The following is a 120611-nucleotide window of genomic DNA, read 5'->3' as shown; positions in this document are numbered from 1 at the left end:
TATCGGTGATTTCTACTGCGCGCGAAACTGAAGAAGCAAACGACGTAGAGCAAGCTCGTTAACCATGCAGTTGACCGCGAAGATTTGTTAGCATGTCTTTGTAGTAGGCTAACGTACCCTGTGCATCCATATCTAAACGCGACTAGCACGTGATGGTTTGGCCATGAAGACGTACGGAGAATAGAGTTTCATATAAGAACAGTAGTGGGAACTCCGGCGCTAGTGGGTGGCGCAAGTTGAGGGCCTTGAAAAACACCCATTTTTATTGTTTGTCCTCGGTAAAGCACCTCTCTCCAGTCAATATCGAGAGAGGGGTGGGGGCTCGGGCACTCTCTTGACTTCGCGCCTGGTATGAACTCCTACCGGGTGCCAAATATCAGATAAAAAGCTCATATGAGATTTGTAAAAAAAAAAAAACAGTGTGGGGCACGTCTGTATGCAGCAGAAAAGGCTGGTCAAGTTGTTAGGCGTTTGTCTTGGTCAAACTGCGACGTGGGACAAGAACTGCCGAAAGCAATGAGAAAAGAAAAAAAGCGCAGACTAGCAACTGAATTTACTGAAGACATCTAATAAGCCTTTATTCATTGAATGGACTCCGGCCAACATGACAAGCACCTGAATAGGTTAACCACAACAAGCTGATTCATACGATTTTCTCATGCGTATACACATTTTTGATTACTTTTTTACTTGTAACATTGCTAACCCCTGTGGCGACTTCTGCGTTTTTTTATTAAACTGAGACAGTTCCTGTTGCGGGAAAAGTTGGTCCTTGACTGAAGAATGGCTCGCATTTATTACACCAATCAGGTGACCTAGGGAAAATACTGTAACTCAGGAAAACAATATCTATCGGCAAGCCAATAATACTTCCCTGTACCGAGAATTGATTGATGAGCAAGTGTCGTTGCCTAGATCATGTAACAAAGGGGCAGAATAGGATGAGTCAAGGGAAGCTATTAGTTTGGATTTGATAAGAGACAATATTATGATTCACTGCTGCGTTCGCGAAAGTGTGTTTGATTAAACAGCTTATACTGCTCAAAAAAGACATTGCGTTTGTATACATGCATCGATTGCTCAACTTAGTAAGTATCCTCTTTGATTTCTTGTGTTCGAAATACGCACATACGTAATTTCGCCTAAGAAAAAGGTCGATATTTTTCAGTAAACACTTTTCATGGTTTCTTTCGCACGTGTCTTTTACTCTCTCAAAGCATTCATTGATCGGTTAGGCCTCACGCCTCTATGTTAGGAACCAACAAGCGTTAAATTTTTTTAGATAGCTATTCTCACTCTTCTTCTTCTTCTTCTTCTTCTTCTTCTTCTTCTTCTTCTTCTTCTTCTTCTTCTTCTTCTTCTTCTTCTTCTTCTTCTTCTTCTTCTTCCTTTTCTTCTTCTTCTTCTTCTTCCTTTTCTTCTTCTTCTTCTTCTTCTTCTTCTTCTTCTTCTTCTTCTTCTTCTTCTTCTTCTTCTTCTTCTTCTTCTTCTTCTTCTTCTTCTTCTTCCTTTTCTTCTTCTTCTTCTTCTTCTTCTTCTTCCTTTTCTTCTTCTTCTTCTTCTTCTTCTTCTTCTTCTTCTTCTTCTTCTTCTTCTTCTTCTTCTCCTTCTTCTTCTTCTTCTTCTTCTTCTTCTTCTTCTTCTTCTTCTTCTTCTTCCTTTTCTTCTTCTTCTTCTTCTTCTTCTTCTTCTTCTTCTTCTTCTTCTTCTTCTTCTTCTTCTTCTTCTTCTTCTTCTTCTTCTTCTTCTTCTTCTTCTTCTTCTTCTTCTTCTTGTTGTTGTTGTTGTGGTGGTAGTGGTGGTGGTGGTGGTAGTGATGGTTGTCGTCTTTTTTCTGTTTTGGCAAAACAGGAATCACATTTCAGAGGGTTGGGCAAAATATATTGTCGAATAAAAACGATGCTCTGACCATAACACCGCGTACAATTACACCACTATTCTAATACAAATACAATTCAGGACAAATAAATCAGACAGACTGCCAGACAAATTCCAAGCGCCGAATGTGTGGCTAACTCTAGAGTAAGATCTGCATAACTTATTAATCAACTGGTCAAATAAAAGCCCCTCGCTCCCTTGCGTGTTTGTGAAGACATTTGCTCTACAGAATCACATAATTACTTAGCATCACATCAGTGAAGCATGCTATTACAGGTAGAGCTACCGCATCAGTCTTGGTCATCGCGTTTCGTTGTCAACCGTTACAAAAAAAGAAAAAAAAAAACGTGTCACACTACTGTTTCCGGGCCGCAGCAGATGCGACCTACTGAGCCGATGCCATGTTCGGTCCTGCGCGAGCAACTAAACCCCGCACCATGCTCGGCTTCACTAACACACACTCACAGCGATGTACGTACGAGTTCTGGCTAACTTGCCGCAATGCTCCTCTAAACAGTTCCGAAAAAAAAAAAGAACGGGGGAAAGATGGCCCGGGTAAACTAGCAGCCGGGCCGCATTCACGTTTGGCGGAAGAACGCGACAAGATTCATCACGAGTTTGCCAGTCGCCAGACCGTGACTAGGCGGCGAGGCATGGGCGCGCGCTCGTAGGGACACTTCCCTCGTCCACTTCTTCCTCTTTGAGGGAGAGCGCCCACCACATTCCCTAAGAGCACCGAATCCACCACGATCGCGAGAAAACGAGAGAAGGTGGCCACGCTTTGGTCACCGCGCATTATAAGCGATAAACAGAGCGAGGTTCGAAAGAAACGCATAGCGCTACTGCCATAATGTAGCAGCCGCATGGAAAGGAAAAACCGAGAGGAAATTGGGGTCAGAGGTCGGTGAACCCGCGTCGCCTACTACACCTGGGAGACTACCGCGTTTCCTCCTCTGGCCCCCCTCGGTACATCTCAGCCCTCTCCTCCTCCGCTTACTCGGGCACTGGGTTTGGTTTTACACCCCCCCCCCCCTTTTTTTTTTGTTAGCTGCCTCGCTATACTCCCTATCCCTCCCCACGTATACGAAAGCGCGCTTTGGTTGAGCCCATTAGTGTGATCACACCGACGAGCAGGAGAGAGAGGGAAGTGCCGAGAGGGTAAGCGGCAATGAATTCAGTCGAAGCAAAATGCGAGAAAAAGCTGGGCGTTCTGAGCGGGGTGGACGTTACGAGCGCGGTGCTGTCAGCGGAAGCGCCTTTATTTTTCTGGGTATACGTTACAATGGAGCGTGGCTATGCATTTTAGTTTTTTAAAGATGTTCAGCATTTAAATTAATCGAGCAATTTCGCCGATTCATTCTAGGGACGCAGATTGAACCACGGTGTAGATTGAAGGCCAGCGCATTTTCAGAAGGGCGTTCAAACATTAGCGTCGTGGTTGCTGTGCACGGTATATTGAAAATGCATGCGACGCGCTGCAGTACAGGCACACAGTTTCTATAGGTCTGGAGAAATTGATTAGTTTTGGAAAATTTGGGAGCGACCACGCTAAAAATAGGAGAACTGCGACGAAAATAAAGCGGCACTCACAGCCCCAGTTTTTGAAACGGCGCGACCACAGTACAATATTTTTTTCTGCCCCGTCAGTAGTCTTCGTGTGATGTTTATAGGGCTCGTATGCCCTTAAAAAAGTGCGACCACTAAGCTTAACGGTTAGTCGTCATTAGGCGCTTGTGCCGCCATCATTTCCTAATGCGTGTGAATTCAAGATGACCACACAGGAACATCATCGTGTTAGGATGATGACTATACCTGACACTTCTGTGAAGTCTAAGTATAGTGACGAGAGGTCTAGACCGAAATTCGGACCATCACCAAGAGCTCAGCGCATGCGCATTTCTCAGCACTTTTGCTGTACGCACGCGATACGATTTGCTCATTTTGATTATCTGATTTCCGACGATCTCTTGCTTTGACGGGCCTCTCATTCTGCCTTGCAGATGTTGGAAGTTATATTGAACTATTGAAGCGACCATACCTTTAGCGATTGAACAAAAAATAAGCTCTGTATCGCGTGGCAAAAAAAAAAAAAAACGATAAGGCGCTCTCCAGAGGAGGCGCTATGGTATAGCTTTAACTAACGATCACTTATACGATCACTTGTTTAACGATCACTTATGCGCACACGAGCGTTACTGCGTCTTGCGTGCATCTAAATGCAGAGACCAGGAAACCTATGACGTATCAGACACTTCTAATGTCTGATACGTCATTTCTTTATTTGAAATTTGTTTACGCTGAAAGAACGCCTACTTGCATGCGCACCTGTTTAGCCTGAGGTAGCGTGCCATATTCTGAAGCTACCCCAAGCTTCCCAACTTTGCTACCTGTTCAGCCATAAAATCCCATCCCGGTATAATTCTGTCATTGCAACGACCCACACAGAGCTACATCGTACGTGCGCGCTTTCCAAAGTTACTCGGGAGACGTAACCGTCAGTTCGACCCAATACCGATGGAGCACGTTTTGGCGTATGCAAGTAGACCAACGATAGCCATGTTGATCTTAGAGAGCTGCACGCGTAACAAAATGCACATACAGGAAAAAAGAACACAGACAGGAAGGTCGAGACACCGACCCAGTTCTAGTTTGAGCGAAGCCCGTTCCCACAGGCCTCTCCGTCTCCTCTTAGAATGCGTAACGACAAAGCTCACGCACATGGAAGTATACGTGAGGTTTGCTCGGAGTCGGTGCTCTCAGCATTCGATGAACGATTAGCGTAACAAAAAGAGAAAAACAGGCAAGCCCTGTTCGACCATTCGGCCTTGGAGAAGCATTGCATGCTCAGGGGCATTTGGGCTTCCCCATTTTTTTATCCATACGCAAAAGAGCCCGGGTCAGCGCTTGCGAACCGCCAGACTTTGAGAGGAGCGCTGCGTGGGCGCTACTACAAGAGTAGAAGTACGGTGGTTCGAACAATAGCGGCACCTTATTGAAGCTTTGCGCACCTGTGCGGACGTCTTTGAAAATTTTAGACTATAGAGGGTCGTATACGTACGGTTTTTTATGACTATATTGACAGGTTACAAGAACTATACGAGTTGCGGATTGCGAGATTCGACGGATGTTTAGCAACGCCACTGAACTCAGAACAGGTGTGGCGCGTGATGGCTTTCTTATGTGCGTTCATGTCGCCCTCTCTCTCTCTTTTTCGCTAGTAACATAGCAGTTAAACTAAATCCTTAGCTAGCAGCTTCATTAACTATGTACCGTTGCGATCAACATAATTTGCAACACACTGTCTCGGCTCAAAATGGCACCAGCACTGCAAACTGGTACCTACATAGAAAAAACTCGGTGAATCAACCTCTCTCAGTTAGCGATACTTTCTGGACCAATTTAACGTTTGTCGGTGGCATTGTTTAGGCTTGGGGTCACTTTAACCATAACCAGCGTGTTGATGATTGATTGATATGTGGGGTTTAACGTCTCAAAACCACCATATGATTACGAGAGACGCCGTAGTGGAGGGCTCCGGAAATTTTGACCACCTGGGGTTCTTTAACATGCACCCAAATCTGAGCACATGGGCCTACAACATTTCCGCCTCCATCGGAAATGCAGCCGCCACAGCCGGGATTCGAGCCCGCGACCTGCGGGTCAGCAGCCGAGTACCTTAGCCACTAGACCACCGCGGCGGGGAAACCAGCGTGTTGAAACTCGCACCGAGCGTGACTGCTCATTGCGAAAACAAAAACAAAAACAAACTGAAAGGTGCATTGATCGAAACATCAGGGCACTTTCTTTGCGAATCAACGAGTTACCAGTGTTGGACGTTAAAAGAAGATACTCACGATACTGTTCTCTTTTTTGCTGCTTTTTCATTCATTCACTAAGCGATAACTAAGCCATAAGGAAGCAGAACCCTGTGCCATCACAAAGCGTGTCACTCTTTCAGATGTCATTTTACTGATAATAACGTCGATGTTGACATAGCAAACACGAGCGGAGCATGCCAAGATTTCTTTTTCCAATCGCGTTTTCAAGAAATTGAGAAAATTTAGTTCCTGCGTAAACATCAATCAATCTATCAATCAATCAATCAGTCAATCAATCTTTTATTTATTTATTTATTTATTTATTTATTTGTCAGTACACCGGCTACCTGATGGGAAATTGCAGGAGTCTCGGCGTTGCAGTGGATGTGATAATCAGGTGATCATAGTAATGCTGACGACGATGTCTTAACGCTATTACTAACATGACATGATAAGATGCCGAAGGGGCGAGGAAATGAGAAACGGGTATTGCGAATGAACCGCATATAGAATATATATACCTCTGAAGTGTTTAGATTTAGAGGTTGTATACAAACGAGTTGTCCGTAAAAGAAGCACAGCCTTCCTGCAGGTACAACGGACCAGACACGCTGCGTGGCGCGCGCAGCCATAAGTGGATCAATAAGAACAGGGATCTCAATTCCTATGTATTTAAATCGTCCACTCTTAAATGTCATGCACTTGTGTGACGCGAGTCAAATTCCGACACGGAAATGTCGGGTGAATCGCATTTTTGTTGGGGATAGATAAATGTTATTTTTGTTTTTATTGTTTTTATTTGTTATAACGTATACATACGCTCCCGTACTACGCTGATGTACCTCACAGAAACAGCAATGTTTACGTTTATGATGTCTGATCAAACCAGAAGACGAATTCAGAAAGCATTTAGTTTGCAAGTGTTCTTTTCCAATGACGAGTTGCAGCGTGACTGACTTCGCTAATAATGTAGCCAGTATAAATGCGAAATAAAAACAAAAGAAAATAAACTTTACGAATAATTCAAACGTTAAGCGATTGTTGTGAACACTGGCCCGAACGTGTTCTAAGCTTTAAGTGTTAGCGTTGTGCTTGCTATGTATCTTCTACGGTATTAGACCATGCAGTGCTGCGTTTTTTGCGCTGTTTATTAAAAGATAAGTATTCTGTCCAAACCCACTGGGCCACCCCACTTTCCTTTATCATTGCATTTTTCCTCGGAGAATCAGCTGACCAGGTAAGAGCCGCAGGAGTGGCGTTGATTGATCCAGCGGGCACACGGAATGGCGCGAGTCAATGGGATCCTAAATCAAGGGCTCCACTTTAGGAGGAATATGTTCGCAGTTTCTTAAATATTATCTCTTTCTCCGAAAAGAAAAAAACCTTCGTGCTACGCAGATGGCATGGTATGCGAAAGCCAATGACGCAAACGAAAAATGCCGCAACTCGGCTAGCTGCCATACATATGTTCCGTGCGTGCAATTAGTCATGAGAAAATGGAACTACGGCGACTCCGACGATGTCGTGCATATACATTTCGCACTGGCAGGTTCACCTAAGCAGGGTTGCCTCTTGGCCCGGGGAAAACGGACCGCGATCGAGACTGACGCGAATAGCGTTCTCCGAGCAAAACGAGCAAACAACCGAAAAAGAATGCCGATGATGTTGACACAAGGGTATGTAATGAAAGCTTCCAAAAAGCACCGGACATGGTTGACCATTCGCTGTCACAAGCCGAGGTCGCGCAAAGGGTAGTTGTTTACTGTTTACCGTAATCGCAGCACTAAGTGCGCTTTTAACGACTGCTAGAACGTTAAAGTCAAGTCAAATCTGAACAATTGTGATTCAGACCAAAACGTATTGAGATCTTTCTTGTCAAGTTCCTTAGCACTGCTGCATTTTATCACATAACGGACTTTTATATTTTTGCAGTTTACTGGCTCAATGTGTCGCATAGCGGGCAACGACGCACGTATACGTTAGTTCGTCCGTTCGATATCTAAATGAGTATCGGGTAATGTGTCTGTATTAACGTAAGTATGAAACACTGAAATTATCAATGTTGAGTGCAATATGACATACAAAGAAGGCGCTATGTAAGAACAAAGCAAAAGAGGTTTGTACATTGTCCAGATATATGTGAAAAAAAAAATACCCACGACTCCCGTTTTCAACTTTCGGTTCACAGCTCGCATAACGATGTATTCTGAAACAAATTTGTGGGTGTCTTGGACAACAGTATCGATCTTCTTTCCCATTTGTTTTTGCGGAAAGGAGGATTCAGCGGCGTCACACTGGGCTCCTCTAGGACGCCAAACTAAAGCACACTCTTGCTCGTAAACAACCTTTGGCAATTTCGACGCTGAGCTTTCTGTGGGGCTAAGCGAAATTCATTAGACCACGAAAACACTTGCGCATTCCTCCCCCCTTTTTTGAAAAAAAGTACAAAGAAAAGCAGGCAAAAAAACGAAGCCTTTCGCAGCAATAACCCAGCGTCGCACGCTTCCGTGTACACGGACGAGATTGCGGGAACTTGTCTCCATTAGCGAATAATTTTTTCACGGTTCGCGGACGCCCAGAGCCAGCGCTTTAATTTCACTTCACAGTAAGACATGTAGACCCATACCACACCACGGGACCACCGAGACAGGCTTTCGCGACGAATAAAAGCCGAATCAAGCAGCGACCAAGAAATAAATAAAGAAAGAAATCGAGAGGATCAAACGAGGAGCGAGAAAATTAAATGGCTCAACGCACACAGCGGAAGCACACGCTAAATGCCAGCAAACCCGAACTAATCAGACTATCGCCCACCATTGGCGTTTTGAGAGACGGTCACATCCACGCCGTAGACTTTGTCTTTCCTCTATTTTGATCACTCGATCGTTGGCAGTACAAGTGCGACGTTTTCTCTAGTCGTGCAAAATCTGACCGGAAGTAGGAAGCGACCGAGTATGCCACCGTCGAGGTGGTGGTACTGCGCGGTGGGGAAAGGGGAGACGAGGATCGCCCGACCGAACGCTGGTCACGTCCTGCGGACACCGGCTAGCGCTCACGAGTGGTCGATGACGCCGTGGCGGCTACCGGCCGGCGGCGCTCAGGGTGCGCCACCCGGGGTTCACGTCGCTGGGTGGGGCCAGGTGGACTTCCCAGACGGCGCACTGACCGAGAGCCCCGACCACCGCGTCGCCTAAAAATGCAAACGGAGGCGAGCGCCTATAGCCTTTCACGTCATTGAATCCTTCACCGTCAGCTATATACGCCGAGTGCCTTTCCGAAGCACTGAACGGCAGTTCTCGTTCATTCGACTCTGTGGGCATCGCGAGAGTTGTTTGCACGTGCACTACGTTCAAGAATCAAGTGCATAGGCGGGCGCAGGGTATCCTTCGGGGTGATGGGGGAGGAGGTTTGTCGCACCGCCAATTCCTATTATGCGAATCTGTGGGCCCGACTTTCCACACCCCGAGATGCAGCACCCCCTCGATATTATGTCAATATATGAAGCTCGCTTTGCGCCCCTCCTCCTGCCACCCCCTCCTAGTGCGCGCCTATGCTCAAGATGTATTGCTTTTTTTTAACAGTTCGTATTTTGTCTCAATACATAAGAGTGGCTATTACGACCTTTGATAGACTTTCCAGAATGTGCCGAGTTATCGGCGTTAATAAATATCAAGCTGATAAATTCCTCACAGTTTACTGTCACAAAATAGATTGTGTTTATAAGAGGGAAAAGAAAGAAAAAGTGAGCTCCGTAACGGTCCGCATCAGCGTGCGACACCTCAACAGTAGCTCATAACGGATGGGGTGAGGAGGGATTAAAATAGGATTAAAGGTATATATATATATATATATATAGAGAGAGAGAGATGCGCTGGGGCAGTGAGCGAGGACATATGAGGGGATAGGAGCGATAGGAAAGATGGAAACATGGTCACAGGAGTCCGAAGACGGGGCACCACTTGCGAGAGCTCTTGTCGGCGTCAGGAGATGGCGTAGGGCGAGTCCAGTAGGTCAGAGCTACGCTGTCGTCGGAGATCGGCGTCAGGAAATGACGTAGGGCCAGCCCAGTCAGCCAGAGCTACGCTGACGTCGGAGATCGCTAGGGCACAACTGGTCGGCACGGAATCCAGCGAGCGAGTCCGAAATAGAAAAGTGCTAGTGTACATTGATGCAGGTGTACGTGAAGGAACCACACATGGTGCCTCTTTAGCGAATCAGTGTCAAATGTGGGCATTGCGCAAGTTCGTAATAACGCTCAAAGCACAGCACTATAGAGTCGGAACTCGTGTGTGATTGCCCGCTCGCTTAAGAATATATTATCTTGAGATGTGCACAAAAATTGCAAATGTTTATTTTGGAAGGTACATTATTAAACGTGGCGTCACACAATATGGTATGTGGTACTAGGAAATGTACTGCCCTACACTTGATCCATTTTCTCTAGGAATTCTCGCATAAATTGGCAATATACACGACTAAGTTGTCTCTGTGTAGGGGCAACAATAGTATTTCGAATTACGCTGACAATCTCGGCAAATAACGGCAACGTTATTGAATACACAATCAAATAATAAACTATACATCATATACGCGTGTTCCTCCAAAAAATTATTTACCGCCAGATCACGTGACCCGAGCTACGAAGCAATTAACAGCCACTCGCTCGCGGTAGCAGCGGATGAAATAGATGAATAAGAAAATATTGGTCCTATGAATAACATTGGAACCACGGTTCCTATAAAAGTCTTTTCCAGCAGAGTATCTGAAAAGCATCTGCATTCCCGACGCACGGATCTCGAGTGCACGGCAGGCGGAAAAGCGGCGGCCATCATCGACTGTGCCTAAAGGCGGCCGAGACCTGGTTGGTGTACGCGTTGTAGGCCACCGTGGCCGGCAGCGGGCTGCTGTGGGCGTAGGACACCGTGGACCAGTTGCAGCACCGCAGGGAGCGGTTCTGCTGCTCCCGGTAGGTCTCCAGGCTGGCGGTGGGCACGTCCATGGCCCACTCCTGTGGTTCGGCCGAGCCGAACAGCAGGAACAGCAGGCCACCGATGGCGTAGACGGCGGCCGTGATGTAGAACACCGTCTTCCAGTTATCCACGTTGTTCTGCGGAAGAGCGAGTGGTTGTGATAGTGACTGGTGAGTTGTGATCGAGTAATAATGATCAATGTTGATAATTCATGCTAAGGAGAAGAACCAAGGAAAAGCACTATGGACACCTCGTTATGCCTTTTTGCGATAAAGAATAACTCCATACTGTCATTCTTGCTTTTTCGGGGGCATATCAGCACATCATCAACTTTAATCTTACAGAAGAGACACATACAATTGCTGACTCCTTACTGAAGATTTATTGAAATATACAAATTATGTGAACACATAAGATAAACATACACAACATGCACAGAGAGGCCAGCGAGAGACCGTGTCGGCGTCATTAACAATTCTATATCAGAAAAGAAGGGCAGTCCTGCGTTAGTACAACATGGATATCTTTCCATTGAAAAGAAGAAATCCTAATCAGTAGCATGTTCGTTTGAATCGATTTTTGTCGCGCCTGTGCAGTGACCCACAGTGTTAAAATTTGTTAATGACGTCGACATGGTCCCTCGCTGGCCTCCCTGCGCATGTTCCGCATGTTTATCTGATGTGTTCACATACTTTGCATCCTTCAATAAATCTTCAGTTGAGAGTCGGTGCTTGTTTATGTCTCTTCTCTCCGTCCCGTGAGTTTGTGCGCTTTTACCGCCCATAATGTATCACCAACCAGTCTAACTATTAGCCTTGCTTAATCTTAAGCACAATTATTTTGCTTTTGATGTTACTTTTCAACGGAAATAATTTTTTGGCTGAAAACTGCCGTAATAGCATTGTTATTTCTCTGTTTAAGCGGGATGTTTTGTCCAATGTGCCTTCCTTTTTGTCATTTTTCTTAGCCTGCATGCACTACCATCAATTATAATGCTATACCATTCAAGCCTTCGTTTATGAAAGTTCTACGATCATGACGTGGTGGAGGACTCCAAAAGAATAGACCCCCCCCCCAGGTTCTTCAGCTTGCATCTAAATATCAGGTCTGTTTTTCGCCTCCATTGAAATTCAGTCGCCCCTGACGGGATTAAATACCCTGACCTTCTGCACACGCACCATGACAAGTAGGCACCACGGAGAGTGAGCCATGGTCTTGAAAACTCCAAACGTGGGAAACGCAACAACAGCTGTTATGCGCTTCGGAGTCTTCGAGCTCTTCTCGAGAACTCCCAAGTGAATTTTCGATGTTCTGGCGCTTTTATTTTGAGCTAGGAGTGGCTAAGCGAATCTGTTCACTAAAGCGCGTGCACTCTGGCTTCGCGCACACACTAAACCAAATCTGACCCTTAAGGGTGTAAATGAGCTTGTCGCCAGACGAACACCCTTTGCTCCCTATTGGGTGTTCAAAAAAGGGTGCAGAGCTCAGCACCCTTAAGAAAAGGGTGCAGAGCAAAAATTTTGAAGGGTGTAATGAGTGCACCCTTTAAACAAAGGTGCTGTGATGTCATAACACCCTTTCAAATGGGTGCTGGAAGGGTGCTCCACATCGACGTACCAGTGGGCCAAATCTAGGATTGATGCTGGAGATGGCTAAAGATGCAGATTGCTGTATACTCTGTAGACCATGCTGAGTGACAGCCCACATACGGTTTGCTAGTACTTGAACACATGTACTAAGTCGTCCATTCCACCCTGATTACGTGCACCATGCACGCAGCCGGCCCTCCACAGAGTGCCTTCCGCAGGCGCTTATGAAACTAGCACTGAAACACAGTGACAGCTCTAGGTGGGGCTTTTGCATCATCGTCTTTTAAAACACAGTGTCTCTGCAGTGAAGCTACTGGTAAGTTGGCTCCAGTGTTTTGCTTACTCTATGTGTAGGCAAATAGAGAATCCGCCACTCCGGCACTGCTATCGAGAAGTGCTGCAATTGTGCCTTACCCTGTCCAGGTGCTGTTCCTCGGGTTTTCATATTTGGCTGCTCTGGATAGAACAACCTGCACTTCTGAAGAACAGTGTCGAATTTTAGATAAGCTTGTACTGTTGCAAGAGCAAAGTTAGCTTCACCACAAAGGAAGTGTGATTTGGCGAAGCTGCCGTTCTCCAGCAGTCAACAAAGTGGCGGCCCTCTTACAGCTGTCTGTACGTTTGTGTACTAGTTACCAAAGTGCCCTCGAGAAGCGCTCGGCAGAGTGCCGGATGCATGGTGCAATGTTCAAGGTGGAAGTAGACAATATGTAAATATATACCTTAAAGCAAGCTATATTGAATAAATATGTGTGTTTCAATAATCATGAAATTGATCCCAGAGTGCGTATATGGCCTGTGCTACCATTTTTGGTCCAGAATGAATGTAATCTATTCAAGGCCCTTTGCTGCACACATGCATGCACAATTTATGGATGCTTGGTCACCATACAGACATGCATGCCTGCAAATTCACAAGTTTGGAATACTGGTGATTATTTCAAATGCCATATACTCACTTTGAAAGACACACAGGTAATATGCACTAAACACAGAACCTTACCACATTGCGCTCTTTTAAATTATGTGTAGCAGACATGAGCTTTTATGCATGTGAGAATGCAAGATATTAGGCCCCAACAAAAATTTATGACAAATAAATTAACATGATGCAAATAGTCACTATTTTATTGTACATAGCATACAACCGAAAAAGATTGACAATAGTAAACATGAGCTATGACCTTCTGCATCGATTGTAATGGTGAGATCTTTGTGAGTGAGGATCAATCTTCTGTTTTTCACATCTTTTTTCTTACGAGTAGACATCTTTTTTGTGACGAGACTTCTTTTTTAACTTTTAACATTCTGACTTCCCTCCTTGCATAGTAGGTAACAAATAAATTATTTAGAACAACAAAATATAAGTTAGAGGCACCAGCAGTCCAAAGGCGCTTATTGAGGGTGTGGCCAGTGCTCTCAAAATTGAAAAAGAAAATAGATAGGAAAGTAGAAGTGTGGTAAAACATGTGGGCTTATATAACATGCTTTGGTCATCATGCTAAAAGCCTTGACTACAAACTTGCTCAAGGCTTATTTACAGCTCTCCCTTTATATGTGTGTGTGTGTTTCTAAACTTGTGTGTTACAAAATCACAAATATGGGCAAAGTAATGCAAGTGGTGTTGGATTAATATAATGTGATCATTCAAACACTTGCACAATCCATCTTCAGCTGCCCAGGCGACTTTGGTTCCTTTTACAAAAGTGTGGTCAGGGCGCTCCTTCTCTAGAGCACATCCGCACCTGGAAGCCTAAAATAGAGACAGAAGTAATCACTATGAGTTTCACAAGACAGACTGTCCAAGATACAATATGCTTTGTCATGCTGGAGTGTTCTTAGTTCTATGTGAGTAGAAGTCAGCATCAAAATTCGCTTTGTTTTCAACGGAAAACATGCTTGTTGCAGGTCCCCCAGGCAAAAAGCTGTGTAAACAACTTGACAGTACCTGGGGGCCTACAGAGGGTAGCACGTACAACAGATTTCACATACAAAAACGAACAGCATAGTAGAAAGGAAATATATACACAAGAAACATCTGAGCAATGATTCAGAATGATGTACACATGAAACATGAGTTAGGTTTGAGGAAAAAGCTATTCATCAAGTAATTGTGCACATCCGATTTGAACAAACCGAATAAGGCACTGAAGTTAATTAGGGTTTTAAAGAATTGTAAAGTGCCAATAAGCAATATTCTAGTCTAGCTCTACAATAGTGTGTCATGTCTGTAGTACTAGTATTTGCCTGTTAGGTATGCTGTAGTCATGAACATATTCAGTTTTCCTAATACCTAAAACTTAGTATGTTGCAGTCCAGCTGTTCATGTTCAATAAATAATTGTTTATGGTAGCATTTAGCTTACAAAATTGATGCTAAAAATTTGGCAGACCCCACATACTTTGGGAATCGATGTTATGCGAAACATGCATAACATGTATTTTAATCTTTTTATTGAGCGATGTTATGAAGTGGAGCTCAATATAAGTACAAATTCTCGCACACACATACGTTAAACAGTTGCATATGTTTCATTTGTTATGGGGAGATGTCACACCTTTGACAACATTACCAGTTATTTGCCGTTTCGTAACGATGCCAACATAAACATGGATATTAGCCACACTAGAAGTGGTAGGCTGGTACGAAGCACTGGTGTTTGCGCTGGCACTCAACACTGCCCTCAACACTGCTACACAATTACTTCACAGGATGGTGCCCGACTACAATTGACTTTGATTCGACCTCACGGCTGCATCATAGGAGTGCACATGTAATAGTTATAAAATTTGATAGCCAGTACTGCAACGACAGTTGATGTTACACAAACATTTGAGACTATTTAGAAAGTATAACCGAGGCCCGGCATGGGTCTGTGGTAGAATACTTAATTACCAAGCAGAATACTAGGTTTCGATTCCTGCTAGGACACTTGACTTTATTCTTTGCATTCATTTGGTCAATGCTGCCTATGTCAGCTTTTTAACATGATAGCGTTGAAGAGCTCGTGTCGCAGAAAACCCGCCGCCGGCGTCTGCCCCGTTGGTTGTGAGCGAAAAATCGTCTGTGCATCTGTGACCAAAAAATCAAGTTACCTAGTTTTCAGAAACTCAAAATTCCTACTTATGACCTAATGGAGACGTGCTAATTGCTGCAAAACAAAACCCCCAAGTCGTACTGCTAGACACTCATCACAGGGCTTAACACACGGAAGCCTATTGACATCGGCCAAAAATTAACGTTAGATGTACAGCGCTATTCCTTGTCCCCATTTCATGAACTACACAATGCCATGATAATTGTACCCTGGTATTTTTGGTGGGCTATATCGCACAAAAAATGCAAGGATTATGTCAAAAGAATGGCATCAAATTTTACCGACATATCATCGAAATAGAGACACAGGCTACTAGTCTTATTTATAATGCTAAGAGCATTTAGGGTAAAGGCATTGAAGATAGCTGGTGGCCTTTTTCACTATCTAGGTATCAATTTTTCACTATCTAGGTATCCAAATTCTGATGTCAGTCATAGTTTACTGACATTGCAAGCTCAAGAAAAGTGTGGCTCTGAAGGCATCAACACAGCGTTTCGCCAGATCTTCTAAGAAGGCAGTCTTTATAATTGCTAATGTTTCCAATTTTTTTGCTATAAATTTCGTGCCTTGCATCCAAATGAACCTCCATCCTACTTTTTTTTTGCATTCGTGCTCTCACTAACTGCTTACCTTGTCTTGTCAAGTGTTCGTTGACATAAATAGGACTACTTGATCTAAAAGGAAAGGCTACTGTAGACAGACGTAAGTTTTTTGTCTTATCCAGAACATTTCATTTGTAACATCGTTCATAATGCACTATTTTTTTTTCAAACTAGGCTTGTTCGTTCCTACTCTGTCTGCAGTGTCAATATCATCACGAGTAATGGTTTTTCCATCAACGCCCGAAAATTTCAGACCGCCTCAAAAGAAAACCCTCATCTGAGACGCCTTTGATGTCGGATAGTTCAACGTTGAATACAGTGTAAATTCTTCGATTTTCATCTGAAGTTGCTTATTTTCACCTGGAAGTTTTTTGTGCCTGTTTCAAGGTGGGACAGGCTCTTCATGCAAAGCCTTTATTTCTAAAGAGAGCGCGTTGACACTGTCACCACCTTCGTTCCACACTTCTTGAAGGACTAAAGTTCAGTATGAATTTTGTGCTTGAAATCCTCTGTTTACCATGACAAACAATTCACAGGAAACATTAGTACTCTTGCTTGGCAGGAGTGCATGCAGTAATACTAACACAATTAAAGCAAGAAATAAGTGTCTCACCTGTGCAAAAATGATTTTGGCAAGCACTGTGAAGACCACAGACACTGCTGCCAAACTGAGGAGAATATGGAGAGCACTTCATATAAGTAGGCAGCGTCCAGTAGCTTGGTGAGGCACAGCGCATAAGCAGGGTGAACAGAGCTGATGCTTGAAACAATGGTTCAGAGTTCGCTGGTGCTTGGGCTCCTTGACCTTGTTAGGAAATTTCCTTGAGCAGCCTCACTCAAATGAAATGACAGACCGTGCCAAAGAATTTCTGCACCAGTGCAAAAAAATTATTTTAGGGAGGTTTGTCTAGACTGCATGCGCTGCTTGCCAAATTGCAGTGAATGGCTAGAAACGCATGGCCAACATATATTTAGTGGCACGCAACTGAGAAATACAAAAAGGGCATGCTGCAGTATAAATACAACGAAAAACATGCTGCTGCAGAGCTTTTCATGTCGATGTCATACATGTGAATTTTCATTCACCTTTATAGCTCACTCATGCACATAGATGAAGTTAGAACTCTTAGATAAAGACACCCCCTTTTAGCTTTATTGACTGCGCGTAATTAAGAGATAAGCATGCGTGAGTAATGCTGTTGCCTGCAATCAATAAATTCTGTTTTTGAAGCTGACCAAATATATGCACGAGTGCATCCGTAGAGGCATATTTGCATTTCTGTAGTTATGATACCCATGTGATGTGTTTCTTAAGTAAATGCCATGCAATATGCAGCATATGAATATTTTATTTCGTAAAATTGGAATACCACTACATATACATGTCAGTATGCGCATATGCATCCACTGCAGATAAAGCATAAAATTAAAGCAATACTGACACATGAATTTTTTACCAAGGTAGTGGAGGGCTCCAGAAATTTCGACCACCTGGGGTTCTTTAACGTGCACATAAATCTAAGAACACAGGCCTACAGCATTTTCGCCTTTATCGAAAAAGCAGCCAGCAAGGCCGAAATATCATCCTGCGACCTTCGGGTTAGAAACAGAGTACCTTAGCGACTAGACCACTGCGACAGGACTTCAATCTCCCTGTTCCCTTGTGTAGGGTGATAAACCGTCTTTGCTGGTCTGGCTAACCTCCCTGCCTTTCCTTCTCTACCATTTATTCTCATGAGTTCAACGAATGAAGCTTCCTTCAAATGGCTAACATTCGGACGTTTATAATTTGCCTGAAATTGAGTTCACTAAATGAATATTGTGTGCTGCTTCATAGTGATCATTGATCTAAATTGTTCTGGTTGGCTAAAAAGACACTACTCCTCACTTCTAATCAAACAGCACAAGCTGTGTAATGACCATAGGAGAGGAAAAGTGGAAACGCTAAGACAAAACATCAATCTTGAACCCCATGCCATCACAATGAAGCAGGCAAGCTTCTGCATTATTGACCGGCAACCAGGATCTCAGACACTGCAGATAGCTACATAACGTAATGGTTTCCCAACATGACATAAAGGCAGCAGAATCACATATTGCCTAACCTGCTTCATTATGATAACGATGAGGCCATAACGTTATTGGCCTCTGTATGCTAATAACAATTTACCTTGCATATCATGTGACATTAACATTCAATATGACGTCATGAATCTAGCATCCTACCATGTGGTCTAAGTACCAACAATGCGGTTTTAGTGACGTCGGTGCAAAGCAATAAACAACAATCACTTGGTGAACATTATTTTTGATATTATTCAATTGGTCTGATGCGTACATCTTCAAAAAACGGGAGTTTAGATTTGTTCATTCATAGATAATTACAATGTCTAAGTTTGCATGTCAGCAGCAACATATGCACGCCTTTGACACGCATACTGTGATGTATAACCTTATTGTGTTTTGAGCAATAAATTAGGCATTCATACACTGCACATATCACAGGTCACTTGCAAATCTGCAGCGAGGTCATAAAGAATTTATGATATCAGATAAAGCGTTACACTTGTATTCGAAAGTGTCATTGGAAGTTTTGGTAGAACTTAGTTTTAGAATGTTTGTAGACGTATAGGTATTCGGCAAAGTTTTAACACCAAAGCGGGCTGCAGCGCCCACAAGTCTTTTACAAACCAGAAGAATGCAATGATATGTGAACAGGGGGGAACAAGCAGTACCACCAAAATTGCACTCGAACGAGTGAACTACTGCTCAACCTAGCGCTTGCACAGCTAAGGTACGGCTATTCGGCCACTCATAGAGAAAATGTATTGACCCAGGCGTAATTGCACGCTTTGAGAACCGCACCTACAGCACGCTGTGTCAAGTTTACGCACACTTAATTAAGCTGAATATCATGGTAATTCAATATTATACGTGCCCGGTGGATGCAAACACATTTGGTCACACAGGAAAACACATCTACCTCATAGTAGTCACACACATTTAATGATCATGTAGCTGTTGAAAAGAGGACGCGTAACATATAAAACTTTCTTCATATACTTCTCTGGCACAGAAAACGAACAAGGCCGCGTAAATACCAACGCGGACACCACGTTATTCTTCTCCATTCTTCTAAATTAAATACGCAAAAATCTAATTCAACGCGAATCACCGGAATACTCCAACGCACGCGACACGCAGACGACGCTTACGGCTTCCATGCGCAGTCCCCGAACGGCGTCCGACGGCATTGCAAAAATATAGTGATTCATAACGTGAAGAGCATCGCCCGCCGACTCACAGCATCACAGCGCACATTGCTTTAACCTCCTTCCCCACAAAAAAAATTCATCCGCGCGTAACGTCCCTGAACTTAGACTTGAGCCTAATGAAATCAGACACGCCAGCAGGCTCGCTACGTTAATAAAAACTCACTTATCGTCTACACGATAGGAACACCTTAGTTCACAATGTTATTATACTATAGCGCTTTCGGTGTTAACCGCGGGAGGAGCCGAGGACGCGAGCGGAAAGACATCAGCCTGGATCGGGCACGCCGCGGCCTGGCCGGAGAAGCAAAAAACAAAGCGTCGACAGCAGAAACATCCACCTACCTTTTTAGTTTGGCGAGCGCTCGACGGTACAAAGCAGCCGGTCCTCTTTTGAGTATAGTGCATCTTCGTAACAAGCAGCACCGACAGAACACGAAAGACAGCGCAAGCACACTTTGAACAACATAAAAAATCGACTTTAAACGCTCGGCACACGACCGTTGCGGCCTTCAGGAAGATACCGCCATTTCTGTCCTGCTGATGCCACCGATCCGCATTTGCGCACATAATCTTTTATATAATAAGTAAATAGATTATTTCTGTTTAAATTTTAAGTAAAAGATAGTGAAAATAGAAGATACGCTAGTGTGTATTGCTTAGAATATTTTTCACTTTCGAAAATGACAAAATCACATAACGCGTATTTGCGCGAAATTTGAAATGTGAAAGAGCGCGCGAAATTTGAAACGTTTGCTTGCTTGTGTATTTCTTATACCGATACCTTGTTAACATCTGTACATTGGTTCAGTGGTTAAGCTGGCTGTTAAAGACAGTGTTAAAGCGGTTGTATATTAGTACAAAGTACAGGCAGCAAGCAAAATTTGTCACAACAAAATAAGCGTATTAGTTGGCAAACAATATTTTAGCTGTCTTTAGTGAATTTTCTTTAGGAAAATGTTTTAGTCAAGGCTCATTTTAACTTGCTTTCAAGAATATTTCTATGAACAAAATCAAGAAAACGTTTCTTTAATGTTAAAATATTAGAACGTCAAAGTCCATAGCCCGCCATAAAAATTGGTAACACGTCTCAACTGATACATTGTAAGGTTAATTATATTTGTACAACACAAAAAGTATTTTATCTACCATGGTGTTGTTGGTTTGTATTTCTTTGCTTTAACAAATGTATGATATATATATACTGTCATGAACGAAGCTTTGTTTTCAACGTTAGGCGCAAACGAGGCCGAGAGCTCTATATGTGTAAGTCACAATCCTGTTGTAGCTTTACAAGCTGCGTACTCCGCCATTGGCTAGTGAGCTTGTAGCGCATGACTTGGTCAGCGCCGGCCGTGAAGCGACGAGAAAAAGGCAGCAAGAATGCAAGAACCAGTGCCGAACATACGTTCAGCCGGGCACTATCGCTATTCAGATATCCGTTACTGCGGTGGGGCTATTAATGACACCATGGTGTCTAACCAGTAGACATCTAAAAGCTGTTGGTTATGCTCTATGACCACGTTACTCACAAAGCTTTGTCGGTGACTGTGCACCCTAATGGGTGCTCATCAGCACCCATTAGTTGTTGCACCCTTTTTGCACCCTAGTTTCCACCCTTTTGATGTGTTCACCCTTTAGGTTCCGCTTGTAGGGTGCTGAGACGCGAATAGGGTGCTCAAAGGGTGTGCTTAGGGTGTCGGCACCCTTTTCGACACCCTTAAGGGTCAGAATCGGTTTACTGTGCAGAGAATACACGCGGACAATTAACACCACGGCGAAAGACTGTCAAGTCTTCGCAAGACGCTTAAGACATAAATGACGCTTGGCCAAACATTCATGAAGCTTTTAGCGCTGTGTACGAGTACAAAAAGAGGATGTGAGGTGCTGTAGGCGTTTGTCTTTCATGCCTCTCTTTTGCTTCCATTATTGTGGGCTAAAAGCATTTTCTGAAAGGAGATGAATCGAGGAGCCATGGAAGCCATTAGAGAATGTCTTTGTCACAGTACTTTCATCAACCCTGACAACTCTCCAGCGACAGGGTGTAATATATCAAGTGTGTTCCGTTTATTTTTCTCGTGATTTTGCATTGCATGGGTGCTTCGGCGGCGTTATCACAAGTAAGAATGGTCGATGGTTAGCGGTGGTTCGAATTAAATGATTATAATCCAGATATAACAGTTCTCTCGCATTACGCTGATACATGGGCGTATTTTCTTGTTTTGTTTTAATTTTGGTCTAGCGTACATTGCCGAGCATGTCGCTATGTGAATCATGGTGTGACTATCATTTCCAAAAATAGCCACTCATTACTTTACTTTTCCAATGTGACTATGCTGTACTATACGGGTGGCTAAATATAGTCACCCGTATAGAACATCGTAGTCACATTTTACGAACCCAATTTGTTTTTGACAGAGGGAGATGCTTCAAGTAACTGATATCACACCCTTTAAACAGTATACTTCATCAATTAGAGTTAATCTTTGTCACACTTGAAAATATTTGATGAAAGCTTTAGTAAACACTATGTTGGTAAAAAGAAGTGTCCCTGCCATGATCACATTATGCTTTTCGTACTGCTAATTTCTTCTTAATCATTCTCGGTGGTGATCAGCTAACGCGGTATAGGCAAGAAAAGGAATAATGTATAAAACAATGAGAACTTGCGCATACTTACATGGGTTTCGGTCAGGTAACCGACGACTTGAGGGGCTATTATTCCTGTCGTGTTTCCTATGCAGTTCGTGATCCCGAATAGAGTACCTATAGACGAAACAAGAAGGAAATGGGTTTCATTTACCGCCTTATAGGTTTTAGAAGTATTTCAGCCCAGTAAAGATAACGCAACCAAATATATCTTCGCATAAATTCCTGCTGAAGTTGTTTTATTCACCGGGCAAAAACCTACAACAGGTGGGGGACATTTTTCTTATTCGCAGATGGATGTTATCATTATGCCGAATGCATTGTTGCCGAATGCATCTTCGGTTTCTGACCGCAATCAGTATTGTCCTCGATGCTATTCATCTCGGCTAATAGACGCCTATTCGGTAAGCTGAACTGTGTAACTCTATTAAATAAAATTGCGAGGTGGGCTTGTTGGTACACGATATTTGGATAACAATGCTAGCGCAGAAAAAGAGCACAAAAAAGAGAGAAAAAAAAAACCCCCCGTGGCGCTGCGCCTCTTTGTTGCCTTCCTGTGTCCCGTTTCCTTGTGCTACTATTATCCAAATCTGTGTAACTAATATATATTAGCTAGTCAATACAAATAGTGAGGCAAACCGAGCTCCCCGTCATCTATTATTGATCCCTTCACATCATTCGTTAAACATTTCTACCGAGACACAGCCGTGAAACTTAGCCTCAGCAACAAATTACTGGATAGCTCTAACTTGGCCTTGAAAATTTCATCCTGACTAGCGCCCACGCCAATTGGAAAACGTGTGCAGATTTCGGTTTGAAACCGTGGACATCAGGCACTGGTTTCAAACGCAATACGTAAATGGCACTGCGTAGACGCCTTTACCTGCAAAAGCAGGGGCCATGTCGACATGGGTGCAGTTGAAGCCGGAGTTTGCGAACGAGATTAGGGATATGGCCATCCAGAACCAGAGGACGGCCAGCATCCGCTCGCAGGGCGCCATGGTCACCGCTATCAGGCACAGAGCCGGTCCGAACGCCGCTGCAAGCATGCCGATGCCATCAGATGGTTGTGGGAAGTTTTTTAAAGTTTCTAAATGGCACAGCAAGCTATGGGTACCACCGCAGCGCTGAACTCCGCTCTTATTTCAACTAACCCTATTTCCTTTAACATAAACATGTTTCTTCGTTTTCATCGAATGTGGCAGCCATGGCTTATCATCGAGGCCCCCGCTTGGTTCGCCATAACAACTCAGCTAGCTACGTTGCAGGTATTAGGTTATCCAAGCATGTGTGCGAAGAAAAATGTTGGCTGTAAAGATTCTGAAGATGCTACTGTTCATGGCCAGCAAATAGCAGCATTAGTTTAAACGTTAGCAAAGGTCAATGTGTGTTCCATACGCTGACGTCGTGAACCCATTTTTATGATGATAAGTTCGCCACTCATTATAATACTGATCATTATTTATGCACAGCGTTTGTCGATAAAAGCCAAACTTAATTGAAACTGTACCTATTATGTTTTGTCAATGTTACGAAGAACGGTTGAGCAGTTCTGAAGATAACTTTGTAAAAATTGCGACAAGAATCAGTGCTTATGAAAAAAAAAAACATGAATACCATCGCTTTTGAAGCTGCTTCATAATCGCTTGCTGTTTGTTCATCTGCTAATAGTGGTTGTCACAATGCTTCGATGTACCTCTACGTTTCTGCTTAGACCGTAAGCCATATTAAAAAAAAAAAAAACCCGGAGAGCAACAAGAGTCCGTTTCAGAGCTGGTTTGGTATGTTTACTTCCCTTACACGAAACTTACAACTTGCCTGGGACACGTCTTGGCAAGTTGCGGTTCATTCCGGACGGGGCGAAATCGTTATATTCAGCGCTACCGCCTCATACAAACCGCGCGTATATTAGGCGCAAGCTGACATCCTGATGGGGCGAGAGTTATTTTTGCAGCAAGCGTTAATGAGGTGACAAGACATTCCCGATATGGCGAAACGCGTATAGTTTTTTCTGCAAAACACACATGCGCGTTCTATATGCACTATTGTCGTAAATAACTGAAAGTTGAAACAATACCGACGTAGCTATGAAGCTACAGTCATGAATGAGTTTTTTGAGAACGTTTGTTTCGCCATACAAGTTTTGAACTTGCGGTCATGTTTTATATTCCTGAAATTTCTTTTGAAGGCAATTTTACTTTTAAGAAGAAGTACTAACGTTCTAGAATTTTCCTGATATGTTTTCAAGGCTTTCAATCTTTCAATATAGTTTAAGACAGTTTTTTTTCAGCTTCAATATATCATCTTTTGACAAGCTTGTAATCATATCACTTCCACTATTTTTTATACATAGTTATATCCTTGTCACATTTTGGCGCTGTTCAGAAAGAGGATTGTGTTTTCATTTCAATGATGATAATAACGAGTTCACAAAATCAACGATTTAAGCACAGAAGCACACAGCTCCAGAGCCATATAACAAACTTATATATAGTTTTTTTTTTAGTTTAGTACGTCAAAACATGGTTGAAGTAATATCCCCGTCTTCCGAATTTTGTAACACAGCTTGTTCACGACAAATTATGACGTCGCTCTCGCCAAACAGCCACCGAGTACAAGTTACCGGCAACTGCGCAGCGTCATGTGCAAAACCCCGATGGCAGCTCGCTGCAAGAGTACTTCGTAATGATAATATAAAGCGTTCAACGTCCCAAAACGACGATATCATAGACGCTGTAGAGGAGGGCTTCGTAAATTTCGACTATCTGGTGTTACTTAACGTGCATGTGACGCTACACAGTATACCATTCCGCCTCCATCAAAATGCGGCTGCCTCTGCTGGAATCGAACCCGGGACCTTCGATTCAGCAGCCGAGAACCAGAACCTCTGCACCACGGTAGCCTACTAGACTACTTCGCCAACGAAATTATTAATGCTCTAAAACTCGGACAAATAGTCCGGGACAAATATAGGTGACGAGTTCGGTTGGGCTCGGTCACAATTTACATTAGAAAAAGGGGGCACATGCTGTAGCTTATAGCATAATATATTATTCTGGTTGGAATATGCGGTGGCCGTGCTTCGCACTGAGTTTAATATCAGCACGAACGGTGACGAGAGGAATTTTGAGACCTCGATAGTTTTTCATGGATCTGAGCTCCGAAAGTTTCTGCGCGATCGCTTCGTATCGAGAATCACGAGGTCACAGTAGTTCTCAACTAGCCATTAGAAAGAGGTACTGAAAGGTTACTCACAAACGGAGTCGCATATTTTTCGCACGGTAGTGACCGTCACGATATTTCGCTGCCGGACGAGGTCCGAGGTCCATCCGATGATGAGCGAGAGCACGGACAACGCCAGGTACGGAGCCCCGTTCAGAATTCCGTTCTGCAAAAGAACATTGTTTACACGCAGTGGCTCAGAGAACAGCCACCAACCATTGTTCTTGGTGTGGGTATAAAATCATTGATGATTAATTGATGTGTGGGGTTTAACGTCCCAAAACCACCATATGATTATGAGAGACGCTGTAGTGGAGGACTACGGAAATTTTGACCTTCTGGGGTTCTTAAACGTGCACCCAAATCTGAGCACACGGGCCTACAACATTTCCGCCTCTATCGGAAATGCAGCCGCCACAGCCGGGTGGGTATAAATTCAAGCAAGCTGGTTTCGTAATCAATGTGAAAGGTGGTACACGTGTGCACGAACCTTTAAACTTTGCAACACAAACCGACAAGTTACTGGTGTTGATTTTTATATAATTGAAGGACTCACTTTGTGAAGCACAATAATTCTTTATTTTGAACATATAAGAAACGAAAGCTCCTTTTCCAGTCGACAAATGGGGTACGCCGCCCGGTATATAGCGCTCGAATGAGGGGTTTTAGTATAGTCACTTCATTTTACTGAGTGACATGCCCATATACGTAAAATAGTGTTCCTAACAAGAGAACGATGGAGTGAGAAGACTACTTCGAATGATTATCCTTCAATTACTTTGAATGATTATCCTTCAAGACTTCTTCAAATCATGATCCTTATACGTATTCTTCTAAACAAGTTTCCACCAGTTTTTTGGGCAGGCTTTGCATAAGGTTTTGTTCGCACGAATTATTCACTCGGTCTTACAATGTGTGCATTTCTTTCTAACGATGTGCTGTACTGTAATGTTATAGTGGCTATAAGTGGTATCACACCTTTTTCCTCCAGAGACGTATACAGCACACGAAGCAGCTGCTTCAAATGTACTCATCGTGTGCTGTTTTTGCTATCACTGTCGTTGTAGCTAGCTGAGCTATCTTTAAATTTTTGAAATTTCTCTTTTGGCCGGACGTCTAATTCTCTGCGGCAAACAAGCATTCCTCAATTTCAGCGTAAAAATAGACCTTATTTTATGTATTATCTTTTTACAATACACAACTTCGGTCATAATGCTTATTTGGTACTTCAAAAATGTAAATAAATTCTATATGGAATATTTGGAGGTCTTTTTGCCTAAATATTTGTATTCATGTGTGTTTTATTCTGAAAATTTGTAACAACCACAGAGAAAGAAAATTGGTGTTATCCTAACGTGGGTCGACGAAGCTATAGAATGTACCATAATAGACGTGTGCTAGTCAAGCCTAATAAGGGTGCAGCCCAGATAACTGCCAGTATCTAGGTACTTGAACAGTTACCAAACTAATCTCGGGTGATGTGAAATTCACAACCTCACCAAGTGAAACAATCTGGACATATAAACATTAAAGATATCAGGGGTATGTCTCTTGAGCAGTTCCTCTTTTGTGTTGCAGTTTAAATAAGTGTTCGTAATAAGCAGAACAACTACAAATGGTAAAAAAACGGCTCCTTGACAAACCCTCTCCACGCGTTACGTGTAAAGTTCGATTACTCAAGGCCCGTGTTTCCGTTACACGCAAGGTATAACAATCACAACGAGGGTAATACCATAGATATCATAGTGACAATGTTGCGTGGGAATATTATAAATGCTGCCTTGAAATAAAACGAGTTCAAATGGTAATTGGCACACCTCGTTGACATCCCTAAAAGAATGCCTCGAAAGTTTGTGATTATCCAGTTTATCTTTCTCAAACTGCTATCCACGCTTGCTGAGTGTCTTAACATGATATAACGAGAGTCAACTTGATAAGCTTAGACACTGTGAGGCACCCTCGTATCAAGTACCTGCGTAAGTCCAAAGCCGAGGATGTTCTTGAGGTAGTTGGGAAGCTCGGTCATGAGCGTGTAGGCGCCGTAGGTGTGCGCCCACTGAGTGGCCGCCAGTGACCAGACAGCTGGAGACGTCAGAATAGCCTTCCAGGGAATCGGGATGAGCTGCACGCACCATCAGTAGCGACGCTGAATTCAGCACGCATCTATATTTTTCAGGAGCATCTTGAGTGTGCCGGGAAATACTTAAAAATAGCCGGATGGGAGGAAGAAAACTGAAAGGTATAGGAGGCAGGGAGGTTAACTATAAAAGTGTCCGGTCGGCTACCCTTCACTGTATGATTCGGGATGGGTAATAGAAAGATTGAATAAAGAAGAGGCAAGGGAACAAAGCTGGGAAAACAAAACCAATACGAGACCTGGTGGCTTGAGTACGCATGCGCAGAGAGCGGTATTGGACTGCGTTGTAAGTTCTCTGCTCTAGTACGCGAATAACCTGCGCTGATGTACAGCTAACGAAGCCACTTAGTGAAATGTTGCCAATGGGTGGCAACATTAATCGATAAAATCAGCCAGCGTTGACAGTCAGCTGTTCTCTTCTAATAGCAAGGGCATTTTTTTTTCGAAACAATGCAACGAATGTACAAGCTAGTAGGCGCAGTTTGTGTCGTAACTTCATTTGGAAATCATACAAACTATCCGGACAAGGCTGTGGGATGTATGCTTACGCCTGCTGATCCCTGCATGATGACGCTACCACCGGTGATGAACATCAATTCGCCATGGCTGATCTTCGGATGTTCCACAGGCCTGTTGTGGATCATCATGAACCACAGGATGCACCAGGCGCAGCCAGTAAAGCCTGCGCACGTAACCACACACAAATTCACACTATACGTTATAATTATTAGTTCAGACAAGGTTTTAGCAAACCTAATGCCAGACATTGTTTCTGAAGGCATTCCTCCAACGGCGATGATCTCTCACAAAAAAAAAATCTTTTTGATTTCCCTCCTCAAAGCTCTTAAATCAAGTTAGAGCTCGTGCGAGCGTCTTCCGTTTGCAATAGTTGATTGCCTGCCTCGCATGAACTTAGTTGACTTGCTGATCGGACCTTTCGTTGGTTAACTGTTACATCATTTACAAATCTCTGAGTGGTTGATCACAGAAAGCACCAGGCGAACAACCTGGGCATGTAACTGTTGTTGGTGTCTCAGGATTCGGAAAGAGCAGGTTAGAGATATATGAGACCTCTTTCGTTGCAATAGCATTGTGCCCTATCAATGCGAATGTATTTGCGGCCCGAAGAACAGCAGCGCTTATCAATTTCTACATAGAAGCAAGTTGTCATGACGCCAATGAACTTAGAACATCATCTCTCAAACGCTCGGCATTATAGTGACGACGCTTGTAGTGGCCATGCATGCGGTCTGCTCACCAAAGAGGTAAAACGCGGATGGCCAGCCTCCTAAGAGTTCCGAGTCACTCATGACTCCCGTCGAAGTCATGGCCACCACGGTGCCAGTGAATGAGCCGGTGAACACGATGTTGGATATGATGGTGCGCTCCGCCTTGGGCACCCACTGTGCCAGCATCGCCTGCATGGCTGGGAAGCAGCAGCTCTGCACAGGAGTTAGCACCGCACTGAGTCAAGTTACGGTATCACGTTGCAATCAAGTTAGCCACAAACGTGATGCATCTCTTGCTGTTTATGTCTGAATTGACACCGTGACAAAGTAGCGTAGTGTTAACATCTTATTGCGTGCTGCCTCATTAGAGCAACTAGGTGATCGACTGCAGAAAAAAAAATCACATGTCCACGAGGTGAATGATGGCGAGTGGGGCGCGGTGGACGGATGGACGCATGGACAGGCGCAAGGACGGACGGATGGATGGACAGAAGCACGTTTGAATGAACGGTTGGTCGGACACAAGGACGGACGCATGGAAGCACAGACGGACGCTTCGCCCCCACTCATCATCATTCAGTCCGTGGAAATGCTTTTATACCATTTTATTGAAATGCAATGCAATGTCACTGGCTACTACGACTACTACGAGTACAACGACATGGTACATATGACCCACGGCGTAAGGGGCTTCACCCTTAAAAAAGTGAGTAGCGCCGCAGTGGCGAAACTACTAATAAGATAGCAAGAAATTAGAATTTTAATAAAGAATAAGGCCAGCAGCTAACTCTCTTGGATGTGATGTCGTCCAACACTAAAAAAAGAAAAAAAAAACACTCGTGTAAGAGAATACGGCTGCTCGGGACAGTGAATTGGTTTTCATGCTGCTTATTGTCTGAGCGCGAAATTAGCGGTGTGAGCACAACTTGTACAAATACATGAGCAATCTACCAGTGTCTGCTGAAAAAACGCTCGCACCAGCGCTCACGACTATGCCCTTTTGATCAAAGTCCTCAAGTGTTGCTTGCGTGACGCAGCACCCCTCTCCCTATACGTGCGCCCCCTCCATGCTCCTTCGCCCGATGAGAAACGGTCTTGGCTCGGCGTTTCCTCTTTCCTTGACGAGTCGATGGAAGGCCTCGCACGCGGGGCTGTGTTGTCTCAAGTGCCCTCAGTGCGATGGGGATGACCGGCTAGTTTCATTGCTACTTTAGCCGCGTTCGTCGCCAGTGTTCGCGCTCTGATAATCGTGCCATACGATGCCAGCGGCGTTGTTATCGATTTAGGCTTAAATACGAACCTTGAAAGAGTAAACCTGCCGAGTGTTTCCAAATAATTCCTATCGCAAGGAAAGCAAACACCGTTCCTTTACTGCGACTGCATAATGAGTCGGCGCATACGTATACAAGCGTACCCCGGCGACTCCCATGAGGAATCGCACAAGCATGAGCGCCGTGTAGTGCAGTCTGGCGGCGGCCGGCGTGAGCATCGTGAGCACCGACGAGACCAGGATGCCGGAGCCCATCAGGTGCTTGCCGCCGTATCGGTCAGCTAGGCGGCCACCCGGGAACTGGAGCAGGATGTAGCCGTAGAAGAACGACGACAGCACCGCGCTCTTGGTCTGCTCGTCCCAGTCGAAGTCACCCATCTGGATACAGAAAATCACGCGTGTGTATGCATACGTTTAAAACAAAAAACGAGTATTGTGGGAGTTATTTGATGAAGCTTTTTTTAAACACTTTTTTTTTAAAAGAAGCCGTTGGTGGCTGGCCACCACCGACGGCTTGACCTGGTTCATAAAGGATTTTCATCGCTCCAGATCGGAGTGAGCTAGTTGTGGCTCTGAAGGTTTTAATACCTGCATAGTTTTGTTGAAAGGGTGATGCAAAGTTCAGGCCCACCGTACAGTTAGATTTTTTTGAGGAGGGGGAGGGGAAGAACGTGGCACTGGCTGAAGATCTTGACTATTTTAGAATAACACCCAATTTGATCACTTATTTCCGGCAAAACACTCTCCTTCGTCAGAATTTTGGAGCCCGGGGGGGGCTGGTTTTTGGGAGCCTGGAGCAGTCTCTCAATGCGTAAATGTACGATTCTTTCTCATTTCCCAAAAAAACTTCTAAGAGTGATGCAGTACGAATTCTTTTGTGCGTGCTTTCTGCAGTACCACAACGGATATGTCTGAATTCACATGGTTTCAGTGCGCAGGTATGTACTTTTTGCCATTGTCCAGCTGCCATCGCTAATTAAATGCCCTATGTGACGATCAGATGAAACAGTCATCCTACGACATTATGTGTTGTAAAGGCAGGATTCCGTTAATACACACCAAGATGTTCAGAGGCGCATTAGCTTCAGCTGTATAGAAGGAGCGAAATTCAGCGAGCATATTGCGAGTTTGAGCATTATCAGCAAAAGAAAAAAAAAGCTATAATCCTCAAACACTGACATGGAAAGAGTTGGGGATAGGAAAGAAGTTGATATATTGACAATTGCGATGTCCCCTACAGCTGCAGAAAGGACATGATCACCAGTTGGACGCTTGTGTGCGGAAATAGAGCGCACCAGTTCCCTGGTCGAGGCGTTTCCCACGTCGTCGAAGTTGCAGCCGGTGTCTGCGGTGCGGTTTTTGTCGCCCGTCAGGCGCACCATGGCCACGATGGCGACGCTCAGGTTGAGCCGCTGCACGTACAGGTGCATCAGACCGAAGAAGCCCGCCACCGCGAACACGTAGCGCGCCGCCACGATGTCTGCGATGGCGAAGAAAAAGAAGAATGCGGATCACTCTGCACGCCCTCTCGCTATATATCGCAGTCAAGTAGTTCTCCGTAATGAATGCATAATAGTATACTGAAGGCACCACGTGAAACTGCATAATCAGAGTTTGGAGGTGTACGTTCGATACATGTTCACTAGGAGGGATCATTGAGGCTACATTACTGTATACATGGTTTTGATATACTTGTTCTTAAAGCTACTGATTGATTGATATGTGAGACTTAACGTCCCAAAACCACCATATGAATATGAGGGACGCATTACTGGAGGGCTCCGGAAATTTTGACCACCTAAGGTTCTTTAATGTGCACCCAAATTTTCTAATGCTACTGGTATAGGCAATAAACGTAAATCGAAAGGTTTGTTTTCTCTGTTAGGCAAAATACTAATGAAAACTGACAGACAATGATACCAGGGATAGTACAAATGATTTTATCATAAGTAAATGTAAAGATTAGTTACTTCCCTTATCATTCCCTGTACTTTCCTGGACAAAGTTGTCTGTCATACCTAACTGCCTTTCACTAAATCATTTCCTATCTTTATTGTCTGTCAGTTATCACTAATATTGTGCTAAGCGCAATGACTTTTTTTATACATTAAGCAAAAAGCTGTGTAAAGAAGCTACACGTGACATGCCTTTCCGGGTCTGGCACGTTGAACACCGCGCTAGTTTCGTAATCGCTCACAGACAGACATGTGCTGAGCTATCAGTGACGTCGAATCCGTACTAGCACTATACAAAGGAGTATCGAAGGTAACGAATTCGATGTTTAGCGTGGGTAATGTTTATTTCAGCTCACACAGCTCACCACTGCCGTCGAATCAAAATGAAAGTCAAGTCCCCAGTCATAAGTTACGGCCACCAAGATCTGCAGCCATGTCTCAAATGTCTTGTTTATCACTGGAGTGCCCCATACTCCTGTTCTCGTTTCGCGCTAGTATATACTTAGTTGGCCCTTATCTGCAAGGGTTGTGAACGTGTGAATGTGTCCCGTTGTGAGCGCGTGAGTTAATGTGCACATATATTGACAGCGACAAAAATAAAGTTAGTTGAAAGTTTGGGCCCGTCCGTGTTTTTTGCGTATTTGTCAGCGTGACATGCACGAAACCGTTTTCTCTTGCACGTATTTATTTCTTTTTTCTGCCGCACGGTACCAAGAGCCAGACACTGGAGACGACATGTTCCAAGGCCCAACCTAGGGCCATCAACCACGGTGAAGCTATAGGGGTGCATCAAGTAGCCTCGTTGTCTTGGCGAAGGTATATTGCATTCCGTGGTGCATCGATCTCGAGGCTGTTTTGTCCGGCTTGGGTTTCCTAATGAATGGCATTTAGCTACCCTCCTGCGAATCCCAACATGGCGTCACTCGATGCCGATAGCCCACCTCGACGTTTACCATCATTAGACGCCCAGTGTTTGCGCACCGGGGGCACTTCGCTAGTATCAACGTAACCCGCTTTCATTTTTTTCCTATTTTTGTTTTTATAGATTGCATGGAGAACAAAACAAGGCAGGCTTAGATATAATATTCAAATACTCCAAAAGAATCGAAACTTGTGGGTAGGCGACGTTTTGCTATACATAAGGCAGATTATGATTACTATTGCGGCTAAATATGTGCAAGTATATCTTTAATGATATTATTCATTACAGTTGCGTATACGTGCGAAAACTGAACTAGAGAACATGCACCACTCACATGGGCATAAAAAAAATTAGACGTTATACGAGGCGCACTACGATGCTCCCTTAAAAAAAGAAATAAGCGCTACGTTTTAACAGGATCCACCATCTGATCCATGCAAAGTTTCATCTGATTTGTATTGAACTTACTACAGAATAAGTTGTAAAGATTAGTGCAATATGATCGCCCCATTCCCCCTTCCCGAAAGGGATTCAAAGATATCGGTGCGCAGCCAAAGTTTCTAACAGACCTTATTGGCGAGGGCCCCTATCAACAAAGCGTACTTTTGTGCGGAGCTGTGTGAAGCCCCGAGGAGCAAACCCATTAGAATGACTGAATCCAAATACTTTGTAATGCATTTAAGCCTTCTTAAAGACATCAATGTGAACAGTGGCCTGTCCTAAGCGAAATTTCAGAAGTTGATACTGCGAAAAGCAAAGATAACGCATACTCACCAGCCACATTCGGAATGGTTTGCATGTCGAAAATCGTTCGAAGCGGTGCTTTTCAGCTGAATACAACTGTCCTGGAAGGTAACAAAGGAAAGAGTATTGTCGACCTAATGACGTTAAAAGTAACTGAACTCCAGTTACATTGAATGTGGGAGTTCCTGCGCATGCAGATGCGTGAGTGGAGCAGACTGAATGGTCTTTCAACAATGATGTCGGACGTTCTTGCACGCCGCTGCTGTCACTTACGTATTAAAATAGGCTGTTAAAATAAGCCCTCCCCAAATATCGTTCATGTACATATAATGAAATGGCCACTGGTGTGAAAACAATATCAGTCGACTTGTTATGATAACGTAAACTCTGAGAAAATTCAATGCAATTAATTTCGCTATGATAGGTTTATTAATGCAGTAGAAAATTGAAGTAAATATTTCAGCATGAATTTCTCGCCGAAATCACCACCCGTGACGTCATGGATTTCGAAGTGTATATTTAGTTTTTTGAGTTACATTGGACTAACGAACTTTTGTGAAACTTGGAGTGTGATGCATATGGCACCATGAGGACAATGTTCGTAATCTGTACTGGTTAGTAAATACACCGGACCTAGCAGATCCCGTCAACATCTACAGGACGTCGCGCTATTTGGTGCGATATAACCTCACGTTGGAGTCGCCACCCGCTTTTTCCTTTAGCGCGTTTCTTCGCTTACCAAGCGTCTTCTCTCGGCAAGCAGGATGATTTTGCAATTGTTAAAGACTTAGTTACTAATCAGAAAAGTTGTTCTTGTTAGAGTCTCTGTAAGCACACGGTGAAAAATTTTAGATGGTTGAAATTTATACGACTACCGAGTGTCCCACAATCTTATATTTGTCTTAGCACGAGAAACCATAAAACTTAATTTGTCCGCAGACCATGAAAGCTGTGTTCCAGCGTGCGTTTTGCACCGTCTATAGTGGTGCTCGATGGTTCTAAATTTGGCAGACCGCTGCTCTCGAAATAGCCGCGAAGACAGTCACTTGATGAACTATAAGGTAGACCGTTCTACGGCAGGTGATAAGCCCCGAGAGACGGTAATAAGTCACCCCAATCGCATAGCAGACGCTGTGCGATATCGGCCAGAAATTGCAGCGGTATACGTCACTACATAAGCGAAAGCGCCATGCGTAAGGCCCACCGGCCCCATTTGGAAAGGCGTATGAGCTGATAGAAGGTTGCTTCGAGTCTTACAGTGTATTCAAACGAACTTTTGAATGTATATCTCGCCCGCTCACAAGCACAGTCCTCTTGTTATGGCGCTCGACAGCTGAACCGAAGGTCACGGGATTGAATCCCGGCCGTTGCGCTGAAAACTAAATGCTAGAGACTAGTGTACTTAGGTGCGGGTGCACTGGCAAAAGTCCCAGGTGCTCGAAATTTCCGAAGAACCTGAATTATTGAGTCTCTCATAATCATATCGTTATTTTGAGGCGTCAAACCCCTTCCATCGTTGTTAGCTCCTACACTCAGGAACAGGATTGTGGACGTTGTACATAGACCTTTAATGGTTTCCACAAACTCTATGATACGCATTGTTGCTGTTATACAAAAAATAGTTTACACAGTTCAGCCGGCAGAGGCGCTTACGTGTTAGTATTAGCAGGCCACAGGGCCTGATAGACCTCAGGCCGTGGTCCGATAGTGGTCCGCCAAGATCTGATTTTGGCTAGTCGTGGTAGTCAACACGTAAGCGGTAGTGGATGGCCACATGATAGAAATGGAAGGTAACTGCAAACCTTGTTAGCAATAAGAGAACTAAATATGGTGACCAAACGCTACTGCCTCTTCTAAATCAGTTGTGCAAAAAAAATTGATCTGAATGTGTTTACTCGATTGCTAAAAAGGCTACGCGATATATTCATGTGATTGCATGTGCTGCCATCGGTTAATTTGTTTTCTTTTTCTCTGTCGTCATCCCTACGGCTATTCCCCTTTTAGGTGTTTCCACAGTAACCTTGTTTATCATTTCTGAGCGTGGTTGTTTACTGTTTACTGTGTATGAGGTGGCGAGGTGTCCCTCGAGCTGCTCCATACAGCTTTTATGCCTGGTCATCTTCGTAACTTTGTTGTGAATGAGCCCAATTCAATTCTATACTTACGCTCGCATCTAAGCCCTGACTACTACTACTGACATCAGCTGCAAATCACTTGCGCGTTCTGTGACAAATGGACACGAACTGAACAGCACTTACCGTGTGTTGCCGTGTCTGGACTTCAAAACGAGATGGTGTGCGCGTAGCCAGTGGCACCGCTGACGGACCGAGAAGCTCGGCTTTATACGGAAAATGGCGCAGCAGAGGCACGGGACATCACGATGCGTTCTCGCAGGGCGCTTGCACGTTCTTCGTTCTCAAACCGCGTGACGTTTGCGCGAGCTTAACGGCAGCCGCGTTGGAAAACTTCTTCCTCTCATGTTAGAACGAAAAAATAATAGACGATGGGGCTAATCCCCCTTGTGGGCACGAGACAGTTTCTCTTAGCAGCTAAAACAAACAAAAAATTGGCAGATCCCACGTACAGTGGGAATCGATGATATCCAAAGCACGAATTAGAAATGTTGATATGCCACTTTAAATTCAGGACAACGTTACGAGGTGGAGGTAAATTATGTCGTACATGACTTCCGTGTGATTATTATCATGTTTGAATGTGTCGTTTACCTTCGTCATCTATTCACGTCACGTGATACCAAATTTAGTGTATGTAAAGCTAGCGAAACGCCCGCGAGCACGCCATAAGCGTGGTATGTTGTCATGTTCCTACATGACACGCGTGTCAGGATTATCATGTTGTACCAGTCATATATTTCGTTATCCATTGACGTCACGTAACACCAAATTTGGCATATGTGGAGCTAGCAAAACGGCCGCGAGCGCGTCATGAAGGGCCCATGATACTTCAACGTAGCGTTGACGCGCACGCACGCTGGGCCCAGTGACGCTACGTTAGCACAACGCGAGCACTCGACAACAGGCGAGACCAGTGTCTATCGGCGCGGCCCGACGGCAACCGGCGAGAAATGCGACATGCTGCATTTCGCGCCGATGCGTTAACCAGACAACGCTGCGCCTCCCTCTTTTCGTGACGGAGGGACGCCGGACGCGCTGAAACGCGCATGCGTCAAAGCAACGCAGCGTGGCGCGCGCCTGCGAGTATATGCGTCACCCCCGGAAGCTTTTCAGGCCTGCGCGTCACGTGACGTGACGTCGACGACGTCACATCGCGCCGGCCGGCCGGCCGCCCTTCGCTGGGTGGCTGCGCCAGCCGCGAGCGCTTGCCGCGAGCGCCCTTCACGCCTACCGACTCGGGCGAGGTGCCTTGACACCATGTCCGCACGATTTATCAAGGTATCGATTGATTGTATGGTTTAACGCGCCGACGCAACGCAGGCGATGAAGCGCGCCGTAGGGGAGGGCTCAGGATCAAGTTTGACTACCTGGGAATCTTTATTGTGTGCCGAAATCTCGTACACACGGGCGTTTTTGCTTTTCGCCTCCATCAGAAATGCGGCCGCCGCAGCCGGGTATCGAAACCGCGCCCTAGTGCTCAGCAGCGCTACGCCTTAGCCACTGAGCCACCGCGGTTGGGGAACTTATCAAGGTATCAAGAAATAATGAATATCGTGAATGGAATAATGCATATTTATTTATCACAGCCAGACGCCGTCTGTACAAATATCACAGTGCGCATTGTTCTCGGTCCAGGCAGACGACAGGCAACACAAGATGTTGCCCTTAATGCTGAAAATATGCCAAAAGTACAAAACACAATATCTTGCCACATAAAACTCAAAACAAAACAGATTGTTCATGTGCCTGCAGATGTTTGAATCTCTGAGACACATAGTGAAGGAAAGTGTCGTCAGAAGAATCAACTTGTGGGCACATTTGAATAGACGAGCACACATTTCTAATAGTGCTTGGGTGGGGCAAAGTTAGTGCACCTGTGCTTCTCAGGAACTTGTAGGCATGTGGTGACATTCATTCATTCATTTATTTATACTGTTAGCCCAGAAGTGGGCCGTTACAGGGTGGAAGTACAAACAATTATTTGCAAAAAAGAAGTACCGTACAGGTCTCGAGATAATTTCTCGGTATTATTGTGACCAGCAACTCGAAGTTATACATAACATACATAAATGGACATTGTACGCAAGATGAATGCAAAGACCATCACCTGGGCGCTATACTGAATGCGCTTTGCAGAAAGAAGTAGTAGCTGCTCCTTCATAAAGTTCACCGTCTCTTTCTTGCCTTCATCAATGCTGGCTTCCAATTTATCCAGAAGGGAATGTATTGCCTGAGCCAGGTGGCGATAAGTGCAGCGCTCCTCAGACAGCATCGACAGGTTGTTCAAAATTTCCAACAAGGAACTTACTTTTTGAACTGAGTCTGGTACAACAGCGCTACCAAGGTTCTTGATTGGTGAAACTTGATAGCAGGCAAAGACTTCAAGGTTTGCAAACACGGTCAATGACGCATTCAAACAAGGTTCACGATAGTCGATAATGTTCAAAAACATGGAGCACTCTTCTTTATGAATCACAGTCCACTTCGGAGACACTGACACCCCTTGCAGGCGAGCCCTTAGTTCTTCGAGGGACGAAAACCGGTCTCGTTCTTGCTCCGCTTCATATGACGCCAGCGACTCTTCTACAGCACGGGCGAGTTGGGAGGCTTCTTGTCGGCTCCTCTTGGCGTCAGGGGTTTCTCTCGTGCTCTGGTCTCGTACTGATAGGTAGGATGGACAGCCGGGAAATACCGTTGGGACAGATCCAGGACGCAACCGTGGTACTGGGAGTGCAACTTCAATAACTCTCCCTGTCCTTGGATCCGTGTACGATGTCGTCTTCTCGATGCATGAAGCGTCGAAATGATCCGCGCACACCTGCACAAACGTTTCAAGAACGTCTGAGACGCCAATTCTCAAAAGAAAAAAGTGCGCTCCCGTTTGCATGACCGTGCTTACAGTCCGTGTAGCTAAAACAAAGTCTACCTACGTTTCGCAAGCATCTAAATAAAAGCGCTGCGCTAAGCGGTACAAGCAACATGAAAGGAAACACGGGAGCGTGATGTCACCGCACTCCACGAAGCGCTTCCACCGAGAGCTTGCAAGAATGGACGACACCACGGCACTGTTAGTGAACAAAGCGCAGCTGACCATCCTTGCTGCGAACGTGCCTTTCTGGGCGATTCTCATCAACTGCTGGCGTCAGCGCTTCGCGAGGCCCGGCGGCCACACGCTCAAGTATTTCCCATCATAGGTGATTTCTACCCGAACAAGCAACGACAAGCTAAGAACAGGAGCATCTCAAATTCTTACCTTAGTGCACGAAGTCGGCACGAAGTCCTTCCTAGGAATGGCGCGTAGCCATTGTTTGAGAGCGTCGGCGTCTTTAGGGAAGGAAAACACTTGTATCTTCTTTCCTGTTTTGTAGTTGCCGGTGCATCCGGGTACACAACACTTATTCGGCATTGTCGCATCACTCCAGCATCACGCACGGAAACGAAATTGCCGCAAAACAACAACGGAAAGCAACAAACGCGAAACACCGTCAACACCACGCCGCCGAACCGTCACCACCGCCGCCCACGCTGCGCTCGCTGCCGCTGCGGCTTCCCCGAGAGTCGGCCGGCCGGAAATGACGTCAGATTGCTGGGCGCAGGCCTGAAAAGATTTTCCGGGGGTGACGGTATATGACAGGACCGGCGCCTGGCGTGGCAACACCGGCGTGACGTAACGAAATGAACGCCTGCGAGCACGCGCACCGCGTCATGTCGAAATGTGTTGGCGCCTTGACTGTGGCATACGCAAGACACAGGAAAGTCTTTTTATACTAAACATATACAGCAACCCTAAAAAAAAGAAGCACAGATTTCTCACACTCTTTAAACGCGCCCTCAACATCGCTGGCCAAAATCCCATGTTAATAGCGGGGGACTTCAACGCACCACACACTGCCTGGGGATACTCTTATGTGTTTCCTAAAGGTAGGGCCCTCTCTGGTTTGACTCGCAGCAAGAGGGATTGACTCTCATCACCAACCCTAGCACACCCACACGTGCGGGCACTAGCTCCAGTAAAGACACAACGCCTGATCTGACGTTCACGAGAAACACATCAGCAGCCACTTGGAAAAATACCCTATAGAGGACCTGGGTAGCGACCACTACATCATCGAGGTACATGTTCAAGGTGGCCCACGTAAACCCACGGGAAAAGAGCTAAAGTTGGTAGACTGGACCCAGTTCCGCGAATCGCGTGAGAACCAGGTCCAACCCATCAGCGACATAGAGGACTGGATACACACGCTTAAACAGGATATTAATAATGCCACCCTAATCGTACCTCCCGAGGCACACCTCGAAGAGATCGATAGCCGGCTCCTCCACATGTGGGATGCAAAGCAATCGCTCCAAAAGAGGTGGAAGACACAGAAACACAACATAAACCTCAGGAAACGCATAGCACTCCTCAACACAGAGATAGAGATGTATGCAACACAGCTAAGCCGGCAACACTGGGATGAAACCTGCGATGCGATGGACAGGCAACTAAGTCTTAGTAAAACTTGGCATTTTCTACGGTTCCTGCTCGACCCAGAAGGCAGCAAAACCGCCCAACAACAAACCATCAACAAACTAATACATGCTTACAAGGGCACCGAGGAGGAGTTTCTTAGGGAGGTAGAGCTCAAATATATCTCTCAGGCTCCTACTCAGCAGCATCCAGATTATACGGGCCAGATCAACACTACTCTAGACGAAGAATTCACCAAAGCGGATATCCGTGCCGCCCTACAAAAACTTACCACCAAATCTGCACCAGGTCCGGATAACATCACGAATAAGATGATACGCAATTTGGACGATGAGTCGATCACGCATATCACAGACTATATTAATAACTGCTGGAAGACCGGAATCTTGCCCCCGCATTGGAAAACGGCCAAGGTGATTCTGATTCCGAAACCAGGCAAACCACTGAATACTGACAATCTTAGGCCCATCTCCTTAACATCTTGTATAGGCAAATTGATGGAACACGCTTTCCTGGCTAGACTGACAAATTACCTCGAAGACAATGATTTTTCCCACACACCATGATTGGCTTCCGCGGGCATCTTTCAACGCAGGATGCCCTGTTGCAGCTTAAGCATCACATCATAGACAGTACGGGACGCTCCACTAAGAACTGGCTAACCTCCCTGTCCGTCCTCATTTATTCCTCCTTCCTCCTCCACTAAGGGCATACTTGGTCTTGATCTGAAGAAGGCTTTTGACTCTGTCACGCATAGCACCATTCTAAATCAGGTCAATACCCTAAACTTGGGGCTTCGCACGTACAACTATATTAGGGCATTTCTTACGGGCAGAACGGCCACGATCACTGTGGGAGCACTCAGGTCGTCCGAAATAACCATAGGAAGTGCGGGCACCCCGCAGGGTTCCGTGATATCTCCCATGTTGTTTAACCTCACCCTCATTGGTCTTCCTTCAAAACTTTGAACCATCCAAGGACTTCATCACACCATTTACGCCGACGACATCACCCTCTGGGTGTGCGGCGGCAGTGACGGTTCCAGTGAACAGAGATTACAGGGGGGGATTGACACAGTCGAACGGTATTTACAAGGAACTGGACTATCCTGCTCGGCGGAGAAATCTCAGCTACTGCTATATCGCCCTACACTTACAGTTCGGCCACCCAAACAACATCCTCAAGTGCAGGCACACGCTGATATAAAACTCACTACAAGCGATGGTCACGCCATACCAACCGTGGACAAAATCAGAGTGCTAGGTTTGATCATAGAAAGTAAGGGTACCAACGGAGAGACAGTTCGCAACATTGAAGCCAGAGTGTCCAACATGATGCGCCTCATTAGGCGCATTACCAATAAACACAAAGGCATGAAAGAGGCCAGCATCATCCGTTTGATCCAAGCGTTTGTTCTAACTCACATCACCTATACGGCGGCGTACCACCGATGGTTCACCGCGGAAAAGTCAAAACTCAACAGCGTAATTAGGAAAATTTACAAACAAGCGCTAGGTTTGCCTCAAAACACTAGTACCAAACTACTCCTTCAACTTGGTTTACACAATACCCTTGAGGAACTTATTGAGGTGCAACAAATCTCCCAATTCGAGCGTTTAGCCAAGACTAAGCCAGGCCGCCAGGTTCTATGTAGTCTCGGTATTACTTACCATACTCAACACGGAGACAAACACGACATACCACGCACTATCCGTGCTAAGCTAACAGTACCACCCATACCAAGAAACATTCACCCTGAACACAACAAGGGCAGACGTGTCAGTAGAGCCAGGACCATGTCAAAGTTGTTTGGGCGCAACCATGAGGCAGTCTTTGTCGACGCAGCACGCTACCAGGAACGTCACCACTTCGTGGCTGCTGTCGTAGACCACACTACAAGGCAAAAGCAGCGCGTCAATCATCACACGGAACGTAGAAACGGCAGAGGAAGTGGCTATCGCGATGGCCATAGCCCACACTAACGCCTCATGCGTAATCAGCGACTCGCAGACAGCCGTTCGAAACTACGCCAGCGGCAGAATCTCCCCCAAGGCATTGCGGATTCTTAATACAGGCAAAATTCACGAGGTGGACAAATACGTACACATCTTGTGGTTCCCTGCCCACACACCACTAGGTAACGCGGAGGCCAATCCGAATGAAGTGGCGCACAACGTGGCTCGAGGTCTTACGTTCCGAGTCACGTCAGACGAAGCGGCCACCCAAACGGACCTTTCTGCGCCGGTGTGGGAATGGGACGATCGGCTCACTAAATTTAATGACATAATTCAACACTATCGACTGCAAAGGCGGGAGTACCCTCCGCCTCACTCCAAGCTAAATCGGGCCCAGTCCATTCAGTGGCGACAGCTACAAACACGCACATACACGAACCCTGTCATCATGCACCACATATATCCTGACGTCTATAGTTCTAATCTATGCCAGTACTGTACCACCAGAGCCACTCTCGAACATATCCTATGGGAATGTCCAGCATTAGTCAGAAATTCTGGGGTCGCGGCCTCCAATGAAGACCTTCGGGCGCGTTGGTGGACTGCGCTGCTCAGTTCGGGCCTGGACAAACAGCTTTGGGCGATCCAGCAGGCCAAGGAAGCTGCCGGGAGACACGGTTTCTCCGTTGGCCCCTAGGTGGGAGCCCATCCCAGCAATCTGCCGGAAATTAATAAAGTCTATCTCTCTCTCTTGACTGTGGCATGTAGTCATGTTCGCACATGACACGCATTTCATGATTATTATTTTAGCACCAGTCACAGACTTCGTCATCTATTGGCGTCACTCAACACCAAGTTTGGCATATGTGAGGCTAGCCAAACAGCCGTGAGTGCATCATCAGTGTGGCTTGTAGTCATGTTGTTACATGACATGCATGTCATGATTATCGTGTTTGGATGTGTCATTTACCTATGTCGTCCGTTCGCGTCGCGTAACACCGAGTTTGGTACATGTGAAGCTAGCGAAACGGCCGCGACCGCATCATGAGCGTGGCATGTAGTTATGCTACATGACACGCATGTCATGTTTATCATTTTTGCACCAGTATCATACCTTCGTCATCCGTTCAAGTCCCGTAATACCGAATTTGGTATAAGTGAAGCTAGCGAAACAGCCACGATCGCATCATGGGCGTGGTTTGTATTCATGTTGTTACATATGGCACGCATGTCATGATTTTCTTGTTAGGGTCTGTCGCTTGTGTTCGCCATGCGATCATGCCATACCATACCAGCATTGCAACATTCCATGTGAACAAAACCACCTGCAAAGCTGCAGAACCATGAAATTCAAATCATGACATTCACGACATGCATGTCTTGATTTTCATTGCTATACTTCATATCGCGAAAACCCGGGCTCGAAAATGGGCTGTGTTCTGCGACTCCAAGGCATCCCTTCAGAGCTTGCGATCAGCTTTACGACAAAGGGTGCATCAACAACTACTAGTGAATGAAATAAGAGAAGTGCTTCACGAAGTTTTATCGAAAGGACATGACGTGGTGTTCCAGTGGTTACCGGGACATTGTGGTATTGTCGGTAACGACCTTGCTGATAATGCCGCCCGATCTGCCCACGCAGACCCCCAGACAACCCCAATTCCATTGTCGAGAACCGACGCTTCAAGGGGCCTTCACTCGTTCGCTAACACAATGTCGGAAACTTGGCTGAGTGACCCCAGTGTCGGAAACCGCCGCCTACACAAATCGGACCCATCGAAAAAGCTTCAAGTTCTATCGGACCTCTCCCGCCAGGATGCAACTTTACTGTGCCGCCTGTGGATATACGAGTAGCTTTTACGAAGGCGTACTCCTTTCGCATAGGAATGGCAGATAGCTCCCGATGTGAATCGTGCGACACTGACGAGACCATAGAACATCTACTGTGTTCATGTGAACGTTTTGCGAGCGAACGCAACTTGCTGCGCGAAACGTTAGAGACACTAGGCAGTAGACTGTTTTCCGAAGAGAAGATTCTTGGTTCATGGCTCTACGCGTCGCAGGTTAGCAAAGCGACGTGGGCATTGCTAAGTTTTCTAAAGACGGCCGGACTACGCGACCGCTTATAAGCGTGCAATGGACAAGGTAACATCTACACACACGTTGCCTTTCACTTGTCCTTCTCTTCTCCTTAAATCCCTTCATTCCTTCTCCCAGTGTAGGGTAGCAAACCGGACGTGCGTCTGGTTGACCTCCCTGCCTTTCATTTTTTCTCTTCCTCCTCCTCCTCCTTGATTTTCAAGTTTTGACTAGTCAAATATGTTTTTGATAGTCATGTTATGCCATACCACGTTTGGTATCGATACCATTATCAAAACGACCAGGAGAGCTAAAATTCGTAGGTGGATAGATAGATAGATACATAGATCGATAGATAGATAGATAGATAGATAGATAGATAGATAGATAGATAGATAGATAGATAGATACGCTCAAAGTTGCCGAAGTTCGCTAAAAAAATGCTTCGCATTTATTAATTTTTTGCGAGAGTTGTTTCTTTCTTAGATGTAAACAAATGAAATCAACATGCCCATTCGAAGGTTTCGGTTTCGGGTTTCAGCAATGGCAAATGTGAATTCTCGTTCACTTATATCTAGTTTTATATGTCTCATAATTACTGCACTACAATTAAAATACGAATAATATAGTATCCGCCATGCATTCCCTTGCTTCGCTTTCTGCAGATTTATAAGGTTGTCCCTGGCATCTGGTAGCACGTCGTTGACTCACTTCATTGTTTTCATTGCGAAGCATTTTTTATTGCACTCTATCTATCTATCTATCTATCTATCTATCTATCTATCTATCTATCTATCTATCTATCTATCTATCTATCTATCTATCTATCTATCTATCTATCTATCTATCTATCTATCTATCTATCTATCTATCTATCTATCTATCTATCTATCTATCTATCTATCTATCTATCTATCTATCTATCTATCTATCTATTTATTTATTTATTTATTTATTTATTTGTTTATTTATTTATTTATTTATTTATTTATTTATTTATTTATTTATACTGTCAACCCTCACTTGAGGGTCATTACAGGGAGGGAAGCATAGGATATGGAAAGTAAATACAGACATTGATATTTTCAGCAAATTTGAACAATAACACAATAGCATATTCATTGCTCGGCAAAGTAAACATCAAGAGCACATTCAAATTTTTTGACGTCAGAATTCTCAACAATATGTCGCGGCAATTTGTTCCACGCTTCTATATCATCAGGGAAAAAAGATTTGCGAAAGACGTCCGTGCGAGCACCGAAGGGGCGAACTGCCGCGTCATGATTGATCCGCAAGTTCTATCTATCTATCTATCTATCTATCTATCTATCTATCTATCTATCTATCTATCTATCTATCTATCTATCTATCTATCTATCTATCTATCTATCTATCTATCTATCTATCTATCTATCTATCTATCTATCTATCTATCTATCTATCTATCTATCTATCTATCTATCTATCTATCTATCTATCTATCTATCTATCTATCTATCTATCTATCTATCTATCTATCTATCTATCTTGTTACGCTTGGGTGCTCTCGTGATCACCCGCTTTACATGGCAAGAACTAAAATTAGCATGGTAGGGTACGATGATTTGATGAATATGACGCGTTAGCGATGAATATGGCGCGAATATGAGCGAGGATGAATATGACGCGAACTTTAGCACTGGCATTTTAGTTAGGTTTTCAATATTGTTTAACCAGCCAGTTGTTAGAATGCTATGTGCAGATGACTGGATGGTTTATGAGGTCTAACGCGTCCCAAAGCAACTGAGGTCATGAGAGATGCCGCAGGGGATACTTCCGGATAATTTCGGACTCCCGGTGTTCCTTGATGTGCGCTGACACCTAAAAGTACATGGACCTCTAGAAGCAGGGCGTGGACTTGCTCACGAATTGAAGCGTGCCAAATGACATGGTGCCCTGAAAGAATTTGCAATCTTTTCGAGGGTATAGAACTACATGTCAAGGGCACGCCTGTAACTCCAGTTTATCGCTCATGACCACGTCCGGAAAGAGTACTTGAAACACATTAAGTTCCTTAGTTAATGTTTACAAAGACTTCACGGCTATATTGATTCTTCATAAGATGCACAATAACATCGCTATCGAGGAAGGCGTCAGACAAGGAGATGAAATCTCCCCAATGCTGCTCACTGTATGCTTAGAAGTATTGAAATGACTGGACTGTGAAGAAAGAAGAATAAAAATTAACGAAGAGTGTATCAGCAAATTAAGTGTTACAAATAACATATATAGTGCTCTTCAGCAATGATCATGACAAATAGCAAAAAAAATGGCAGCATATCCACGGAGCAAATTGATGGAGAGTGGGGCGAAGCATTCGTCCGTCCATGCGTCCGTCTGTGTGACCGTCCATGCGTCTGTTCGTGCGCCCGTCCCTGCGTTCGTCCATGCAGCCGCCCCTGTGTCCGTTCATGCGTTCATCCATGCATCTGTCTATGTGTCCGTTCGTCCATCTATTAACACTCCAAGTACCACCATCTCGCACCTTTCTTCATATATTCCCCATATAAAAACACCGCCATCCAGCAGACATTCCAAGGACTAAACGAGAGGTGGCACACGCACACTTTCTTACGGCTTGTGCTTCGGGTCTACTTCCCACCTTTAAGCACCTCGAGTTCATGGTATACACTAGTTCACTGCATTCATGGCACTGCGGCCCAATGCTCGCTAAACCTTTCTAAAACCAAGGAGGTTTCGCCCGGCGAGTATAACGTAGCAACGCTTTCTTCTCTTCTGTGCGTTGTTGAGCAATGAAAAATTCGCAGCGTGCGCGTTAACTAAAAGCCGAATTTCCCCCTCTCTCTCATTCCCCCTTAGCAGCCATTTGCATGTACATTGAGCACTATCTTTTATCGTTCAACAACGCACAGATGTAATCTCTCACCGGCACCACCTTGGTGGTCAAAATGTTACACATGTTACACACTACTACAACGGCTACGAGGGACGAACGGGTGCCGCTGTAAGGAGCTTCGCCCCTAAAAAAAGTTTCAATAGAACGCCAACAGTGCTTTATTTGCTGGTCGAGACGGTCGCTCGTCGATAACAGAGCCACGTGGACGAAGAGCAAAGACAATATAAGTAGCCAAGAACAAAGAACAGACAGTATACGAGTATGCCTCACCGATATATAATCTTCTTTCAAAGAGTGCGAACGATGCTGCTGAAGTGAGAGACTTCAAGTTGCCCCGCCGCGGTGGTCTAGTGGCTAAGGTACTCGGCTGCTGACCCGCAGGGCGCGGGTTCGAATCCCGGCTGCGGCGGCTGCATTTCCGATGGAGACGGAAATGTTGTAGGCCCGTGTGCTCAGATTTGGGTGCACGTTAAAGAACCCCAGGTGGTCTAAATTTCCGGAGCCCTCCACTACGGCGTCTCTCATAATCATATAGTGGTTTTGGGACGTTAAACCCCACATATCAATCAATCAACAGAGACTTCAAGTTTGTCGTTTCAGTTAAGTAATCGCTTTTCATCGAATGGCTACTGCATGCGGTGCTCTGTGTGTGGTTCTTCTTTGTAGGTTTTGGCTTTACTCAGCAGGCAGAACTGATCCTGCGAAGGCAGTGTCAATCTTTTCCGTAATTAATTTTCAATCCGCGTCGCGTTATTGAAAAGCAAGAATCGTTCACAATGAAAAGGAGAGAATAGCGTCAGTTTGGTTATTCGTAGTTTGTGTGCTATACGACACTTGGAATGGGATATATTCATTTAAGTGAAAAAGTTCATCTGTCAATGGAGTGGGATGTAATTGCTTCATCAATCACTCATATTTTTAATTCTTTGTCATCTCTCGTAATATTCGTTTTTACATTCGCAATAATTATTCAAAATGATGAACAAGTATTCTAATATTGATAATATAGGGACTATCTGTCGTAAATGGCGTAATCACTAGTAGTATAAAGCAAGATGATTTTGAAGTCCTATTCGTAACCAACCGCTTGTTTTAAAATCCCACTGAGTGGATAGGTGCTAGTATTCCTCGAAACGTTATCATTATTCCCAGGCGTTTCGCATTGGTCTAAGCGGTATGGTGCTTGGCAGGTGATCTGGACGCGGTTCCTAATCCCGGCCGTGGCGGCCACATTTCGATGAGGCCAACACTAGGGAGGTCCGTGTGCATAGATTTAAGCGCAGATTAACGCACCCGACGGGGTCGAACTTTCTGGCGGCTATATCACTGCGGCGTCCCTCAAAATCCCATCGTGGTATTGGCACGCGAAATTCTAACAATTCTTGTTATTATCGGTTATGATTTCACGAGCGACAGGCATAGAGGATGAGAATATCGTGTTCTAGAAATCAAATTCTTGACGCATTGCTTCGCCACGCACGCTCCTCTGTTCGAATCGGAGGAGAAGGTACACGAAGCACATACATGCAGCGCCGAGGAATCAGCGTGGAAGAAGGCAAGTATTCGCCCCGAGATCGAGCGGAGTCGCCACCTGGTGGCCACTGGCTGAAGCGTGCCTAGTATGGATCGGTCCCTGTGTTGTCTGCTATCCAAATAGGCTAGAACGTGCGTGTACATCACACTCGTGCTCAAAGGGCAGTTTGCTTCACCCTGTTAGGGCAAGGGTAACTGCTTGTACGTTTGCCTAGCACTGTCTACAGAAGCATTTGGCCTTACTCGCCTGTATATGTACCGCAGTAAGATGATGTCGAGCACTTGACGAGAGTGATGTGTATCGTCATCGTAGCCCCTCTTCGTCAGGATCATGTGGGTGTATGTTCCGCTTTTTAGCACATCGTAAAGTGCACTTGGCATCTTTCCAAACATCAGGAATAATAAATATTGTGTGAACGCAGCGTTGCAGCAACTCAATGAGAAACGGAATTTTCGCACTGTTGTTAGGTGTTACTTCAAAATAATTGTGGCGTTTTTGCTTATCGGTCATGTGACGAGCTTTAATTGTGCTTGAGATAATTTTGCATCAAACGGTCCTATAGCCCTATATTACACTATTGTATAGTAAATTCTGACACTAATACTTCAATTCAATGACACGGAGCTCATTAAACTTGAGTTGCCGTGCGCAATTCCAGCATTGGGCAACATTTATACAGATACACCTGTGTTTTTATCAAAGGTGAACATTTGGTAGAACTCTGTCTGGAAAATAGTAGAAGTCTACTATAGGAAAATAGTGGAAGTCTGCCCGGAATTAGAAAAATCCAACCAAAAATTGTTTTGAGAAAACCGACGTTTCGAAGCCACCCAAGTGCTGACTCCAGCGCTGCAATTCGATTTTTGGTTGGAGCTTCCTAACTGCCTCACTCAGGTTCATAAATTTGGGTTCGCTAAACGAGGCCAGATTGTCAAAATTAATACAGACGGCGTGCCTCACTTATGTCGTTTAATTTCAAAGAGAACGTCATTTTTTTTAAAATTATGTTGAGCATTTTTGTGGCGTTGTGCTAGACTGTCGAAAAAAGTGAGCACACCATCTCTTAAAAAAAAAAAACAGTTGTTCCTTCGAATAATCGAGCCTTTGCATCACCGTGACGCAGATAATCAATATGAGAAAACTGCGGGCTGAACTATTACCTTTTCATACCGTTATAGGAGTAAGAACAAGCACGCTTGAGCGTTGTAAGTCGCGCAGCTCTCCTGACTAACCTTATTGACGACTGTTCCACGTTTATTCCATGAAGAAATTATTAAGACAAAAATGCGGTTGAGTAATCGCTGCATTTTTGGGTTCATCGCCTAAGAATATTAGATTGCTTCCTTATTTTAAGGGGTGGGTTGAGGGGGTTGGTATGCACGATTAGCGTGTATGAAGAATGAATTATGTCATGCTGCAGCAACGTATAGTAGACGGGACACAAGCTCAACACCTAAAATAAAAATGCAAGAAACGTGATACGCTGCACAGTGTGAAAGCGCAGACAGTCGCCAAGCGCGAACCTTCCATTTATTGGCAGACTGCGTTTCGGTAACAAGTAATAGTAACGTTCGGTGAGCTTCGTGCATCCGTTAAGCAATGAATGGCATATATGTTACGAGCAGGTAGCCGTCAACGCATTTTATTCGCCGACAATCGGCTCACGGCGCTCATAAAACTCGCCGCTGCGTGCATTGGCATGCGCGTCGCCGGCCGCCTATCCACACTAGCACGGTGACAGTGCTGCCGCCTGTAGCGCCATCTCAGGGCTAATACTTGTCGAAACGTCGACACGAGCCCACGACCCGTGCTTACGGAATGTTTCGTTGCAATCTGCCATCTCCTCCTCCTCCTCCTGCCTGTCATTTTTTGAACAATCGAGTACCTTCGCTTCGTAATTGTTGTAGTAATGTCACTAAAAATCGTTTGTAATTCCTGGAGCAAGGAAACTTCTTTTATTTAATGCGAATAACCATCGAGATAATCACATGTACATATTTATACATATGTTTGTTACTTTATTGCGTTTTTATGTTCTTCGAAATATGCTTCCGATTGCTATAAAATGTATTTGCCACGTCTGTTCCTATCTGGAACTATGTAACATTCTCACTGTCTGAAAATTCTCAGTGGAGTAAACTTTTTCTCGTGTTTCTTCCGTGAGGGCTGCTACGGTGAATATTCCGGGTTCCCTCAAGTTGCTCATAACACTTTGCCTTCAAGACCACCAATATTCTTGCATTGAAAAAGAAATCTAATTTGAGCTGTGCTTCACAATCGCGACAAAAATAAGATAGTGCAATGATTAGCATGTAGTTTGCAGAAAAAATAAAACAAGCAATGCACTCATTTCTTGGACATATAAAGTCATATATTTATTTTTAAAATACAAACGTATCTGTCAACGCTGAGAACAAAATACAACAAGTGCACAAAACAGTGTGTGTCTCAACAATATACATACATATAATATACGTTTTGTTTACACTACACAAATATGAGTATATAACTATGTACAAGGAAAATTTGATTTCGGCTCTTTTCATAAGCTCTCTATCACCGAACGTCATCTAAAAATATACGCTCTAAAATAAACTATTATATCGTCAACAGCATCCCGTTAGTTGCTACTAAAAAGCACTGTATAACTGTTGAAAAAGCAGCATTATGAGTTCGTAAGTTCTTGTATTCTTTGGCACACCTGAACAGATGGAGCACATGAGGCAGAGAGACAATAATCTCTGATTTCAATGGCCACTTTGAAGAAAATACTGTACACTCGTACATCTCTAGACGACGAGGCCAGATACTGACATCCAAAAAACTGTCCAGTATACGCGTGGTGTCGCAGAGGGAACATTGAGGCGGAGCGTCGATATGGGTGTGGCTTTCGTTCTATAACTTGGTGTATTCTCGTCTGACAAAAAACAATGTGGTCCAACGCTGGGATGTTTGTCTTTTCAGCCACCGCGTTCTGTTGATCAAAGCAAGGTCGCAGGTTCAGTTTCTGGGCGCAGCCACGGCAACTTGATGGGGACGTATTTCAGGCGATCTATTCACTTCCGAACGCTTGTACATAGATGGGTCGAAATCAATCTGAAGTCATGTATTACCGGGTCTCATATCATAGAACGTTGCTACACGATGTTAAATTAAACAACGACTCAATTACTGAACATCTCAATCTCATTCATAATATGCGTTCGATTCGGACGTGATTAAGGGACTTCGTTGCACGACGTTAGAAATGTGTCAAGATTGTACCATACTGGAGCGTTGGAAGTGTTGCCGGACTGAATTATCTTGTTAGTTTGCCAATTACCTCATTTTTTTGTTGCTAACAAACATCTCTGGCGTTCTTTTCAACCTTAGCATCATAAAGACAGTTTTTTTTTTCGTTTTGCCGTTTCTGCTTCAGAATGTGGCTGCATAAGAAGTGATCCAAACTTACGGCACCTTTGAATAAGCAAGCGAATTTGGACCAGCTAACGCAGTTTTTGTGCGTAAACATGTTGTGGGCAGTTATAACACTTGCGCCAGCCTGAAATAGTCCACCATATTTCGCCGTGAGAAAAGGACTGAAAGCTCAGAAGCTTAGTCAATGAGTGCCTCGTACCGAGACCTCTGCGCAGACAAGTGATTTAATGTGTTGTAGCAACGACCCTAAATTACAACCTTCCCTCTTCTATTTTCCATCGGAGACTGCAACTGACAGTCTTTGCGAGAACGCACTAGAGTAGCATGAATGTGAGAAGAACCTACTAGAATCGATCATGAATACCAGCTCATTGAGAAACACACTATGACGATCCGCGAGCAGTCGTTTACAGGTCTGATGAGAATGTTAGATGAGGGAGTTGCATTGTTATTATGAAACGTCGCTTCTTAGCACCACTGAGCCAGTACAGGCCTCATACAGACACGCACTTCGTGCAAGACGATCGGCTAACTGGAAGTCAAGGGGTGCACTTTCGGAAACATCTTAAATGCTGTTGGTGAAATAGTGTTGCCTCACGGACATAACGTGTACGATTGAAAGAAATTACTGCCCCACAATTGATTTTCGTTAACGAAAGCTCCAGCGATGCCTCCAGCAAATATTAATACACGGCGCATCGGACAACATTCTATGCCTTACTTCCGCAGCTCTTTCTCCCTCATCAATCCAAGAGGCGAATTTGGCGGACTTGCACGTGGCGCTGGTGTTTAGGCAGGGCTGAACAAACGAAGTCTCATTGTCTGGCCTTCCCTTGATGGCACCGAAGCAGCTGCCGCAAGAAGGAAATGTGTCGATTTGCCTAATAGTGGAAAATGCTTTCCTCTCCACGATGGAGAGGGAATGTCCCGTTATAGGGTGGCGACGAACACACTAGAGTCTCGAGCTTTCCGTCTTGTTCTCCTCCTTGGGCGGCTTCTCCGTGTCGACCGTGTAAACCGGTTCCTGCGCTTCGGTGCCCCTGCCCCAAGGCTGCAGCTCGGCGGTCCCAAAGAACAAGAAAGCGGCCGCACAGATGATGCCCACGGCTGCGGCGATGTAATAGAAGTAGCTCCATGTCCGGATCGAGTTCTGGAGCAAAGAAATGCAAAGCGTTCGAGTGGCACGCTTGCGTTTGGCTGCAGCACGTTAATAACGATTGATATGCGGGGTTTACCGCCCCAAAACCACCACATGATTATGAGAGATGCCGTTGTGGAGGGATCCGGAAATATAAACCACCTGGGGTTTTTTAACGTGCACCCAAATCTGAGCACATGGGCCTACAGCATTTTCGCCTCCATCGAAAATGCAGCCGCTGCAGCCGGGATTAGAGCACGTTAATAAAGTTTGTGGCTGTTTACCAGTTACAGACGTTAGGAACAATGAACCACCCCAAAATGAACTGTACAAAACCATACTAATTGAACCAGATTTAGCTATTGAAAGAACTCGATGATGATTGAGTACTTAAGATACTTAGTAATGTTATGAAATGCAGCGTTACCACGTGATCTGCTAAATGGTCGTGCGGTTATTACATATTGTCGTTGTGAGACACGTGGAATCAACAGATTGTAGACAAAAATTATCAACACGAATGGCTATCCAGCACAAAAAAAAGCAATACCAATAGCAGAATGGACGCAATGTAATGTATGCATGCGCACAATTAGATTAGCGTGCGTTTCGTGATACACACTTGCACAGTGACTACTAACAATCATCACTCGTGCAGATAAAATTTCACTTTTTAAAAATCGATAAAAACATGCAGCAAACACTGAGAACAATGAGAACTGGTGTGGCAAATAGGAAATGTTATGAGAGCGGATTAAGCCGAACTTAAGAGTTTTCAGGCCGATTTTAAATTCTTTGTATATGTAGGTCAACGGTTGTGTTACGACTAAGTTTTGGAACACTATGCAGAAGAACTATATTCAAATATTGACATTTACTTGTATAATGGTGCTCGCTTCGGTAGTCCCTGCATATAGTCTTATACACTGTCCACTTTCTTTCGTCCAGTTGCTATCAAAAACTCACCTCCTCGCTCGTTAGCACTCCAGCGACGTACGGCATCAGGAATCCGGGCAGATTTCCGATAGTATTTGTGACCCCAAGAAGTGTACCTGAACAGGAAAAACAAAAATAATATTAGACCGCAATTGAAAGCAGGCCAAGTATAAGTCACCAGTCTTACCACTTCGCCTTTATATGTATGTATAGGTACGAGTCTGCTAGTCTCGTGATAAGATACCTCTTTCTCAACAAAATGACAAGTTGGGCCAGTTGGTGCTTGTTGTCTTTTATTTTTTTTCTCAGCTTCAGAGAAGAATATTGCCGAGAGGCAAATATTTGCAGTCTTTCCTTTGTCTCCTTTTGTCATTCGCGTGTGGTCTGCTTCTGCTGCACGCGTTCACGGAGGTACGTGTGAGTACGTAGAAAAATGTCGTGTATGTGCAGAATTGCAATGTCACTGGATGGCACGACCTTTGCTGACAGTCCGTACACATGACCGCTGAACGAAGACTTGCCGTTGTCGAAAAACTGTATCGGTCAACTCGCTGCGTAAGTGGAGCAAGTGTCAGTGAATGTTCTGCAATTTCAACAGTCTGCTTAACTTGCGGAAAAATCGTAAGCAGGGCCAGTTTGTAAAGCTTCATTGCAGGCGAGCACAAAGAAGGACCAAATAGCAAAAAAAAAAAAATAGTTTGGATAATCAAGCGCTCTGAACTCAAGCTTTGTTCTTAACAGCAGGTCAATATAAGCGAATAACCTAAAGAATATACACAAGCTGCGAAGGAGATGCAGGGTGGTGAGAGGGAATACGAAGGAATGAGAGTGGGACCCATATAAGCAGAAGCCTATACGACACCCTGCTCAAGGCACGCCCTTCATCAAGTCCACTATAACGTAGTTCTTTTTCAAGCAAAGCTTCATGAAGCGTTTCAAGTACAACGTTAAGCTCAGAGAACATTGCAATTATTTGCTGAAAGGGCATGCAAGCATACACATCTATGGTCCAAATTCTTACACCGTGCTATGGGCGCATTGCAAGTGGTGGGGGTACTCAGCGCTCTAAGATTTTGTTTAAACGTCGGAAACAAAGGGCACGTGAGCTTAATGATCTTGCGAATATCCACTGCAGTTGTGCGACAGTACCTTCCGTGACTCTGCATGAAATAAGGACTTCATTATCTCAGACACGTCTGAAGGGCGCGCCTCGCGTGTAGTGTCGACGGTGTTTGCCTATGTGGGTTCTTCTCGTCTACATTCACTCCTATCTCATCTGTTGCGCAGTCTCGGCACGTTCCTCATTTTTCTTTACTTTTTCACTTAGCCGTATTCCTAATAAGGGAGGAGAAACCAAACTTCCTTGTTGTTCTCAAGTAATATACTTTTTACTTCTTCGCTTATATTGGTGTATTCTTCAGCTTCAGTCGGCGTTTGTTCATGCCTCTTTGTCATACTTCGTATTCTGTCCTTTGCACTGCTCCGTAATGATTCTGTTTAAATGTCGACCTTCTTCATTGCCGAAATGCTTTTACCTTTCTTTCTTTTTTTAATAATGATGTTCGAGGCAGCGTTAGAACGTTACCTCAGTGAATATAACGACGAAGTTTGAGCACTCTTGTTTGTACGCGCTGCCATTTGACGTGGTTGCGAGCCGATTCTTCCTCGAGGCGAGCGTATAGTTGCTACCGAGTGTCACGCACGTAAGCACGCGTTTCATTGGAACGCGGTCGCGCACGCGTGCCTCATTTCCAGGCGCTGGACGGAAATGAGAAACTGTCTTTTGTCGTGGCGCCCGTTTGCCCCGAGATAAAGTGGCATCCGCTCACGCAGTCGCGGAGTTCTTCCGCGTGCGGCGGGCAATTGTAAGGGAGGAAACAAACTCGTCGGTAAAGAATGCTAGACGCGGAGTCTCGAAACGTGCCGTTTGCAACTTGTCCGCAATTAGCGACTGACAGCTTCTCCAGTAAGAGCCCGCCCTGGAGGCATCCTTATTGCTTACGCGAGTTCTTCGTTTGTAAAAAGAAAGAAAGAAAAGAAATAAAAGAAAGAAAAGAAAGAAAAGAAAGAAAAGAAAGAAAGAAAGAAAGAAAGAAATAAAGAAAGAAAGAAAGAAAGAAAGAAAGAAAGAAAGAAAGAAAGAAAGAAAGAAAGAAAGAAAGAAAGAAAGAAAGAAAGAAAGAGAACCAGTCGTGAAAATGAATGGGTGCTGTAAACGCTTTCATTACTGACCAAACACTGGTGGGTACAGACCGAACCGTTAAGAGAGCATTTTTACGATTCTTTAATGATCCCGAAGTCACTGAGCTTGCGCAAGACGCTGTCTAGCTTGTGTCGCCTTTCGCTTTGCCAAATGTGCGTATATTATCTGGATGTGGGAGTTAGGGTTACGAGCTCGTACTTTTACGTGCAGCGTGGAAAACTGCGGGGTCATAGAGCATCGCACCCAGGTTATAACATTCAGTTGTTGTCACTCGCAACGTTCGGACGCGCGACAGGTAAGAAACAGCCGGCCCCTGCATACTGCTCAGATGTGGGGATTCCAGGTGGCCTTATGCCTTGACTGTGAAAGTGACGTGACATTTCTGCACACGAAAAGCTGATGGATTCACATTTTGTGGAGAAGAAAATTACATCGGCAAGAACATGACGATGTAGGAAAATACCAAACAGCGTCTTGTGGCTTTTAACTTTCTCACTCGCACCTTTGCTCGTGGATGTGGTGGAGTTAATAGAAGTTCAGAATAGACTTTTCAGGATTTAAGCATGCTGCTTATACCCTTGTTACACAGACAGCCTAAACCGTGGTTACTCTTACCGGGGTTACGCCGCTAACCGCGGTTCGAAGAAACCGAGCTTGGCAACCTTGGTTAGGCAGATAACCGACAAAATGGCGGCACCCATCACCGACGAGTACATGCTGACGAGCACACGTGAAAAACGGATTAATTGAACGGCACGAGGCACGGAAAGCCTGATAAGGTTGAGGGAAAATTATCTGCAGAGCACGTCACGCAACGCAACGCCGAACTTCCGCCTGACGCATAGCCAAAGCAAGTCCGGATGAATATAGGCAATCTGAACAAGAAGGTGCCGTTAAGTACATTCATTGATTAATATTTGGGGTTCAACGTCCCAAATCCAACATATGATTATGAGAGGCGCCGAAGTGGAGGGCTCCGCAAATTTCGACCACCTCGGGTTCTTTAACGTGCGCCCAAATCTGAGCACACGAGTCTACAGCGTTTCCGCCTCCATAAGAAATGCAGCCGCCGAGATTTGAACCCGCGACCTGCAAGTCAGCAGCCGAGTACCTTAGCCACTAGACCACCGCGGCGGGGCGCCGTTAAGTACAAGAATGTGCTTTGGTGCATATATGGCATTTTTCTCTGGTTGCTGCTGAATATATTCGAAGCATATATACGCAAGGATGTGGCTCTGTTGCTTAGTGTGGTAGTTAGTTTGTTCTACGCCAGATAGCGTTAGCCAACTTAACCGACGGTGCTTTCGCGCGGTGTAACATTGGTGAACCGTGGTTCGCCCTAACCACGCTTGCTTTGCATGTGCAACAGGGGTATTACAAATTGTAGCCCTAATTACTTTAAAATTTACACTTAATTTTGGGAAAGTGCATCTATTCACGTTTTTTTTTATTTTTACAGTGATTCCCTGATTGATAGGTCTTGAAAAAAAGTAATATTCATACTATATTTCATTCAGATGTTCTTTTCACTAGTTTTTCGTACTGCATGCGTTGCTTAGAGCGCGCCTCCATCGGCCTCTCTTAACCTGTGACAATAGAGAGTTTGAGGATTGGGGGCCCAAGACACTGGGTACCCAAGCTGCGTTGCATAGGGTTGCTCTGGCGTTCCTAAAATAACCAGAATTTGAGACTTGGGTCAAACGCACACTGCGTTGGTTCAAACGCACACAGCGCCACAATCGGCGAAATTAAAATTGATGCGAGACATGGGCCATACGGCACCGAGGCTTGCGTTGCGTCTGCTTCATCTCGCTGGAGACCCAATACGCCTAGGGTGCCCACGCTAGTTTTCGATTTTTCGGCCTTGGGTCAACACGAACGCAAGAGCCCAAGATTGACTTGGATTCTGCTCATGTGCCCTGGCGGGTCGCAAACTTCTTGGGTGCCTGAGCTCCTTGGGGCCCGTTTTCTCAAACTCTCTATTGGAGAGAGAGGCACCTGAAGGTTTTGGTGCCAGTCCTTTACTATTTCTCAGTTTTGTTTTATGAGTACTGATATGAGCGATGCAACTCGATGATATGAGCGATGCAACTGATATGAGCGATGCAGCGATGCAAAGAAGTGTTGCAACTTTAATTATGGCTGAGCTTGAAGCTTTATTTTTCTTTAGTGCACCTACCTATGTTAAAAATGTGTTCGGTAGATTGAAATACAGGATTGCCAAACAAGGGGTCATTTGACAGTCGTTAGATGTGTTAATTTTATATATTTTCTCTTGTCTTCAAGGATGAACTTCAATGCGAACAGTGGTGAAAAGCTATCAGACCTTTCTAAAAGAAACTCTCGTAAGCCTTTCTAAAAAAATAATAATAATTGATGGAAAAAAAATGATGGTAAGATATCGAAGCTGTAACAGAAATACCCGTTTTGTGGCCTGTAACCAGGCGATAAAAACTACTCACAGCTCGATGAAGGTGCTTTGCGCCGTCACTTTGATGCACTTACATTTTTTCCCCTTCTAAACATTCTTACGAGCACCTTCTTTACGCATTTTACCATGTCGTAACGTCGCACCTCCAATATATCTTCATTGACAAGTGAGAGGCCGTATACATTAAGGTCGGTGCTGGCACTCCCCTCAAAACCCTGTCGATGGGATCGCACTGACACGATCAACATGATGACCGGGCACTTGACTGCGCAGCGACGGAGACAACCAGGGCTTAGAGGTTATCTGGCTATCAAAGTGCCTCTCCCACTGCACATCACCACACGCTATACAATGCCACACTGGTCAGAGTTCGAGTGAACCGACCTTCGTCCCCGTATATTGCTTGTGCATAGCTAAAAGAGGCACGTGTACTGCTGAGGCCAGGGAGACGTCGCATCACCTTCACAAACTGAACGAGAGATCCCCACTGTGACGCAGAGGGCATAAACCTCACTTCCATTCTCTCCTTATATTCCGCCGCTGAGCGAAACTGCAACAAAGACAAGAAAACAACACGCTTCCATTGAGGACTACCGAGTTGGCAATGCATCACTGCGTCGGCCACGTTGTCATCACGTGTCGCGCTCGCACACCGACTGCGCTGACTCGACGCGTCGTAAAGAAGACTTGCCTGTACATCTATCTGTCTCATCCTTAACCGAAGTCGGTCAGCCTGTGCGTGCGCTCTGCGTGCATTTTCTTTTTCTCCTTGTGCGTGCATAACAGTCGGAGTGCATTCAAGGCCTACCGGCGAAATCGGGCGACATGTCGATGTGGGTGACCATGAATCCCACTTCTCGGACGCCCAGCGCCGCCCCGGCGAGACTGAGTAGGACCACGGACCAAACTCGGTCGCATCCGGCCAGCGGCATCCCGATCAGCAGGAGAGCGGGCACAACGGCGGCTGCGAAGGCGAAGGTCACAACGCTATGAGACGCCGCCGCGCTCTTAATACTGGAAGAAAAACAAACAAAAGGCACGCTAAACAGCGCAACATCTAGTAATCGGGAGAGACCCAGACCGGGCCGTGGTTAGCCCAACCACGGTTTCACTTCGCGCATTCGCCGCGTTGTAAATGAGTGTTAGCAGGGCGGGGGGGCCTCGCAATAAAGAGACTGGGCAGTCGCCGTTACTAAACCAACCCCATTACACCACGTCTCACTGATAGCTCCGTTAGCCTCCTTGACTGCAGTCGCTGTTCTGCGCGCATTACACGTGTAATGAACAAGACTTTCTCGGGCAACCCCGCCGTAACGACAACGATGCCTTCATCTCAGCTTTGTTATCTAGCAAATCCTGCCTGCTTAGACTTTTGGGAACCATTGGGAAGACGTTGTAATAAAGAAAGACACCTTAATCAGACTCTTCTGATCTCGAAGCGTCCGAGCGACGAACTAATGAGTAAACAGATCGAGAATGCAAATTTTGTTACCCGAGGCAACAGTAGTAATATGTTTAGCTTAGCGTATAGGCAGATGCTTTTTTTGATCTTTTGCGCCTTGCAATAAATAAAAGAAACGAGTTTTCCAACTGAGGTCATTATGCTAGACAGGAAATGACGCCAGATAACAAGGTTCCGACAGTACTATAGCTACCGTGGATGGCGTTTTACATGTAGTATAACAAGATTAATTTTTCTTTAACGTGAAACAGCGCCAACAACGAACACGAAGAGAAGACTCAGCGCATTTTGTGTTATCACCCAGAGTCAGCCCTTCCTGCTTGTTTTATTTTCTTTGAAACAACTGTTCACTACTTTGCTCATGCTTAAATCTCGAACGAGAATCGCGAGTGTCCGTTGGTAAACTTAGGCTCTTATATAGGATCAGTGGTACGACAGAAAATGTTCCTCCGATCGTCAAAGCATCTGCTGCTGCTCTCTTACATGTACAATGCGGTTTGTGGATCATAACCTGCGCACCGCATGGGATAACGTAGCCAACATGACTCAATGGGCTGTACTTACTGTATACTCGATCATAATCTGCAAGGCAAAGACGATTTCTATAGGTTCACGAGATCAGTCGGAATAGATGCCACGGCGAAGCTCAGAAAATGATGCATTTGCCTGCTCGGCGTGACCAAGCCTCCAACGAATATCTTAAACGATACTGACCTGGCCCCGCCTTTGTATTGTTTTTTTCTATGTGGCTGTTTATTTTTGTTTAAGTTTGTGTTCTTTGTGTTTTTTCCCTCTTTCTTTCCTCCTACCCTTCTTTCCTCTGTGTGTCCCCTTCACAAAGAAGTAGGCAGGCGTTGTCCACCTCTAGGTGGCAGTTTCCAGCATGTATCCCTCTCTAATTCATGTGTATTTTAAAACTCTGAACATAGTGCACGCCTGCCAAACGAAGAAAAACAGGTAGCCATGGCGCGTGGCACGAGGACCTTGGGGCTGGTCGCTAGAATAAATTACAGCGTTGAAAAAACACACCGGACGTGTTGAAGAACTTCCGGATGGCAGTGGTGCTCATGATGCCTTTCTTTCGCAGCACGTCCGCATAAACACTCGCCAAACAGCTGGTGATTGTGGTGAGGAGGTATGGGAGAGAAGAGATGAGGCCGTTCTGAAATAAAATAAAACAAAATAAATCAAAATAAAATAAAATAAAATAAAGGTCACGCACGTGGCGGAAGCTAGGGCTTTCGATGTTTACCTTCAAAGTTTCCGTATACAAAGATACATTTTTGTTTTGAACGTGACACACGCTTGTCGTCGAATGCATTTTTATTCTCCGGAGGTTGCTTGCCTTCTGGAATTCACTACGATTGTTCAGGTTTCAATTGTTTAAAAACACTGGCTTTATAACAGTACATAATCGAAAACGCTTTTGTGTACTTAGATATTGAATAAACCCTTATAAAGGCGTTGAATGGTTTTCTGCTTCATTGTCATTTTATTTTATTTGATAAAATACCGCCCGTCCAAACGCCAGACTTTGGGCAGGGGCAAGCGGTGCATTGAAGATAGCGAAATGAAGTCACAAATGACAAAACGTATTAAACAAGGGACTGTAGCGATTGATAGCGACTACAGTTCACCCACCTTTTTGATGTCGTAGAGGAGGATCGTGGCCAAATACGAGGGAATAATGGTTAGGAATGTGTAGTAAATCCAGTTCGATCCAAAGTGCGCCAGAGAAAGAGCCCACAGTCCCTTCGACGTGGCGATGTGCTTCCACGGTATCTTCAAGTTCTGCAAGAAAAAAAAAATTACATCCACGTAACGCTTCGTAAGGCTTCGTGATGCACCGTTTATTGGTTAAGTTTCGCGTAATATAAGAAGCAGGCAAAGATAGCCACAATATCCTCGTGCATGAGGCGTCTAGAAATAAACAACCTTGCGCAGCAGTGAAGGATGCAGTTTTTGTGAGGAATTTGAAACGTGCCTTTTGTACTTTCTCGTCGCCCTGGTTGACGATAATGTAGTCGTACTCTTCCTGGGTGATTCGTGGATGCTCTTCTGGGCTGTCGTAGACTAGGTAAATCCAAAACACGAACCAAACGCAGCCTAGGAAGCCTGGAAATTCAATGGAACGTGCGTGAACTTTAGTGATCACGTTTGTACGACATTACTAAACTGAATCTGGACAAAAAAGAAAGCAGGACAAGTAAGAAAGAAAGGAAGGAAGGAAGAATGATGAGTAAGAGGAGAATATGAACTTGCGCATGACCGTATACTTTTTGCTGAAACTACGTTTTGCAGAAACTGAATAGGACCCGCCACGGTGGTGTGGTGGTTACGAATAGTGCTTCATTGCTTATCCGCAGGTCGCAGAATCAAATCCCGGCTGTGGTGGCTGTATTTTTCGTGGAGGTGGAAATGCTTGAAACCCGTGTAGACGGGTGCATGTTTAAGAACCTCAAATGGTCAGATTTCCGGAGTTCTACAGTATGGTGTCTCTCTCAACTATGTCGTCGTTTTGAATGTAAAAGCTTGACAAATGTTATTATTTATTAATAAAGTGGAAAAGCTGATGGCAGAAGCGATCAATATGGGCGACAGTTTGAATAAGTGTCACAGAGTCTAGCCTCATTCATCACATTTTGCGTGTATAGTAATGCTTTTATTGTGTTTTTATATCGCCCGAGCTTTTCTTGCTGGACAAAAGTGTATATAAAAAATCATGTGTTTTTTTTTCCCTTCGCCCGTCTTATTTCTTCGCACTGCGAAATAACAGACAGTAATGATAATATATACGGGATTGTACTTGCCGAAACCAGGTTACGATGAGGAAGGACGCTGCAGTAGAGGGCTCCGGAAAATTTAGACAATCTGGTGTTTTTTTAACGCGCCTCTACCGTTTCACCTCCACCGATATGCGACTGCCGCGACTGAAGCAGAATGACAGTCAGTAACGACCATCTGAGTGTGGCTCGCAACGCTCTATTAAACTCAAGTCAAACAAATAGCCGAACCCTTTTCTATCTGACTTTCTCCACAACACGGGAATATAATACAATAACAAGTTACTAACAACTCTTTCATTGGAAAGACTCCACCTATAAGGACATTTGCAGTGAATCGATCCGCGCTACGAGTACTCTTTGATCAGTGGATATTTTTATTATAGTAACTGGCACTGCTTACGTAAGGTATCTGAGGAGTGGCGCCAGTGAGGGCACGGAGGGGGGTGTGGAAGAGAAAAGCGACACGCGCCATCCATAAAAATTTGTTTGCCTTCCACCTCATTGCTTTCCAAGGACGAAAATAGCCCCACAACGCGTATTTCGCTCACCTAATCACCTCCTGCTCTCTAACCCTTCCCGTAAGAAATTAAATGTCGTAGATGTGACCCCAGTAAAGAAATCCTCGCGCCGGCCCTAAACTCTCTCTCTCTCTTTTGCTCATCCCTTTTAGTCTCTTATTTATCATCATCTCAGTCTCTTGTTCATTCATAATCATCTCTTATTCATCATCATCATCATCATCATCATCATCATCATCATCATCATCGTCTATAACAGCACCAAGGCGTCTGCAAACATTGTCTGATTACGGCTTCCATGAGTCAGCTCTATTTACCACGCTATTTATACTCGTTTTAATCACACCATTTAATCTTTTACCACCTTTGTCTACGTTTATTTTCCTGGTGCACTCGCTGTCTCTCTCCGATAGGCCACCGATTACCCGCTCTAAGCAGTAGATGATCCCGACTCCCCTCTCAATTAAGAATAAACAAAAATTTATTTATTTTCGATGTCCTGCATGCTTTATTTACCCCAGTCATATCGCTGAGCACACGTGTTAGTTCGCAATAAGCGACACCTTCGCTGAAGCAGGGGCGAAGTTACCGAACACGTAGAAGACAGCCGGCCAGCCTCCGAGAAACGTGGACGCTGCGAGGAACCCGGAAAACGTGAGGGCAGCCATCGCGCCGACGTGGGCTCCAGCGTGCACCAGTGCAGTGGCCGTGGAACGCTCGAACTTGGGCGACCACTGCGCCAGCATCGAGTGCATTGCCGGGTACGTGACGCCCTGTAAAAACGGCGAAATATGGGTGGATATTATTAGGGAGCTTTAGAATACCGTTTGCAAGCGCTGCGGGCGTTGCGGGCGTAGCGGGCGCCATATGAGCTTTAGAATAGCGTTTGCCCTGCTGCGATCCGCTACGCACGATCGCAGTGACACCGTAGTCTCAAAACCAGCGCTTGCGTGCCACATGCGGGCTGCCATCACCGAACGCAATTTCGGATTTTTTTACGTGCGGTCCGCGAACGTGAACGCCGACTCGCGTTACGAAGCATGCGCAGTGGCAGCGACCGCACCGCAAGGGCTCGCGGTGCGCTATTCTAAAACACCCTATTATCTTGTTCGCGCAAGATTGTCCACTTCTGCAGCTGACAAGTCGTAGCCAGAGAATTCCCGAGTCAGAGGAAGCGAAACCGGACCGGCAAAATAAACGCCTCTTGTAACGCGATAACGCATATTTGAGGGCGAAATAATATTAATCAAACCTAAACGCACATCACGATTGAAATATGATATACCTTTAGTGCAATGCAGTACGCGCGAATTTGTGTATGTAACAGGCACACAGTTTTGTTGCGATGTGTTTATGAAGCATTGTGGTAGTTTGCAATGCTTAATGGGATACTGAAGATAAAGTACTTTCTTATAGTTGAAAATAGAATTTCGCACTATCAAAAACAATACTATTGGGGCTTGGTAAGTGATAAATCACGCAAAAAATGACGTGCAGTTAGTGACGTCATGTATAAATGCTCTCAATTACTTGCCTAGACACCACAGATGTTTATGGGGTCTACTGGGGCCTATATTTGTCGTAATCGGTAAAAAAAGTATAATCTGGTTAAATAAACTTGCAATTGAGCGAATTGGTTAATACTTCAAGGTAGCTTCGTGTTTTCCTTGAAGTATAGTCTCATCTGAGGGTGCCAAAAACTTTCTCTGCCAAGTTTCAGAAAGTTTTGCTTAGCCAATGGGGTTAGAATGAAAAAAAAAAAAGGAAAACGCCTTGAAGGCTTTGGTATCACGCTCGCAGTCATTTGCAGAAACGTCGACGCTAAATTTAAAACCGGAGATTTTTACCTTCTTTTTCTTTTTTTTCGTGAAGTTAAGGTAACAAAAGCAGGGTTGAAAGAAAATTTTCAATCTAAATTAGTTCATTGTTACGCTTTATTGTCCCTTCGATATGGCGCCTTATTACGCAGCTCTAAAATTGGGTACGCATTGTCATTTTTGCGTCTAGGTATTAAATACAATGTAGATAAACGTATGAAGGAACAAGTGAAAAGCCGAAAGAAATGTCAATGTCAGAGTGGCAGACCTCTGCAGCTGTCGCTTTGTTCAAAAGTGTGTGTGATTTTACAGACCGTAGGGTGGCGGGCTGGAACACTATATCCGCGCAGCTCACTCAAGTTTACACTGAAATAGATATGAGAAACTGAACGCCAGTGACACACAATGACCGGAATGAGGTCAGGCGGAGAAAAGTGGATGTCGGGAAACCGACTACGCCGCATGCATCATGACAGTCTATGAGAAGTAATAAACAGCAAAAAAAAAGGTTATTTTTGCCAGCGCACACATATGAGGCAGCGTCTGCTTCGTTGTTTAGGGCTGACCGAGTTGCATGGTTCAGCTCAAAGGTATTACAGAGCCAGTGACGTATCTGTATAGCGGGGACACCCGAGCAGTTTGCCTCGCTTCGGATGACCTCAGCTGCATTATATTCAGTTCACTGAAAGATGTACCTGAATAGCGGACCGGGGTAGGCCCCTGCTTTATGTTTCTTAAGATTTCTTTTTTTTGTTTGGATTCTTCGTACGAATGTTTCTTTTTCTTTGTTATTCCATGTACAAAGCATCCATTCGGCGAATTTCTCAAAATATTACATGCTTGGATTCAGTTACCATCACTGGCATAGCCATGGTGATTGTGTGTGTTTGGAAGGGAAGGTAGGGTTTAACCCTCTTCGTCCGCGAAAAACTTTAAATTTAGCATGCGCATATATACACGCACACCTACAAACACATGCCCAACACATGCATTAAGTACGGTACCCCTGCTCTCCCCCCCCCAAAAAAAAACAGTACACACTGCGTAAAATATTCACATAATTAAGCGGGAACGTTAGATGCCTCATAAAAAAAATGGCCATCGGCTTCCTGCGTCGGTGGCAATGACAGTGTGGATGGATGGATGAAAAACTTTTATTGGGGTCCTGAAGGGTTCCACCCCCGTTTTATAGGGGTAGGGGCAATGAGAGTGATTCAAAAAATTATCATCACGTGATGACGTCATATGGCGTCACAGATTTCCCCAATCTGGCATTATGACGTCGTCATGATGATATTACGATGTCATAAAACGTAACATGATGACGTCATACCGTGTCATTTTTTTCGCTTGGTCAAAGGCAGGCCTAATTCGGAGGCAGTGCTGAATCTGTTGAGGGGCAGAAAGCTTTTAGATGTGGATGGACGGTCAATATATCGACTAATAAATGCATCGACTGATCAATTCGAGTGGTCGTAGGCAAATGCATAAGTGATCTTGTGTGTTTTTGGGCCTCCAATAGAGCATATTCGACTGCCACCAGTCCTTTTTTGTCGTGATAACCACCAATTCCTTTCACAACTGTTAGCGCTGCTGGTATACCTTTTGTGTGCTGATAAACCTGTACGCCGGCGTCGCCTAAAACAGCCGCATTGTCGGCATCTAAAGAGGAGACAAAATATGTCCGTGACGAGAAAGATAAAAGTAGAAGAAAAATAAAGAAAAATAAAGATAGACACTTGTTTGGTCTCGACGTGTACAGCTGATGATTGGGCACGCGCGTACTGATTCACACTGCATGCAGCTGTCCACGTTTTCGTACGCAGGTGCTTATGCGTGCGTGTGCACCTGCCGTGACGAAACTGCTTTTGCAAAACGAACATTCCTTTTCCGGAACGGAAGTATCGTAGTTCGCATGCATAAAACGTAATGCGCTGGTAGACCGCAAAAGTAATGTGATACCACCAGCTTGCTGCCGCAGATGCAGTCGGAGCATGTTGCAGCGGCATGCTGAAAAACGGCATCACGACGAATAACTCATCTCGCAGGTGCGAGGCTTCCTTCCCTGCGAGATGAGTTATGAAGCCGGGTGACCCTGTTTCGCCAAATATGGGCCTATGTGCGGCTTGGAGGCACCACTTAGAAAGTTGTGGGCCTTTCTATCGTCTTGTTAATTCATTGCTCTTACAAATTAAACTGACCGATACGCAACCTTGTTAGTGCACGCTTCGATACATCAGTTTTTATTCGCGTGCCCCGCCGCGGTGGTCTAGTGGCTAAGGTACTCGGCTGCTGACCCGCAGGTCGCGGGTTCGAATCCCGGCTGCGGCGGCTGCATTTCCGATGGAGGCGGAAACGTTGTAGGCCTGTGTGCTCAGATTTGGGTGCACGTTAAAAAACCCCAGGTGGTCAAAATTTCCGGAGCCCTCCACTACGGCGTCTCTCATAACCATATGGTGGTTTTGGGATGTTAAACCCTACAAATCAATCAGTTTTTATTCGCGACACTGACGTACCTTATGCATTGCTTTTTTATGAATTCAAATAAGAAAAAAAAGACATGCGAAGGCAGGGTATGCAATATAACCGGCTATCTCATCAATAAAAGAAAGAGAAAATTTATCAAAAGCACCATCTGCAGACAGGTTGACTGTAATGGTGCTACAGACGGGTTGACTGTAAAAGGGAACACTTTCTCGCAAGGCATGTCCGGATATTGGTCTCTAGTTAAAGCACAAGGGCTTAGATTCGCACAAGAGTATCGGTGATTGTCAGCCGTAAATCCGTTTGTGACACGACAAACAAATATTCTACGTCCACTCGCCGTTGCAGGGTCAGCAATATGATTGGTGCACACTCGAGTGTTCACTTTAACAGCAGCAGTTTGAGGGCAGAGTGGCCACATCCTCACAATAAAAGACGCGCAGTGAGTGCTCTTCGAGATTGTTTTAATGGACGCAAATTTAATGAATTGCCTATAACTGTCACCACTGGCTTTGTTTATAATATGGTATTATTAATGCTGGTAATGAACATACTTCATAGTCATTTCATGTTTCAGTGGACAGAAAATATATCTGCGCTAATCTCTCTGTTTTCCAAAGCTCTCCTTTTCTCTTTCAACAACAACAACAATACAATGCAGCCCCGCCGCGGAGGTCTAGTGGCTTAGATACTCGGCTGCAGACCCACAGGTCACGGGATTGAATGCCGGCTGCGGCAGCTGCATTTCCGATGGAGGCGGAAATGTTGTAGGCTCGTCTGCTCAGATTTGGGTGCAAGTTAAAGAACCCCAGGTGGTCGAAATTTTCGGAGCCCTCCACTACGGCGTCTCTCATAATCACATGGTGGTTTTGGGACGTTAATCCACACATATCAATCAATCAACAATGACAACGCAATATTTCAAGAGGCTTCCATGTCCATTTTTTTTTCGCTGCAGCAAAACTGATGTGAACCGCAATCAAAATGTCCGGTGCCTCACATACGACCATGTATTCGTGATCACATCTGCATTCTTTGCTCTGTTTGCACCCGAGTGTGACGCGGAATAATGTGCCGCCTGCCCCATGATTCTCGATCACTTGTCGTTTGAAATTTGCTTCCCAACGTCATGACGATATAGTGCGCTTAGCTAACGACGTGAGACCTCGCACAGTAAAACGAGAATTTAAAAAAGAAAAAAAAAGGGAAACAAAGGGTATGCCTTAAAGCCGTCAACACAGCTATGTAGTATAGACATTTAAAGACTTGTGCTGAGCCTTGCGCTATCCCATGCACATCTGTGAGACTATGCATGCAATGATTTGTGTGTTCGTATTGTTTACTCGTCAACTTAAGCAACACGTATATCATACTCTCGGGCCACCAGTCAAGTTCGACAGCTCTTTATTGAACGTATTTGTTTCATGTAGGGTGTCGTGGAGGAAGAAGCTAGTTCCTTTAATGATGGACACCAATGCATGACAAGGAGCACTTGTGGTGGCTTGGCGTAAAGTAGACCAGTACCGCGCGACCTATTTCTGCTGATCACCTACGTTGCCTTCAGCATTCGTGTTACACGAATATGTGACAACCTTCCCGTAGTCTGACAACCGAGGTACGAGGTGGTAGAGTGATCAAGCGAGTAGCTGTTGCTTGTAGCGGCTCATAATTTGCGTTGCTTGCTTCGACGTGTAAATAATATAGTAAGGTTCTGACACCACCGTTACGAGGCTTCGAGATTTTTTTTTATTTTACGTATCATTCATTATCTGCGAAAGAGTGCGATGTTTGCCTGGTACGTTGATCTTAGAAGGCGTAGAAAAAACAGCAATCGAAATTTGGCACGAAACCAGAGAGACATACCCCCCCGTGCACTCTTGTCTTGTCTTGTCTCCTAGGGGATCTTGGCTCGTACCCACATGGGGGATTGGCCACACTGTACCTCTTGATAGATCATTTTTTTTACAACGCTTGCTAAAAAAAAAATAGAGAAATTAGATAGAAACAATGCCTGTTTGCCTTCGTCCTCTTTTTTTCTTTCTTGCACCGTTTCCACGCCCTTTGCTCCTCGTCGCACCAAGAGGATAACGACACTCCAGCCTTTCCATAACTGAGCTCCGCCACTCTCGCCGATTCTCAAGAGCACCGACTCTCTAGGGTCCCGTCTCGACACGAGCACAGCAGTGGAGCGGGCGGTAACGAGATGTGGCCACAGCTACAGCCAAACTTCTACTCATAGCATAGTAGAAAAAACAAGCAAGAAAAGGTAGAAAAATCGATGGTGCCAACGCCTGGTGACCACTCACTTCTCCGAGTCCCTGGAGCACGCGGATGGCGATGAGCGCGCCGTAGTGAGCCCTGGACGCGGCGGGGATAGCGAGCGTGAGCGCCGCGGTGAGGAACACGCCCAGGCCGAACATCCACTTGGCGCCCAGCACCTCGGCGATGCGGCCTCCGGGCAGTTGAGTGATCACGTAGCCGTAGAAGAAGGAGCCCAGGATGATGCCCTGAGTGTAGCTGTCCCACTCGAACTCGCCCGTGTCCTGCACGATGCACCGAACTGATTGACTCCTCGCGCACGGCGTGACTAATGGCTCATTTGCATATTGACGAAGGATTTTCCCGGTTTGTCGAATGTCGGAATGTACTGTATTTATTCGTCTACTGGAATCACTGGCTAGCTGGGTGTGCCTGATATTTTCTGTCATGAATGTGTGGTCAACTTTCACGCTTGTGTTATTCGCGCTGCGAAAAGGTTCATTTATTTACTTTATTGATTCATCTTTATGCGGAACTTTAATTTCACCCTCGGGTAATAAAAATAAAATAATGCTCTGATAAATTTTCTGTGCACAAAGCAGAATATAGTGGTATTACGTTGATCGCACCAGAACAAAGTACGCAAGGTTTTGCTGGTTTAATATAATTTCACTTGTTCTGTATGGGTTGAAACTGATGATGCAGCACCCACATCTGGTATGTCCGTGGACGAGTTTGTGAGAGCATGAGATTCGAGGAAAGAGCCATCCGATGGAAATGCATTAATGCGTTATATTTCATCAAATTATAATGAATATGCATGTGCCTAGCAGCACGAGTCTGTCTGTATTTCATATGTATATATACAACAACTTGCAATTGAAAACTGCATCTTCAAAGGCTTCCAACACTTACGTGTTTTTGGTCTTCTGTCTTGTTCGAGTACGCGTCAGAGGCGTTAGCGTAACCGTAGTAGCATTCTGAATGGTTGCTGTACTTGTTTCCGGAGTCGACACTTTTAACCATGGCCACGAGAGCGACACTGAGGTTGACTCGCAAGGAATAGACGTTCAGCAGACCAAGGAATCCCATAAGAACGAATACATGTCGGCACGGAATGAAATCTGGAAAGTAAGGAAAACAGTGAGAACATTTATACGGAAGCACCGTGTTGTGAAGGTATATATGAATGTCTGAAAAATAATATATTCTATTGACTCGTTCTACGTAAATGACCCACAGGAAATTAAAGAAGATAAAAGTACGAGAAAACAAGTACATGTGACTAGCAACACGCAAATGTTCGCAAAAAAAAGAAAAAAAAAACAAAGTCTGCAAATGGTCATATAGCCGGTTGTGAGTAAAAAAAAGAAAATAAAAGGAAACGACGCATGCTGTTTTCTGTCCGCGGAAAACGCAGGAATGAAGCAAAATAATTAGCTATACAAAGGCTGTGTATGTAGGAATTCTGTTTATTTGTAACAATATCAGCTCCGAAAAACCAACCACAAGGTTGTAGAAAACTGCGGCGCTGGTGGTGAGTTTTTGCTGGCTTCTGCAAGCATGGTTACACATTATTTACCCCTGCCAGACGACCCCACCACGTTGGTCTAGTGGCCAAGGTACTCGGCTGCTGACCTACAGGTCATGGGATTGAATCCCGGCTGCGGCGGCTGCATATTCGATGGAGGCGGAATTATTGTAGGCCCGTGCGCTCAGATTTGGGTGCACGTTAAAGAACCCTATGTGGCAAAAATTTTCGGAGCCCTTCATTATGGCGTCTCTCGTAATCATATGGTGGTTTTGGGACATTATACCCCACGTATCAATCAATCAATCAATCAATCAATCAATCAGCCACTTGCCAGACGATGTGAAGAACAACAAGAACCATGCAGGTCACAAAACTCATTGATTTGAATAAGCTATCAAAGTGAATCACCCCTCAACGAGTTCCAGTGTGTTAAAGTATAAGAGCTGCTGGGGTTTTACGTCCTAAAACCACCACACGACTGTGAGTGACGCTGTAGGAATAGGCTTCAGGAATTGGGACCACCCGTGGTTCCTTAACGTGCTCCTAATTCTTAGTACACGGGCCTCCAGCATTTCCACGTTCACCGAAAACGCGACCACCACGGCCGGGTTTCGATCTCGCGACGGTCGGTTCAGCAGTCGAGCATAAAAACAACTTGATCAGCGCAGCTATTGAAGTGTTTTAAAATTGAAAATTGAATTTTATATCAAGGAAGTATGACGATTAGATTTACTGCATTATCTGAAATGTCGCTAACGTGCACGTGCTCCCCGCCATGGTAATATAAAATCCTCTTCTACAAAATCGTTCGCACCTCTTACCCCCGTATTCTATATAGAACGTCCCTACACTCAACGCTTCACTTTGACTTGAGAACATTGATTGCAGCGCCGTCTCTAGGCAGAGCAAGTCGCCCGATATCAGGGATAATCTACAGCAATTCTCGAGAAACGCAGCGTCATTTTTAGACAAGCGGTGGCGCTGTGCTCAGCTCGTTCAAGTGAAGGACGAGATTCGAGTCGAGGGGGCGTTGGTGAATACGGTGGTTAGTGTAAAGAAAAAAAATATAGAGGGGGAGATAAGAGAAACGAAGAGAGAACCAAAGCGCCGTCCTAATGGCTGCCTTTCACTCAAAAAGGAGAAAGGGGCAAATAGATGAAATGCATCCATTATGTTCGCACCGAGGCCTCAGCGAAAGACCAGGTGGTCGAAAGTATCGCCGCCTCGTAATCAGTAAAGCCCTGGAGCTTTAGTAATGAGATTGTTCTCTCTCTAGGTAATGCTAATATGAAGTTGGCGCATAATTGAATACTTTAGTTGGTGCCTTGTATTCACTCGGCTGCAGGTATAAGGCAAGCGTAAAATACGCTATCAAGTTTTCGCATCATTTTTTAAACAAATGAAGACGTATTCCATGTTCTGAAATTTTGAAAAAAAATTTATATAATCTTTGCGCAATCACTGATAGCATAGCACAGCAAGAGCGTCCTTTGCAGGCATCGTAAAAAAGTGTTCGTAACGCTTTGATCAACATGATCTGATTAAACCGTGAAGTGCGTAATGAAAAAAAAAAAAGGTAGGGCGGGGCAAATCTCTTTTATGCGTGCCAAGTCTGTGAAGCTGTGCGGCCTGCCTTGTTTTTTTGCTTTCTTTCTGCCTCTCCTTCCTTCCCTTTCTCCAGTTGTCTCTGCTTTCACTGCGCCTTTTTCTGGTCCTCTCAGTGTGTAGCTGTTTTTTATTCTTCTTTTCTCATTTTATTTATTCTTCTTGTTCCCCCTCTCTTCTAGCTCAAACAATTGTGGGGGATTGGCCAGAAGTTGCAGAAGAGGGCGAGGAGCATGCGCACCGGTTCATGATTATTATAGTTTTCTTAAGTTTCTCTATCGATTTCTTCTTTCTCTTCCTCTGACTGTCTTTTGTTTTTCTCTTGGTGTCGTGCTCTCTTTTTTTTTGCTGTCTTTTTGTTGTTGTTGTGTTCTTTCTTTCTTTCTACACCATTTCCGCTTCCATCGGAAATGCAGCCACCGCAGCCGGGATTCGAACCCGCGACCTGCGTGTCAGCAGCCGAGTACCTTAGCCACTAGACCACCGCAGCGGGGCTTGAAGAAGAAGTTGAAGAAAGTGCGTGACGGTCCATGACTATTATATAGCAAGACAGCGTTCGTTTCATGGCCGATCCGCCATGGTGGGTTGCGCCAGGATAAAAAAAGGGACAAACAAACAAAAAAGTTCTCTGTCAGCTCTGCACGGCATATATCGAAAAGCCTAAGGGTACCGCTGTCAACAACAAAAAAAAAAAAACTTATAGAAAAAAAAAGTAAAGAGGAGGTAGAAAAATGGCGAAAAAGAATCAATTAAGAAATCGGCTTCTGACTATGTGGGTATTTAGAGTACTCCATTTTATATGGAGTCCTATTACTGTTTATCTCCTTCCTTTTTTTTAATCAAAAAAAAGATTTGCGCCTGACAATCACCGCAGTAAGTTTGGAAGGGGCGTTAACTTCATGCTAGCTTCAGCTACCACCGAAAAGCGAATCAGATTTTTTTTTCTATTTTTTTCTTAGAGGTTCTCCGAGCGTAAACTCGCCAACCGCCGGTCGACGGCCGCACCCGCTGTGGCCTCGTTCCGAATGGACGCCTGCTGTTTGATGATCGCGTACTGGCTTTCCATATCTGTCGTTTGTACTCCACACAAAGGAGATGAGTCCGGTTGCGATCGCCGCTGTTCGGGCTATAAATACGCCGCGTGCGCGGTGTGATAACGAGTGGTATTATTGTAGTCAGATATATAAGAACTCCGCACGGCGAAGAGGTACATGTGGTTCTTTGCTGTCTTCTTTATGAAACCTTCTTTCTAACTGCGTACAAGGAAAATTGACCCGCCTAGCAGCTCGAGAAAAGAAAAAAAAATGTTTGACAACTGTCTCGCAGCTGCTCGTTTCTACCCCAAGGTAAAATACTTTAAGTAAACTTAGAATCTAAGAGGGTGATTTATTTAGCAAAAAAAAAAAAGTGATGTAGGACAGTATATCTATATACTCAGAACTCGTGTTCGTTCTCTCACTTACTCAGGTCAGTGCACTTGTGACAGTTTTTTTTTCTCTATTATTGTTGTACGCAGGGCCGCGAATATAATATTTGTGTTACGGTATTTGATATTATTCGTTCTCCTGTTTTCGAAAGTAGCGCTGACGCTTTAGCTACAATAAAAATACGGTATGATAGTGTGGACACCCTTAAGCTTTCTCTTAACATGAAATTTCGTATTGGCGGTACTTTAAGCTATTCAGACCAGCGTGGCAGCCCTCTGAGCCAATCACAATCGACCAATGGCAGAGTTCGATCACACAGAAAATTACGACATTGTCCTGAATAGCACCCACGGCCGCATTAATATGGAATGACTTTGATGCATAAATGGCTCGTTTTGTTGGCGTCCATATATTCCTAACATTGTTTTTTTGTTTCTCCTTGACGTTAAGGTCCCATTTTAAGATGCTCCTAGTTGAATTTATGTAATTTGGGATCACCCAACGTGTGTTTTTAAACCAGCAGGCATTTTTGTACTCCACGGCTTTATTGAAAGGTGGCCAGTCAGCGTTGCTTCTCCGCCCGCTCGCAGCACACTTCTCTCTCGCTTCCCTTTCTCTACCATGCACCCGCAACGCTCTACCGCACGTCGAGTGGAAACACTCTTTCGGCACGTTTATCTGCGATGAAACTTGCACGAAACCCAACACGCCTCCCGTGCCTTAGCGTTTCAAAGAAACGCTTACTCGATCAAAGATTACACCGAAATTCGCTTCAAACCATTCTTCCGGCACCATGGGCGTCGGCAGGGTATTATTTTAGGCGGTGCGAACCCGTGTTACATTGCTGCTTTAAGACGCGCGGAACGTTGCTTTAGCTTCGGTGTGTGTGTGTGTGGGGGGGGGGGGGTGCACTTATTGGCGTGGCTTTGAGTGGGGCAAGTTTGCACCCCCCTTTTGCACCCCCCTGCTGACGCCCATGTCCAGCCAGCACCCGCGTCAACGCCCGTTTTAGCAAGGTCAACGGCGTGCGCACCACTGCTGCTTCGCATCCCATCATGGCTTCCTTCGGGGAGATAGTCAATATTATTATTATTATTATTATTATTATTATTATTATTATTATTATTATTATTATTATTACAAAACAAATTGCTTGAGTGACTGAAGCTGATGCGTGACCTGGGCTGGTATATCTATAGATGAGTCACTGACCTCTTGGTGCCCGTATCGGATACAACGAAGTACACGCACGATTACCCATTCTTCGTGTGACCACAAGCAATACAAGCACTATTATTGCTCTTGCCAGAGAATTATTAACCATTACCTTCAGTTTCATTTATGCCCCACTGCTGCGTGCTGTAAACCGCAGCAGAAACCGAAACCTCACTCAGACAAGTTGAATACAAAATGTTTATGCTGGCCGCTCCCTGATGTTGAGAGACTGTTAACAAATTATTATGAACTTAGAACTCAAGACAGCGAAATCTTCGTCACGTGAATTAGAATGTGAATGATGGTGTTTTTAAATAATTACCGTAAGCGATTCCGTACGTTCATAGTGTGCTATTTTTAGTTCTCTACATGTGCCAGAATGAGCGCAAACACAAAAAGTACGTATAAAGGGAGACATAATCAATTGAAGAGCTCCACTGCGGTAGTTTAGTGGCTAAAATACTCGACTGCTGACCCGCAGGTCGCGGGATCGAATCCCGGCTACGGTGGCTGCGTTTCCGAGGGAAGCGAAAATGTAGGCCTGTGTGCTCAGATTTGGGTGAACGTTAAAGAACCCCAGGTGGTCGGAACTTCCGGAGCCCTCCACTACGGCGTCTATCATAATCATATGTGGTTTTGGGACATTAAACCCCACATATCAATCAATCAATCAATAAATCAATCAAACGAAGTGTTGCGTATGTCATCGTACCCTGTTTTTTTTGTTCTTGTTGGAGAACATAAAACAATCGGACAAACAGTCTAAAGGTAATTATCTTGAACATACGCGGCAGAGTACGGTGGATCACTCAAGTGGGTGCTCCTTAGGAACTCATTATCCAAGACAAGACGGGATCGAAGGCGAGGTAATAATGCTCCATGCTTCGGAGAGTGCAGTCGAACTGTTTGCTTTCTTTAATCTTTCTTTTAACAAGGGACTGGCAGGGAGTTAGACACGGCTCTAACCACGTATAAATTACCAAGTTTTCAAATGTTCTTCGCGACAAGCGAAGGTATGCAGGAAGCGGAGCACTCACCGAGCAGCTTTTCCCCTTTCCGGTGTTTCTTGATTTTCGGCGGAGAAGAGTCCGGCAGTGGGGCGCCATCTTTGTGGACGGGCTTCATCATCAAGGGCGCGCACTCTTCGCCTGGATTTTCGCTGCCTGCAAGAGAGAGAGAGAGAGAGAAATTTCTCGCTAATTAGGGTCCGCACTTCTAGTGTTTTCAGTTTAGCTGTTTTATTTTATTTTCTCTCTTTTTAATTCTTCGCGAGTGGCAGTTTCTACAATCACTGCTTTAGTGGAACGGATTAGCTAAGCCGTTTTTTTTTGTTTTTTTTTTTTTTGCGAACGTGATTTTGTGTATACTTCATGGAAGCCTGAATTGCTCAGGGCGTTTCACGCGAACAACGATGTTATTCCATGGGGTCAGCTGCCTTCACTCATAGCTCGTACGTTGTGTTGTGTGGTATTATGCACAGCGATTGATCTCAGTTTCGCAATTCCGGCCGTGGTGGCCGCATTTCGGCGGTGGTGAAACGCGTGCAGCGCTGGGCGCACGCCGATCCACGTTGTCCGACATGTCACTCACGCTACGCTCCTACACTCAAACAACGCTGTCTTAAGCACATGAATGTTTACGGAAAGCCCATGCTACGTTTTCATTTTTTTATGCTGACGTACGTTTACATTTGTGCGTAGCTGAAAAATAACCTGTGACGAGTTAATAAGCTACTACACTGTGTAAATATTCTGCTCAGAAATATTACGGCATTGTTCATTTTTGTTCTAGAATGTTTTAAATGGCAGGAAAATGAAAGTAGACAAGCTCTAACTGTCCTGTGTGCGGAATATGGTGCTTTGTCTTTGCGTTGTGAAAGAACAAGCTTCGTTGAAGGGGGTTGGAGGAGAATGTGTCAAAGTAATTTTCGAGGTCATGGCTTAGCTCAAAACTCAGTAGCTCATCCACCTTCGGAACGAAAAACCACCTAATTTCGCCTTGACTCTCGCCGACAATGTCTACACAGTCAAATAAGTGGAAGTGTGAATGATACGGAATATACGAGTGTTTGCTTTCAACATGACTATCGGTGCTATGCACTGATTGCCACGGAGAGAAGAAAAAGCGGGAGTCGGTGTGAATGCCAGCTCGTTGTACAAACACGAAGCGAAACGAAAAAACAGTACGTAGAGGAATAAACGCAGGCAATAGGATCGTAGCATGAGCACACCATAGCACTTGCGGCGTTTCTTTTTTCGGTAGACTGCATTTTTCCAGCGAAGCATAGAGAAAAGCGATGTACTCCGTCGCATGCCGTCCCAGTCCCAGGTCTACAGCACACTAGTTGCGATGAGCCGCTCGGGCTCTGTAAGTTCGCTCGCACTTCAAAGCAATAACAGCCAGGTGGTACGGCTGAGTAATCATTGGGCCACTCAGTATGAACGGTCTGTTGAATTGTCCTCCACAGATTTCACATGTGGCGTGTGTCAGTCATGGAACTGACAGAAACGCTGCGAGCGATAAGTGCATATTTGCTGAGAGGATGAAACGACGAGCTAGAAAGCGAAGAGTACTGAAGTTTGTTCTTCTATTTGTATAATAATGTACAGTGGAAGTAAGGAAATGACTGCTGACATAATAGCAACTGTCTCGCTTCACGTGCTGGCATTTGAATTGTCTGCAGCTGTGACAGGGTTCAATAGCTGATGGAAGAGAAAGTGAGAGAGGCTAGCAAAATGGACAACACATATAGAACACTAAGGTACATATATGAATGAATGAATGGTGTTCTCTGAGCGTTAAGATTCATCTTGTGCCTTTATCGTTAATCCATTAAAACGTCCTCAGAGCTGCTAGGTGGGTGAGAAAAAAACAAACAAAAACAGGTACTTCATCTAAGAAGTGCACTGCAAATAGCCGTGCGATAAATGTATAATTGAACTTTGATTGGTGCGCGGCAACCTGTCTATACATTGTGTTTTGCTATTTATCTACAATACTGCACGACCTCAACCGTCGGCAAAACGTAAAACACGTGTATTTTTATGATCCTTGCTATAAAGCAAGCGCTAAAACGGAACAATTTTGCGCCCGGTACAGCTTCAGTTGCATTGTTTATAATTTCCGTATCTGAAATTTTATTAAAAAATTGGCATTCGATTATCGACAAAGAAGAAAAGCCTAGAGTTAGATAAATAATCACGTTGTACTCTTTGTGTACGCGTCAAAAGTAATGCTGACAATTTACGACAGCGATGGAAAGGAAATTGCGTCAGATGAGCTTATGAAATAAAAGGCACTTTAATTATGCAAACACCCCGTCGACAGACGTTGTGCATGCCTTCGACAGGTGACAGTTGCCAGCTTGCTCTCTCCCTCTTTCCTCTTTGTACCGTCAACTAAAAACATACATACGCAAGTACGCATACGAGTGGAAGTGCTGAGAAAGGTAAGCATAACGCAGCACGGGCGAGTGGGCTCGTAAAAAAAAAAAAAGGTGCGCCCGTGCATGCGACAAGAAACATGAAAAAACGGCGGGTGAGGAAGAGCTAGGGCATGAGGCGCGGCTGGTTGGGTGCAGAGTGGATCAATCAAAATGCAAACTTTCTGTTTATCAAACTTCAAAGGCTTAAGCACAACAAAAGAATCTTAAACGTGAATATATGTGCAGTGGAACGACGAAATAGCAAATCCTGGCACACCTCACCAAAGATACGAAGAATGTATGAAGGTTAGCTCAGCATGGCCGCTTGGCAAAGAGTGAACGGTGTCATACCTTTGTCAGGCGTGCCACTTGATCGCGTAATAGGCGTTATGCTGAACAACCCGATCGAATAAAGCGCCAGCTAAACATTTTAATATGTTTGCGATGCCGCATTGAAACCCTCACAGCGATTCACAAGTACTACCCATTCAACTGGAAACAATGCGCAACCGCACATGGCAGGTAATGAAGAACTTGCCGGCGTACTTACGTCGCCAAACAGCTGTGCTCTTCCAGTGCTCGCAGAGCAGTGTCGCTTTTCGTCGAGGACGCTTAGATGAGCGTCAAGCAGGCGAAGGAACGAGGTAGACGCATATGCATGACCGTGAAACGCCAACACACTCACTTCCCGAAGATCACAAGGAGATGCGGTTGAGCAACGTAAGATGATTTAAAAAGCACAAGACGCAAGTGAGGAGGCACTGAAATGGAGTCAGATGGCCGACACGCGTGGCCAAGTTCCTTATATTCGGTGTTCGTAGTCCGTGTCGCTGGTATAAGTAATACGCGAAGCGCCGTCGCGTAGCGTCGAACACGCAGCTGAGCGCGTTGCGGCGCTGGAATACGCTGGCACGTCATGTGGCTGCCTATCTACCTACCCGCCTTCTCCACATGCCAAGTATAGCGACCTTGTTTCGCGCGACTGGCTGAAGCCGAAAGGTTAGCTTTGCCCGCCACTATACAGCCACCCGAAGGCAAGGGGCCCGAGGCGGGCTGGTTCTGTAATTTTCTTCTTGTTATATACTCCGTTCTTGGTTTCTCCTTTCCTTCTGCCTCTTAACGTCCTGCGGCGAGCGAGCTAAGGTAACAGGAGCGGCCAGGCGACCGGCCTCTTTCGATGCCGATGGAGCGATGTCGCCAAAGTAAGAATAAAATTATGAACACAACAGAGAAGAGGCGGGGGAGCACGTAGAAAAGATCGCGGCTGAGGGTGAGATAACTCGTGCACGCCGTCGGCCAGAAAGTGCGTGCTCGCAGCATGCGAGCGAAGTGGAATGACCGTCTACACGAGGCGGAACAAATGAAGGCAGTGCGTACCGCTGACGCAATTTCGGTGCCGATTCGAGGTGCCTTTTCGGGGCCTGTACTCACTTGAAAGACGTGATTGACGGCTGAGGTGTTGCTCACTTTAACGCTGGCGCACCTGCCGTATGTTACGCTATAGTGTCCCTGCGAGCAGTGACACGCAGCGCGGGTGGCTTGACAGGCGGTATACATCTGCTTCCGCGAGAACACCGCCTTGTCTCTTATAAATGCGAAACATTCTTTGCGTACTGCAAGGACTTTTGGCATCTATCTATCTATCTATCTATCTATCTATCTATCTATCTATCTATCTATCTATCTATCTATCTATCTATCTATCTATCTATCTATCTATCTATCTATCTATCTATCTATCTATCTATCTATCTATCTATCTATCTATCTATCTATCTATCTGTCTATCTATCTATCTATCTATCTATCTATCTATCTATCTATCTATCTATCTATCTATCTATCTATCTATCTATCTATCTATCTATCTATCTATCTATCTATCTATCTATCTATCTATCTATCTATCTAGTCACTTGCAACTGGGTGCTCTCTTAACTTGGCGTCAACCAAAATTAGTATGGGAGGGTAAGCTGGTTTGACGGATATGACGCACTGGTCAAGACTTCAATAATGTCCCAGTCCAGTCGCGCACGTTGCCACGAATCTCCAGTTAAACAGTGGCACATACCCGCCCGCGGGTATGTGCCACTGGTATGCGGGTATGTGCCACAGGTAAGTTAGTATCTGCCCCGGAATAACGGCAACACACATGGGTAGTTTCAACACGTAAGAGTTCAGTATGCAAGCAAACATCGGTAGCGTTGACCCAATGAAAACATGCAATAAATATAGTACAGCAGGACTCAAACGCCAGCCTCTTGCGTGGCATTAAAGTATTCTACCGTATTCTATCACAAAGCCACACCCGTTCATCGACCTATTTTTCAAATAGACCGTAATGTTTGTCAAACGTCAACAGTGGTTGCAGTGCTCGCTATTGAATTTTATAAACATTAGATATGTACCTCGGTCATACAGCTGTCACGTTGGGCTAACGTCGATTGTAGTTAAGTGACATTCGCTTATTTTTGTAGCAGTGTCGAGGGCTACCACCTTCGAGAGCACCAGTGCTACATATAAGATTATCGCTTCTAGTGTTGCTAATACTCATGTTCCCGTTGACATCGTTATGCAAGTGCGAACAACTGGTTATGTAAGCATCTGCAACTGTTCAACATATGTATATGCGTGCAGCATTTGTACATATATTTGGTCTCATTTCATATTGTGTCACTCAATAAAAAAAACAATCACAACATGGTCACCTTTTCTCCGCATGTTTCGCATAACGACGATTTCCTATAGGTACGTGGGACATGCCAACTTTTTTCCCTTTTTTTATGAGCGTGAATTGTTTTCTTTTTTCTTCCTTGATTTGTTTGTTGTTGCCTTCGCATTTGTCTCACTCCTCTGTGCTCTTAATTGAAGTATGCTGTCAGTGTTTTTAATTTAGGAGGAATGTATATGTAGAGGGTGCTGCGGCAGGAATTTGTAGCGGGATCTGTCGACAATCAATTGTCACTGCGGTACGCCGTCCGTATGAAGTCGTATCTTTTCTTTTGATGAAAAATTTACTCCATGTTTGGAACAGTAACAAAGCATCATTTGAATTGCTTTTGTTTTTCCCGAATTTCTATTTTAAGTGTCTTCATGCTTTCAAGAAGGTGACTCAATGGCAATACGCTGGGAAGAACACTATGATGCATTTTGTTTGAACGTCAACTTAAGATAGCCAACGTTTCACCCAAAGCTGGCTTCAGCACTAGCAAAGTATAGCTTAAGGCTTGGACTCGTCAGATGGTGTTTTCGCTCTGGATGGTAATATTTGCGGTTTGACGTCCCAGAACCACCATATGATTATGAGAAACGCCGTAGTGGAGTGCTCAGGAAATTTCGACCACCTGGGGTTCTTTAACGTGCATCCAAATCTGAGCACACGGGCCTAGTTTTCTCTAAGCAGAGTTGTGACATTGTGGTTCAATTTACCACTCCAGAATACTTCTCGTTTGGCAGAAATAACAGTGTCTTGGCAGCTACCAGACGTCTCAGAAGACTGGGCCTATGAGTGTGATCAGAGGCTTTCCTGGCATTGCACTTCGATGGTGTATGTAGACGGCCACCCAGCACAATCTAGTCCACTACTAGTCAGAATTTATCTTCTGCTTGAAAAAAAAAAGAGCCCCGCCGCGGTGGTCTAGTGGCTAAGGTATATTCGGCTGCTGACCCGCAGATCGCGGGATCGAATCCCGGCTGCGGCGGCTGCATTTCCGATGGAGGCGGAAATGTTGTAGGCCCGTGTGCTCAGATTTGGGTGCTCGTTAAAGAACCCCAGGTGGTCGAAATTTCCGGAGCCCTCCACTACGGCGTCTCTCATAATCATATGGTGGTTTTGGGACGTTAAACCCCACATATCAATCAGCTTGAAAAAAGAGAGGAAGAGAAAGAGAGGAGGAGGGGTACGCGTTTGACCTTCAAGGGGGGTGGGGTGCGGGGGAATTGTGTATTATCAAGAGAATTTCGGGAGGTGCACGGGCCCTGTGCACCTACCCCGAATATATCTCTGAATGGGACCATGGAGAAACCATTTGAGTTAGAGCATATGCCAAATTATGTTGTATATTTGTTCATTGACTGCTCAGACCAGCGTAAGCACAAGGTGGCAGAGCTGATAAGCTTATGTATTGGAGGCCAATGGAGAAGGAACGTGTCGTATCGTATTCTTGTGATAAATGTGCGAAGTCACAGTAATTGTAGCGCGCTCGTTACGTGCTTTATTTTCGTCACCAACAAAACATGCGGTGAACATGCGCACTCACAATCGCACATAGGTGCGAAAGTATACCAGATGATAGATGGCGCTGCGATCGCTTTATGTCAGCACCCTAGAAATAAGGGGTGTATGGCGAGCGCTCGCAGAACAGCGACATATACCATCAGCTCAAGGTCGAACTTTCCTGGCTTTAAAACAATTTTGCTCCAAAATTCAATTCCTGGAATCAGACACGAGATAAGTTATAATGTTAAATGCGATGAAGAAGTGATACATGGCGCCTTTTAAGGTGTTATTTTGTTGAACTAGGAAAGGCGGCATATAATATTGTGTGCAAAAGCACCGAGTAAACAAAAGCAATCATGAACAGGCGGAAGAAAAACACACATACCCACAGGCGCGCTCTCAAACACACCGACTAACTCGCTCAGTCACGCATTCCCAAGTATGCCGGAAGCCGCTGTCGTATTAGCCAAGTGTTGTATGCGCAGTAAAGAGTTTTAGCACCTTTAAGAGCGTAAAAAGAGCGCTCTTACTCCTGTTTAGTACCCGCGACCCTCATAACACCTCGTAACATGGATGTATAAGAGGATATCGCTATGAACCCCTTCGATAACAAGGGGTGAAACCGCTATTCGAGTCGGTCGTAACAAAAGCACTTCGTGCTGAGTGGAAAGATCCGAGGCTAGTAAACTCCTGGCGGCAAAAAACAATGGGCGAACTAACATCGCGATCGTTGCCTCTCTCGAGTCTCGTGGAGTATTTTGTTGCCGTTATCGCGCAGTGCAGGAGAGTGTGCGCGATTTGCTCGCTATCAAGCCACGACACTGCGCGTCACATGTACTTGGAGAGTTTTCTACAAGGTCCTTTCCGATGTCCTGGCTCGTGTGCAATATAGGTGGGAATACACAAATGAATCTGTCGCTATCGTGTCGAACAACCACGTCACTGGGTACTTGTGAATGTGAAGTTGAGACATTGCACAATAAGCGTTGATATGTATGGAGGTCGCATACGTATATGTCTGCAAGGAGCGATACCCGTTCTTCGTGCACCCAGCGTGTCCATTCAAGTGCACTGCTTGATTAAATTTTATAATCTGTGGTTATGTAGTGCTACGCCATTCTTGTGCGAAGCATGGAAGCTCACACTTTTGAATATTTACGTAAGAATATTCAAATTGACTGCGAACGTAACGAAGCAATAACTTCGTGCTCCACATTCTATAGCGTCGTCGCATTTGTGTGTATGTGTGTTTCAAGAAAAGCTTCCTGTAAGTCACAGATTTCGATGGCCGTGGCAGCGGCGGCGTCGTATACGATAAACCTGCCACCGGCAAGTGTACAAAAGGGCGGCCCTCACCGGTCACACGCGTATTTGTATACATCGTTTTCAAATTATTGATTGCCCTAATAATTGAACTGTCCGCAACTAGTCGTTTCGAGTACGGCAATCTGATCTTTCATCGAGATGACTTGTCATTTCGTGTGGCCACATTTCTTATTCGCCCGGCCGCATGAGCGGATCGTCGTCGTTGTTGCTTGTAGTAACAGAGGTGTTGCGCTGCTATGTGCGTGGGTGAAGGTTTATTTCCCGGCATGGAGGAATTAAAACGTTGGGAGGGGGCATTGCGCAATGTCATACAAAGAAAAAGAAGAGGAGAGAGTTAGCCGAATACGAATGTACGATCGCGCGCAGTATGAGGCACTGCAAGGGTGAAAGCACGTGGCCAAGAGGACGGTAACGTACAGTGGTGTCCATCGTAAAACATTATCAAGTTTTCATGCCGAAAAGGGTTTGACTTTTCTTGCGAGTGCGCATCGCCTGTAGTTGCCTTCACAGTCGTCCACGTTTTGCGCTGCGCCGATATCAGTTGTGGAAGTGACAACTTCGAGGTGTGTAAGCAAGCAAGTGGGGGCAATACGGGTTCACGGGGACAGCCAAACTGACTCCCACTACGTCGAAAATATGCCAACCACTGGTGCTGCTGTACAACGTTTACAGTGCACTCTGCCACGCACTCCAGTGGTGTAGGTCGTACATAGCTACACAAGTATGAGCTCAAGCTGGCGATAGAACACACCAAGCTTTCCTCGCCTTCCTCTTTATCGATAAAAGAAGGGCTTCTGTTATTTTTTTTTCATGGTGATGTCTTATCTTGTTCTGGGAAATATGCTCCAACGGGGTCAGCAAGCAACCGTACACGACAAACAACTTGAGTAAGCACCTATTTATTCATCTCTCTGTATGCACGTCAGTCAATGCTCTCGAGGTCGGCATTGGCGCAAGCAGTCTTTCTTTCAGCTTATCGGCTGCCGAAAGGAAACGTCGCTTGCGCCACGTGGGACGCGCCTCCGGCCGACGCTCCATGTATTGCGCAGTTTAATTTCCGGTAAGGGTAAGCGGCCGCGTTCAGACATGCAGTTGTGTCAACGTGAGATTAGAAGTAAATAGAAGGACAGAAACGTGCCCCTACCACTTCACCTCGTTCCCACTTAGCGGTCAATTGCAAAGCAGTGAGTTTTTTTTTCTTCTCTAAAACGCTTTGTTAGGCAAGCTGGTTTAAAAGTAGAAAATCGTAGCTCGAAAGTAACAACGAGGACACGAGAAGTCTTGTGTTTTCGCGTCGTGTGTTTTTTTTTTTGCTACAGTTTTTTTATTCATAGGTGCGTTTTGATTTCGCTTACTACACCACGCTGTCATTCCTGCCCACAGTTACAGTCAGCTTAGCCGTGAAATTATTGAATGCACATCTCAACTTGGGGGGGGGGGGGGTAATTTTTTTATGTAAAGAAGAGAAAAGTGAGCCCCGTAACTGTCTCTCAGGGGGAGGACACCTCAACAATAGCTCACGAGTGGTGGGGGTAAAGTATGTATTAAAAGGATAGGATTAAAAGGTAAAGAGATAGAGAGAGGGGCAGGAGAGAGCGAGGCGCAGAGACAGTGAACGACGGAAGTAAGGAGAAGATAGGAAAGATGGACACGGTCGCAGGAGTCCGAAGACGGGGCACCACTCGGCGAGAGCTCGTGTCGGCGTCAGGAGATGGCGTAGGACGAGCCAAGTCGGCCAGAGCTGCGCTGTCCTCAACTTCAAGATGTCTGAATAAGCCAACTATTGACATTAGTAATATACGAAGTTGAACTTGCGATATATTGTAACCTCGATGGGTGTGTGGCCGGACAAATTGATGTCGTCAATGCTCCCTGCTTATGTTTTTCCAGATTGTTTGAGATGCGAAACAGCTTTTTAACTAGCCTGTGTAACGCTGTCCCTCCTTCGGAACGCGCCGCAGGTTTTGGCGCGGAGCCAAGTAGGTCACGCCGCTTCTGCGCGTTGATTTCACGCTCCCCTCGCAGTGCGTGCTAACGTCACTCTCTCCCTCGCCTGCCGTGCACTCACCACCAACGTTTCTAGCCTAGTCTAGAAACATTGCTCACCACGGCGTTCGCAGCTGCCGCCTCGTCCCTTCGCTCACAACACCCGCCGCGACCGCCGCTCGCTAGTACACCGCCGACTCGTCAGTTCCGGCCCAATAAACCTGACGCGCGCCTATACGTACGCGTTGAAATATGTGTGTACGCCACTTAGAAGACGTACGCCATCCATCGCTTGAAACGAAATTTCCAGCGCTCACCGCAACACACGTGATAGTGTGGGTGCATTTGAAATAGTTACAACACGTGTTTCTAAAATGAACTGTAGTTGAAGGTCAGCACATCGTCCGACATGCCCCGCCGCGGTGGTCTAGTGGCTAAGGTACTCGGCTGCTGACCCGCAGGTCGCGGGATCGAATCCCGGCTGCGGCGGCTGCATTTCCGATGGAGGCGGAAATGCTGTAGACCTGTGTGCTCAGATTTGGGTGCACGTTAAAGAACCCCAGGTGGTCGAAATTTCCGGAGCCCTCCACTACGGCGTCTCTCAGAATCATATGGTGGTTTTGGGACGTTAAACCTCACATATCAATCAATCAACATCGTCCGACACTTTTCTCCAAGTTCCTAGTGCTGTTAGTTGTTGTTGTTGTTGTTGCCCCTTCGCACTGGCACATACCCACTATGGGGGATTGGCCATGAAATCTAGAAGTATCCTATATGAGATATATTAAAAGGTTTATCCTTAATGAAAAAACTAATGATGTAATAGAAAATAATAATTAACTAAAAAGGAATATTAAACTAAACAAATAATTGAAGATTGAATCAAGAAGAGAAAAGGTGAGGTAATACTACAGTGGAAGACAGAAATTTTGAGTAGACCAGACAATCGAGCTTATCTCACCCGGTCACAATCAAATGAATATGCAAATTTCATTCAAAATTAGACAAGTGTCTTCAGAAATATATTTAAGCAGGCATTATTATGACATGCGCTTTGATTCTCGAATGAAATTGCATACAGCATCGAATACGCTCCTGTGGCAATGTCCCAAGCTAAAGGCACCGAAACTTAGAACATTATCTGCAGTTAAATTTAAACCTACTGCTTGAAACGGAACAATTAAAAGTCTTTTCCTAATTAATGAATAGTTTTTACATGTTATAAAGTAATGCTCTATTGTTTCCGTTTCTTCACAGAATGGACACAGGGGGGATATCGCCAGACCAGCTCTGTGCAAGTAAAAGTTTAATGGAGGGACACGACATCGAAATTTGGTTAAAATAACTTCTAACTTTTTAGATTGACTCCACTGAGGTTTCCAGGGGTATGTTAGGTGCTGATAGTCCGTATATTTAGTAATATTTTCCATAATATCCGTATAAATAGCCCATTTTCTATATCTGATCGACACTATGTGTTCCGATTCTGGTAGTACCGAGATCACAGGGCCATCAAGTGTGGCTCGAGATAGTGAATCAGCTATTTCATTCAACCGTATGCCACAGTGTCCCGGGACCCAGACTAACTTCAGGAACTTCACATGAGGTGGAACTAATGTTTGTAATGTCGCTAGAGCTCTTGATTGTTCTGAAGCTGTGAGAGTAGTACACAGCGAAAGAGAATCAGTAATTATCATTGCACTCTCTTCGTTTGAAGGAAGTTTTCGTAGCGCTAAAATAATAGCCAGGAGCTCAGCTTCGAAAACCGGAGTGAAGTCTGGTAGTCTTACCGAGAATGACCAACCGAGGTAATCTGAGACGATTCCTACTGCTGCCTTTTCTTTATTCACAGAAGCGTCTGTGGCTATTATGTTCTTTATTTCCGCATGAGCTATGTAGTCTTCTAACCTGTCATTTAAGTAACTCGAAGATTGAAACTTAGATAGTGGGGGAAAAATTTCATCACATTCTATCGTAATATTGTGATTTAATGCTTTGGTTCCAATTACCGATCTGATATCCACCTTTATGCTTTCAAGTTTCTTTTGTACAAAAATAATCTGGGGAGTACGAAAGCGTGGCCAGTGAGCGAGGAAGAAGGCGTCGGGGTCACTAATAAAGGCATATGCAGACCGTCTCGCTGATAAGCCGTAAAATTTCAAGTATGTTTGTACTGTTAAGATACGGAATCGGCAAAGAATAGTTGGTATGCGAGCTTCCTGATATAGTACATTAATAGCGACATACCTGGGGAGTCGCAAACACAACCGTAACGCTTCTCGCTCTAATAGAACTAACGGTTTAATTTTGTACGTAGGGCCACCCGAAAATAATATACACCCAAATTCGAGTATTGGGCGCATGTACATTTTATATATCATTAATAAGGTGTGTCTACGTAACCCATATTTTCTGTTGCTCAACCTTCGCAATAAGCCTGAAGCTCGTTGTGCCTTTGCCACGTTATAGTCTATGTGAGGGCTCCAGTTAAGTTTCTCGTTATAAATAATGCCCAAATATTTGATAGACTCTACTTGTGGAATCGGTTCCTGATTATAAAGTACTGAAATTTGAATAGAATCTGCTATAGGGAACACCAGGAGCGCACTTTTACTTATGTTTAGAGACAATGAAATTGAATGCAGCCAAATTTCAAGAGAATATATGTACTTTTGCAATTTTTGATGCAAAGAATAAATGTCACTATCTGCAACGAAAAATGCAGTGTCGTCTGCATAAATGTAGACAGTGATATCTCGTTCAATGGGAATTGAGCTCATCAACACATTGAATAACAGCGGAGATAGGACCGCCCCTTGAGGTACTCCACGTTGCTGTTTGAATTTAGATGAGTGACATCCATCCTTTGCACAATAAAATTCTCTCGATTTTAGAAACTCTGCTACCCAATCAACAATATAACGCGGAAAGTCACATTCGTGTAAAGAATTCAATAAAATTGAGTGCTCAACGCTATCATAAGCTTTAGCTATGTCTAGTGTTACTAGTACCGCGTATTGTCGTCTTTTTCGGGCAAGCTGTATTCGGCTCTCTAAGTCGGCATGAGCACACCAAATTGAGCATTCGCTACGAAAACCTATTTGAAATGGTTTCAATATTAGCTTGTCAGCCATCCAAACTTTTATTCTATTATTGAGAACTCTCTCTATAATTTTGATCAGGTGAGATGTTAGAGAGATTGGTCTGATGTTGTCAATGTTAAAACCTGACCCTTGTTTTTTTAATATGGGAATCACTCTAGCTATTTTCCAGTCATGTGGTATCCAGGCATTGCTTAAGGAATAGTTTATAAGGTTGAGGACGTCGCCGGGTGATATCTGGAATAAAATTTTAATCATAGGAACTGTTATACCGTCAGGACCAGGAGCCGAAGAGGGTAAGTTTCTAATTACGCTTGACATTTCGGACAATGTCACTTTTTCGTAGTCAGTCTTTATAGAGGACTTTTGCCAGTTGATTGTCAAAGTCGACGAAAATCTGTTAGCTAAACCTCTTCCGATTGCCTCTAACGAATTAGTCATTTCTTCCGTCGATAACCTGTCATAATCAGAGTTAGCTAGAGACGGCAGAATTTTGCGCGATCTCATATATCGGAATAACGCTTTCTTATTTCTAGGTTTGGAAAGAAAGTCGAAATGTTTTTTGTCATAGTCTTCTTTAGCTTTAGCCACGGTGCGCTTAAATGTAGCAGCAATAAACTTGTAATCTGCCCAATTTTTGGGGGACTGATTATGAATTAGCTGCTTCCAAGCCGCTTGTCGTCGTCTATGATCACGAGAGCACTCAGAATTCCACCACTGGCTACAAGGCTTTCTCGTATCAGACTCAATAGAAAATTCTGCTTTTTTGAACGTTCTTTTAATTACCGCACTTAATTTCATGGCTTTATTTTCATCGTTGTCTTCAGTGGGGGTAGTCAAAGCAACTTCTAGGTCATTTTTAAATTTGGAATAATTGATAAAGGTTCGAGCTTGGGAGTAAGATGGAATAATGGGGCAAGAAATTTCAAACAGTACTGGTAAGTGGTCACTGTTGGTGGCGCAGTCTAGAGTAGTCCAAGATACGCTAGAAATACCCGAGCTTATAAAACTCAAATCTAAGGCAGAGCGGGATCGGTCTCGGATAAATGTGGGAGTTCTAGCGTTGAGGCATGATAAATTATGGTCTATAGACCAGTCCCACAAGCGTTGTCCACATTGATCAGTCCTAAAACCCCAACTAGTGTGGTGAGAATTAAAATCTCCAACCATAATTTTTTCTGTGCACCACGAACTAACAGCCATGTCTAAACATCGCGTGTCTTGTACACCCAGAGGAAAGTAAAGATTTACCAGAGAGAAGGGAGAGCATCCAGGCAAGGTGATGTCTAAAGCGAAAATTTCACATTCGGGGGATATACTTTTGTACGAAGTTTTGATCTTTGAACTAATTTTATTATTGACAAAGAACGCTAAACCTCCACCTTTGGATGGGCGATCCAGGCGAAAAGACCGGAAATTAGGTAGGTAAAACGAATTATGTGCTGACAGCCACGTTTCTTGCAGTGCAATAATGTCTGGATTGAATTTACAAGATAAATACAATAAATCTGTACTAGCTGAATGAATAGATCGGCAGTTCCAATGAAGAATTTTGATAGAACCTATCATTTTGACAGAATTGTTTCGGCAACTACCTTATCTAAAATGCTGTCTTTAAGAAAATCGCTCTTCGATAGGTTCTCCTTCTGGTATTTTTTTGTTTTTTGAATGTTTTGAAGAGCCAGTATTTTTGGAGACAGGGGATCGAGTGCGCTTTAGGGACTTGATGTCCATGTCCATATCATCATAATCCTGATCATCCTCTAGTATGTCTTCACCTATCCTCTGGTTGTCTGTACAAGAGGGCCCTGCAGCCTGTACCCCTGAAGGAGATGACTCTGCGTCTGCTTCACTTGGTGGGAGAGTTACGTTGTCTTGGGAAGTATCCTTCATATCTCTTGGTGTCCCATATATTTGCGTCAACTGAGTGGCTACAATATGAGATAAGGAGTCACAAAGGGTGGTGGCCAGGCGATCTATAGCTTTCTCCATCGCTTTTTCAATCATGTCTGCAATGGACACTGAAAGAGAAGCTTCTAAAGTTGCATTATGTCGGGCTGCAACACCAGCATATCCCTGGGTTCTTGCCTGAATTTCAGCGATGGCGTCTTTTCGTGAACAGCGTCTGCGATCAACAATTTCCATAATTTGAGTCTCCCGCGCTTTGGCTGAGCAATTAGCGTTATCTGCGCAGTGCTGCTCATGACAAAGACAACACTTTTCTTCAGTACAATTGCATTCATTTGCAGTATGTGCCTCACCACATTTTCGGCATCTGGGAGCTGACCTACATCCTTTTAAAGTGTGTCCATAGCGCCAACATTTCTGACACTGGAGGGGACGAGGTGACAGTTGTTCGACTCTGAATATTAAAGGCCACGCCTTGATTTCAGTGGGGCGAATCGACCCGGCAAATGTGACAATTACAGACTCAGTAGGGATCTTTGTCTGTTCTACAACTCGTGAGCATCTATAAACTGCAATAGCACCTGCCTCAGAGAACATCTCTAGGACCTCAGCTGGAGTCATGTTGATGTCTACGCCTCGGACAATACCTCTGACGCATGCTAGGTGAGGAGGAATGAAGGCGCTCACCGGATTGGTAGCGAACATCGAGCATTTAAGTAAGTCTTTGACACAGAGCTGGTCAGGAGAAAAGCAGACAATGCCTCCCTTGCCAAACTGCCGGACCTCTGTGATGGTGTGATAGTGAGTTGTCGCTGCTTTGAGTTCCGACTGGATAACTTTAGGGTTTTTCATCTTAATGACTCCGTCGTTGCTTGGGACTAGGGCCACAGGAACGGAAGCGACGCCATTGCGTAGGAACTGGTCCACTGGTAGCTCACATGCGCACGAGAGGTGCGCATGTGAGCTTCTTCTTCTTCTTCTTCTTTCTCTTCTTCTTCTTCTTCTTCTTGATAGAGCACGAACAAAGAATTTTTTCGGCGACGTCGAATAAGATGTTAAAATAAAAATACATTGAGAACGCTCAAAGATATTAAATGGGGAAACTGGATCTTCGACCCACTATAAAGTTGCAAGTGGGCCAGTTTTTCAAAAGAACGAGCTGAAAGATCCTAAAAACAAAGCAGGAAGTTACCGCACTGGGACTGCAATCGGAATGTCTGGCGCTATCTTGTGACCCAGTAAACGTACCTTGCGCAAGCTCTTCCTCCAAGACTGAAAGCGCGTTTGCCCTCTTCGTAGCCACCGCGTTGTTCTGGTGCTTGAGTGCCGGTTTGATCTCGCGACCTTCAAAGGAAGTGGGATTGAATATCTGCCACGGTGGCTGTATTTCGACGGATAATAATACAATGGCTGGAATTTAACGCCTCGAAACCACCATATGATATCTGAGGGACGCTGTAGTGTAAAGGCTCCGGAAATTACGACCACTTGTGGTTCTTTAACGTGCCCCTAAATCTAAGCACAAGAAGCCAGAGCACTTTCGCCTCTATCGAAAAGCGACTGCTGTGGCTGGGATTGAATTTCGCGTCTTGAGTCTGCATTTGTGCACCATAACCAATAAACCACTGCGGCGGGTTGCATTTCGATGAAGCCGACATGCTACGGAGGTCCACGTGCTTTGATTTCGATGCGCGTTAAAGGATGCCAGGGGGTTAAAATTTCCGGAGCCCTCCACTACGGCGTTTCTCATCATCATCCCCAGCAACTAATATTAATTCTATTAAGCCCTTTTCGACTAACCGTTAAAGAAGTTCAACCATTATGCTTGTGCATAGTGGCTGAAGTCACGATGCTTAAATTCTCTCATCGTCACAATCGCGGTTACATTTTCTCCATCGACCTCAGCATCGCTGACTGGTAATATTTGTCGCCGAAAGCTTATTTCACAAAATAACCTTAGCCTTATCCCAGGTTTTCTTTAAATTTCAGTGCACTCTACATATGGGAAAGTGTAAATTGAGGACCTTGTGTGTGGAAATTGTATACATATGAATCAGGTATACCTGAACATGTCAGGTATGTCATTGTATGTCATGTTATGTGAACTGGCCTTGTGTGTGGTACTTCTGTACATATGAGCCTATTTGGCGTATCTGAACTGTCATGTGATGTGAACTGACCTTGTGTTTTGAACTTGTTTACATATGAACCTATTAGGCGTATCTGAACTGTCATGTGATGTGAACTGACGTTGTGTGAAACTTGTGTACATATGAACCTATTAGGAGTATCTGAACTGTCACGTTATGTGAACTGGCCTTGTGTGTGGAACTTGTGTACGTATGAACCTATCAGCCGTATCTCAACTGACCTGTTACGTTAGGCTACTGTGTACTTTCGCATCGTATATCGTAGTGTCTTGCATTTTGTGCTCTTATTGTTTGTCTTATGGCACACCTTGTCTACTAAGAGAAAATGAGTACCCAGTGCCACTATATATGGTGGCACCAACCTCTTCTATTTTTACATTTTATTAATAACAAATGGCTCTCTTTCTTTGTTAGACACAATATCATCCTCCATCTTTTCGTCCAATGGCAACAGGCGGTGCTGACTGAAGATCTCACGTTTAAATGTACATATATATCCTATAAAGGGGGCGCATGGATGACCGCCACCGTAGCTCAGTGGTAGAGCATCGGGCGCGTTCCTCGAAGATCACAGGTTCGGTTTCTGCCGACGGTCGCAAGTTATCTTTTCGTCCACTTTTCTTTATTCACCTTTACATCCCAAATGCTTTTAATAACATCCTCTATACCTTCCTTGGCATCATTTTCTGTTGGTTTTGATATTGCACCCTCTGCATGCGTTGCATGGATAGAAGGGAGGAAGGGAGCAAACAAGAGAGAAGGCAAGGAGGTTAAGGGCGAAAATGGTAACTGGGCAAGAGAAACTACAAGATTTATCTGTGAGTGCTGACCTACATCGTGTGTCAAACGCAATAAAGACGGAAAATGGATGAGGAAAATGTGAGATAAAGATAGGGTTGGTTTGCAAATACGCGCCTAAATCTCAGCTTTCAAGCCTGAAGCGCATTTGTGTCACTGTTGCTTTAGACAGCAAAATTTACAGACGAACTTTGCAGAGTGCTCAGCCTGTTTTTATGTTTATTTTTATAACGTAAGCGCGGCTTGCACTTTGTACACCGCCTTTACTAACAACACATGCAACATAGTAACTGTTAGAAAAGATCTATCTATCTATCTATCTATCTATCTATCTATCTATCTATCTATCTATCTATCTATCTATCTATCTATCTATCTATCTATCTATCTATCTATCTATCTATCTATCTATCTATCTATCTATCTATCCATCTATCTATGATGTATGTATGTATGTATGTATGTATGTATGTATGTATGTATGTATGTATGTATGTATGTATGTATGTATGTATGTATGTATGTATGTATGTATGTATGTATGTATGTATGTATGTATGTATGTATGTATGTATGTATGTATGTATGTATGCATAACAGCGTGCCACGCTCTTCCAAATACAAGGATAGCATGTCCCCTCACGTTAACTTCTATACCTTTGCATACTATATATGCATCCTAGAAACAATAACATATATTTTTATAACTTAGAGAAAAAGATAGGTTTCTTCCCGGCGTGCGTAGTGAACAGTAATTTTTTTTCGAGAACTCGGGGACTATTCTCTGTTTATATTCTGTTCAGTCAATATTATACTACTTCAGTAACTCCGAATTTTTAGATAATGTTTTGCATTAATTCAGCCGTCATGTTCAGTATGAAGCTATGTTATTCAACTATAGAAAGACTTTGTCATCTTCTTTTTTCTCCTCCTCTATAATTTTTCTTTCCCCTCTCCCCTTTCCCAGTACGGAGTAGCCTACTGGGGCTCAGCCCTGGTTAACCTACCTGCTTTTCTCCTTATGTTCTCTCTCTTTCTCTCTTCGCGTGAAAAGACGTCTCCACGTGGATGACCGCCCACCTACTTTCTTGAAATATGACGTTACTAGGGGTAATTGCGAATGATGCATAACTTAGGCAATTACAAACTATCCTTGTATTTTAGAGGGAAAAAAAAGAAGACCATGTGAGCCAGCTCTCTCTAATCACACGCAACTGATCCTTCATATATTTTAAGAACAGATCGTGTCTTATTCAATAAATCAAGCGTCCTCTATAGAATCGTGGTGCTTCATATGCTTCAATATGGGCAGCTGTTGGGCTAGTTGGTTCGATATCTTGCTTAGATCGTTACTGGGTTTGGCGGCGATTAGGAGAAAAAAAAAAGTTCTTTTGTGAAAGTGTCTGGTGTCAGCGCGCCTGCACATAATCTTTCTTGGTGTGAAGCTTTTCCGAATAAATTCAGTTGCAAGTGAGCCTCCTTTCTGTCGTGCGTTCTCTTGCAAAAAAAAAATAAAAAATAAAAAAAATCCGTGATTTCTTAGGCAAGAATTTTAACATGTCTTCGTGAAAACGCAACCGCTAAACCAGCGCGCAAACCCGTCCAGCAAATGAGTTAAGAGAAAAAAAGTAGTCTTTTTCAGGTACGCAGTGAAAAGGTGGAGTGGTGAGAGCATTCGCACAAAGAGACAGCTGCGCAAAGAGGTCTCAAAAGAGCAGCGAAAAGTGGTCGTGAATTGAAAAGTGGAAGGGGGGGGGGGGTCAAACACGTGGAAAGGCAGATGGCCGACCTTCTTCCACCGTCACGCGAAGGGAATAATATTCCCACTTTCAAAGACAAGACGAACTGGGACGTCAGTGAAGATAATATTATGGTCTCTAACTTACCTCAACCCTGATTAGTTTACCGTCCCAATCAACTTCTACAAATCAGCGGTACAGGATCGTCTGGAGAAACAGTGAAATAGGGAAACGATCACATAACAGCCCGGTGGCTTGTTTCGCCGATTTGAAAATAAGTGAGTGCTTCTCCAATAGCAGATGTTTTAAGGCGCGCATTTTTGACGGCCGAGAGGAGTGTATATGCGAAGGAAACTAAATGTAACTAGACGTAAAAGGGCGCCAACGAAGCGAAGGTTGGCAAGGTAAATAAATAAATAAACAAATAAATAAATAGATGAATAAATAAATAAATAGTTGAAAGACCACCTCAAAAAGGCTTTACAACTCTTCACATGTGAACTTATACATGGTGGTCGTTTCCCCGCTTTACTCAAGTAAATATAGACTCACCTGACACGTTATTCGGCGTTATTGCACATGTACATTCACAATTACGTTCATATCGCTTAAGACGAGCGGTTATGTTATGCGTCTTTAGTAAAGTACCATTCCTTTCATTGGGGGAACGTAGGCTGCCAAAGCTACTCACCACTGCGGTAGGTCTAACAGGTTGCTGACGAAGACCGAGGAGGAGATGGAAGTTCAAGATGACCGCCGAACGCGGACCCGCGTCGAAGCACCTCTCACTGGCCGTACGTTGTGCAGCCGACCGCCGCGACTGATTGGGCAGTGGGAATAACGAACGAGGCCCAGAGTCGAAACTCTCCGCCAGCGTGGGAGAAGAAGAGTCGTCTCCGGAGACAACCCTCGGTGGAGAGAGGAGGGCAGCGCTGCGCCGTTGAGGAGATCAGCTGCCTGACCGTCGAGGCGTCCCACCACCGCGCGCGGCCCGCTTCGTTCGACGCGTCGCCGATCGCAACTGACGACGCTCTTTCCCCGTGGGGCGCGCGCACTACGACGCGCTCGCTGCTCATCTCCTCGCGCGCCTAGCGAAGCGAGAAAGAAGGGCAGCTGAGCGCGCGCTAGCTCGCATCTCCAGAGCGAATCCGATAGGGATGTTGTGCGTCCCTCAGCGGTGGCCGCAACCAAAACGAACCCTCGGCGGGCAAAAACAAGAGAGAGAAACGAAGATGAAAGGGATGGATGGCTCGTTTTCTTGCCCCCTTTTCTCAATCTGGACTGGATGGAGCGCACGGTTGTCCCGACCCGTATGACAAGTGTTTCCGCGGCCGGAGTCGCGCTTGCCCTGGAAACGCTGACGTCGGAACCGAAACAACAGCGCGGCCTGCAGCCGTCACAGCCTGACTTGATAAATGGCGATCCATACCGCCGAGTATCGTTACTCCGATAGCGTCACCGGTGTTGTTCTATACATTTCTGCGTGGTTTACCGAGGAATCGAGGCTCAGGAACAGCCGGTGTCCGCATAAGAAACAAAAAGATATTTAAGATCATCCTTTTATCTTTCTTCGCTTTTGCTCTCCAAAGAGACGTTTCTCATCAGCTCCAGCCATAAACACAACATCCATTTTTCAGGCGTCACACGAGCGTCACATGAGCTCTCAAATAAAGTCTCAATATATTGTAGGTTTTGTGACGCCACTAAGTAACACGATCCCAAATAGTTTATTCATAGTGCACGTCTCGCTTAAGCGCCATACATTAGTAAAAAGAACGAGCAAAGCGCCTCAGGTGCAGACAGTAATGCGAGTGGTTGTAAGTCTTGAAACCTGAAACTAGGCCATGTGGCATTTCCCGAAGGGTCTTCTCCACAAGCCAGCCCAATGTAAGAAATGAATATAGCTAAAAAAATAAAAAGGAGTGTTTCCCTCGATTTGCGTGCCTCCGCACTCGATAACGGTGTCGATGTGTCGGCGCCTCCTGAGATAAGTGTCAGCATACAAGAACAGACGCCCACAAGAAGTATGTATATGCGATTATATGCACGTGTGTGTATTGGGAGGCGGGAGAGACATTTTATCACTGTCGGGGCATTGTGTTCTCAAGTGGTTTAAGGAGCGCGTAGAAATCACCGAAGCATCGCTGGTGAAATACGCATATCGGTACAACCATGAAAATGTAGCAATGTCCTTTTATGTTGCAAGGTGCAAAGCAATCAGACACGTGCTCTTACGAAAAAAAGCTGAGCAACAACAACAACAAAAAAAGAAATGGCTATGAAAAAGCGTTTGGCCTCTCAAACACTTTTTTCACTTATTTTATAGAAAAGGGACCACGCACAAGTTTTGTATCTATTCGCAACCCTGAGTTTTCTAGACTTCCCACATATCGTATCATTGATTTGCACAATGAATAACGTCTTCCAAGAGTCTTGGAAGATGTTATTCATTGAGCGAATCAATGTGCCAATAAATTCAGCTTGCACGCTGTGAACATCTCAAGCACTTAACATTTTGTCCTGAGTCACCTGAATATCAAAAGTGACTTCAATTTTCTTTTTCTCATGCTTTTAATTAAGAATAGTTTATTTGCGCTATTTCTCTATCGATACACGCTTACTCCGACAGAATCTTGCGCAAGTCTTTTCTGCGGAACACAGACGCTTACATACGCATGGCACGCACGCACACACGCACGCATACACACATACACACATACACACACGCACGCACGCACACACACGCACACACACACACGCACACAAACACACACTCCCACACACACACAAACACACACACATGCACACACACAAACACACGCAAGCACACACACGCGCACACACACACAAACACGCACACACACACATGCACACAAACACACTCACACACTCCCACACACTCACGCACACACACACAAACACACGCACACAAACACACACACACGCACACACACGCACAGCACACACACGCACACACGCACGCACGCACGCACGCGCGCGCGCGCGCAAATTTTTATTTGGGTTCTTGATAATATGTTTAATACATTTGAGACACATGGTGAAATTACGAAATTGTGGCTCGGGGCTTGTAAAAACATGCATACTTTTTAGTGATTTAAGATAAGTCCCATTTTAAGTAATATGTCTCAAAATCTGCTTAAATCTACCTAACTGACAATGCCCCAAACCGTTGTGCATAATACCTGCAAAGATCACATCAACTTCATAGAACACTGTTTCCTTTTACTTAGGGCTATCAAACCACTTCGACAGATCTCCCATGGCACTTAGAGAGAATATTCCGCAGACTTCGATTAGAAGTAGCATACACAAACAGCTTCCTGCACAAGATACATCAATCCAACTCACCGGAATGCTGTTGTGGTCATGCAGAAGAAAATTTTCGCCATGGTAAATACGTGAATTAAAGAGAAAAATAAAGAAGAAAGAGGAATTAATTAAGTAAGAATTGAGAACAAGTTTGGAAAGACGGCCCCTCACAATTAGGAAAAATTTGACGATGGCCTGAAATGCATCTTCAGGAAAAGGCGAACATCTTCCTGACAAACTTTTTTTAGTGCTTCACCGTGGTGGTCTAGTGGCTTAGGTACTTGGCTGCTGACCCGCAGGTCACGGGATCGAATCCCGGCTGCGGCGGCTGCATTTCCGATGGAAGCGGAAATGTTGTAGGTCCGTGTGATCAGATTTGGGTGCACGTTAAAGAACCCCAGGTGGTCGAAATTTCCGGAGCCCTCCACTACGGCGTCTCTCATATCCATATAGTGGTTTTGGGTCGTTAAACTCCACATATCAATCAATCAATCAATCAATCAATCAATCAATCAATCAATCAATCAAAAGGAAGGTGTGCGTGTAAACAGTTTAAGACAGTGTGAACTTCTGTAAGCAAACTAGGTATTTGAATCATATTTCAACTGGTTTCAGTGTGCTATTGTGTTTTGTTTTTGAATTGTTCATTTTTGGATACCATTCAGTATCATCTTTTTTTTTTTTTGCTGCAGAACTTTGTGATATGGATTAGCCGAGGCAATATGGACCTCAACCTCTCCACAGCAAAACAGTTAGAACAGAACAAAAGCTGCAACTATTGAACTTGAAATTGGAGTGTGCTTTGCCTGATAATGTGCTAAAACTTGAAACTAATGATTCTGTGAAAATGTGTGCCATACAAACATGACTGCCCTACTGACGTGCTTTGATTTTGCAAACGCGCGTGTGCTATAGGTTGAGTAACTTATTACATGGTATATATTATCTGACAAGATTGGTTGTCAATAATGTTTTCTGTCTGCCTATAATAATAATAATAATAATAATAATAATAATAATAATAATAATAATAATAATAATAATAATAATAATAATAATAATAATAATAATAATAATAATAATAATAATAATAATAATAATAATAACTGGTGGGGTTTCCCACCCCAACAACGTTAAATCATTGTGAAGTGGACCTTCCTGATGTTAAGGTGCACCTCAATCTAGCGGCGCAGGCTTGAAACATTCTTGCCTCCACCGTATCCGCTTATGTCCGCCCATCCATGTAGCTCGCCAGCAAAATGGCATATAGAACCCTCGCTGACCATATATGTCTCATTTCTTAAAGAGCACTGAAAAGAAAATCTTGCTTGGTTTGTAAAGAATTGTTTAGTCGCCGGTTAAAGCATAAGAACCAACATGCGTTTACATCGTTGAATTACACATTCGGCATTTCACCATCGCAACATGCGGTATAATAGCATGAACCTACTGAAACGCAACCAAGGTTCTAACTAATGTTTTATTGTGTCTAACGTTCATATACCAATCTCTCCTAGCCACCCCCTAGCACATCCTGTTCAGAAAACCACTACATTAGGCATTCTTTATAAGGAACCCAGAGGCTTTATGGGAAGTTACCTTGAAAATTTGGGACAAACTACGATATAGACACTTTTCCGGATAAGCTTCATGCGAATTTGCCTCGAAAATTCATTACATCCTTCGAAACACGATCCACAAGTGCGCTTCTCTGCGCTAAGCATTCGCGGAACTAATGTCAGCACCTGTGGTGCTTCAATCATAGGCGTGCACGAGGGAGGGGGGGGGGGGGATGGATGTTCCTTCTATTCACTTAAGGGAAGGAGTCACAATATCTACGCGATACATCGGCTTAGTAGGAGATGGGGCACTACGATAAGCTTACACGCCTATATCGCTTCAAAGGTAAAAAAGGTCGTAGTTGCATGTGATGGAGCTTGTGTATTATGCGTGTTTGTATCAAGATATCAAAGTCTATGTTTTCCTCGTCATAGCGCAAGCAAAATGCGCTTCAGCACGCTGTTCGCTGAAATGGCTAGCCGTCATTATTTGGGCGAACTGCATTGCAAAAAAAAAAAAAAAAAAGCTGGCTTTAAAATCATGGAAATTTTCTAATAGATCGATGTGAATGGTATTGAAAGGACGTTCAATGCATGTTACAATATATGTAAAGAAACGGTCCGAAAATCATTCGTTTTGCTCAGATCTACGTACTGCTTATAGAACTGAACTACCGCGCACACAGAATGCCGGGTGGAAGCCGATACCAGAACGATCGTGTTTGCGTTCCCGGATTTCTCATTTCCAGCTCCCTACTTGCTCGAGTGAATGCCCGAATAACGGCGCTTGCTTGTGGCTCAAGGTTACCTGAAAGCCACCGCAACGGAAACGAAAAGCATTTCATGCTTAACAGGACCAGCTCTTTCGGGCACAAGGTATTTAGGCTTGACACAAATTTATTTTGACCTAATCAATGCACATATTCAGAGTCAGGGAAAGCTGGCAAACGGAGAAGAACAATGAAACATTTTGAGTATCAGTATGGGTTTTGTCATTTTTTCAAAACTCTGCTCAAGAAGTTTCTACAAGTACTGATAAATGCATTGATTGATTATTTATTTATTTATTTGAATATTTATTTATCCACAAATATAACGAATGCCTTCTAGAAGAAATTTAGTAAGGGGGCGAGTACCGTTACTAAATCTTAAACAAGTAATCTTTAAAAGCAGAAGATTCATCTGTACGGTATAATGATTATCAACACAACCCAATAACACTCCTGAAAAAGAATATAGTAAAACACAATATAATTACATGCATGCAGCAAAATGATGCACAAATCTCACAAGATTAGGATAGCATCACATCCTATAGGCGTGAATTATTACCAAGAGTGTCTTATTTCTTTAGTACACTCGTACGAAGAATATCTAGATAGAATCACAGCAGACGTAAATGCAGTAACCACAGCACGTCATCACGAAACACTTGCTACCTGCTTACGGATACTGGTCTACGTGCGCACCTTGTCCCACATGGCGAATCACAATTCCGGAAATTATCATCTTTATTTCCCGAAAAGATCACGCGATATTGCAGTAATTTTGATAGAACAGTCAGCTTTTTCAAGTCTTTACGCTACTAAAAGGAGTTGGGGGAGAAGGGAGGCAGTAATATCCTCTTGTATAGGTGGTTCACACTGAAAATGCATCGGCCCACATACCGAAGAACGAGAGTTGACAAGCTTTGCCACTCCAGGACATGAGCCTTTGTCAAGCCGCTATAATAGCGGATTTTTTGCTCCCGTCTTAGCATTTGTTTCAAATGAATTCTGAAATCTGAATATGAATCTGAAAATTTGAATCCGACATCAGAAACTGGTCTGCAACGACAAAACACTATGCAATGCTTTTTGGCCCGCGCTTCATATGTCGGCAGGCAGTACCTCTTTCTTGGGTACTCATTCCTTTTGAAATACTCCCATTTCGGGATCCACAAGAGTCCATCCCCGCGTTGCACATTCGCTTGACTGATGGCGTCACCTTCTCCAAGCCTGCGCCTCCTGTTTTTCTCAATGCTACCCAAATGCGCCCGATCCCACCGTTGACCAGCCTCTTCTCTAGCCATTTTTTTCTCTCGTCCATCCCCTAGCCTTCACAGGCGCTTTGAGCTGAAGAGGTAGAACTGATTTATTTATTTATTTATGTATTTATTTATTTATTTATTTATTTATTTATTTATTTATTTATTTATTTATTTATTTATTTAGGCATACTGCGGGCCAATATTTAGGTGCAAGCAGAAGAGGGCAAAAGAAACATCCAGTGATGTGTAACAGAAATAAAAAAGCAGGAATTCGTCCCAACAAAAAAAAAATATGTATATATGTGCTGTCAGAGGTCGCATGTCTGTGAAACAGCAAGAAGATTTATAACACGTTTGAAACCTAAACACCAAAGAAATAACTTTCCAGCGATGTGGCAAAATTGTCAGCCGAAAAAATCTCCTGAGACAGTGAATTCCAGTCATTAACTCTTCTGGGAAAATGGGTGTATTTGTGTGCAAATACCGGCGCTAATGCTTGATAATGTTTACGGTGCGTTTTCCTAGTAGTGGCTGGTGGGACACAACAAGGTGCATTTAACTTAGCTTTCCCGGACATAACTTTGTAATAACGTTAAGCGAGTCATCTTTCTTCTTGTTTCTAAAAAAAAAATTTGTCTAATTGCAACAACGTGCTAGGTAAGTCGAGTCTTCGATACTTGTTGAAACTAAATATGTCTGCCTTTCTTTGTATTTTCAAGAAGCGTCCCAATAGTGTCCCATATGACTGCAGCATAATTTAGTTGAGAAAGAATTCAAGTATTAAAAGCCAAAAGCTTTATGCTAGAAAAAACACCTTTTACCTTCCTTTTTAGAAACCGTAAGTTACGAAGCGTCAATCCACGGATGCCAAGGTGCTGGTGCCAGGCCATGTGATAAAAACGCCCTTGTTTTTCAAGTAGTTAGCGAAGCATCAACATAGTTCCTATCACCACTGCTATGGTGGTCATTGGATTACTGAAATGGATGCTTGCATTTCCAACCATTTGTTATTTGTATAAAATAGCATAATTCCAACCCATCTCGAGACATTTTATTTTATTTGACATTTTATTTCAGGTGTATGTATACATGAAGTTCCTTCGTTGTGTTTCTAAAGAGAAGATGCATTTGGCGACTTGTTCTGCACCCTTAAGAGCATTGCAGTATTGCGGAGATACTAGAAAGGCAAGGCCTTCTGTGCGAGGCGACTCACTATCACTGCCAAAATTGTATGTTGCTAGTTCAGAGCATGCACTCCAGTGTGATGTATTGGACTTGCAAGATTTAGTGTAAGAACCCGAGGAGACGAGAGGAACAATCCGTTACATGCTTCGGGATAATTGAAGCATGCCCCGCCATGGTGGTCTAGTGGCTAAGGTACTCGGCCGCTGACCGGCAGGTCGCGGGATCGAATTCCGGCGGCGGTGGCTGCATTTTAGATGGAAGCAAAAATGCTGTACACTTGTGTGCTTAGATTTAGGTTAAAGAACTCCAGGTGGTCAAAATTTCCGGAGCCCTCCACTACGGCTTCTCTCATAATCATATGGTGGTTTTGGGACATTAAACCCCACATATAAATGATCAAGACGCCTTATCAGTTATTTATTTCACGTAGACTCCACGCGTGCCACATTGACAGGTTCGCATATTGCATGCCCATGCACCGATAAGCTTCCGTGCCATCTTTCGTTTCGCCGTTGCGTGTACCTTCAGTTGATAGCAGGCATTTTTGGTGTGCTGACTTCGTTCTTGTGACTGCATGCCCTTTGTTTTAGAATGCTCTGTTTCAGACAGTTGGTTGCCGGTCGGTTCACCTATCTATAGTTGCTCAGCTCAGCACAGAGCTTCAACATTAGAAGTTAGCCACGTGTAAGCTCTATTCCCAGCCCGTCGTCAGGCGTTTTCACGGAAACCTTCCAAATACAGTATGTTGTGGCCTATCGATGAAGCTTACGTACAGTCTGTTCCACACTTCGGGGAAATCTCGGATAGTGCGTGGCGTCGCGATCCGGCCATGATGCGGCCAGCGAGGTAGTCGCTCGGCGCCAACAGCTGGAGCGTGTGCAAACGTTTGCGGCACGTAGTGCTGAACGGTTGAATGGCCCCCGCTGACCGCACTATCAGGCAGCGGGTGAGTTTGAGCCCATATGACTCATCGCGCTGCAGTACGCCTTACTATACCGTCTGAAGTGGACGCCGTCATCGCTGGCGCTGGGGATGCATGACGAGGTATTGAGGGAAGTTGAAAGTTTCCCGCGTACATTTGGTGCCGTCTTGTGAGTGCTGCCTATGTTATCGAGATTACGTTCAAGGCGTTCTGTTGACCTACAGCATTTCAGAACTCGTTCTCATTTGTTTTCTTCTCTTGAAGTCTCATAGCTGCACGATAGTCGCTGTAGAGTGCTTCGTTTTTCTTTAGCGTACCACGCACGGTACGTTCTTATTATGAGGCTCCTCGTCGCAGCGCACTGCGCTGCATACACACAAAAATACTGTTTATAGAGCCCCATTATGACGATTGAAGGCTTATAGGTGGGCATCGCACAACCTTTAGTACAGAATATCGGACTTGTTCCCGGCGCGGCAGGCTGCGCGACAATGTGACCAGCGCGCGACCGCAGCGCTGGTCGCACCACGATGCCATGCGCTCTGAGATGTCCCCCAAGTGTGAAACACACTGTACAAATGGGCTAACATAGCGGTCACATTGTTCATTAAAGTTTTGATGAGTAGGTTTCATGGTCGACCTGCACAAATCGAGCTGTTCTAGGGCTGGGCTGAACGACAGGTAAGTGTCCAGGGCAATCACGCTTTGGTTCCGAGAAAAACAATTCATAGATAACGTAACTGCGTCGGTCGCGAAAGAAGCACTAGCCGCGCACATAAACCGGGAAGCGAGGTCCGACCACGAGTGGAGCCTAAAGTCACTGTGGAAGAGATCGCCATGCGTCTTTTTCCGTTTTGCATGCCACTTGACTGGAATGACAATGCGCATTCGTGCCAGAACGGCAGCTTTCTCTACAATGCCACCGTGCGCTCACATGAAAACGGCACGGTCATTGATGGGAGGCCAACCAGGAGCTATGGAAGGAAGCAGAGGAGGCGAGGCGACCGCGCAGGCAAGACTCCATATACGGCGCCATATACCCCAGCTGATGAGTGAGCAAACTGATGAATAAAGCCAAGCTAAACTCGAAATTTGAATGAAGGAAGACGAAGCTCCTTGGAGTTTCGTGAAAGAAAACCCTGGCTTTCGCAGTGAAGGGGTACAGGCGAAACGTACGTGGAAGGCTGCGAACCTGGATTTGGTCTAGAATAAACTCGAGCGAGAACGCAAGTGCAAGGTGATACCAATGACGGAAGAACGATTCAAAAGGGTTTTCCTTAATCAGCGCAGCAGTAGAGGGCGTGACAGACTGTTGTTTTGATCACACCATCACGCGGATACCCCGGAGAACCGCAGTTCTGTTCTTTCTGCAGATTTCACATTTGGCGAAGCCGGTAATTTATTTTCGGCCATGATTTCGCACGAATTTTGGAACACCTCTTTTGCATTTATAAGAAAGTGATTTAAATGTGGCATCTGTGCGTTAACCTTGAATTTTTTGAAAAATAGCTGGCGACGTAATTAAATCGAGAATAGTGAGATCAATATTTTTTCGGCGTGTAGCTGGACTTGTCTGTACAATGCACGCTGTAAAAGAAAAAAAAAACGACACTGCATGCTCGCCGCATCAGGTTGATGCGTGGGCCCCACCGCGGTGGTCTAGGGGCTAAGGTATTCGGCTGCTGACCCGCAAGTCGTGGGATCGAATCCCGGCTGTGGCGGCTGCATTTACGTTGGAGGCGGAAATAGTATAGACCCGTGTGCTCAGATTTGGGTGCGCGTTAAAGAACCCCAGCTGGTCGAAGTTTCTGGATCACTCCACTACGGCGTCTCTCATAATCATATGGTGGTTTTAAGACGTTAAATCCTACATATGAATCAATCAGGTTGATGTGTGGAAGATTTAGTGATGCATAAATGGGTGCGTCTGTCAAAATGAGGAAAATGTAGAAAGCAAGTGCACACGCTTCGTCATTAAAGCGATAAATATGTGAACAGGGAATTTCAGTGGAGCCAGTATTTCGATAAAAGGACGTACGTGCTTCACTGCGGCAACAACTACGTTTCAGCAACGCAGTTGCTGAAATAGTGTGGCTGGAACACATATTTCCGTGAAGGTGAAACTGGAACAGTTGCCGCAGCTATATAAAGTAGCCTGTATTAACAAATCCGACTAATTCCATATAATCGATTGTAAAAGACCATTTCAGCCATCCAAACGCCAGCGAACACACATTGTACCGAAGCCGCCCAGACTATATTGAAGAGCGCCTACGTACGTAGAAACGGAAAGCATTGAGATTAGGTGCCATATATACGCACCTTTTGAACACCTGATATTTGCGGCGATTGTACAGCATACCCTAAAAAGCGAAGCCAAAGCACGCAGGAGAACATAGCGAAACCTTCGAAGTGTTGGCTTCAGTAAACTTGTTAGCGTTTGACTGTTTAATAACTCATTTCTTGCTCTTCGCGTTGATCGCCAGGCTCTCGAGCTGCCAACAGTGTTTTTTGTAAAATGTGGTGTATTGAAACCACTTTAGTCACGTGTATGTGTGTCCTGAAGCAGCAAGCGCAAACGGGAAGTAATTGGTGCGGCGAGTTAATTTCTCGATAATAAAGTGCCACCACACCCTCTTGTTGTGAGTGTCAAGCACGTAAAACCAGAAGAGGTTAAAAAAAGGAAATGGTACAAAGACAATTTCTAGACGATCCGGGTGCTAAATATACCGCGGACGATCAGGTTTGCCCAGAAGAAAAAATACATACGCGAACTGAAAGCGTTCTGAATGGCGCCTCTCATTAAGGCAATAAGGGCGGATAAAAGGAAACGGCAAGCATACTTGGCTTTACTTGCTCCATGACGGTTGCCTCACAGGTCACGCGGTTGACGACGTAGGTCCGACTCAAAACGAAGGAAAACTGTGAGTGGAGCAAAAGAAGCGCAGCGTGGTTTGTGGCCTTGAGAGGGCTTTCGACAACGTCCCATGCGCCAACCTCTCGTAGATAACAACGAACCAAGTGCCGACGGGGGCCCGGTTAAGGGTATAGGCGCCAATATCAGCAAATCGCCCGATAAGTGCGTAAGTAAGCACGCAACAAAAGTGTTCCATGGGGGCAAATGTGGGCACGTGTGTCTGTAGACATCCCGGACCACTTCAGGTGCCGCACTATGTCGACGTTCACGTGAGCGCAAATTATTTTTTATATATATCCTTGATAGCTTCGACATCGAATCAAAAGGATGGCGGCTTCCAAGCTTTCAGATGCAGCGAATGTTTTTCTTTGGTGGAAGATGTTTCTGATTGGATAGCAAACAGAAGTACCCGATATCCCAGCTACAGATTATAAAAAGAAAGATGGACCTGGGCTGCCCACGTAGTGCTTCGTAGATAACAGCGGCGGTCAGTTAGAGCAACGGAATGGGTACCAAGAAACGAAAAGTGCAGCCGAAGACATGTAAGGCGTTGTGTGAGGTGATTAAATAACGAATTTCACAGGCGTAATATAAAAACAGCTCACACAGAACCAAGTAAACTCCTGGTCTTTGGGAGATACCTTCGTCAAGCAATAGACATAACGTCGGATGAAATCCAGGAGCACGACAGTGATGGTGATGTGAAATGCGAAATCGGGCCCCCAAACTGACCCGAACTAAATCACAAACTTCAGTATCGCACATTTCTCAAGACAGAAAAAAATAAAAAAAAATAAACAAACAAAATTTTGATCCTGGTTCTACTATCGTTACATTCGACAGAACTACCAAGATTGCCTACGTCAACCGTTGAAGAGGGTCTCGAAGATCCTACAACACGAAATATTCCATGTACAGTGGCGATCAAAATTTCGGAGACCACAGCTGCGAGAGAACCTCAAGGGTGCGCACTGCGCAAGCGCATCCTTTTTTACTTGCCATCCGGCGCTCTCGCTTCCTTGAACTGCGCGCACACCGGAACGCTTGGAAAATCGGAAGGTGTCACTTTTGCAGTCGCCACAGAGGCACCGAGTGATGTATCGTGACAATAATATATAGCTTGTGGAGGTGGTGCTCGCTGCGTGCCGCTTCTACGCCTTCGTTCCAAACATTCCACGGCGGCGGAAACACGCGTGCTTCGCCAAAAGACAGCACTGCTCGCTAATCTTATCACATGTGTCGATTAAAGAAAAAAAGTGGCAGCATATCCACGGAGTGAATGATGGGGAGTGGGGCGAAGTATTCGTCCGTCCATTCGTTCTTGCTTCCGTCCGTTCCTGCGTACGTCTGTGTAACCGTCCATGCGTCCATCCACCCGTCCGTGCGTGCGTCTGTTCGTGCGTCCGTCCCTGCGTTCGTTCATGCATCCGCGCCTGCGTCCGTTCATGCGTCCATCCGTGCATCTGTCTGTGTGTCCGTTCGTCCATCTGTTCAGCACTCCAAGTACCACCATCTCGCATCTTTTTATCATGTAATCTCCATATAGAAGCACCGCCATTCAGCGGACATTCCAAGGACTTGACGAGAGGTGGCACACGCACACTTACTTACGGCTTGCGCTTCGTGTCTACTTCCCACCTTTAAGCACCTCGAGTTCATGGTATATACTAGTTCACTGCATTCATGGCACTGCGGCCCAATGCTCGCTAGAACTTTCTAAAACCAGGGAAGTTACGCAGCGAGTATAACGTAGCAACTCTTTCTTGTCAGATAGTGCTCAATGTACGTGCCAATGGCTGCCAAGGGGGAATGAGAGACAGGAGAACTCGGCTTTTAGTTAACGCGCACGCTGCAAATTATTTATTGTTCAACAACGCACAGGAGAAATCTCCCACCGGCACCACCTTGCAGGTCTAAGCGTAAGACATGTTACGCACTACTACGAGGGACGAACGGGTGCCGCTTTAAGAAGCCTCGCCGCTAAAAAAATGGAATTTATTGTGGACTTTGAGGCTATACAACAAAACTGACATAACAAGCTCATTTTCCACTGCGCAGGTGTCTACGCCGTTGTTTGCCACGTGTTGCTGATTGCTGCTTTCACAGCACATCACCTGCACAATAGCACCAATGGAGCGCGCGCCATTGTCCTGCCTATAACCAAACGATATTGGCGTCGCGCTTGTGCTGGCTTTGCCGGATTGACGCAGACCTTCACTCGAATACTCGATACTCGAGCGATCGTGATGATGGCACCTGGGCTTCAATGTGCCAAAAGACGATATGGTTATGAGACATGCCATTGAGAAGGGGTCCGGAAATTTTTACCATCTCGTGATCTTATATGTTATATGGGCACGGATATCGCACAGTACACGGCCATCCAGCATTTCGCCGCCATCGAAATTTTGCCATCGTGACCTGAATAGAACCCATGACCGCCGGATCAGCAGCTCATTGCAGTAACCACTGTACGACTGAGGCCTACATAATGATGATAAAGGAAATCTGTGAAGTCCGTCAACTATCAAAGAACAGAAACAGATCAATGTCATGACAGCATTGTGGACTCGGACGCTGCGCCGAAACGCTGACACCTGACATGCCGCTTTCATTGTGAAGGTTAGGGCGAAATAGTATTTTCAGTTAAAAATGCATTGATTATTGTTGTGTGCAGATCCCGAGCTCCCGGTGCTGCCTCGCCTGCATGATTGCTAAGTGATTGCATGCCCTTCAGCATTTACTGTTGTTATCAGGTTATGTCGAAACCAATGCAAAGAAAATATTATGAATGACGCTCTCGCGTGCATTACAGAAGCCGACACTTGTGCAAAGCAAGCTAACAGCCGGGGAATAAAAGGCTAAGAAATTTACTCCTGAGTCCCGTATAAATATTGCCCGCCTTCTAGCCTGCAAAGCTGCACAGGTGATATTCACAACGTCAACGATTTCCATAAAAGCAACTTAATATTGCACGACATTCGTGATTGCCAATCTAAAACTTTTGTGCAATCGCGATCCATTAAATAGCCGTTGATAACGTCCGTGAGCACATGAACCCCAGCCTCGATCAGAAAGAAATTTAGTGTGCTCACCGGATGAAAGATCAACCACATAGCCGTAACCACTCCATCATCGTTGCATTTGCACTCTAGAAAGCTAAACAATTTTTCTTTGTTATATATACGTCGCACTTGAAAAAAAATAACTTCAGTATCTGTGAGTTCTCTTGACCTGCAATTCAATGCACCCGCGAATGCCTTGCTATACCAAAAAAAAAAGCCAAGCAACGTCTTTCAAACCATGCTTCAGAATACTTGTCATAAGATCAAAACACTACGTATATGGTTACATACTAACACTGTAGACGACTTCCTATAGCATTCAAATTGCATTATAGGTTCGCGTAACCAACGCCCCATAATGACAATTATAACACTGTATTATCTAATATTTTTGCTAACGTCGGAAGTCTTCTACTTAAACTCGAATAAATTTCAAGCCTCGTTTCGGCATGTGGCATTGATTTACTTGTAACCCTTATAAGGAACGTGGCTAACGGCTGATATTGTTGTCTGTGAGGTGTTATTCAATTCCAAACTTCTAAATTCACAGCTGTGACCATGAATGAACACGTTGGCTTTATTAGCATTCAGCAGGAAACTATTCTTTACTCTAATAGCATCCCCTACCTGCCTTGAATTAGCATGGCTACTTCTAAACTCTATCCCATCAAACTGTCCTTTTGGGTGTCGCTAATCAACTGTCTATGAAGAGCCCCTGATTTCTTTTCAAAGTTATCGCCTTTGGCTGGGAGTTGCTTTCACGAAAGCTTATGTCGGCATTACTGACAGTGCGGCGTGCGATGTTTGCGGCACCGACGAAAATATCGAACACGTGCTGTGCCATTGTTCTCGATTTGCTTCAAATAGACAAGTACTTGCCAATGCAATGCGCCGACTGGATGATCGGCCTCTTTCTGTGCAGGTGCTATTACAGCAACGTCCACATGCCTCGACAGCCCACAAGGCAGTGAAAGCCCTGCTGTGTTTCCGGAGAAAGACAGGCTTGTGTGAACGCCTCTGACATGCGGTAGAGTTCTACACGCTGCAGTGAAATTACTGTCAGTTTCTCCCCCCCTTTCTTTTCTTTTCCCTCTCTTCCTTCTTTCTCATCTTTCTTGTCCCCTTCCCTAATCCACCAGTGTAGGGTAGCCAACCGGATGTCTTTTTGGTTGACCTCCCTGCCTTCTTCCTATTGTTGCTTCCTCCTCCTAAACAGCACTTTAGGCCGCGTGACCGGTACACGTCCTAACACACGCATTATTATATTCGGTGACTTGGCTATTATTGAATGGCGTGACTGGTATTCCTCGGCATCAACTAACCTCGAGGAAAGAAGGAAATGAAGGAAGTGCCTGGAAACTGTGGCACCTCCTCCTCCTCCCCCTCCCCACGCTGGGGGAGGGGGAGGAGGAGGAAGAGAATAAATGAAAGGCAGGGAGGTCAACCAGACGCACGTCCGGTTTGCTACCCTGCACTAGAGGAAGGGGTGAGGGGATTAAAGGAGAAGAGAGAGAGAGAAGTGAAGGGCAACGTGTGTGTAGATGTGACCTTATACATTGCACGCTTATAAGCGGTCGCGTAGTCCGGTCGTCTTTAGAAAACTTAGCAATGCCCGCGTCGCTTTGCTGGCCAGCGACGCGTAGAGCCATGAGCCAAGTATCTTCTCTTCGGAAAAAGGGGGGACGCTGGGGGATTGGACAAAAACTGGGTAGTTCTGACGAAATACTGTTCATTTGTTAGATCACGATTTTAAAACTATTGAAAAAAGGGCAAAAATTAAATGAGAAATAGAAAATTAGAAATAATGGATATAGCAAGTGAAGCAGATGGTTTCACCAACAACAATAAATAAATGAATGAATGAAGCTATCTGAAAAAAAAGTTTTTTAGGAGTAATAATATGTTCTACAGTCTGAATCTTTTTGAAGCTTTAATAAACTCTTGCAAGGCATCGGCAACTTTCCCGTCAGTGAAGCCTATAGGGAGAAAGCTCCCAAAGAAGGTACATTTAGAGCGGTCAACTCCAATTCCACGAAACGGAAGATGGCGTCTAATGTGATTTTGCGCAATGCAGCGTATTCTTTACAATATATCAGATAATGTTCTTATGATTCAGAGACTCCACAAAACCAACAATTAGGGAAAGCAGCCATACCGGCTCACTGGAAATAAAAATAGAGATATAAAGTAGGACACCTCCGCCTTGTGACTGCAACTTCAACTGCACGGATGTCACATAATTTACCGTTCCAACGATAATTAAGGTGTTGAGATTCCCTTGTGTTTAATATGGATTACAAAGAAAATTGTTTGAACAACATTTTCCTTCCCCTATAACGAATTTAGATACTGGAAGTATCTGCATATTGATTGATATGTGGGGTTTTACGTCCCGAAACCACCGTATGATTATGAGAGACGCCGTAGTGGAGGGCTCCGGAAATTTCGACCACCTGGGGTTCTTTAACGTGCACCCAAATCTGAGCACACGGGCCTACAACATTTCCGCCTCCATTGGAAATGCAGCCGCCGCAGCCGGTATTCGATCCCGCGACCGGCGGGTCAGCAGCCGAGTACCTTAGCCACTAGACCACCGCGGCGGGGCGAAGTGTGTGAATAACTAAGCCATTTAATGATGACTTGCCTAATGCATCCGCCCTTTCATTGAGGAACATTCTCTTATGCTCCGGTACCCAAAGCAATTTAATCAACTATATTTACGGTGGAACTAATGCTTTAAAAGTACTCAGCACGCGGAAGTTGTCATTTGCAGTGAGAGAAGAACACACCGACAGCGAATCAATTAAAATTATTGCCGAAGTAGTTTGCGTAGTTAATTTGTGGAGAGCCAAAACTATCGCAAAAAACTCTGCTACAAAAATGGGTGCAAAATCTGGAATGCGTAGAGAAAATGACCAATCTAGAATAAGGGCGAATATTCCAATTACGCATTTTCCTTCTTTTCGCGAAGCATTTGTCGCAATTACTGTCCTTATCGATGAATGAGCCAGATAATCACTCAGAATAGAATTTAAAGTGTGGTCTGACATTAGTTTCGCTTGTTCTGGAAAAATTTCGTCACACTGTATTAAGATAGAGCTGTTGCGATCACTGATAGGAGATACGGCACTCATTTGAACATTTAAGTTGTCAAGAAATCTTTGTATATGGAGAACTTGAGGCGTGTGAAGTCTTGGCCAATATTTTCCAAAGAACAACTCAGGCTGGGAGATAAAAACTGTTTTGAAACGCCTTGCTGGGGATTCATAGAGCATTAAAAATTATTGTACCGCGATTAATTTGAAACGTGAATCAAGTGATGGGAGTCTACCTTCCATATACAAGACTTTAATTATACAAGCGGGCGAAGCTTATAAGCAAGAGCGCCAGCGTATAATATGCATCCGAATTCCAGGACCGGCCGAACGTACATGTAGTGTGTTTATAAAAGCGTTTGCTGTCACATGCCAAATCGACTATGACTAATCTTGCGTAACAAACCGACCGCCCGAACATCTTTAACTGATATTTATTCGGTGTGTTCCTTACAAGAGATGGAGCGATCGTATAGCACAGGGTATTTTATTTGCTCAACTTGCGGAATACACTCTAGATGACAATAAAAAGAAATATGAATGGAGTCTTTCGAAGGAAATGGCAGTACGGAGCGTTTTCGCACTGAAGAAAACTCCTTTTGCTTCGGTTCTTCTGCGCGTTGTGTACGCGTAAGTGGCGGCCACTCTTCTGTATAGACTGATCTGCTCCTTTGCTCTTTTTCAACGTCTGGGTTTGCCGTGCTGGAAACTGCAGCTGGTGATTTTTCCTGATGCGTCGACTTACTGCCTGAAGTTGGCGCTGTCCGACGTGAAGTACTTCGACGGTGACGTCGTCTTCGCCATATTTTCACAGCGGCTTCTTTGTGAGTTGAGCTGTCTCGTACCATTTGCTTCAGAATAAAAAAAATTCTTGATGTGTGGACATTCTTTGGAGGAAGCCTTCTGAGCACCCTGACAGTTAGGACACTTCAGTGTGGTTGCGCTACAGTTGTCTTCCGCGTGTTCTTCGGCTCACCGGGTGCACACTGCGGAGCTCCTGCACACACCCATTACATGGCCGATCTTCTGGCAGTTGAAGCATTGCACAGGTTTAGGAATAAACGGTTGAACTTGTGGACGAAAGTGGCCAACCTTCACGCAGGCGGGAAGACAGTCGCATTTGACCGTTACTCTCACACAACGTGTGTTACCCAACGCTGACAATTACGTTGTCTTGACTCGCCGGTTTTATAAGTATTCGAAGATCTGCGCTTGGGATTTCCATGTTATTGTCGTAAATGACTCCTGATGTTGTGGCACCGTCGGCTAATAGGATGGACCTAACTGCTATGTTTCCCAGTTGTGTTACTTGTTGCAGCGTGCTCAGCGCACTCGGGTGCGGCACATCGACAGCCAGGATGTTTCTTCTTGTATTTAGCCGTACCTCTTTGATCTCGTTAGGCACAGTGTTCTCAAAATAGAGTGAAAGCGCTCGCCTGTTCAGAACACACCGACTTTTGGTAGCATTCTTTGGCACGAACAGGGTGGAATGGGGCCATCGCTGGGGCGCCGTTTTCACGGTGGCCGTACTTGACACCGACGGTGGATTGACGATCCCTCGATTGGCCTTGCGGTGCAGGACAAATTGAAAGCCGTCATCTGAGGACTCGTCGCAGGATGCGGAGTACAGCTCAGTGTCATCGCTCTCTCAGGATGTGTTTCCTCGCTTCCTGGAAGTATAGTGGCCGTGGTCGAACTGGAGTCGGATGTCACCTCGTGAGGTTCTACATCCATTACCGCAACGTACGGGGCAATACACCCCACAACTGCAGCAAAAAAATCCAGAAAAGCACTGAGACGAGCGAGATGTGTTCCAGAAAGAATCCCTTCGTCTTCCCGATGGCTGTGAAAGTGCTGCCTTTTCCATTACACGTGGGGTCCGTCAGGGTTGTCCATTGTCTCCTGTGCTATTTGTCCTCAGCCTTGAGCCATACTTGCGTGCTCTTGACGCGGATTCACGTGTCCGGGGTCTTGCGCTTCCTGGTAGCGGTGTCGTGAAAGTCACAGCTTTCGCTGATGATATAACCTTGTACCTTTCAGATTAAAATAGCCTTTCACGCAGCTTGCGTGTATTTTCCCAGTATGGCTACATTTCAGGTGCAGCGTTGAATATCTCCAAATCTCGGTATTTCTTCATTGGCTCTCCAAACGTCGTTTTCCCATTGGCTTCACGTCGTTTTTCCTATTCAGCCGGCCGCGTTCCTACGTATTTTAGGTATTTTATACAACCACTATTGTATTTGCGAATCAGTTTGGTTAAACGCTCTCGAAGAAGTAAGACTAAAAATTTGGGACGCTCGGGTTTTCGATTTTCCGCTTCGCGGAGGTACCTTGCGCAGACTGTTTTTTTGCGGTAGCATTTGGTACCTTTTTCATGTCGTGCAACCGTCTTTACGTATCATGCGATCATTGCAGTCGGCTTTGTGTTCCTTTTTTTTTTTTTGGTCAGGCGTCACTGAGTAGGTCTCTCGTGCGGCATAGACAGCAGCGTTCTCAGGGAGGCTTTGCTTTTCCTTCAGTGTCCATACGCTGTCGGCTGCTGGCACAGCGCTTCCTTTTGAACCTAGTGCAAGGGGAGGAATCTCCCGCTCGAACGCTTGCATATTACCTTCTGGGTACTCACCTTCGGCATTTAATGCCTAATGTACACTTTAATTAAGGGGCGCAGTGAATAACGCTTCCTTCGTTTTATGCAACAACTGTTTCATTTTTCGCTTTGTTCAGTCGACCTGTCCTGGCATAGATATGTTGAACAACCATATAGTTGAGACAACTGCTGCTTTGGTGCTTCCGTTTGTTCCCCCAGCCCTAGTCGGGGGAACCAACTCGCCCTAGTCGGGTGTCTTGGAGCACGTTAATGGCTTCTTTTCTGCCTGGACACCTCCGAGACTTCATGTGGCACCTAGGATAGAGTGTGCTTCCCACTATCGACCGCCTTGAAAGGTGGAGAATGGTTCAGTCAGCAACATGCCCATACTGCTCCCTTCGGAAAACAAATGAGCATTTTCTGAGGCATTGTGTCATTGCTCGCGTTTTTTGGAGAGCCGTACATGCTGGATTTCGGTGCCTTAGAGTAAATCGCTTCGTTTCTTCTGGGCGTTGTTCGCGAGGCCGCTTCGCTTGTCTTCTCATTGTTGCCGGCGCTTTCTGCCTTTGGCGCCACCGCTGCGAGGCGGTTGCAGCGGGCCGCCGCCGCCGTGCGCAAGTTCCCGATCCTAGAGCCGTAGTACTCGGAGCTGCTGTTTGTTTTGTCGAAGGAGCTCTTCACCCTCGGTAAAGATGAATTCCTTCGGCACTGGTATTGTCCTTTTGTGTCGGTCTCTGACGAACGAGTGAAACTTGTCTTTCGGCCGGCCTGGTATTGGTAGGCTGATGTGTCGATGTACCGGCAGAAACGACATGCTAACATGCAAATATGCAAAATGTACATATTCATGTTTTCTGTGTGCCACTTATTTACCTTGCAATATTCAAATGTGTATATGTACTTTTGTGACACATTTTTGTGCGGCTGTGTTTATGTGAACCATTGAATGTACATGCTCTTTCCGTGTCATCTCATATCCATATCCATGGAAATTAAGTTTGTTCTGTCATCATCGTTATTGTATGTCTAAGAAGAAAATGTTGTGTTGAAATGGTATTGACGTCTGTGACAATAAATTTTTCGAAACAGGTTTAGCGAGGGTTGGGCGGCAGTGCCATGAACGTAGTGAACTAATTAATATATAGCATGAACTAGAGGCGGTGAAAGGTGGGAAGTAGGTCCGAAGCGCAGGTCTTAAGAAAGTGCGCGTGTGCCACCTCTCGTTTAGTCTCTGGAATGTCCGCTGGATGGCACTACTTATATATGCTGAATACATGATCAAAAGATGCGAGATGGTGGTACTTTGAGTGTTTACTAGATGAACTGAAGGATGTACGGATGGACAGACAGACAGATGCACGGACGGTTGCTCGATGGACGGATGGACGCATGGAAAGACGTACGCATGGACGAATGCGGGGACGGACGCACGAATGGACGCACAGATGAACGAAGCAACAATGAACCGACGGACGGGCGCTATAGCTTCCTCCCACACATCATCATGCACTCCGTGGATATGCTGTGATTTTTTGTGTTCGATGAGGCATCAAAGGCATTCGCTTCTGCAACTGGAATCGACTGATGTCGCAACGTTCAAAAGCCCCTCCAAGCAACAAGCTATTGCGAAGGGAGAGAAAAAATGGTATTCGTAAATACAAAAAAAATACACCAATGCTAGCCCAGGAATGTGGGGCCGCACTATCTTTCGTATCTGCCGTGTGCAGGGGACGTGTGAATTAATTTTGAAGACATTTCTAATTTTGTTTTTGAATATTTTTAGGGATGTATCTCTGGGTTATATCACGCGAATCGTCTATATCTTTTGTAGGTCGATGGTGAGCGAAACGTGGAAACTACCTTACGTCTTATCAGAAAATCGTATCCCGTACCGCTCTAATATATCTCACGCATGACCGGAAAATTCTGAGAATACCCTACAAGCAGGGTAATTACCCTACGACTGGCAATAGTGATCTGTAGCGTTTCTTCAGATTCTGTAGAACTGTCTTCTGGTAGATGTGTACATGTAAGTAGATCGAGTGATTGGAGCTTACTCAGTCACAGTAAATGCGAACTAGTCCCTAGATGAAAACGAATTATTTGTTACAGATTATGCATTGATCCATTTGAACGAGGTACATCACTTTGCCTTCCTTGGTCACCGACATCTATCTTATATTTCCGTGCAATCCTTAGACATCCTGCCATTTTGATGAGTGCACGTTCAGTCGTATCAAGATTTTGCGCCGGAAAGATGGTCCTTGTACATAGCCCTAATGGAGTTTCGCTGTAAGTCTAATGGATTCGAGTGAAAAAGAAAGAAAGAAACTGTTCCTTAAAGCATCTTACTGGAACGCAACCTGTCAATCTCTGTCATGTGTCTTGTAATCGAATATTTTAAAACATTACATGTTGCATAAAGTTCTAATTAAACGAGTAAAAAAGTTCTTCGGCTCCCTTTTATAAACGTCCCCGTAGTGTTGAGTACCTCCTGTTTTGCTATGCAAAATATAATTATGCAAACTAAACATCCACGATCTCAATACATTTTTGGTGTATTTGCTTGCATGCTTTCCTTTAATTTCATATTTTCTCTTCTGTATATAAATTTCAATGTAACTATTCAGGGACCGTTAGATGAACGCAGGCATTGATACCAGAATCGTAGAGTGTGCTGGCAAGTGTAGTTTACAATTTAACCACGCATAGAGTGGTTGCAATAATTATTGGAAATTAAAGTGTGCAGAGTAAACCTAATGGTCATGTCTATAGGGTATTTGTGTTTTTATAGGTTCAACAAAATACTGCAGTATATGTTTATGTTCACGCACACCATAAATCTACGCCAAAATAAGAAGCGATGCACAATGATGTCAGCGTCTCGGTTTTATGATGCTATTCAACGACATCGAAACAACCATACCTTAACATGGGCGTTGTGTGATTTCGACAAAGGGAGTAAAACAAACCGAGAATAAGGAACACGTGAGCGGATCCGCGCAAAAATTACCGCGGATAAAAAAAAAAAAATGCGCAGGCCTAGTTTTACTGTTGCTTTGGAAAAACTTTTATACAGGCGGTATGTAATGGTTTGTTAAGAATAATGGCTTCATTTGCAGTTAAACATCTGTAAAGTAGCTTGTCTCTGTTGGCTGCCTTTAAGTCGTGAGAAAGCATTCGTTTACTTAGCGCTGCGGTAGTGGTAAATTGACAAGAACACCGTGCTTTATTTTATTGCAAGTCACCCTCGAGGAAAGCGCATGTGCAAGGCCAGATATAGGTAAAGGGGTCATCATGGTAAAAAGTGCTTACCATTGGCAACACTAAGATAAATAATCAAACAGGCCTCTGATTATCTGAGGCTCTTTTGAAAAATACCGTCAACGCGCACTTTTTCACGTTTTAGCATTTGTGTTGCCCTCTGGTGTAGAAAAACAAGAACAAGTGGCCGGGAAGTTTTGCACGTTGCTTCCAGGTGACGCTTGCACTGCTTGAGTCGTTAGAAGGAAATTTTGATAGGTATGGGCTAGTGTAACTTAGACTGGAAGCGATGATGTCGGAATATGAATTACATATATCACAGCATGGTCCATTTCTGATTAACCAGAGTGT

General features: G+C 44.7%; 2 protein-coding genes across 2 annotated transcripts; both read right to left on the bottom strand.

The window, feature by feature from the left end:
• Positions 1 to 10023: 10023 nt before the first annotated feature.
• On the bottom strand, positions 10024 to 108326 carry LOC119169534 (uncharacterized). The gene is made up of 21 exons (XM_075885828.1): positions 108176 to 108326; positions 76694 to 76819; positions 70791 to 70999; positions 69923 to 70159; positions 63905 to 64088; positions 61996 to 62126; positions 61653 to 61802; positions 61041 to 61173; positions 59358 to 59513; positions 53946 to 54031; positions 52795 to 52991; positions 32045 to 32055; positions 31029 to 31213; positions 29878 to 30111; positions 28493 to 28676; positions 27783 to 27916; positions 27070 to 27219; positions 25131 to 25263; positions 22759 to 22914; positions 21907 to 21992; positions 10024 to 10803 (listed from the first exon to the last, which is right to left on the bottom strand). Exons 1-21 carry the CDS (start codon positions 108192 to 108194, stop codon positions 10525 to 10527), a joined length of 3180 nt encoding a protein of 1059 aa, XP_075741943.1. The 5' UTR covers positions 108195 to 108326; the 3' UTR covers positions 10024 to 10524.
• LOC142775402 (uncharacterized) lies at positions 37046 to 39072 on the bottom strand. Its single transcript, XM_075876802.1, has 2 exons — positions 38743 to 39072; positions 37046 to 38307 (listed from the first exon to the last, which is right to left on the bottom strand). Exons 1-2 carry the CDS (start codon positions 38893 to 38895, stop codon positions 37540 to 37542), a joined length of 921 nt encoding a protein of 306 aa, XP_075732917.1. The 5' UTR covers positions 38896 to 39072; the 3' UTR covers positions 37046 to 37539.
• Positions 108327 to 120611: the final 12285 nt, after the last annotated feature.

This window comes from Rhipicephalus microplus, chromosome 2 (assembly GCF_043290135.1).
Source record: "Rhipicephalus microplus isolate Deutch F79 chromosome 2, USDA_Rmic, whole genome shotgun sequence".
NCBI classification, from domain to species: domain Eukaryota; kingdom Metazoa; phylum Arthropoda; class Arachnida; order Ixodida; family Ixodidae; genus Rhipicephalus; species Rhipicephalus microplus.
This window is presented reverse-complemented; position numbering and strand designations above follow the sequence as displayed.

Excerpts from the sequence above, each read along its gene's own strand:
- LOC142775402 (XM_075876802.1), bottom strand. The coding sequence starts at position 38,895 with ATGCCGAATAAGTGTTGTGTACCCGGATGCACCGGCAACTACAAAACA. Across the intron at positions 38,308-38,742 it reads TGCCGACTTCGTGCACTAAG|GTGTGCGCGGATCATTTCGA; the intron begins GTAAGAATTTGA and ends ACGTTTGTGCAG.
- LOC119169534 (XM_075885828.1), bottom strand. Across the intron at positions 59,514-61,040 it reads GAAGTTCTTCAACACGTCCG|CCGCCGTTGTGCCCGCTCTC; the intron begins GTGTGTTTTTTC and ends TCGCCTTCGCAG. Across the intron at positions 52,992-53,945 it reads GAGTGCTAACGAGCGAGGAG|AACTCGATCCGGACATGGAG; the intron begins GTGAGTTTTTGA and ends TCTTTGCTCCAG.